Raw genomic sequence first — 122,267 nt, forward strand, 5'->3', positions numbered from 1 at the left:
TTCTTTTCATAGACCTTTATGATTCATACACAAGGAAAACACCTAGAAAGTCTTATCCTGTTTTGGAACTGTCATAAGATTTGTAAAATGAGAGGAAACATAAAGGGAGCATAATAGTCCTAGCTGGTTTGGTTCAGTGGATAGAGCATCGGTCTGCGGACTTAAGGGTCCCAGGTTATACTGCAGTCATTGTGATAGCCTGGGTTAGACATGTGCGGTATCTTCAAGGAGTGGCTAGAACTCAGATACACCAACCTCTGCTTTTCTCTCAGCTCCAAATGTATTTTTACTTAGCTGAAGGGCACAGTTCAGGAGCACTGTGGAATCAAAATTAGGAATCAAAAGAGCTGAATAACCCTAGCCAGTTTGGCTCAGTGGATAGAGTGTTGGCCTGCCGACCAAAGGCTCCCAGGTTTGATTCTGGCCAAGGGCATACTCTTTCCTGGCCGGGACCCTGGTCAGGGCACGTGTAGGAGGCAATGAATTTTGATGTTTCGCTCTGTTTTCCCCTCTCTCTTCCACTCTCAAAATCAATGGGAAAATTTTCTTAGGTGAGGATTAAATAGTACTGGTTTCAGTCTACCTAACAATATATAATTGTGTGAAAGCCCTGTGAGACCATTCGTGGAACAGCTTTGAAGTGTGTAGATTTAGAACCTGTGGAAATGTAAGTTATCATTTTGGTTTTTTCCATTTTGCTTCTCAAACATAAGAACAAGGATACCAGAAGTTGTCTCCTATCTGCAAATTTTGAAGTTTTGAGGGCTTTTTAAGTTTCTTGACAGTAGGGTAGTACTATCAGGCATTGTCTACCAAATCACCCAGAGAAAACAAGCTAAATAAACAGTGTCCTTTTAATACCATATCCCTTTTAGGTAACTCTGGCCGCCCCTTTGCAGCCAAATCACTATAAATTAACTATAAACAGCTATAGAAACATTTACTAGTTCTGCTTAAGATTCAGAACAGAGAAGACTGTACATGACATTGCTTCAGAATGCTGGAGAAATGGTTGCAAAAGAAACTGTGATTCTTTGCTCTGTAATGATTTACTTTATACTTTTTCCTCCTTCTCTGCAGGAGTCTACTTTGACTGCTGTGTCAGACAGATAAAATTTGTGGACTTCTGTGGGAAGTACCGCCTCCCCCTGATGCACTACTTGTGTTCACCAGAATGCTCTTCGCCTTGCAGTTCTACATCCCAGAGCGAATCTGACTCGGAGGACGAAGCTAGTGTTGCCGCACACAGAATGCAGAAAGTTCTTCTTGGCTGAAGAGTGCAGAGGGGAGTGAAACACTAAAAGACTGAGGAAAGGTTGTTAGAAAAGAAAGTAGACTTTGAGGTTCACTAGGAACATTATCTTCATCTTGAATGTCCTGTATCATCTACCCATTTAGCAGGAATGAGTCCATTTCCATGTTTGGATTTTTTAAATGTAATTCACTCTGAATGACCATTTTATATTTGGCTAATGGTTTGCAATCTTCACTCAAGTTTTGCATAACTCCCACAGCAGACTAGAACATTCTGGAGAGCAGTGCTGTATTAAACCATCAGTGGTAACAATTGAGATGAAGAAAGAAATGATCAAAGCTGTAATTATTACCAGAGTTGTTCTTGGGTTTAGGTTGAACACTATATAATAATAAAATTACCCCTCTTTCCATATATTGCCCATATGTCTAAATTACAGAGCTATTCAGATAAGCTCACAGATGGTTACATAGGCCCTAAACCTTCCTGACCCACTATCTGGTAAAGTAAGGAATATAACCTTATGTGGGATTTTAAAGCTCTTCCATTCTGCTCCTTTATTTTATATGATTATTACCCTTAGGTAATCCAGCAATGACTGTTCCAGTGCCTTAAATCCTAGCTAGGATTTGGAAGTTTATGCAAGTGATGATGCCGGAGTGGCCTATAACCTGTCATACTATGCAGAATGCTGAAATATGCTTTAGCAGAACTAGGTAAACAATTATATATCTGACACCTGAGCTCATGACCGCTTTACCTTCATTTTTTGCTTAAACATGAAGTAAACCCACTTTTACACTTAATGGGAGGCCACACTCTTGATCATTCAGTTTTTGATTGAAAAAGATCTGTTAGATTTCTTTGGACAGAATAGAGATTTATGTAAGCTTCTTTATATCTTGCATAAAGGAGTGGGAAAATGACTTTAAAATTTTAACAGTCAGTTATGACTTTATTGCCTATGTGTACTGAACTATAACTTTCTCTAGATTTTAAAAAGGCACTAGAAAAACATCACAACAAACCAAAGAAAATTTGGGCAGCAGTCATGTTTGTACACAACAGAACAATTTTCAAAACCAGTTTAACCATGGAATATTTTAAAAATATTTTTTATATTGATAACAAAATAAGTATTAGATAATCCTTAAAGTATAGAAGAAAAATGCTTTTACAGATTACTTGCTATTAGAAATTACCAAATTTTTATTAATCAGCTTAATATGCAATAAAAATTGAGTAACAGTTCAGTAACAAGTTGGTATTATAAAATAAGATACACTACACATACTAGCAATCTTAGGTCATTAATCTAACATAGCATGATGTTTGGAAATGTTACCTATACAGTAATATGCAGATCAGAAATGCATTGCAAACAGGAGGTGGCCTCCCTCCATGAATGGGCACATCATTTCTTAAAGTAGATTTTTTACAGTAATGATATGTATATGTATTAGTTTTTTGTCATATGTAGTATTTTTTTACTTTAGAAGAAAATATACTTAGGATCGTTTAGGGTTTGTCTATTATATGTTAATTCATGAAACAACATGAAAGTTTCATGACTGCAGTAGTGAAACGCTGCTATAAAGAAAATCCCTTCCCCTTGTTATAAGATAGTAAGATTCTTTTTGTCCTTTCGATTCAGTAACTTTCTATGTCTATGGATGTGATCTAGTATATTTCTACTGCCTAGCAAAGTATACATGGCTGATTACATCTCACTGTGGAAGTAATGACAAGTCTTGTTTGCTCCTCCACTTGAACCACAGCAAGTTATATACTATAAACCTAAGAATAGTGAAGATGACTTAGGTAGTACCTAAGTGGCAAGCTCAAAATGTTTTGTAAGTGACTTAGTTTAGATATATAAAATATTTTCATAGAAAAGGAAGAATGTATTCATAGTAACATACTCAAATAAATAGGACCAAATTTTTCTGGCTTAAATGCCTCACTTTACTTTCAGATTCATTACCAGCTTCACCTAAATAACAGCTTGAGTAATCTTCTAAGAGTTAATCTTTGTTAAAAAAAAAAAAAAAAAAAGGATAGGTATGTAAATATGGTGTTCAACCTTACATATCTCTTCCCAGCTTCCCAGAAAGAAGATGCACTGATTGAGCTTTTACACATGCATAAATAGGTCTAACCAGAAACAGCTTCTAGCTTTATCTATATAATGTAGATATATACAGCAAACTATCAAGAAAATGTTTGCTATGGCTCTCTATATGTGCATTTGAAAACCTAAGATCAGTGTCCAGCTGTCTTTGGTGACTTTTACTGAAATCTACATTATAGCTGTTCTATCTTTTTAAAACATCTTTTATAAGAGCTTTTTTACCTTTTAACTTTTTATAAGAGCTGCTAATAATTCCCAAGGTTTCCCCCTATTTTTCCCCCCTACCTTTCCTTTCTTGGTGGCTAGAAATTAAACCAGAAGGTGAGATATAAGGAACTTGATATTCTAGAAACCAGATAATCAGCTCCCAAATCATATAGCTCACTCTGTATTTAAAATGATAGTCTATATCTCTTTAATTAAGTCACATATTTGTGTTTATAGTTAATAAACTTAAACTATCTTTTGAGATGTATAGAATATGCACTGATTTTCATAATGAAATAAGAATGCTTGTTTCTACTTGGACAATTTTAGTGACCAAATTTTAGGTGGATAAAACTATTTAGCCAAAGCATTTAAGTGTTTGGAATGAAATTCTTCAGTGCTAATATTTAAAATTGAGATGGATACATTGAACATTCTTAGTAATCTCTATCCTTAGAATCAATCCAGTTCTCAGTGTCATGAAACTGAGAGGTGAAATAGTCTTAGGATTTTAGGAACTAGGAAAATGAGCTAATACTATATTTTGCTTTTATGGTGCCAGAGAATGGCTGACCTAAGGACAAGCTAGTCAGGGTTGTCATTATTCCCTATATTTGAGTAGGGTAAATAGGTCTGAGGGTTTCCGTTCATATTTTACTTATAAATGTGTGTCAGAGGAGTCTCTCAATCTATAATTCTTTTTTTTTAAATATATTTTATTGATTTTCTTACAGAGAGGAAGGGAGAGAGATAGAGAGCTAGAAACATCGATGAGAGAGAAACATCGACCAGCTGCCTCTTGCACACCCCTTACTGGGGATGTGCCTGCAACCAAGGTACATGCCCTTGACCGGAATCGAACCTGGGACCTTTCAGTCCACAGGCTGCAGGCTGACGCTCTATCCACTGAGCCAAACCGGTTTCAGCTTAATCTATAATTCTTGATACCTATAACTTTAGTCTATGAAATTTGAAAAAAAAAAAAAAGATTTGCATTGTAAATTGTAACTCAAATTTGAAAAATTTTGGTATTGATGTAAATAAAAGTTAAAGACGGTTCACACTAGTGCAGTATAACACTGCAGACCAGTTCCACACGAACATTGTGAATATCGCGATGTTTTAAAAAAGAAAGGGGGGGGGGGAGGAAAGGCCCATTGCTGGAGTGTGAAATGAAAGAAATCTTTTAAAGCAGCAAAGGGCAGAGACATAGCAGTTACCAGGGATATCTCTGAGCAAAGAAAGTTCTTTAATAGTGAATTGTTTTAAAATTAAGTTGCCAGGCTGCCATCTGAAAGCCTTTCTCATTGATTTCTTTAGTTTCTGCTGTTGGGATATTGCCCACATCCCTCCATATTGAAGGGCCAGTAAGTAATAAGATTTTCCTGTAGCCAACCTTGCTCTTTCCAGAGGGAGTAATACCTCATTAACCTGTAATTTGTGGTACTTGGTTAATGTTTACCTTTGCACTATGGAAAAAACACCCACAAAACAGATAATTTCTGCAAATCAAGTTTGATCTTTTAAAGCATTTTATATAAAAAGTTACTTTAAATAAGACGTTTTGTAGGCTAACGTATATCAGTTGTAGTATGAGTATATAAAATTAAGCTGCATTTAGAAATACCTAATTTTTAATGGCCCCCTTCTTATCCAAAACAGATTTAATTGTATATGTAGTAATTAAACTATTATACCCATTTAGTTCAAAATGGTGAGCTTTTAAGAGTGAGCTGAGTGTTCAACAATAGTAAAAGCTACTGTATAGGTTTTTATGCAGCATGATCTGCAATATATAGCTCTGATTTCCTCTGTAGTAAAGAAGCACTTGACCTTCACTGTCTGTATTAAACACTATAACATTAATGTGATGAATTTAATAGCATCCAATGTTGCATTTTCATTAGTCTTGATCTTTTTAAAGGTAGCAGTGTCTTCAGCTCAGAAAAGTATGTGCCTTACATCCTCCAGTCTACATCCTAATTTTGGGGGGAACTATGTCATTTAACAAGTTGTTTATGATAGTCTGGTCACCCTGCACTTGACTTGAGAAAAACTGTGATCCTGAGGGATTCCTTTTGCTAACCAGGGCCTAATGTTTATGAGTCTAGGGCTTCTGGAGAGGTAATCCCAGGCATGCATCCTCTCAGGAGGTCAAAGCCATAAATAAAACCAGTGCAAAGGTATGTTCTCTTTTATATTATTTTGTAAAGAAAATTTATCTGCTACCCCTAAGGAGTGATAGCAGTTCCTAAACAACTTCATATTAATAATATGTGAAGATACTATTGCCGTGAGGCCTACTATATTTTGTGAGTGGCTTACCTATAATACTAGGTTGAAGGTGAGGAATATATGTTTTAATATTTTTGCATGTATATGTCTTCTTTCTTTTTCCTCTATCCATTTGCCAAGAATGATGTAGAAAATAACAGTTCACTAATAACACATGTTACATGTTATTGAGCACTTCCAGGGTAATACTGATTTGGGTGCTACTAGACTTACCTAGTATTGCTCTGTCTCACTTTATCACAAGAGATAGTATTCAATTCTGTAAATATTAAAATGCATTTAGTTTAACGAAATTTTTTTATATACTGTCATACCAGAAAATGGTTCCTAGAGAAATTGCATTCAACAGAACTTATTTCTTCCTTTGGTTGAGAATAAATTGGATAAAATTGTTTTAATCCAAATCTCCAGAGAAGAAAATAGGATAATATTGACATCTCTATTGCTGGTACTGTAAAAACTTACTAAATTGGTTAGTATTTCTGTCTGTAACTGATGTTTTAAGAGAATCTTTTCACTAACTTAAATGGTTGACATTGATGTGTTATTGGAAAGGAATATTAAACTCAGCAATCAGTTTACAGCAATCATGGAGATACCTGTGTGCCTACAATTGGTGTATTTCTAAGCCCACTTTGCATTTGTGAGAAACAAAACATAGTGGGAGAAATATTTCAAATAATCAGTATTTTAACTTTTTATAAAGTTTGGGACTTTAAAGTATAAACAAAGAATGTTGAAAATTCATGTACTTTTAGTCAAATTACTTTTTATCTGACTTAAATTTTCTGTATTTGAAATCTTGTGAATTAGGAATATCTATATAAGTATATATAGATATTTAAAATTGAATGGTAATAAATGTAATTTAGCAACATGATTCAATAATTACAATTTATTTTCAGAACAAGATACAGTTTATTGCTTCAAATTTCTATATTGCCTCGTAATGGTAAATGCTCTAAAAAGAATATTTTAAGCTACTTAAATTCTTTACCTCCTTTATTCCCCTAGGACACACAAAAGAATGTGATCTTACATTAATCCTCTGTGAATTTTGCCATATCAAACATTTTGCTGTATTGTATTAAAAGTGTGTTGTTGGAATTTGACTATACTTTGGGAAAGTAATTGTATTTTAGTTTTAATTGACAAGCATTTATTTAAAAAACAAAACAAAACTAAAATCCTTATAATGTTGGTATTTGCCTGGATTCCTTGCTATATCATTGGTCATCTGTTTATTGAATTGTCTCAGAACATGAATACATTCATTAAGTGTATAGTAACATTCACTCTCTTTGCTGGATGCAAGGGATAAAAGATGAATTATACCAGATCTCTTTCTACTCAAGTTCCTTCTGCTTCCACAGTTTTAACAGATTTACGGACACATACTCTAAGTAGAAATGAGGTCATTTTGCTAACTAAGGTCAGTTCTTTCTTGCATTTAGTCCAGGATCCAAAATTTTAATACTTTAGTAGCATAGTACTAACTGAACAGTGTTAATATTATAGTATTTAGTATTGTTCTTAAGTGCCATTAATTTAGTGACTATGGAAATTTTTCTAGATTACAAAATTTGAAAGACTTGTGGTTTGTTATGAGTTGAGGTAAAATAGAGTGGGTAGGAAAGACAGACATACTCTTTGCAAAAAAACAGCTAAGGTTTTAAATTTGCTGAAGTGGAAAAAGCTCAACACTTCCCTGGTTAATGTATAGGAAGGCTTCTTGGTGAAGAAAGGCTCAGAAGTTTGAGAGCACAAGAGAGAAAAACATTGGGTGTAACTGATCTCCTTGCTTTCTTGAGGATAAAACTGCTCTAATCTGTCCATTTGGGGATGTTCTCTTTAGAACAAGTGTCAGAACATTTTTTTTCTTTAATGCCTTGTCTAATTCTGTAGGAAGCCACACTTCCCAGGGGATATGTGAGACGGGTGTGTTCCGTCACATCAGTCCCTGCCAGCATTCCCTATAACTTTAGAGCTGAAAGAAACTTTAAAGGTCTGAAATTGAGTCTTTGTGAGATGAAGTTTAAGCCCAGGGAGACTTGTCCAAGACTTCACATAGCTGAATCTTCAATCCAAGCCTCTGGATTCCTACTTCAATGCTGTTTGCATGATAGTATGCCTCTTTCTTTACTCTTCTGTTCTGTTACAGGAAATCAGGAACAGTATTGGTACTGCAATGTAACAGGTCAACTGGCATCAAAGTGATGCTGTCTGCATACATCTCAGTGTATTAAAAATTTTAGAAGTTGGGAAACCTTAGCTAAGAGTAAACATCTTGGGGGCTTAATACTGTTGCAAAGCACATTCAAAAACCTACCTTATTTATCCTCATGACACAGGCAGGACTAGATTTGGTAGTTTGTTGGTGTGGTTTATCATACTCTTTTTCCTCCTCTGAATTTGAAATCTATTAAGAAATTGACAGATTAGAGAAAGGAATCTAAATACCAGCTTTCTCATATCAGTATTGAGCTGCTTATCTACTTAAATTGAATGTAACCAACCAAGTCACAGACTCTCCTACAGAGGCTGTGTATCCTTAACTAAGCATTCCGCAAGGCTGACCAGAATGCACTACAGATCCAGTGGAAGTCAGGTCAAATCTTAAACCCTGGAGCATTTCCCAATAGAGAAACCTGCAACAATGATCAGATTTTGGCCATGTAAGCAGATGGATTAGTCTTTCACAGGGAGGAAAAAGAGATTAGAAAGGTTACTGCTGGCAGCTGTTCTCAATCCTCGTGCAATAGAATCACCATGGGAACTCTGAAAATATTCAACTGCCTGGGCCCCATCCCCAAACCAGTTGAAACCTGATCTCTAGAAGTGGAGTGAGCATCAGTAGTTGCAGAAGCTCCCCCCTACAGTTGCTCAACAAGGGTGATAATCCTTTAAGGAAGGTCTCAGTAACTTGAAGTCAGTGGATTAAGGTTTTGACAGATACGGAAATGGGCCCAAAGTGATGGATGGAACGACTTGCCCAAGTTCCCTGAGATACTTAGTGACAGAGCTAGGGTTAGAATCCATTCACCTATTTAAAAAATGTTTTATTTGAATGCCTACCGTAGACCAGGCACTGATTGCTAATTCAATGTGCTTTGTCACTTTTGTTCTGAACTGAAAGTGTTTTGAGGATGTAAGATGATATATTCAAGCTGATTGTCCGTATTGAAGCCAATTGTAACTAAGTGTGTATCTGCTGAATCACGGAACACAAAAGCAGCAAACAGACCAATTTGACCAGAAATAGTCATGAAAGGATTGCTCTGTCAAATGTTTTCAAAGCTAAACTAAAGATATGTGAAATAAGTTTAACTTTTTGGAAAGTAAACTTATGTGACAGCTAGAAAGTTTCTACAGTTTAAAAATTTTATCCTTATTGTTGATTTTAAGCTTTGTAACCTTGACAATGACTTCCAAAGCTCTTCCTCACGTTAAGAGTCTACAATTATCTGTAGTTAAAACTCCTTTCTATTTTTGTAGCTCTAAAATATTTCTCAGTTCTTGCATCACTCACCACACCCTTTTTAGTCAACTCTTGTGGATGACCCACATCCCACGTGGTTCAGGGTTTGGGATCTGGAGAAGGGGCCACACGCAAATGAAAGAGACGAGACAAGAAATAATAATTTGGAAATACTGGGGGCCAGGCGGGCAAGCCCAACTCAAGGGGAAGGACTTGCCCTGGTGTCCAGGCCTTGCCAACCTTTTATTCAATTTTGGATATACATCTAGCTCTTAGGCAGGTAATTGTGGTAACAGACACACTGTCTTAAAGGTCAGTAAATACTGGAAAGATTTGCTCTGAGACTATTTGGTCAGGAAATAGCTTGACCCCCCATTGTCTGAACTAAGCCATCGGTGCATAGCTCTGGCTCTTGCCCGGGGTTCAAGGGTCACCAGCATTCAGGGATCCCTGTTTACACTTTTCTGATCGTGAAGACAATGCGTGGCTTCCTGCAAACTCTGTTTAGGTGTTTTAATCTTTCCTCCAAAGCTAAAGCACGTGCAGCCAGGGGCAGAGTTGGTGGAGTAGTGAGAACTTTGCCCTTGAATCTGCAATTAAAATTCTGCCCTTTATATCCTTCCCAGGGTTTGCTAGAGTGGATGATGCGTCAATGGTTGCTTTGAAACAATCTGCTTTTTATTTCTGCTGAGGACAGCATCTCATAAAAGAAAGGCATGTGTGTAATTGACCAATGAATAAGAATGACTCAGATGATTACTAGATGCCTGTGACTTTTGCTGTGGTGTAACTATAATTACATTTTCACCCTGGCCTGCTCTTGGGATTTTTTTCTGGTTCTAAGTGATCTCAGAATCAAATATTTAGCAGCAAGAGTTTGAGAAGTCATTATCACACCACTTTATGTAATAGGACAACTCAACCATTGGTGAGACCTATCTTCAAATACTTCAAAGAAGATTTTTTACTTCTTTAGCAATTCTGAAATTTAACAACTGCCACTAGAGAGAATAGTTCTTGTGATTTTGCTGAACAGATTGGATATGGAGGCAACTTTTAGATTATTGATGTCAGCAAATAGGCACAACGACACACACACACACACACACACACACACACACACACACACACGTGCACGTATGCACTACCCATTATATGGTTTTTGTGCCTTTGGCTTCAAAGTGTTACTGCTCCCTTCCTCTCGGTACTTTGTCCTTTCTCCCAACCCCAAACTTCTGCCACTATAAAAGTCAATACACATGGGAGTCACAGTTTCTACCTCGTGTTTGTACCACACCTATGAGGAAGAGAAAAACGAGAGAACAATAGGATCACAGCTCTATACAGTTGAGACATAAATCAAATAATATAAGAAGTGGATATCAAGATGTGATAAGCTGAGAAAAGAGAATTATTGACAGTGAAGCTTTCAAACTTATCACGAATAAGCAGACAGATGGGTATAGATACAGGAGTTGATGTGTCCACAAGGAGGAAAGGAGAACAAGATGCTTCCACAGCCACTCTTGGCTGAGTGTTTCATGGATGCCTCAATGAGGAGATTGGCAATTGATACCTGAACCACCGTGCAGTTGTATATGCACGTTATTTGTACATTTCCACATACATGTATGTACAATACATGTTAATTTCTCCCAAAGGGAAGATTCTCTCTTTTATTTATATTTGGTTATCCTTATGAACTCTCAGGCGACATAATCTCTTCAGGGTACTATTAAGGAAAGGAACTTGAAATGGGTCAAATATTTACATTCACACAAGCCCAAATCATTATGCAATCCCACATACATGTATACAAACAGATACCCCATGCAAGTATACACATATGCACACCCAAAGGTTAAATCTGATCATTGAGTACAGAGAGCAGACTGTGCCTGTCACTCTCACCTGAGCATGTGTCCCAGAGAGGAATAAATGAGCTGCTAGGTGACACTGCAGGCAGAGCTAGGCTCTGTTATTGGATGGATTTTTTTTTCTCCTTTGAGAAATATAGTGCCAAAGCCATCTTAGAGCAAAGGTCAAGTAGTTGATCTGACATAAAGCAGGTATCTCATTTCTCAAATCAATATTTGGAAGGATTTGTCCAACCGGTATGGTTCAGTGGTTGAGTGTCAACCTATGAACCAGGAGGTCATGGTTCGATTCCCAATCAGAGCACATGCCCAGATTGCTGACTCAATCCTCAGTGTGGGGCATGTAGGAAGCAGCCGACCAATGATTCTCTCTCATCACTGGTGTTTCAATCTCTTTCTTTCTCTCTCTTCATCTCTGAAATCAATAAAAAATATATTTTAAAACAAGATTTAGAAGTATCTGCTTATCATTGATGAGCCTATTGCCCTAATGAGGGTGATTTTTCTTTTTTCTTTTTTAATATATTTTTATTGATTTCAGAAAGGAAGGGAGAGGGAGAGATAGAAACATCAATGATGAGAGAGAATCATTGGTTGGCTGCTTCCTGTGTGCCCCAAACTGGGGATTGAGTCCACAACCATGGCATGCATCCTTGACCAGAATCAAACCTGGGACCCTTCAGTCTGCAGGCTGGCGCTCTATCTACTGAGCAAAACGGGCTAGGGCTGGTTTTTCTATATATGTCCTTCAGCCCCAGGTAGCTAGCATCTAATCTCTTTGTGAAATAGTAAGCACTAAAACAAAATAGGCAACCATTTTTATACTAACAGATCCAGAAATACAGGCCCCATGGGTGCACACCCTTGTAAAAGTAGGCAGTTGGGAAAGTGAGAAGGCCATGTTAGATGCAGATGCTACTTTAAGGAAATTCCTTGTTACAAAGAACTAATCTTCGAAGGACAGCTGTTTCACTGAAGATTGTTGGCACCAGTGTCCTGCTTTCCTTCCTTTTCTTCCTAATTCTCTTACTCTCCTCACTCCTTTCTCTTTTTCTTTCCCTTCCTTCTGTTTCTTTCCCCCCCCTCCCCCTTTTTAACATATTTTTATTGATTTCAGAGAGGAAGGGAGAGGAAGAGAGAGATAGAAACATCAATGATGAGCGAGAATCATTTATAGGCTTCCTCTTGCATACCCCCACACTGGAGCCTGCAACCTGGGCATATGCCCTTGACCAGAATCGAACCTGGGATCCTTCAGTCTGGGGGCTGATGCTCTATCCACTGAGCCAAACCAGTTAGGGCCCTTCCTTCTTTTTCTTAGTCTTCACTCTGATAATGATGTGTAGGTCACAGGATTAGATATGGAGGACAAAAAGGTAGTCAGTCATACCTCCCAAGGGCTTAGTAAGATAGTTGAGAACTAAAACACTGAAGATGACAATTTGAATTCAGTTGCCTCCTCTCCAACTAACAACTCCAAGCTTTTGTCAAATGGTAGCTAAAGCCTATGGGTATATGAATGAAAGTGAGACTATGGCCCTAACGGGTTTGGCTCAGTGGATAGGGCTTCTTCCTGCAAACTGAAAGGTCCCAGGTTCCATCCCGGTCAAGGGCATGTACCTTGGTTGCAGGCACATTCCCAGGAGAGGGTGTGCAGGAGGCAGCTGATCGATGTTTCTCATCAATGTTTCTAACTCCCTCTCCCTTCCTCTCTATTAAAAATCAATATATATATATATATATATATATATATATATATATATATATATATATATATTTTTTTTTTTTTTTTTTTTTAAGTGAGACTGTGGTCTCTATACATGACCTAGAGAGAAGAAAGATTGCCAAGATCCCCCTATCAAAGACTATAAGAGAAAGCATTATTGGAAATTCTCTGGGCAAGAACAAACCAAAAAACTCAGGGAAAACTTGGTTTTCAGGGGACTTGTGGGAGCTAAGAATAAAGGCTGATTTCAGCCCTACATGAATGTGGCGTTTTTCTGGTCCCAAGAAGACAGAAAGGAACTGAATGGTGGGTTGTGTTGTCCCTGCCTCTGAGGCTGAGAGAATCTACAAAAACTGGGGAGCAGGGTATCTTCCTCCCTGCTTCAAAAGAAGTCTTGTGGACAACTTATCTTCATACAATGAGCCCAAAAAAGAGATCATTTTGCCTTCCACCGTGTCTATGACTACTGCCTCTAGGATACGCCATAAGCCCCGCTGAGTCAACAAAGGAAGTCACATAGCCAAACGGGCTCAGAAGCAAAAAGGAAGAAGAATCAGAATAGATAAAACATATGCCAAGAATAGATAAAAGTTCAAGGAAAACAGATCTCTGGAGCTAAGAAAAAAAAAATGGAAGAAAGGGAGCAAGGGAAGGAAAAGAAGGGGGAAAAAAGATTTTCCAATTTAATTTCTGTGCATGAATAAAAAGAGAGAATGATCATGGTTGAAACCTGAATTAGTAGGCTAGAAGATCAAATAGAGAAAATATTTCAAAGCACACAGCCAAGATACAAAGCTATTGAAATCATGAAAATTAAAAAAATAAATAAATAAAAGGACAAGATACTTAAAGATAGATTCAAGAGGCTTACATACCATATTAAGAGTCCTGAACTCTAAGGAAAAATAAATTTTATAGGCTTCCATAGGGAAAGAATAATTGCATTAAAAAAATGTACTCCCATTGATTTCAGAGAGGAAGGGTGAGGGAGAGATAGATAAACATCAGTGATGAGAAAGAATCATTGATCAGTTGCCTCCTTCATGCCCCACACTGGCGACCAAGCCCACAACCCATGCATGTGCCCTGACTCGGAATCAAACTGTGACCTCCTGGTTCATATTAATAGGTCGATACTCAACCACTGAGCCATGCCGGCCAGGCAAATAGTTGCATTTTAAAAAATATTTTTATTTCTCTCTTTTATATATATATAATATATATAAATCTTTATTGTTTAGATTATTAGATTATTACAACTGTTCCTCTTTTTTCCCCCCATAGTGCCCTTCTACCTGGTTCCAGTTTCCACCCCACCCTCTGCCCTTACCCTCCCCCACTGTCTTCATCCATAGGTGAACAATTTTTGTCCAGTCTCTTTCTGAAGCCCCCACTCTCCTTTCTCCCCTGAGGATTGTCAGTCCACTCCCTTTGTATGCACCTGATCCTATTATATTCACAGTTTATTCTGTTCATCAGACTTTTTATTCACTTGATTTTTAGGTTCACTTGATATGTATTTGTTCTTCATAATTTTTATCTTTACTTTTTTCTTCTTCTTCCTCTTCTTAAAGAATACCTTTCAGCATTTCATATAAAACTGGTTTGGTGGTGATGAACTCCTTTAGCTTTTTTCTTATCTGTGAAGCTCTTTATCTGACCTTTAATTCTGAATGATAGCTTTTCAGGTAGAGTAATCTTGGTTGTAGGTTCTTGCTATTCATCACTTTGAATATTTCTTGCCACTTCCATCTGGCCTGCATAGTTTCTGTTGAGAAATCAGCTGACAATCATATGGGTGCTCCCTTGTAGGTAACTAACTGTTTTTCTCTAGCTGCTTTTAATATTCTCTCTTTGACTTTTGTTCTTGGCATTTTAATTATGATGTGTCTTGATGTGGTCCTCTTTGAGTTCCTTTTCTTTGGGGTTCTCTGTGCTTCCTGGACTTGTGAGTCTATTTCTTTCACCAGGTGGGGGAAGTTTTCTGTCATTATTTCTTCAAATAGGTTTTCAGTATCTTGCTCTCTCTCTTCTTCTGGCATCCCTCATAATTCTGATGTTGGTACACTTGAAGTTGTCCCAGAGGCTCTTTACACTATCTTCATATTTTTGGTTGTTTTTCTTTTTCTTTTCTTTTTGCTTTTCTGGTTGGGTGTTTTTTGCTTCTTTGTATTTCAAATCTTTGACTTGATTCTTGCGATCCTCTAGTCTGGTCTTGGATCTCTGTATAATATATTTTATTTTAGTCAGTGCATACTTAATTTCTAGTTAGTTCTTTTTCATATCCTTAAGGGTCTCACTAAATTTAGTAGCCTTTTCTAGAAAATTCTTGAAAAACCTTATAACTGTGATTTTGAACTCTATATCCTGTAGTTTGCTTTCCTCCATTTATTTCATTTGAGACCTGTTTCTTTTTTTTTTCTTCCTTTTTTTTTTTAAATAAATCTTTATTGTTCATATTATTACAAATGTTCCTCCTGTGACCTGTTTCTTTATCTCTGCATTTTGGCTGCTTCCCTGAGTTGATTGCACGGCTTTGTGTGCTAAGTGTCCTACAGGGCCCAGTGGCTCAGCCTCCCCAGTTACCTGAGGTGGACACTCGGTGCACCCCTTTGTGGGCTATGTGCACAGTCTTTTTGTAATTAAGCCTTGAGTGTTGTTGGTATCACTGGGAGGAATTGACCTCCAGGCCAATTGGCTATGAGGATCAGCTGTGTCTACACTGAGAGAACTTCTGTGCTGGAGACACCCTTATGAGATAAGATTTGCTTCAGTGGGGCTTTGGTGCCCCCTGAGTCTGCCCCCTGAGTGTGTCCCTTATGGATCTGAGGAGTTGTAATCTGGATGGTCCCACTCTGACCCTGGGTACACTGGCTCTTGGATCTCCAAGGAGGTGCTAATTTAGCCTCTGCTTGAGGCCACCCAACAGGAGCTACGGAGAGATCTGCAGATTTCTCTTCTTTGTTTGGGTTTTGGAAGTGCCCAGATGAGGCCCAGCTGTGAAGCAATGCAGGCTGCTGTGGGGCTTTGGGGCCTTCTTTTGGATGTTCTGGATCTCACTGACTCAGCTGCAGTTTATTAGGTAAGTTTAGAATTCAAAGGACCAGGCCATTCATATGCAAAAGCCTCTGTGCTCAGCTTGGATGGGGTGGAGTCTCAGGGCAGAGCAAATGGCAATGGCTTCATGGAGTAGGATCTCAGGACGGAGCAAACAGCAATGGCTTCCCATCATTCCTGCCCTAAGAGGCTCCTGGGTCTCAGTGTCCTGCCGTAAGGACAGCTGCAAGCGCCTCTGAGAGAAAGCTGCCCTTGAGTTTCTCCCTCTGCCAGACAATCCAGTATAAGTCTGGGTCCCCAGAGTCTCACCCAGAACTGGAGTTCAGAGCAGTTGGGAGCTTTGGTCTCCCTCTTGATTGAGAAAGCCAGCCATGTACTCAGTTGCCAGCTCTCTCCGTGTGTGCACCTCTGTACCTCTGTCTTCTGTAACTCCTGTGAGTCTCAGTGTGCTTTTCTCTTTCCTTCTAGTTTAAGGTGACCAAACATTCTGCTTTTGATGGAACAGTCCTGATTTTTAACAATTTGTCCCCCATCCCGCGGCATTTTAAAAAAGTCCAAAAGGTTTAAAAGATTCTGTCCAAAAATCGTGACTTTTTAAAAATGTCGCAGGATGCGGGACAAATTGTTAAAAATCGGGACTATCCCTCCAAAAGCGGGACATCTGGTCACCTTATTCTAATTGTAGAATTTCCACTCAGCCAGCCTTCCTGTGGTTCTAGATTAGGGGTGTCGAACTCAATCAGAGAAGGGGCCAAAATCTAAAATCCAGCCTAAATCGAGGGCCGAATGGTTTACTGAACAGTCATAAACTGTCATTGTGATGGAAACGCAGCAGAGTGCAGTGATGACAGCACGGTGCGGGCCACATTGCAAGGCCTGGTGGGACGGATTTGGCCCGCGGGCCTTGTGTTTGACACATGTGTTCTAGATGATGTCCATTTTGTCTTTTAGTTGTAATTTTGAAATTGTTGTGCAAGGCATCAGTTTAGGTGTTTACCTATGCAGTCGTCTTGGTTTCTCCTCAAATAGTTGCATTTTTATTAAAACAAACAAACAAACAAACAAACAAACAAACAGACTTAGACCTCTTATCTGCATCACCAACAGCTAGAAGTTAGTAGAATAACAACTGCAGACTCTCTGTTTTTTAATTACAGTTGATATACAATATTACATTCATTTCAGGTGTATGCCAGAAGCCAGTTCCAGCATGTCAAAATTGCAAGAGTTTCATCAAAAGATTGATGAAACTTGGGGATTCAACAAAAGCTGAGTCACATGTGTTATCATCTGCTGGAATGGTTAAAGGCATTTCCCCAAACCTGAAAAGGATGTATTAAATTGATTGTTTGCTTCAAGACAGCTCAGTGCATCTTAATCTACGTGTTATTGCCTCCAAGGAAGTGCTAATTTAGCCTCTGCCTCAGGCCACCCAGCAAGAATGTAGAGATTTGCAGATTCCTTTTCTTTGTTTGGCCAAACACATGAACAGCCACAGGCAATTCCCCAATCTGACAATGCTTCTGAATGAAGCCCTATCCTTTGAAGTGTATGTCTCCACCTTGCCTTAGGACAATTTGTGTTAATAAAAAGCAAGAGGTCCTGAGACAAGGAGAACTTGGTTTCTTCAGCCAAGCTCCTCTGCCCCCATATACCTTTCAAAACTATGTTTCATCTTGGACTCTTATTTAATCTATGCACAGCCCTTTCTCCAGATTCCTGAACCTTTCTAGATGCCAGATCAAGACCACTGGCGTTAAATCATGCCCAATATCCAGGGTGTACTACATATTGATTAGACATTTATACAACTTATGGAGTGATCACCCTGATAAGCCTAGTATTCATCTGATACCATGCATAATCATAACAATATTGACTATATTCCCTATGTTGTACTTTACATCACCGTGATTGTTTTTATAACTGGCAATCTGTACTTCTTAACCCAGCCCTCCAACCCCCCTCCCATCTGGCAACCATCAGTTTGTTCTCTGAATCTACAAGTTTGTTTCAATTTTGCTTGTTCATTATATTCCACATATAAGTGAAAGCATATGGTATTTTCAGACTCTGATAGAAAAAGACTGCCACACAAGAATTCTGAGACATCATTCAGTTGTTATGAGAAAAGAAAGACACTTGCAGATTTGAAGAAGTCAGACACTAACACCTTTGTTTTTCTATTAAAGAAAATACTTCCGCCGAGACCAGTTTGGCTCAGTGGATAGAGCATCCGCTTGGGGACTGAAGGGTCCCGGGTTTGATTCGGGTCAAGGGCATATACCTTGGTTGCGGGCATATCCCCAGTAGGGGGTGTGCAAGAGGCAGCTGATCGATGACTCTCTCTCATCGATGTTTCTAACTCTATATCTCTCTCCCTTCCTCTCTGTACAAAATCAATAAAATATATTTTAATAAAAAAAAAATACTTCAGAAGTAGCTCTAGCCCAGTGGTCGGCAAACTCAGTCAACAGAGCCAAATATCAACAGTACAACGATTAAAATTTCTTTTGACAGCCAAATTTTTTAACACCACTTCTTCAAAATAGACTTGCCCAGGTTGTGGTATTTTGTGGAAGAGCCACACTCAAGGGGCCAAAGAGCCACATGTGGCTCATGAGCTGCAGTTTGCCGACCAAGGTTCTTGCCCAACAACAGCTTAACTATATTAGAGAGTGTGATATGATAAAGAAGGAAGGAATTTGTAGTGAGCAATAAAACTTAGAGTAAATAGATCAATATAAGGACAAAGATCTACAGATAAAATATACAAAGATAGATAATATACACTGAGAATGTGTAAGTGTATATTCCAAAACAATGTAATAGTTAAAAATTCAGGCAAAGATTATAAGTATAAAAATAATTTGATAAAATGTAATTATAGTGGAAGACTAATGTTTTATTTCAGAATTGGACAAAACTGGTATATAATAAATATGGGATGACATAGAAATTAAATGATACAATAAATAAACTGATGTAATAGCTAATATCTCTCAAACAAATAATAATAAAAGTACATTTTTTCGTATCCATAGAATATTTACAAAAATCAGTCATATTTGACCACTAAGAATAAACCTTAACAGATTGTAAAAGTCACATTCTTCTATCTTAATCCAATAAAGTTAAAAATAGTGTAAAGAAGACCATAAACCATACACAGAAGGAAACCAAAACAAAATTATAACATATCTATAAAGCAATGGGAAAAAAAACACACACTTTTTACCAAAACCCAAATTTCACAGAGGAAACTATACTCAGAAAAAAGTAAATGTTTTCATTACTAAAGAAGATAATGTCAAAGATAAAGTTAGTTTTTAACCTTGAGAAGTTAGAAAAAAGTAACAAACGGAAAGAATTAGGAAGAGGAGATTAAGATGAAAGCTAAAATGAATATAATAGAAAAGCAGAAAGTACAAATAAATATATGCCCTCCTTTTAAAAAATTAATAAAACCTGGCCTGATTAAGAAAAAAATGATCAAAAGTGAAAATAATTATGGATTCTGTAGGAACCTACAAGTAGAAATTAAAAGGATAGAGGAATCTGTGGCAAGAAATTAGAATTCTAAAGAAAATGGTTGATTTTCTAGAAAAATACAATTTTCAAAAATGGGAAGGATAGAGGAATCTGTGGCAAGAAATTAGAATTCTAAAGAAAATGGGTGATTTTTCTAGAAAAATACAATTTTCAAAAAATGGATCCTGAAATAAGAAAAATAGGAATAGACCAATGTATAAGAAAAACTTAAAAACCTTGCATGGGAAAAGATCTCAGGATGACTTGGATTCACAGCTAGTGTTAGTTGATCTTTAGTTAATTCTGATGTTACTTTATTTTTATTTTATTTTTTAATCCTTACCGAAGGATATTTTTCCCCATTGATTTTATTTTTATTACCCTCCTATTTAATTTATTTCAATGTTCTGCTCACTGGGTCCTCAAACAATGCCAGGTAATAGATACTTTTTCATGCATAAGTATATATGAAGATAATCATTAGATAATGAGAAAAGTAAATAGCATCATCAAAACTAAGATGCAAAAAGACATATAGAGTAAGTTTTTGGAAAATAAGTGATGGTGGAGTTTTAAAAATATTTTCTTAAGAGCTACAAAATAAATGCTATTTCCTTCCATTGTTGGCAGTAACTCAGAAATTAGCTTGAAATTTATCATATTGTAGGTACTTTTTAATAATAAGAAAAAAACAAACAAACAATTACCCTAACTGGGTTGGCTCAGTGAATAGAGCTCAGTGAAGGGTTCCAGGTTTGATTCCCATCAAGGACATGTGCCTTGGTTGCGGCCACATCCCCAGTAGAGGGTGTGCAGGAGGCAGCTGATCGATGTTTCTCTCTCATTGATGTTTCTAACTCTCTATCCCTCTCTCTCTCTCTCTCTCTCTCTCTCTCTCTCTCTCTGTAAAAATAAATAAAATATTTTTAAAAGAAAATAAAAATTTAAATATATTTTATTCATTTTTACAGAGAGAGAGAGGGAGAGGGATAGAGAGCTAGAAACATCGATGAGAGAGAAACATCAACCAGCTGCCTTCTGCACACTCCCTACTGGGGATGTGCCCCCAACCAATGTATAGGTCTTGACTGGAATTGAACCTGGAACCCTTCAGTCGCAGACCAATGCTCTATCCACTGAGCCAAACCAATAAAATAATAATTGTATTAGTTTGTGTAGTGACATTAAATGAAATTGTCATGTAAAATACCTGCACAAGTAGATCCAATTCCTGTGGTGAGCACAGATCTCGGTGTAATCTGCTGCATATTTGGGGAATTGAGATTTCCCTGTGCCAGAATCCTCAACCAATAAAAGATGAGATTCACCTCTGACTCCTGTTCCTGTAGCATCAGTCCTTTGAATCCCACCAGCCAGTACATGGCCACAACAAGCTCTACTGGATAGATCCCAAAAACGTGAGGGCATAAACTGGCCAATATTTCATTCTTTCCTGCAAAGTTTTATTTTAAAAGATTATCTTCTGTTACTCTTGTGCATTCATATGCCACAAAAGCATTAGGAATACTGCTTCTCCTGAAAGCAGGGTCTATTATTGTCTGTAGAGGTGTTGTTTTTTTACCCAAACCGCTGACGTTCACACAGTAAATTTTGATGCCATAGCTTCCTTGCTCTTCTGCAGGTGTCAGTGGAAGGTTTCAGACAAGTTTAACAGGCACAGGCTATGACAGCTACAGTGCTACTCAGGCCTGGCTGGCACCAATTGTCAGTTGCATCAGGATTGCAAAGATACTGAAACATGAAAAAATAGGTATCACCGAATTAGTGAAAAATAGTAGTACAAAAACAGAACACTATAGCCTAATTTCATATAAGAAATACTAGAGGCCTGGTGCACAACATTCATGCACTGTATGTGGGGAGGGTGTCCCTCAGCCCGGCCTGTGTCTGCTTACAGTCCGGGACCCTTTGGGCAGACATCCACCCAACGGGTCTTAGTGCTGCCACGAAGGCGGGAGAGGCTCCCGGCACTGCCACTGTGCTTGCCAGCCATGAGCTCGGCTTCTGGCTGAGTGGTGCTCCCCTGTGGGAGCGCACTGACCACCAGGGGCAGCTCCTACATTGAGCATCTGCCCCCTGGTGGTCAATTTACATCATAGCAACTGGTTGTTCCACTGTTCGGTCGATTCACATGTTAATCTTATTATGTAGACTCTAGTGTGTTAGCAAACATTCTAGGTAGTGTGTTGGCAACCACAATCTGGCAATGTATCAGGAAAAAATTATGACCAAACACCAGACCTTCAATTCTGAGGCTCAGTTGGGCAAATTAGGAAGAAAAATTGAATGAAGATAGTTAAGCCATTACTAAAATAATCTGGTGTCACCTTTTTAGAAAAACAGTACTTGATCCGGGTGTCCATAGACCAGAATTACACTTCTAATCCAGCCCCTTAACATCTGTCACTCCTGCGACTCAATGTCCTCAAGTAAAAGGAGTGCATCCTCAGTGTCCTTTTCTGCTCTGATAGAATGGGATCCATGAGTCATCCACTAAGAATCCAGCCCGGGTTTTGTATAGGATTTTGTGCAAGTCAAACCCTGGGTTACTCAGGTAGAAAACTGGTCACACTACCCAATAAATCTGACTGCGCTTTAATTTCACACAATAGTGCAGAGTCTAATCACAATTCGAATGGAAATAAAAAATTACCAGGTTCCCCTCCCCAACTTATACGCATGTCCTGGGTCCTTTCTAACTCCCATAACAGCCCCTGTAGGTTTCCTATGCGACAGCCTTCAGAGAGGGTCACAAGACAAAGTTTTAAACTTGTTTTTACTGCCACCTTGGAGCATCCTCACACACACATTCACTCTGCATTCTTCTCTTGAGCTTCTTTTACTTAAAATTAATCTATATATATTTATTTAATGTTTTATTATGGAAAAATATGCATAACATGAAACTTGCCCTTTTAGCCACTTTAAGTGTACAGGCAAGGAGCATTAAGTATATTCATGTTGTTGTACAACATACTTTACTTTTAACATTAAAAAAAAATAACCACATGCCCTAAGTAACAAATTCAAATAGCACCTAAATGTATCAAATGAAAATATTCTGTCATTCATGTCAAAGGAAATGACTCTTAAATTTCTTGTAAACTCTTCCATAAACATTTTAAATTTGTATATTGGTATACACAGTAAATACTCAAAAATACTTATACAAGCAGGTTTTTTATTTTTATTTTTTATTTTTAAAGAATTATGCACATTGTGCTGCCCCTTGCTTTTTTCATATAACAAAACATCATGGAGCTATCTCTAAGTCAACGCATACATCTCTCCCTCCATCTTTCTGTTGTGTGATTCTGAGGTAATTATGTAATTAGCCAGTAGCCTATTAATAGCATCATGTTGTTTCCAGTTTTTCATTCCTATTATTTTGTTGTTACTGTTGTTTTGCTAATACAGATGGTATTACAATGACTAGCTTTGAATATATAACTTGCTGTTCTTTAGCTACTACATTTGAAGTGTCAGTTCCTCATTGGGGAATTGTAGGATAAAAGAGGATGTGCATGAAACTGGTTTATTTTTAAAGATTCTCTTGGTAAAGAATAAGCAATGTGAAGTGGTACTGTTTTTCTGGTCATCGCTTTCAACTATATGATGCTAAATACCCTTTGGGCTCTTAAGCATGTCTTGAGCAAATTCCATAAGTTGCCAGTCCATTTAAAATGTCAAAGCTGCCAAAACCGGTATGACTCAGTGGATAGAGCATCGGCCTGCGGACTGAAAGGTCTCAGGTTCAATTCCGGTCAGGGGCATGTACCTTGGTTGCGGGCACATCCCCAGTAGAAGGTGTGCAAGAGGCAGCTGGTCAATGATTCTCTCTCATCGATGTTTCTAACTCTCTATCCCTCTGTCTTCCTCTCTGTAAAAAAGTCAATAAAATATATATTATAAAAAATAAAAATAAAACGTCAAATCTGATTCAAAGCTTCCCCCTTCTCTGGAGAGACTTGGATGGGCTCTTTCAATGACAGAAACGGAGGAGGAATGGAGGTGACAGGAAAGCCAAACATCATCTTGACCTAAAACACCTCTGTGGGCCACGTTGCTTCTCTGGCTAATTCGGGCAGATGGCTGATGTTATTTGCTGGCAGGCATCACAATTTTGAATTCTTTGTGAGGCCTCCCTCTCCACTGCAGTTCCCACACGTGGATGGTGCAGTTCTGACTCAGCCTCTTCCACTCTGCACCTTAGTTCCCACCATTGGAGAGCTGGGCCCTTCACTTCACAGTCGTTGCTCCTTGAATGGGTAGCTTCTTGGACCGAATACTTCAAGGTCATTCAGGCCCAGACACCTTCCGTAGGGTCCTCTCAATCCATAGGACAGCCAAGTGTCCTTGCCCACAAGGTCATGGAAAGCTGGCCACTGTGTACTTTATTCAACACTTTCCCTCACGTCAGGAAGGCAGAGGGGAAGGTAAACCTGTCCGTGCCTGAGCAGACCTCTCTTAGGAAAGGAAATGTCTATCTCCCTTTCTTACTGGCATTGATTCTCTTGGCACCTTGTTCACTTGGATTCAAGGACAGGAAAGCATCCCTCATTCTCTCCCTCGAAGGAGAAGAGAAAAGCCTCTCAAAGTGACCACTGTTGTCTTTCCTCACTGGACCACCGCTGAGCATTCCTCCTGTTCCTCCCCGTCTTCTTAAATTAACTCGGCATTTTGATTGGGTGGTCTTGCTAGTAGCAGTGCCAGTTTTGTTTCCTTCAAGGTAACCATTTGATGGCTCTCCGGAAATGTATACATATCTACATATATACATATCTAGTTTGTTTTGTTTAAATATATTTTACTGATTTTTTACAGAGAGGGAGAGAGAGTTAGAAACATCGATGAGAGATACACATTGATCAGGTGCTTCCTGTACACTTCCTACTGGAGATGTGCCCGAAACCAAGGTACAAGCCCTAGACCAGAATCAAACCTGAGACCTTTCAGTCAGAAGGCCGACGCTCTATCCACTGAACCAAACTGGATAGGGCAAGTTTTTATTTTTATTTTTTTTACCTAGTGTCTTGTGGATCACCTTTGGGTTTAAATGCAATTTAGAAACAGAAAATGTCCCTCTCAATTTCTTGTTATATGCATTGAGCTACTTACAAATTACACCCCGAAAAGTAATACCACATACAACGATATGGAGATTCCTGGTTTGCCTAATTCCTTCATAACATTCCTTGCAATAGTTCTGAAAGGAGACATGATAAAAGTTTATGAAATAATGAGAAGTGTGGATGAGGTAACCAGAGAGTGCCGACTCTCCATTAAATTGCAAATATGTAAATTGTGAAGCAGGAAAATTTAATAAGCAAGCAGTATACACAGTAGGTAAGGGACTGAGAGAATCCATTCCTCAATGAAACAGTGCAAGTTGAAAAAGGATTTAGAGGAAATCAAAGAGGGATGAACCAAAATAGATTATTTCTTAGAGAAAAATAAAAATTCAGAGGATTTATCATATCTCTCTGAGGTCATGGAGTACAGCTAAACATTCACACAACATGTGCTTAGGTTTCACTCCAATAGTAGAGCCCTCAGCCGAGTGGATAATGGAGATGATGCAGTCTCATCGCACAAAAGTGGGGGGCCCAGTACATCAGATCCTGTTTAGGGTTCTCTGGGGCTCATTCAGTTGCCCAGCCACGCTGGGACTTCTTGTCCTGAACTCAGATGTCAGTCTACACACCTCAAAGGAAATCATTTCAGTCCTCTCTACTGGGTCACGGACTAACTTCCATTTCTACTGGCACTCTCACATACTTGGGTGGGAAGGGGCACTGTACACATTTAGGAAGTTTGTCATTATTTATTGAAGAGTCCAGCTCCAGACCAATATCCTATTTGTAATATTTCAGACTCGCTCATGAGAAATTACCAGGCTTTGCCTGGCAGGCCTCATGGGGAGAAGCACTCCTTCCCACAACAGACCTGCCCTGCTGATGCATTACAATTTCCTGGAGGCAGTCGCAGTCAAAGACTCAGCCCTCCTTCTCCACACACCAACCTGCCCAGCTCATACACATTCCTACATTCCTAACCTAGATGCCTCCACTCAGATCCCAACTTATTGGGGGCCTTGGCGAAGGCCCTTCTCTGCTTTCACTCAGTACTTTTCTACTACTCCCCTTCCGCCTCTTCTCCCTCCCTCTGGCCCACGGGTCCACAAAGAGGCAGGCACCTTTTGTTCAAGGCTCTTTGATAGTTGATTTCCTCTATATGTATAATACTACATCCACCTGTAAAATTTTCAAAATATGTACATTAACAACCTAAATGCCCACCAATGAGGATTGTATCACTAAAATTTGCATCTATAAGATATAATAATTTTAGATATTAAAATTTACAGTGAAGCCTTAGCTGGTTTGGCTCAATGGATAGAGCGTGGGCTTGCAGACTGAAGGGTTCAATTCCGGTTAAGGGAATGTGCCTTGGTTGCGGGCACATCCCCAGTAGGGGGTGTGCAGGAGGCAGCTGATGGATGTCTCTCATTGATGCTTCTAACTCTCTATCCCTCTCCCTCTCCCTTCCTCTCTGTAAAAAATAAAATAAAATAAAATATTAAAAATCAATAAAAAAAGGCAGTGGAGATAAATGAATATATGCCCATTATATTATAGATAGTTCAAAGCAGAATATTCTCTATATTTGCATTTATCTAAAAATAAGTATGCAAACAAAATAGTTACCAGCTATTAACAACATCTGGGTGATGAGGTTATGTATTAATTTTCATGCCTATCTGTATTTTCTAATCTAGGATGAACAGGTATTATTTCTGTACTAAGGAAAAAAACATGAAAGTTATTTTTAATGTGTGTGAACACATTGAATGAGCAATTTTATATCTTGACATTTTAAGCATGCATGCAATGATTTAGCTAAAGTAATGTTTATCAAAAAGTATTTTATGATAGAGAAAAATGTAGAAATAATTCAATTTCTAATGATAAGACATTGGGAAAACAAATTTTAATACATTAATACCATGTTTCCCCGAAAATAAGACATCCTCCGAAAATAAGACCTACTTACAGGTTTCCTTCTGAGTGAAATATAAAGCATCCCCCAGAAAATAAGCCTCCCCCCCCCCCAGGATAAACATGAGAGATTTGGTCCACTGATTCTGAAAGAAATGGAGTCACAAGAAATTCACCAGGAAATTCAGGAATTGGATTGTTATGATGATGTTCCAGAAGATGATGACATGATTGTCATTGAATAAATGAGTAAATTCTTGATACTGTAGGATTTACAGTTTGTCTGGTTTGTGTTGACAACTACCGTACTACTGTACCATATACAGGTAATAAATTTCCTTTATTTTCATTTAACAATAAATGTGTACTGTATTCTTCTTCATGGAAAAATAAGACATCCCCTGAAAATAAGACCTAGCACATCTTTGGGAGCAAAAATTAATATAAGACACTGTCTTATTTTCAGGGAAACAGGGTAGATTATAATATTAGGCAACTAAATGTTTAATGACTTGAAAAGAAGTTCATAATATGTTAATAGGCTATTGTTTTTTAAAGACAGGTTACACAATAGTGTATTTCCATACCCTTTGGCCCCAAAACTCAACTTTTAGGAAATACTGGCCCAAAGAAACAAGTATAAATATCTTGATTGTATCATTTCAGTGAAATTTTAAAAGTTACACTAAATTTATCAATGGAGAATGCCAAAAAAAAAAAAAAAATAAATGGCACAATCAAATAGGCTACTAAGCAACTTTTTAAAAAAATGTAATAAACTTCTATGTACTAACATGAAAAATGTCATGATCTATTCTTAAATACAAATATACACATATGAAGGGCTTATAAAATACATTCTAAAGTATATATTTCTATGCTGGTTTGATAGCTATATGAAAGCATCTATATCTTTTATAAACAGAAAAAAGATTTAAAAGCACATTTAATATATATGTATTATATATTAAATATAATATGAATAGCAAAAAGTGTGAAAGACTGTTTCTCAAAATGTTGACAGTCGTTATTTCTGGGTGGTGAGATTAGAGATGTATTTTATTTTGTTATTTTTGCTATTCAATATTCTTTGAGATTTTAAAAATAAAATATTACTTCATAATAAGAAAAATTAAAATTGCTTTACATTTCAGGACTTCCATTTAGTTTTCGTACCTAATAATCCCATTTGCTCTGCCCAGTGTGGCCTGCAGCCCCTGTGTTCCCACTGTGGAAATGCAGCTTCTCACAGGCAGAGGCAGCTTAGTTCAAAGCAAAAAAGACAAAGAAGTCCATTCACAAAAGATCACAGATTATATGATTGTATTTATATGAAAGCCCAGAATAGGGTAATTTACATGTAGAGAAAGTAGATTAGTGATTGCTTAGGGTGGTAGTAGGAAGGGGGAATGAGTGCTGGGGGGAGGGGTGATAGCTAAAGAATATGAAGCTTCCTTTTTATTTTATATATATATATATATATATATATATATATATATATATATATATATATAAAATAAAATGCTATTTTATGTTGGAGAATATACTCTACAGTGGTCTAACAGAATGTTAGATTTCAAGAAAGCTCCACAATATTTGAGCCATGCTGCTTTATTATTTCCATTTTCCAAATGAGGAAACAGAGAACAAGTAGAGTGTGTTGATACATGGCTTGCAAGTGGAAGCAAGAAGCCCGTCTGCCTCCGCAGATCACACGCTCTCTGCACTGTGACCTTCAGTTGTGCTGGAGATAGGCAAGAAAGGATCTTTCCTCCCAAGGGCCTAAAAATGATAACCCCTCTTTCAAGAAAAGTATGGTGCCCTAACTGGTTTGGTTCAGTGGATAGAGCATCAGCCTGTGGACTGAAGAGTCCCGGGTTTGATTCCAGTCAATAAAAATATATATTTTTTAAATATATGGAACAGAATTTACTAATTGAAGCATTATTAGTATATTCTTCTGTATATTCTGTTAAGCACATTCAAAATTTTAAAAAATACATTATTTTTTATTTCAGAGAGGAAGGAAGAAAGAAAAAGAGATAGAAACATCAATGATGAGAAAGAATCATTGATCAGCTACCTCCTGCACATCCCACACTGAGGATGGAGCCCAACTTAGGCCTGTGTCCTGACTGGGAATTGAACCGTGACCTTCTCGTTCACAGGTCAACACTCAACAACTAACACATGCCAGCGAGGCCCTTTCACGTTTCTTGTGCAACCTTCATCACTATCCCTCTCCAGAACTTTTTCATCTTCCCCACTGAAACTCTGCACTCATTTAAAAATAACTCCCATTTTTCCCACCCCTCCCTCCAACCCAGGCAACCACCATCCTACTTTTCTCAGTATGAATTTGACTACCCTAGGTCACTCATATAAATGGAATTATACAATATTTGTCTTTGATAACTAGCTTATTTCACTTAGCCTAGTGTTTTCAAGGTTCATCCATGAGTTAGACTTTCATTCCTTTTTAAGACTGGATAATTAATATTCCATTATATGTATTTACCATATTTTGTTTTTCCATTCATCCAGTGATAGACATTTTGATTGCTTCCACCTTTCTGTTTGTTTTTTGGTTTTGTTTTGTTTTGTTTTGTTTTGTTTTTTTGCCTGCTGCAGATAATGCTATTATAGCCACAGGGTATACAAATATGTTTGAGTCCCTGCTTTCAATTTGTTATGGTATATACACAAGATTGGAATTGCTGGATCATATGTAATTCCACATTTCATTCTCACCAGCTGAGGTTTCTTGAGGAAATAAAAATTACCTTAAAATTGACTGTGGTGATGGTTGCATATATCTGTGAAAGAACTGAAAACTGCTGAGTTTAAATGGGTGAATTGTATATGAGCAGTTTCTTGAATAAATAAACCTGGTTGTTGTTGTGTGTGTTCTTAAAAGCAAAAAAGACATTTGCTTAAGAACACTATAGGCTGAGCCCATCTCAACTTTCACAGTAAGAAGGTCTAGACAACCAGCAAGCTTCCCAACCTGAAAGGACTGGCAATTTGCATCAACTGCGTTGGATCCTGGACACCTAGTTTCGGGGTGTCTGGTGCTCATTAAAACTCTCCCTCTGGCCACATTGCATTACCTATTCAGTGATGAAGTGGGTTGGAGAAGGTCCATTTTATTAATTTAATTATTCTTAATATAATGTTTACTTCTGTTTCCCACAGGTGTTCCCCTCTGTGTCTTGTTCCTGCCTGTCCTGGGGAACTCACTGTCTGACAAGGGAGGCCTAGGAGGCAGGCTCCCTACTAAGACTCATAATGGTAACCCTTTCCAATGGCCTCCCGTCACCTTAGCAGGCACCAACAAAAGACGTCTCTTACCTTTTAAAGGCTTGCGGAAGGTTGAAAGGTAACCTTTGAGTCATTTTGGTGCATGACTGTAACATGAAAAGAATATATAACCTAACAATAATCCACTAATTACTGTGACTCAGTCCCTCTGGTTCACAAAGACCAGTGTCCACACATGTAAGGGCTAGGAATCTTCCCACTCACTTTGTAAGATATTGTTCAGTTTGTGTTTCTGAAACAGTTCATTACCTCTTGTGTTATTGAAATTCTGGAGTACATCTGCCCTTCTCAAAGATGATGCTATTTCTACTTTTATTTCTTGGAATGAATTTTCCGCATTAACATTATTTTTGTTGTTTGTTAATCCTCACCTGAGGGTATATTTCCATTGATTTTAGATAGAGTAGAAAGGAAGGAGAGAGGGAGGAAGGAATGGAGGGAGGGAGGGAGGGAAAGAGAAAGAGAGAGAGAAAGACTTGGATGTGAGAGAGATACATTGATTGGTTGCCTCCTGCAGACACTCTATGCAGGATCAAATCTGCAACCCAATTATGTACCCTTGACCAGGAATCAAACCCGTGACCCTACAGGTATGTGGGCCAATGCTCTAACCACTGAGACACTGCCCAGGACATATTGACATCATTTTTAAGTTTTTCAGATATGCTCCTAGTGTTCATATGAATATTCACTTCATCTCTATGAGCTTCTTTCTTCATTTTTAAAATGAAAGGTTAAAATTGAATATCTCTAAGGTCTTTGTCAGTCAGTAATTGAGTAAGTTTATAGAGGAAAGTATATATTTTGGGAATATTTTCCTTCACTTAAGGAGTTTAGCCTCTATTGAAAACCCTCCCTCCCCCAGTGTCACTGACTCTTAACTATCAGGCACTGCTGCCTCTGATTAGGCCAGCAACGAAGAAAACACAACCTAGCTCCAATATACTTGTCTAGTTGTTTCCCATTGCTCTCCTGACAGATCCATCCAGCCCTATCAATATGGGCTGCTTGCTTTGATTCCTGCCTCCAAGCTTATGCTCATGCTATTTCATGTACCTGGAATATCTTCCTATCTCTGCCCTTTGAGATGCTACCCTTTAAAGTCTGAGTCAAGTTCTCTTTTCTTTGTGAAGATTTTACTGTTTAGTTCATAACAACAGAAACCACAACATATTTCTGTATCCTCAAAGTCTATCATAAAACCTTAAGTCAAGTCCCATCAGTAGATGAGTGGATTAAAAAACTGTGGCACATCTACACAATGGAATACTATGCTATTGTAAAAAGGAAGGAACTCCTACCATTTGCAACAGAATGGATGGAGCTAGAGAGTATTATGCTAAAAAAAAAAAAAAAAAAAAGTCAGAGAAAGATAAATATCACACAATCTAACTCATTTGTGAATTATAATGAACAACATAAACTGATGAACCAAAACAGATCCAAAGACAGAAGCATCGATCAGATGCTCAAACCTCAGAGGAAAAGTAGGGTAGGGTGTGGGGGAAGGGGAGAGATCAACCAAAGGACTTGTATGCATGCATATAAGCATAACCAATGGACACAGACACCAGGGGGGTAAAGGCATGAACATGAATGGGGTTGGGGGGCAATAGGGGATAAGGACACATATATAATACCTTAATCAAGAAAGAAAGAAAGGAAGAAAGAAAGAAAGAAAGAAAGAAAGAAAGAAAGAAAGAAAGAAAGAAAGAAAGAAGGCCTTAAGCCAAAAATGATTTCAAAATATTTGTGGTAATATCCTCATTTGATTTGTCATCTATGTAAATGTATTACTTCCACTACAAAGCTACAGATTTCTTTTTTAAAAATATATTTTACTCATTTTTTACAGAGAGAACGGAGAGAGATAGCCAGAAACATCGATGAGAGAGAGACACATCTATCAGCTGCCTCCTGCACACTCCCTACTGGGGATGTGCCCACAACCAAGGTACATGCCCTTGACCAGAATCGAACCTGGAACTCTTGAGTCCACAGGCTGATGCTCTATCCATTGAGCCAAACTAGTTAGGGCAAGCTACAAATTTCTTGAAGTCAGTGACTATGTGTATAATTCTTTAACTTTCTAACAATTAAGAACACCAAAAATTGAAGTTTGAAAATGAGAATCACATCCCTATTGCCTCTGAGTTTCGGACAGTAGAAAAATCAACCCAGGAATCAGATAATAATACCAATATCAGCTTTTTATGGTAACACTAGATTGGAGAATATAGCCTGTATTAGAGGTCACTTTCACACTCCCTCTTCCCAAATAGAAGTTAATTTCAGCCAGAACTTGTACAACCACAAAGCAGGGTTTGCTCCAGCTAATCTACAGTTCAAAGAAGAAAAGAATACACAACTCCTGCGGGCAATATCATTCCAAAAGAAAGTCAACGAGGAACTGGGCTAAATGAATACAATAACTCTTTTTCTAAAATAGCAATCATAAACCATTCTACCTCCCATAAGAAACAACAAGTGGGAGGTGAAAGTACAATAAAAAGGATTGCAGCTTTCCCCCTAACACTTTTGAGAAAGCAGAAAAAAACTGAATTTTGGAGCGTGGTAAGAGAATAGAGAGCAAGAGGTTAGTATCTCCTATACTTGATACATTTTTGTGAAAATATAACAATGAAAGAATGAATGCCATCTGACAGCAGTCCATTTTTTAAATGTACCATTCATAAACTACCTGCAGCCTTCTAGATACCAGTAGAAGTTGGAGCCAACCTTTGGAGGTCATTTTTAGACCAGGCAGGAGAGCATCTCAGGATTCTGATGTGGTGCTGAGTCTCAATGCCTGATGCCACTAGTTGGTGAGTGAGTGGGAGGCCTGGGGATTCTAGTGGCTTTTAGGTCAATTTCAAGGCAAACATTCTGGAATTTTACTTTAAACTCCAAATGTAACAAAATGAAAGGGAATCAAGATGAGGAGCCAACAGGGTAAAGAACAGAGGTTACCTTTTTCATGAGAAGGTTTAGCATGGGTTACAGGAAGGGGGCACCTTTAGGAGTTAAGAGTTCCAGTGTGAACGCCATTCCATTAATTGAGTGTCCTGGGTTTCAGATAATATATGAGCGACTCTACAGCAAGAATAATAGCTCTCCCTATCCCAGTCTGACACAGGGATCCCTTCCTTGCTGTTAAAATCAGTCATAAAACAGGACATTTTCCGCATCATTGTTGTTGACCATTGTTTTGTAGATCCTGGAAAATGCAATAAAATGAGAAAAATGTAATTGTTATAAATACTGGAAAATTATTTATTTTTAATAATATGATTATTTATCTAGAATTAAAAAATAACAAAAACATAATGAAAGTAAATTGGATAAGGTGGCTCTGTATAAGAGTTTTTCTATATAATCCAACTCTATATGTGGAAAATATTCCCCTCAAAATAGTGACAAAACAATAAAAATACTTAGTTAACTAGAAAGGAAATAGCAGAGTAAGGACCTTCCAGAATAGCAGAGCAAGTATCTCCAAAATCCACATCTCTATAAAAGCAACAAGAACACCAGAAGGAAAAAATCAAAATCAATTTTTTCAGAAATGTGGAAATTGGTCAAAAGCCTGTAGCAATTTGAGGAGCATTTACTCAAATTAAGTGTCTGAATCTCAATAAAAACAGCAAGCTTTGTGGCATTTTAACATGCTCTGTTTATATCTGCTTTACCCCAGTTTGCAGTAGTCTAAAAAACCAACAGCTTGATAACTATGATAGCTGTGGAAAACAGTAACCTAGCAGCTACTGGAGGGAGCATAATGGATTTGGAGCCTCCAAAAAAGTCTCAAGAGAATTTTCACTATTTGATTATCTGGCAACTTCCTAGAAAAGTCATATTCAAGAGGTTTATCTTTATTTGACCTCAGAACTTGGTCACGGAGAAAACCTCTATCCCCAGGGTGTTTGTCAAAACCAATCAGCAACAATTTAAATATATATATATATATATATATATATATATATATATATATATATATATATTTGATTTTTTATAGAAAGGAAGGGAGAGGGATAGTTAGAAACATTGATGAGAGAGAGACATCGACCAGCTGCCTCCTGCATACCTCCTACTGGGGATGTGCCCGCAACCAAGGTACATGCCCTTGACCGGAATCGAACCTGGGACCCTTGAGTCCGCAGGCCAACGCTCTATCCACTGAGCCAAACCGGGCTTTGGCCAGTGACAATTTTTTAGCATCACAGCTGCTTGAGGCAGCAATACCAGTTGGGGCAAACAAGAGGCTTTCAAACACACACACACGCACGCACGCACACACACACACACACACACACACACACACACACACACTCAACTTAAATGAAAGCTCCAAAATGTTCCTAGAGATATAGAAAGCAAGGGGCACATGCAGTGCTTTATTCATACCCACAAATCTCTCACCTCTCACTGATCTGGAGGCTTTGAAAAGCAGGATGTGAAGTCTGAAGTATTGCCCCTTCCTCCTCCCCACACACACCTCCTTGGCAAAGGATGAGAAACCTATTGGTTCAAGGCAGTTAAGGAAATCTCTGTTCAATGATTAGCTGATTACTAAGCAAACTTAGCAGACACTTCAGTGCTACATAGAACAAAGAACACAGACTTCACAAAATAATTCCAGGAAAGTCACTAAACAAACAATAGCAGCAGATACAACAACAAAAATAACAAAAAGAAACAGCAAATCTTGAGGTTGGTGGGGAAATCTTACTTAGGGAGTTGTTACTCTGTAAATAATTTAAAGTGCCTGTTTTTCAACAAAAATCTATGAGATATACATAAAGAAATAGGAAAGAATGGCCGCTACATAGGGATAAACAAAAGTAGTCAATAGAAATTGTCTCTGAGGAAACCTAGATTTTTGGACTTGCTAGATGAAATTTCAAGTCAGGAAATATAAATATCTTCAAATAATTAAGGGAAATTATATCTAAAGAACTAAAAAAAAATGAGAAGAATGTCTCACAAAATACAGAATATCAATAAAGGGACAGAAGTTATAAAAATGAACCAAATATAAATTCTGGAGTTGAAAATTATAATGACTGAAATGACAAATTTACTAGAGGAGCTTTAACATGTGGAAAAAAGAACCGGCAAACTTCAAGATAGGTTAATTAAGACAATCTGGTCTAAAAAACAGAAAGAAGAAAAAATAAAATGAACAAAACTTCAACAATTTGTATTACAACATCTAGTGTACCAACATAAATACAATGTGAGTCTCAGAAGGAGACAACAGAGAGAAAAGAGTAAAAATAATATTTGAAGTAATAATGGCTAACAATGTCCCAAATTTGATGAAAAGCATTTACTTAAGAACTTCCAAACATTTTAAATACAATAAGCACTGAGATCCATACCTGAACAAATCATAGTCAAACTATAAAAATCCAAAGACAGAGCCTTTAGTTAGAAAGAGAAAAATGGCTCTTCACATACAAGGAATCCTCAATAAGATCTATGGTTGACTTTACATCAGAAACTATGGAGTTCAAAAGTCAGTGGGATGACATATTCAAAGTGCTGAAAGGAAAAAAAAACCACACTATCAACCAAGAATTCTATATCTTTAAACTGTCCTTCAAAAATGGAAAAATTCAGTTATTACAAGAAAACAGAAAAGAGAGAGTATGTAACTAGCAGACATGGTAAAGGGAGTCCTTCAGGCTGAAATAAAAGGATGCTAGACAGTAGCTGGAATCCACATAAAGAAACATAACTACATAGGTAAATATATGACAGTAAAAATGTATCTTCCATTTGTAACTCTTCTATCTGATTTCAAAGACATCTAAATTAAAAAGTAATCAATTATAAAACTGCTGATGGGCTTATAATGTATAAAATAATGCAAGTAATATATATTTATATATATTACTTGCATTATTACTAGTATATGTGAAAATAATAGTACAAAAGACAGAGGATGGAATGGAGCTATTTTGAAGCAAAAATTTCATATGCTATACAAATTAAGTTGATATTACTTTAAGTTATATTATTTTAAGTTCAGATGTTCATTAGATAACACCCAGAGCAATCACTTAAAAAAAAAAGTGTGAAAATATGTAAAAGAAACAGGGTAGGTCTTAAGGATTTTAGGGGCTGGCATTCAGGATAATTATTTAAGACACTGCTAATCTAAAATTCAAGGTTTAAGTTCCTGGGACAGAAATTTGTCCTAGTATGGGTCATGCCCACTATTGTGGTCAGAGGAGTGGGGTTTCATGACTGGAAGAACTCTAGAATTGCATGAGAAAGACAACAGTAGGCATTTTCCCAAGGTAACCAGAATTTTTATTCAAAAAGAAAAATTAACTACATATCCTAATGGGCAATTTGTAGAACAGATATGTCAAAAGAGAAAGAGAGAAAACATGAGCAGCTTCACTAGTAGTAAGTGAAATACAAATTAAAGGAACAACAAACTACCACTATTTACTTATAAGAATGGCTAAAATTATGCAGAGCAAATTGTTACAGCCTTCTAGAAGGCAATCTATTAATGTTGTAAATAGATCAATTTCATTTCTAGGAATTATTCCCTCAGAAATTAAAGTACCAGGGCATTTGGATACACATATAAGAATGTTTACTTAAATATTAATGGCAGTGGCAATTAAAAACAATAATCTGAATGTCATAAATAGGAAACTCTAGATACATCCAAAACATTATACAGCCTCTAAAATAAAAGAATGAATTAGAGCAACACCAGTTAGTTTGAAAGTATTTTTATGACTTATTATTAAATGAGAAAAGCAAGAAGTAAACAAGTGTATATACTAACCTAATAAATCATATCTTACCTAATAAAGAGGGAATTTGCTAACTGACCCTCATGCTGTCGTAAAGATGGAGACACCCACAGCCAACAAGGAAGGAATATGCTAATTGACTGCCACACCCTCAAAGATAATGGCACCCACAGCCACAAGATGGTAGCACCTAGTCCCCTCAGCCCTGCTGGGGTGCCTGCCTCCACAGTCCCCCAGCCCTCTCAGCCCCCCAGCCTCCCAGGGCCACCCAAGGCTCAGGTAACCAGGGCTGGCTGAGGTTTGCACTGCCAGCAGTGGCAGCAGCAGAGGTGTGATGGGGGCATCGCCTTCCCTGATCACTGGGTCACCTCCTGCTCCTGTGGGTTCTCAGACCACGAGAGGGGGAAGGCCAGGTTGAGGAACCCCCCCACTCCAGTACATGAATTTTCGTGCACCAGGCCTCTTGTATACATCCTATATAATAAAGAGATAATATGCAAATTCACTTTCACATCCTTGCACAAGATGGCTGACCCAATGTCGTCAAAGATGGCCACTAATGATGGCCGGCAGGGGAGTGTAGTTGTGGGCCATCAAGCTAGCAGGGGAGGGCAGTTGGGGGGGGGGGGTCAAGCCTGCAGGGGAGGGTAGTTGGGGGGAACTGGGCCTGCAGGGGAGGACAGTTGGGGGCAATCAGGCCAGCAAGGGAGCAGTAAGGCACCAATCAGGCTGGCAGGGGAGTGGTTAAGGGTTGATCTGGCTGGCAGGCAGGCAAGCAGTTGGGAGCCAGCATCTTGGATTGTGAGAAGGATGTCCAACTGCCAGTTCAGGCCCGATCTGTGGGTCCAAGATTGAAGAGTGCAGGCTGGGCTGAGGGACACTCTCCCTCCAGTGGACAAATTTTGTGCATCAGGCCTCTAGTGTGTGCGCACATACATGCACATACATGTGCGCTCACACACACATGTATATACATGCTTAACTTTTTAAATAGGAAGAGGAAGAATAGTAAGGGTAAAATGAGGTAAGAAAAGTCAAGACTAGAAAAGAGGGTTCCAAAAGAAAACAGCATGCGTGAGTGCATGTGTGTATATATGGATGGGCATGTGCATAAAGAGATGTGAGAAAATATAATTACTAAAACAATTACAGTGGCTATTTCAGGTGTGGGGATTTACTTTCTTCCTTATGCTTTGCCCAGTGGGGATGAAGATCAGTCAGAAACACACCTCGCTTCGCAGGCTCTCACAGTTAACGGGAGACAAGAGGACACAGCCAGCTGTACCATACACCCAAATGTAGTGAAGTATAGTAACAGAAACACAGAATGCTGGGAAAGAGGTATTAATTGATCTCACAGATCTGATTCAGAAGATCTGGAAGAATTTCACTAAAGAAAACATTTGAGTTGTCTTGCAGGCTTGGGAGCAATTCAACAGGTAAAGTTTGGGGTAAAGAGAAATCCAGGATAAAGAAACAGGGTGAGCAAAATAAACGAGGGCATTAGAAAGTCTAGGTGTATTCGAAGAACAGCAATTGGCCTGTCTCAGTATAACTGGAACACAGGTGTTGAACAGACAGAAGGAAGGTTGGACAGGTAAGCTGTTTCCTAGCTGTGAAAGTAGACTATTCTAATTGCCGAGGGGAGCTCCACAGATTTATGTGCAGGGGCTAGAGGAAATGTTTTGTTGGTTTTGTCAGGGGAGTGACATTCGTAAGTCTGTGTTGGGGGTGGGGAGAGACAAGAAAACCAGTTAGGAAACTATTGAAATGGTTCTGCCGAGGGTAATCCAAGTCTAACAAGAGCAGCAATGCGGGAATGCAGAGGGGAAAGATTCCAGAAACACTTCTAAGGTAAATAGGGCATGCCTTGGCGGAAGATGGGAAACTTTCGGTGCCTGGCAACTGAAGTTGGGGGCACTCCAATCTGAGAAAGAGAACACTGGGGTGGGAGGTGAGAACCACACTCAATGAAAGGTTCCACTATCTCGCAGGACATAGAGGGAATGGTGTGAATAATGGGCTAAGAATCCGCAGAGAAATTCTGAGGGATCAGGAGATCGCAGATATCAAAAGGACAAACCCTAAATCCAGAACCACAGAACTGAAGATCTGAAGTCAGACTCTTGGCTTGAGTTTCTCTGTAGTATGGAGTTCGGTTTTTAACATTTCAGGTCTCTGGTCAGCTGTCGTAAGGGATAGGTGAACCCACAAGCCTTCTGAAGGAGAACAATCCTACGGAGGAGGATTACGACCCCCTCGGCTTTCCAAAAGAAAGGGTTTGCCTACATAGAAGGAGAGCTCTGCGAAGAGTTGTAGACATCATTCTTGCTCTTGGAAAAGCTAGCTTTTTGTTCACTGCTTTGGAGGTCCTTTCTTCCTCTTATTTTCCCCTCAGTTGAACCTGTGGGAAGAATTCTTTTGGGTAACATTCTGCCTAAAACATCTACTATTACTACTATCCTGTTGGACTGTAAGTGGCCACACCTGGCTTCCCTCCCTTACCCCCTCAGAGGCCAAGAGCTTCCTCCAGACCACTTGTGTCAAACACAAGGCCCGAGGGCCAAATCCGTCCCGCCAGGCCTGGCAATGTGGCACGCACCGCGCTGTCATCACTGCACTCCGCTGCGTTTCCATCACAATGACAGTTTATGACTGTTCAGTAAACCATTCGGCCCGCGATTTAGGCTGGATTTTAGATTTTGGCCCCTTCTCTGATTGAGTTCGACACCCCTACTCCAGACAGTAGTAAAACGTGGGATTTCCCAACCAGCGTAAAAATAAGTGAAAACACACAAGTCTAACTAGGTTCCCAAGACCCTGACCAGACCTCTCACCCTATATAGCTTCTTCAGGGTGCCTTAACCAAAGGTTCAGGCATCCTTTGAATGGGTGGACATCTGTTGGTGGCTGCCTGTTAGCATTCCTGGGGAAAGCAATGTGCTTGTCTTTCTGATTATAAAAGCACAAACTCAAGGTAAAGAATTTGGAAAACCCAGCCCTAACCAGTTTGGCTCAGTGGATAGAGCGTCCGCCTGCAGATTCAAGGGTCCCAGGTTCCATTCCGGTCAAGGGCATGTACCTTGGTTGCAGGCACATCCCCAGTGGGGGGAGTGCAGGAGGCAGCTGATTGATAATTCTTTCTCATCGATGTTTTTAACTCTCTATCCTTCTTCTTCCTCTCTGTAAAAAAAAGAAAAGAAAAGAAGAAAAAAGAATTTGGAAAACCCAAACAGTATAAAAATAAAAACGCTCATTGGTTACCCTGAAATTAAAAAAAATGAGTATTGGCATGGAATCCTTCCAGTGTTGTTACTGGCCTGGTGTTGTTACTGGCCTGTGGTGTTGGGGAGCCGAACCTGAGGCTCCGGGGCCGCAGGGCCAGCCCCAGAGGCAGCCGCTGGCGGGAGGCCCGGGAAGGGACGCCGCCGCCGGGAGGGAGGCGCGGGCCGGGCTAGGCTGAGCGGGGCGCCCGGAGGCGGGGCTGCCCCCGGGGACCCGGCTGGCGGCGGAGCGCGCGGTTGGATGCGAGCCCGGGGCGCGCAGTCCCCAGGAGCCGGGCAGGTGGTGCCAGCTTCCCCGCCGGCCGAGCGCCGGGTCCGGACGCTCCGAGCGGAGAGGAGCCAGGGAAGAGGCGGGAGGCGCGGCCGCTAGGGACCGGCCAGGGGCTTCCCCGCGGGCCCCGCACGCTCCGCGGTCTCTCCGCCTCCACACCCTGCTGCCCGGCGCGGCGATGGGCACGGCTCCCGCCCCTGGCCCTGTCCACGCCCTGGCCGGTCCCTTCCAGCCCCACGAGCCCATGAGCGACCCGGGCAATGAGAGTTTGACGCTTCTCGGCGGCCGGGGACCTGGCGAGGTGAGCAGCGCGCCCTTGAACTTGTCCCCAGTCTGCCTCGCAGGGGCGCGTGAACCCCAAGGTGCAGGGGGCAGATAGGAGGGGCTCCCTCTCCTCCGGGGCTGTGAAGTCCTAACTGCAGAAAGTTTTATTGCTTAGTGGCCTGTGGGACTGCGTTGTTCTGAGAATCGCCCGGGAGCTGCTGCATCCTTATTGCACCAGTTGCCAGCTTAGCTCTCTCAGCAGCTAGGGGCCACCTGTGAGAGCTCGCTGTTGGAATGGTGCATACCTAGGTACGCATGCACTCCCGAGGAACACGACCTTGAGGTTTCTCTGTAGTACTGAGTTCTGATGTTCACATTTCAGAATTGAAATCTGCGGTGAGTGAAGTCATGGCATGATGCTCTTACTCTTCCCTTTGTTGGTTTTGTAGCTAAGTGTGCGCATGGATAATAGGTAAATTATGCCCTACCCTATAATGAAACGCCTTTTCTGATGGAGTCCTTTGAACCAGGATACGGAGGATAACACTACATGATCGCAGCCCTCCATAAAAGGGAAAGATGTTCAGGATTAAAAGATGGAAAGAATGGTTGAGACAGATGTATTAGGCAGCAAGGCCTGCAGAGGAAAGTGAAGTTTTCTGAACCACTGGCGAAATGCAGCCCAGAAGGCTTCCCTGAGGCTGGGCAGGAGCCGGGCTTGCAAAACAGTAGCTTCTTCCTTTGCTGCCGCTGGAGCAGCCGGTGTGTGCAGCTAAGTGGCAGTGGAAGTGATTGTATGAAGTGTGAGGCAGTTTGCATCTGGAGAATAAAATGCCTTGGCAGGTTTTGCTTGAGTTAGGGATCTCTTGGGGGTGGCAGTGGCTCTCTGGTCCCCATTTTGCCAGCCTTATTCCACTTCAGGGCCACCACTGTCTCTGAAGTGCTGCCTGTATTACCCCCTTCTCTTCTACCACCAGCTTTTAGCTTCCCCCCTGTTCTGTTCTGTTCCTCAGTCAAGTCTAGAGTCGAGCCTGGAGTTACGGTAGCTTGGGGATAGAGAAATTGTGAGAGCAGAATTGTGGTCTAGGAGAGACCCAGAGGTGCAGTGGGATGAACCACTGACTTCCAGCCTAGAAAGCTCCCTGAAGAGTGGGAGAATAATGACAGAGGGACAGACATTCTCTGGGAAGGACAATAGGTGGTGCTTAGCAGTTTGTTTCTTGCTGAGGGTTTTAAGATTTTGTTGCTGTTGTTTGACCATAAGGGCATTTCCAGATGGGGTGAAGGGAGGATGGGGAGTTCTCTGGAAAGTGCCCTCCCATTCCCATTTTATTCCACTCCCTTCCAGGTTTTCAAAAAGTGACTGGGGGCAAAGGGGAAGATGAAGGAATCACTGAGGCTCGGGCCATGCCACAGAGACACGGGACGTGGACAGTCTTGGGCAGAGAAGTTGGACATGAAAGCTGAAAGGAATGCCCTTCCTTTAGTTACAAATCCCAGCCTCTATTTTGCACAAAGGTGTCGAGAACCACAGCATTCATATTTAGTCGCCCTACCTCTTTTCATCTACATTTTATTATGAAAAATTGTAGGCATTCAGGAAAGTAACCTACTTCTCTTTTTATAAACTACGAACTCTCTCAAGAAATGACCTTGTGAATTAAAATCAGAGTTTGGAATCCAGACATACGTGATCTGCCCTGATAGAGCTTGTGTCCAAAGATGGCTAAGGAATAAACGTGTGAAGAATACTAAGACAGTGAGGGGGGAATAGGGACCTATTCTTCTGACTCTTTCCTACGAATCTTAGAGGAATCTCTTAACTGCCTTCTTGTTCTCATTCTTAAATCGTCAGTTGGATTGTATCACTCCCCTACTTAACACTTCCCAGGAGCTTCGCTTCACACTTTGAATGAAGTCCAGGGCTTATCAAAGCCCTATATGATCTGGCCTTTTTGACCTCATATGCTATCGCTCTCCATTCCCTACTCTCCTTTCTGCCTGAACACTGATCCCTTAGTTACTTGCTTTTTCCCTCAATTTATTCATGTCTCTTCTCAAATATGACCTCTTCGATCAGGCCTCTCCGATCACCTGATCCAGAACAGCCCTTTGTCACTCCCTGTTCTCTGACCTGCTTCATTGCACTTATTACTTGGCATTATATAGTATATATGTGTGTTGTTGTTGTTGTTGTTGTTTTTTAATTGTCTATATATCCTCCACTTGAATATAAGCTCTGTAATGACAAGAAATTTTGTTGTATTCATGGCTATGCTCCTGTTTGGCATATTGTAAGCAATTAATAAATAATTGTTGAATTAATTAGATAAATGGCACAAATAAGGCAATGACTCCCATAAGGGTTGCAGAACTCTTAGCAAAATGCTAGAAGTCCTTTTAGGTAATTCAAGTCAATCAATATTTTATAGGTAAATGATGATCCTGGAGATCAGTGGCCTCTTTTATCTTCACAGCACTTCTAAGCTGAATCCTTTGCTAGAAGCTGGGCTAGTTTTGACAAATTCACATCCCAAACAAGATAATAAAAATTTCAATCTCATAAATTTCCCCATGCCCCTTCCTAGTCACTCCCATCATCCAGAAGCAACTTTTGTTATGATTCCTGTTATCGTAGATTAGTTTTACATTCCTGAACATCATAGAAATGAATTTACACATGGTCCGTACTTTTATGTCTGGCTTCTTTTTGCACAAGATAATGTCTGTGATATTCAGTTGTTGTTTTTTAGTATATCAGTTCTTTTTTTTTTTTCATTCCAAGATGAATATCCACATGTGTTTATTCATTTCCTTATCGATGGAAACTTGTGTTGTTTCCATTTGGGGCCTATTTTAAATAAAGCTGCCCTGAGGATTCTTCCGGGATCTGCCTCATGTTGAGTCCTGTGTGCTTTATTTGAAAAGCTGCTATGTGCCCCCATGCTGAGAGAAGTACAGCAAAGTTATGGGGCTGTGACTGGTGTGGCCGCCTGCCTGAATCCCAGCGAGTGCCTTTCCCAGACAGCTCTGTGGTGCTACCTGCCTCCCACTCTAGAAAACGAGTGTCCCTGCAAATTGGAGAGCCCTCGGGTGCACTTTCAGTGTTTTTAGATCCATAAAGAGACTGTAGAATGCCTGCTGCCGTGGCTGCTGTATTCCCCTCCTCTTTTCAGCTCTCCCCGCCCCCCCACCCCCATCCCCTATACAAGTTGACTCTTATCAGCTACTGAGCATTATGCTATTGAGTTTAAATATTTATGAGTAAGAGTCTTGTTCAGAGACTGATAAAATATTTATGTGTTTCCATGGGCCACTGGTTTCCAGCGAGACTTCTCAAGGTGTTTTCTGAGATACTTGTCATAATGATGAGGTACCCAGACAGAGGGAGATGATGTGGCCTAAGAACCCCACCTTGCAGAGCACCTTGCTTTCTAGGAATGGGGAATAGTGAGCACACAGAAGAATGTGCATTCATAGTGTCTGGATCAAGAGAAAGACTGCATATGCTGTTGGAAATGAATTGGGAAAAAAAAAGGGGGGGGGGTGTTTACAAGTATATTGTGTTCCTGAAGGTATGAATCCAGAGGGGACCATGGGGAAGAGCTTGTTAGAGGGAGGAGAGACTAATTAAGCGGGATGCATTAATCCCAAATAGAAGAATGACGGAATCAGTCTTGTAAAAGACACCGTTTTTTGTTTTTTTTAAAAAAATATTTTATTGATTTTTCACAGAGAGGAAGGGAGAGAGATAGAGAGCTAGAAACGTCAATGAGAGAGAAACATCGACCAGCTGCCTCTTGCACACCCTCTACAGGGGATGTACCCGCAACCAATGTACATGCCCTTGACCGGAATCGAACCTGGAACCTTTCAGTCCGCAGACCGACGCTCTACCACTGAGCCAAACTGGTTTCGGCAACACCGTTTTTTTTTTTACATTGATATAGACAACATCTATATAAGACACTATGTTGAGTGCTATGATCAAGTGATCACACCTGCTATGAAAATATGGGGAAGGGATTGGAGGCTAGCCAGGGTTTCTAGGTGGGGGGTAGAGAGCAAACTATTTCAAGAGGAATTGTTATTTTCCTCAAAGGTAGAGGTTCCTTTGAGTCAAGTTCTGAAGGAGGTGTGGCTCTTTGGCAGCAGTAGTGTGGAAGGGCATTTATTGAAAGACAGAATACCTTGAGCAGGTATTTGAGTCATAGTCAAAGTGCTGGTGTGGTCTGAATAAGGTGAAGAGATGAGGAGGGCCAGGGGAGGACAGGTTTGCAATATGAGATAAAGGCCAGCTTGTCAAGGACACTACAGTGTGAACGAACTTTAGTCTGTTTGTTGTAGGGAATCACGTAACTTTTGACCAGAATTGGGTCAGATTTTGAGCAATTCTTGGGAGTTGCAGCCAGCTCAGGCAAGGCCTTGAAGTCTGCTTATATCCAAGGCGCTTTCAGAATATTCTCCTGTGTCCAGTGTAGTCTAGAAACATTGTACAGTCTACTTTAAAGGAGGTAATCAAGAGGGGGGTCAGACTCATTCATTGTATTCCTGGAATTGGCCAGAAACAGATCTTACCAGCCACCTTCTTGCCCCCCATAACGATGTATGTCACTCAGAATGTTCCAAGTCACACTGAATTCATAGGCAGTATGCTCCATCCTCCCTCCAGTCTCTGTCATGGCCATTTTGCCTCGGTGGAGGGAGTTAGGAGAGTCTAAATACTTCTCTAAAACCTGAACCCAAACTGGGTCAGTAGACTTTAGATGTGGGTTGGTAAACAGAGGACTAAGAGCTAAGGCTGGCAGACTATCCCCGTAGGACTCAGACCCTCTTTGACTAAGCTACTGGTTAAAGAGGGTTAAGGCCCGCAGACTGATAACATAGATAGGACCCCCCAGCTACCTTTCCACATGTTCTCTTTTCAGACTGTAGGTTCCTATTCAAGAGTGCCCTCCCCCCCCCCACCCCCATCACTCCAGGATGTTTACTTTTTAACTCCTAATGAAAACAGGGAGGCAGTGGAGAGGGGTGTTAAGCCTGTCAGTCTTCTATACTTCATGATGTTTGCAATACAGAAGAGATCATTGTGGGAGCGATGGCTCTGGGAAGTCAGTCTTCAGTGCTGCTGTGAGGAGCTGTGCATGTGTATAGATCAGCCAGAAAGCCCTGGAATTCTGATGGGAAGAAGTGGATTTCTTGCTGTAAGGACAGGACCTCCCATTGCCATCTGTCTAGGATGGAAAGTCAGCCTGGCAGCTCTCCATTCTGATTTTCTAAGGGTAGCTGCGGAGACCTGGAAGTGATTGCCCGAACTAGGGAAATAGTCAGGGCCTGAAGGGGTGGTCTGGAAGGAAGGTGTGGTGAAGGCCTACAGTGCCGGTCTGACAAGACTCCAGGCCACCATGGTCCTTCTTGGTTCTAATTAAGATATTCCTAGTTTTCTGTGTGAAGTGGAATCTCCCAGGGACTGTAATATTTCCTCTGAACAGGTGAACAGAATGCATGATTAATTGAGCATCTTTTCCAAATGGACACTTCGATGGTTCTGGTGATGGCTGCCTGCTTTTGGATATTATAAGTATAAATCCAGAAAATCAAGTAAAGTTGAAGCAGCATAAGACAGCAAAGGATAGAGTTTTGACCTACTGGGATCCTAGTTACCCAATTATCAGCAAGTGAAAAACTGGATGAAAGAAGATCAAATAACTACCCACGGGAATCTTTACCTGCAAATATCGCTGCCTTTCAAGGCAGCTGGAGGAGAAAAGAAGGGTGGAGACATAAAGGCTGCTGTCACTGTCAGTCTGAGGAATGCTAATACAGGCCTGACACACCAGAACACGTAGTCACATTAGAGCCATACAGATGATGGCAGTAAGATGGTGTACAAACCCTGTTCACTTCCATACACTTTCTCATATTCATTTATAATATTAAGTATATATCTGAGATATTCATCTAGCTACACAAATACAGACCTACTTAAAAAGGTCAGTATATGTCCTGGCCAGGTAACTTAGTTGGTTGGAGTGTTGTCCCATACACCAAAATGTTGCAGGTTTGATTCCCTGGTCAAGGCATATACCCAGGTTGTGATTCGATCCCTGTACATCTGGGAGGCAACCAATCTCTCTCTCTTTCTCAAATCAGTAAGAAAAAAAAAAAAAAAAAAAGGTAAATGTAAAGACAAGAAGAAGCTATTTTAAAACATTACTAGCAGTGGGGTTAGATTACAAATCACTACTTTCCTTTATTAAACTTATCTATATCTTCCATGATTGCTATAGCAAGTGTTTCTGTGATAATCAAGAAAACATTAAGTAAAACATCTAATAAAGAGGTTAATTAGGGATAGAGAAGAGGAATGGGTCAAGGAGAGTAGGATTATACAGGAAGAAAAATATATTGGAAGATAAATTAACGATAAAAAATGTAAATTCTTCACAAAGTGCTAGTTTTTGCATTTTATTTTTAGACTAGAGGCCTAGTGCACAAAATTCATGCACTTGTGGGGGGCCTCAGCCTGGCCTGCTCCCTCTCACAGTCGGGCACCCTTGGGGAATGTCTGACTGATGGCTTATGTCCACTCCCCGCCACCACCACTGTGCTCACCAGCCACGAGCCCAGCTTCTGGCTGAGCGATGCTCCCTGTGGGAGTACACTGACCACCAGGGGGCAGCTCCTGCATTGAGTGTCTGCCCCTTGGTGGTCAGTGCATGTCATAGCCACCAGTCATTTCGCCGTTTGGTCGATTTACATATTAGCCTTTTATTACATAGGATATCAAAACCTACTTAAAAAAAATATTTTATTGATTTTTTTACAGAGAGGAAGGGAGAGAGATAGAGAGCTAGAAACGTTGATGAGAGAGAAACATCGACCAGCTGCCTCTCGCACACCCCCTACCAGGGATGTGCCCGCAACCAAGGTACATACCCTTGACCGGAATCAAACCCGGGACCTTTCAGTCCGCAGACTGACGCTCTACCACTGAGCCAAACCGGCTTTGGCGAGTTTATTCTTATGTATAGTTCCATGTAGATCAATGGAACAGAAGGTAGAGCCCAGAAATAAATCCATGCCCTTATGGTCAATTAATATTTGACAAAGGAGGCAAGAACATACAATGAGGTAAGAATAGTCTATTGAATAAATGGTATTGGGAAAATTGGACAGATAGTTTATGCATATGATTTTTATTATTATTGAATATCTTTTGCCCTCCAGAAGATTTGGAAACTTTTATTAGCATGAAACAAATTTGAAATACTGAGCCAAGTGTCACACCTCCACGGTCTAAATGCCATCCATGGACAACTGAAGTGCCCACAGCTAGTTTCCAGTGGCCCTCCTTGCATCTCCCACCAAAATATTAACACAGAGCATGTCAAACCTACACAACAGCATCTTTTCTTCAGTGTTTGATGTTTACTCCTGCAAAAGCTGGGCCAGCCTTGTGCATCTTATCTCTGAAGCATGGAACAGGAGCCAACAAAGGCTGTCAGTAGTTGGAGTAATGGGGTTTTCTCAGACAAAAACCTGTTCTAGTTTTATCCATGCCTCTGCTGGCTGCTCACTGGCATAGGAGGCCCCTTGGGAAGCTCTGTGGCTGAGGCTGTGGAGAGGCAAGTGTGGTTTTCATTTCACAGCCACCAGCCTTCTCCAGAGGTGCTGTCAAGTCTGTGCTTTCATTGGCTTCTGTTGAGGGACCCCAGGTAGGCCCTCTCTTCCAGAGCAGAAGTTGCTATTTACCTTTACCCACCAGGATCAGTTTAAACAAATGCCAGAGAACTGCGCACCCACTGAGTTCTGGGGCCTGGCATTACTTATAATGTTAGTTGTAATTATTAAAGTTTCAAATCCTTTTTACATCTTAAATTTATGACATTTTAATTTTTTAAAATATATTTTATTGCCGAAACCGGTTTGGCTCAGTGGTAGAGCGTCGGTCTGCGGACTGAAAAGTCCCAGGTTCGATTCCGGTCAAGGGCATGTACATTGGTTGCGGGCGCATCCCCAATAGGGGGTGTGCAAGAGGCAGCTGGTCAATGTTTTTCTCTCATCAACGTTTCTAGCTCTCTATCCCTCTCTCCTCCTCTCTGTAAAAAATCAATAAAATATATTAAAATATATATATATATTGCTTTTTTACAGAGAGGAAGAGAGAGGGATAGAGAGTTAGAAACGTCGATGAGAGAGAGACTTTGATCAGCTGCCTCTTGCACACGCCCCACCGGGGATGTGCCTGCAACCAAAGTATATGCCCTTGACTGGAATCGAACCCAGGACCTTTCAGTCTGCAGGCTGATGCTCTGTCTACTGAGCCAAACCAGTTTCGGCTAAATTTATGACATTTTTAAATTATGGAAATAACACACACTCATTGTAGCAAGTCTAAAGAAAAACGTTATTAATCTCCACCTTCTGTTCCTTCCATCTTCCTGACAAGATCACTATCAAATTTCAGTGTGAATTCCTTCACTCCTTTTCTGTGTTGAAACAAACATATGTAGGTATTTTTAAAAATATATTTTTATTGATTTCAGAGAGGAAGGGAGAGGGAGAGAGAGATAGAAACATCAATGATATTGAGAACCATTGATCATCTGCCTCCTGTATGCCCCCTACTGGAGATCAAACCCGCAACCTGGGCATGTGCCCTTGATGGGAATTGAACCTGGGACCCTTCAGTCTGCAGGCCAGAGCTCTATCACTGAGCAAAACCGGCTGGGGCCGTGGTAGGCAAACTGCGCTCGTGAGCCACATATGGCTCTTTGGACCCTTGAATGTGGCTTTTCCACAAAATACCACGGCCTGGGAGAGTCTATTTTGAAGAAGTGGCATTAGAAGAAGTTTAAGTTTAAAAAATTTGGCTCTCAAAAGAAATTCCAATTGTTGTACTGTTGATATTTGGCTCCGTTGACTAATGAGTTTGCCGACCACTGGGCTAGGGCAATAGGTAGTTATTCTTTATTTCATATGTAGATGGGGGTCATAAAATACCAGTTACTCTATTATTTGTTTTATTTTATTTGTTTACTAGAGGCCTGGTGCATGAAATTTGTGCACTTGGGTGAGGGGGTCCCTCAGCCTGGCCTGCGCCCTCTTGCAGTCTGGGAGCCCTCAGGGGATGTCTGACTGATGGCTTAAGCCCACTCCCCGTGGGGGCCATCAGTCAGACTTCCTTAGTGTTGCTGTGGAGGTGGGAAAGAGTCCAACCACCACTGCTGTGCTTGCCAGTTGTGAGCCTGACTTCTGGTTGAGCGGCACTTCCCCTGAGGGAGCCACTGACCATCAGGAGGCAGCTCCTGCATTGAGCATGTGACCCCTGGTGGTCAGTGTGTGTCATAGTGACCTGTCGTTCCATCATTCAATTGATTTGCATATTGGCCTTTTATTATATAGGATTTTTTATTTATTGGGGTGACATTGGTTAACATGAACATATAGGTCAGATGTGGGTTTGTTTAGCTTGATTTATTATATATATATATATATATATATATATATATATATACCTATAATTGTTCAATTTATTATTTTTAGTAGTTACCTTATATTCCTTTGTAAGATGTTTCTTAATTTTCCACATTATTTCTGTATTTATAGATATTTCAGGTTTTCTTCCAGGTTTCTTAGAAATACAAATAATGCCACAATAAACATTCTACATTTACCTGTACACTTTGGTTTTTACTTTCATAAGAAGATTCCCAAAACTGGCATTTCTGGGTCAAAGGGAATACTTACAATTTTAATTCTCACCGTGGGTCTCCCCTACAGCAATTGTTTCCCTCTCTTTTTTTGTCCTTCTCTCCCCTCTCCCACTGCCTTTCTCCAGGGGAGCCTGCGTATTTAGGCAGCAGAGCCCTGCAGTGAGAACTCATCCTTGCCAAGTGTGGATTATATCAGCGCAGTGGGGAGCAGGGCCTGCATATCTTGGTAGCATTGTGTCTTTATTGCTTCTGGTTGGCCAGACTGTTTACAATTCCCCTTGCTCATTTATTCCATGCTGTGGAATTATACATGGTCTTCATCTGTAGCACGAGCAGTGTGATCATGGCGGGGGCTGGGCGAGGGGCGGGGGTCGAGGACAACAGGCTGGCTGTTGCAATGCTTTCTCACCAAGCCATATCTGCTATGTTTTTCCATTATGCCCTTTCTTTAATAGTTGGATTGAGAAAACGTTCTTCAATTCCATCTCAGTGTTCTGCTTGTGTTTTGAGGGCTTGGGGGTTTGGGGACTTTTATGAGTATATACTCAATCAACTCCAACGGATTACTTGACATGAGGATAATTAGTTAAGAAGGTAGGGGTCTTGGAGCTTAAGGATCAGTGCCAAGCAACAGATGCGAACATCTTTGAACAAATGGTTTTAACAAACCCGGTATTAGTGAGCTTCCCAGTATGGCTTGGCTTTCATGTTCAGCTTTGCTCTTGTTTGCATGTAAAACTTCCGTCTAGTCCACCAGACTAGAGGGGTGGGCCTCGCCAGCACTCTGGGGCTGAGACACCTTAAGGGAAGCTGGTGAGTACAAGCAAGTGAAATAGAAACAGCGACCTGACAAAATAGCAAGAAGTAGATGAAATGTTAAAACCCTCGGCTGAAGGCTGCTGTGTGACCAGTGGGCCTGTGAGCTCGTGCACATTTCATGGAAACCTGTGATCTCCAAGCCACTCTAGAAGCGCCATGGCAAGTCTGTGTTCAGAACACAAACACTGGCTAAACAGAGGAAAAGAAACGATGACATCCTGCTATTGTCTTCTATAATACGGGCTACAGCTTTCACTCAGTAGCTTTGAAGTGGATTTCATGTCCTAGATTGAAAACCAAAGGAAGAAAAGAAAACCAGAATAGAAGTTATTGCAATTAGTTTCTAAGGAGAAACTTTATAGTTTGAGCATGTATAAACTTGCAGAATAAGCAATTAGCCTTTGTGTTGATGCAGACGTTTACATGAGCTTTTAATTTTCAAATATGCACTGACCAGTAATAATAATAGTAACCGGTCCTTATAATAGGTTTCTCTTTTATAATTTAGCGATTCTATAATGTATCTTAATTGGTGTCATAAGTTAATAGTAAGGATAGTTATATCTCATACTGTTTGCACTGCCATTTGTGTCTATAAACTAAAGATTATCTTTAAAGAGCTTGACTTGTCAGGTAAAATATTTCAAGGTTAAAATATATCATAAGACATTAAGCATATGCTTCTATTTATAATAGACTACCCAATAGTAGACCATTGCTCCCTTAGGGGACATCTAGAAAAGCTATATTAAAAAAATCTATTGAGAGGCATAAAAGACTTACTAAGACAGCTAGGACTTAGAGCTAAGACCTTAGAAAGAACAGGACATCAAGTGTCCCACATTCTGTTACTTTTCCCCTTGAGACTGTTAATTACTGTCTTTTAAGTAGCACCTGAGGAGAATCTAAAATCCCCCCCAAGTGAAGAGTAGCTGCTAAGAGTCTGAAAAACTGAGCAGAACATTCTGATAGGGCTGGGAATGGGAAGAGGGACTCAAGGATACTAAATGGGCCAGGACATGAGGGGCCATGAACAAGGAAAGAAAGAGGCACATAGAAATCAGCCCAATAATCTCAGCAATTTTTCTTCCAAGTCATTCACTAATTTATAAGTAGCGCAGATCGAGAGGTAAAAGAGCCAAACAGAAAACAAGTGCTAAGTAGCCAAGAAGCTAATCAGAGCCACTTACAGTCTTATTGTGATGGAGAGAGAGAAATTGGAGTATAGAGTCCACCAAGGTGAAAAGGGCTGAAAAACACTGTGATGGTTAACTTTATGTGTTGAGTGTGCCATACCAGATCGTCCTGCTTTTGGGGGGACAGTCCTGATTTTTAACAAATTTTCTCGTGTCCCGTGGTGTTTTAAAAAAGTCCCGATTTTTGAAAAGAATCTTTCCAATTTTTCCAATATTTCCAAAAATTGGGACTTTTTTTAAAACACCGGGGGACTTGGGGAAAAATTGTTAAAAATCAGGACTGTCCCTCCAAAAGCGGGACAATCTGGTCACCTTAGTAGGTATCCAGACATCTGGTTAAACATTATTTGAGGGTGTATCTGTGAGGCTGCTCCTGGAAGAGATTTGAATTGCTGAGCCGAGTAAAGCAGTTGGCCCTTCCCAATGTGGGTGCGCATGATCCAATCTGTTGAGGGCCTGAACAGAACAAAGAGGCAGTGGGAGGTAGAAATTCTCTCTGCCTGAGTGCTGAGCTGGGGCTTGACTTTCTCCTGTCCTTGGCGTTCTTGGTTCTCAGGCCTTCAGACTCAGCCTGGCTTCTACTCCATCACCTGTCTGATTGTTGGGCCTCTGAACTACACCCTCATTTTCTTGAGTCTGTAGTTTGGGATTTCTCAGCCTCCATAATTACATGAGCCAAAACCTTATAATAAATCTCTTTATATGAAAAATCAGTGTTGTTTCTCTGGAGGACCCAGACTAATACAAATATTCTAAGCTTTCATCTGGGACTCTGAAAGGACTATAGCTGAGGAGTTAGTGCAGAAATAGACCTCGTCTTATAAAATATTGAAATCTACCCCCTAATCAAATGAGTCACTGATTGAATTAAGTTGCTTGTTTTTATCCTAACATCTTAGCAGAAGCTAAAGAAGATATTCACTGGAGAAAATAAAATGATCCAGAGCCTTTATATTTTTAATCCATGGTTTCAGATATTCAATGAAACAAAAGAAAAGCAGGTATACCAGGGTACAATTTTCAGAAAGTGGTGCAAAAAGAAAGAATTCAAACTCCCTGAATTAAGAAGACAGTTTCAAGTCTGGGAGGCCAAGGCAGGTGGAGTTTGTAGGACAGAGTATTAAAGAGAGCTGCGTCAGACATGGCAACTACATGAGGAAATATGTAAGATTTTTCTTACTATTTAAGCCTCTTTTAAATATAATTGACGATTTAAAGAAAAATGAAAACATGTATTGTGGGATTTATAACATAGGTAAAGTAAATGAATAATGATAACAACACGAAAGGTGGGAGTGGAGATATAAAAGTACATTCTTATAAGGTTCTTATATTACATGTGAAGTGATATGATATCACTTGGGAGTAGACTGTGATAAGTTAAAGATGTATCTATAAACATAAAAATAGCACAATTAAGGATAGCCAATAAGCCAACAAAGAGATAAAATGAAATAATAGAAATACCTAATTCACCTAAGAGAAGGGAGAAAAGAAGGAAAAAAAATAAGAGATGAGATCAATTACAAATCTATCTATATACACTGAGTGGCCAGATTATTATGATTTCTGAACGCATAATAATCTGGCCACTCAGTGTATATCCTATATAATATATAAAAGGCTAATATGCAAATTGTCCCCTTGACCAGGAGTTTGACCAGCAGGCAGGCCAGCCAACTGCCCATGTCCCCTCACCCTAGTCAGGCTGGTTGGACCCCACCCATGCACTAATTCATTCACTAGCCCTCTAACACACACACACACACACACACACACACACACACACACACAGAGTGGCCAGATTATTATGCATTCAGTAATCATAATAATCTGGCCACTCAGTGTATATAAAAGGCTAAGTGACTGACCATACAACCATCTGACCATCTGACTGGCTGGCACTGGCAATTTAAATATATTTTATTGTTTTTATACAGAGAGGATGGGAGAGAGATAGAGAGTTAGAAACATCGATGAGAGAGAGTCATTGATCAGCTGCCTCTTGCACACCCCCTACTGGGGATATGCCCGCAACCAAGGTACATGCCCTTGACCGGAATCGAACCCGGGACCCTTCAGTCCCCAAGCGGACGCTCTATCCATTGAGCCAAACTGGTCCCGGTGGCACTGGCAATTTAAAAGTAAATGTTGACTCACACATTCATGATATATATAAAGCTTTCACTGGCACCAATCGCACACGTGTTTTAATTTTATCTATAACAATAAAAGCACAATATGCTAATTAGAGCTGATGTTCTTCTGGATGAAGCAGGGCTGCTAGGGAAGCCCAGGTCCAGCTGCCAGAGGGAATCCGGTGCCAGCAGCTGGGGGAAGGAAGGCCTCTAGTAATACTATCTATATATATAAAAGGCTAATATGCTAAGTGTCCAACTGTTTGACCATTTGACTGATAGCTATGATGCACACTGACCACCAGGGGCAGACACTCAATGCACAGGCATGGAAACATGGAACAGACTGGTGAATCTCAGAAGGAAGAGCAGGAAGAGATTAGCCAAAAATTTTATATGTATACTAGAGGCCTGGTGCATGGATTCATGTACTGACGGGGTTCCTCGGCCTGGTCTGTGCCCTCTCACAATCCGGTCCTCTCAGGGAATGTAAGACTGCCAGTTTTGGCCCAATCCCCATAGCCCAGGTTGAGGGACTCGACCAGCGCACAAATCTGTGCACTTGGGCCTCTAGTATTGCATATACTATTTGACATGTAATTTTTTACTGCATGAATCTTTCTTCTAATTACTTTCCTTTCAATGTGCATGAATCCATGCACTGGGCCACTAGTAGAAGTATAATATGCTTAAAACTAAATATACCAATAACTATTTTAGATGTAAATGATCTCAATACTTCAGCTAAAAGGCAGGAGTTGCCAAATAGGAGAAAAAAGCAAAACCAACTACATACTATGTAAAAGAAGCACACTTTACATATTAAGATTTAAACATATATATACACATAACATACAAACGCATATGTATATACATATACATATACATATACATATACATATACATATACATATACATAATCCAGCCGGGTGGCTCAGTTGGTTAGACATTGTCCCATACACCAAAAAGGCTGCAGGTTCAATTTCCAGTCAGGTCACATAACTGGGTTTTGGGTTCAATCCCCGATCAGGGTGCATATGAGAGGCAACTGATAGATGTTTCTCTCTCATCAATAAATATATCCTTGGGTGGGGGGTTTTAAAAAGGTATAAATAGATTAAAAGAAAAGGATGGAAAAGATTTATCATGCTAACACTTATAATCAAAATATAGCTAAATAGCAATATTAGATAAGGAAGATTGCAGAGCAAAGAATATTCCCATGGATAAAGAAGATAATAATGATAAAATAGTTAATTTATCAGAAAGACATAACAATATTAAACATATTTGCACCTAATAACAAAAGTTCAAAATGCATACAGTAGAAATGACATAACTTCAGGGAGAAATAGACAAATCCATAATTGTAGACCACAATTTTATTAGATTTTTCTCAGTAATAGATATAATAACACAGAAAATAATTAAGGATATAGAAGAAGAAGAAACCAACACAATCAATTAGCTTGACCCCATTGATCTTTTTAGAGCACCAAACCCAACAGCAACAAAATATGCATTTCTTTTTATTGCACATGAAACAGTTATCAAGGTAGACCATTTTTTGAACCATAAAACAATTCTTAATACATTTAAAAAGAATTAGAGTCATACAAAAAATGTTATTGACCACAAAGGAATCAATGAAGGAATCAATAACAGAAATATTTAAATATTTGGAAACTAAACACTGTACTCCACAGTAGCTCATGAGTTGAAGTGGAAATAAAAAGGGAAATGAGAAATTATTTTGGACCGAATGAAAATAAAAAATTATGTATTAAAAGCAGTACTTAGGTGGAAATTTATAGTCTTAAGGGCTTAGAAGAAAAAAAGCCTCAAATCAATATCCTGAACCTCCATCCTAAGAAACTAGGGGGCGAGGGGGGGGGGGGAGGGAGGAGGAGAGAAGGAACAAATGAGACCCAAAGCAAGCAGAAGACAGGAATACCAAATATCAGACAGAGGTCTGAGCTGTAGCAGCATAGAACTTGAGCTGTCCAAACCAGCCTCTCAAACCTTCAAATGATCATTCTCTCTGGTCCTTCTGGTGCCTGGATCTTGATTTGTCGTGACACCTTATTGTTTCACTGAATAACAGCATGGAGTTCTTCACAGCAGTTCTCATCAAAGAAGGGCAGTCAAGTGGAATTCATTTTTGGCTCTTAATAGTTCTCAAATTAGAATTTTATTGCATATTAATGAGCATTAATTGACATTTGGGACTGGTTTTTATGGAAATCAATTTGAATAACACTACCTAAGTGCTTTTAGGTAACCAATGCAACTCTGGGAAGTTGGTAAGGGTTTTGGTATGTTTCTGATTTGTTTTGTTTTTAAATTCCCAACTCCAGTCCCTAGCAACAGTGCAGAATACTAACAGGTCTCTAGGATCCATCTATAAGAAAGTAGACAGCCCAGTTTGAGTGGTTGTTTGAACTTATATCTGAGAGTTAGCAAAACACATCAGGGTAGGGCTCAGAAAGCAGAAGATGCTCTCGGTGTATCAGAGGAAGATGGTCCAGTTCTACTTCATGGATCAAATCTCCAGTTTCTCTTGAGTGATAAGAGTATCTAGACAGTCTTGAGGATCATTCCTAGGAGTCTAGGACTCCTATTCTATATGTCTTCTAAATGACTCTGAGTCACTTCAACAAATAGGTATGGATCACCTACTTTGTGCCAGGCATTGTGCTAGGTACTAGGCAATGCCATGCTGACTTGTTCCCTGCTGCATCCTAGCTCTTAGCATAGTTATTGGCACATAATAGTTCATCAATCAATATTTATTGAATTAATGAACATGGTCTCTACCATTGGGGATCTATAATTCATAGATCCTTACAAAATCTGATTCTAAATATAGTATAGAGAACATTGTTCTTCATGTTAAAAGATATATTAATGACTCAGAACTTGAGATTCTGTTAGGGAATTTAGGGAAACAAGATGGATAATTTCAGTTATGTGCCCCAAGTCGCCTGTACAGATGACCTTTCTATGGCACAGAAAAGAAAGAAGCTGATACTTAATTGATGATCTAGTATGTATAGATTACATTTGCATACATCCTATACAAACTATGACTTAATCACCAACAAAATCTATGAGATGTGGGAAGTATTATCTTGACTTCATTGAGAAGACACCTAAGAAATGGAGAAGTTATGTAACTAACCAAAGCCACAGAAAATGAAGTCTCTGAGATTTATATTCAGCCGCAGCTTTGTCCCTTTCAATGCCAATCATCACACCCGATGGTTCGATGGTATGAATAGGGATGGAGGGCTGAATTAGCCCTGTATTCAGGATGGGCTCTGCATTCAGTTGACTAATGTTTATGGTTAAACTTATTATTTACACTGTTTCTCAGATTCCATGGGGGGACCCAATCCAATGGCCAGTCTGATTCAGTAAAATTCTACCAAGCAACCAGAAAAGTTAAACACTGTATAGTAACGGGAGAAGTCAGGGTTAGGTAGAAGAAAAGTTACAATATGAAGCTAAGAGGTTGTGTGCAGCCTTGTAAAATGTTGAGTAAAATGTTCCCCAGGTTGTGGGAAGGTCACTAATAGTGTGCTGGAAAGCATAGGAGGAGAGAGGCTTTGGAACATGGGGATTAGGAAAGAATGGTGGTATAGTCCAAGAATTCCTACAAAACCCAACGATCTCAAAGCCTAAGGGAGTGCACGAAGTCTCTTCTCCTTCCCTCCACCCCTCCAACCTCCCACCCCTGCCACGGGAGAACAATGGACTCCATTCTGCTTCTAAAGTTCCCACAGGATGTGCCTGGAACAGCTACCTTTCCTCCCCTGCTCTTCCCTTCCGTGGATCCCTGGTGGGAAGGGATCAAGAATCCCTGGTGGGAAGGGGGCCCTGCTTCAGGGTCCTCGGGATGGTTATTCAGAAACCTTGAAAGTGTGCAGAGATCTCAACTGGAGGCACTTCAAAGGTTTTAAAAGAAAACTTTTATCATCTCCCCATCTTTTATAAGGCAAATCTGAAATTCTGAGAAATAGATAAATTCATTCTACTTTACATTGTTATGGAGAAAATGTATAAGTTCCAAAGCTTAAACTCTCCCAAGAGAATATTCTTCCCCCTTCCACTGTGTTTCTTGTCTCCCTGAAACCTCCTCCACAGACTACTAACCAAGCTCTAAGCTGTTACCCTTTTGACTCTCCCTGCTTTCCCAAGCCCAGGCCTCTGCCCTACCTGTCCCAATTGCGTGAAAGACCAACCATAACTTCCCTTAAAGGTCTTTTAAAGTATTATAGAAAGAGCACTGAGCTTGGGAGACCCAGATTATGTTCCTACACTCACTGTGTGATCCTGAGCCTCTCCACCTCTGTGGGAGTATTTTCTGATCCATAAAATGAAGAGATTGGACTTTATAATATCTGAGGTTTCTTCCAACACTGCCATATCTGTAATGTCACCTTCTTTGCCTGACTGAACTAGCTCTTCCTAGATTTGCAATATTTTCCCACCCTACTCTCACGCCCATGCTCTCTTAGAAAGTATTTACTACCATGGGCCATCTTCTGGACTGAGGATCTTTGAGGCAGATGGTCTTAGGGAGACTGAATCCCCTTTGCCCTGCTTGTACCTGCTTGCTGTCCCCATGAAAAGCAGTGTATGCACAGAGAATAGAAGTGAATTTACTATTAGTAAAAGTGACCCATGTTCAGGATGTTTATAAATCTGCTACCAGAACATAACACAATGCATTCAAAGGTAATTAAAAATGCATTTCAGATTCCCTGCTGTTTATAATTATCCATGTATCTGCTGCCTACATTAGTATAGTTAGCAGAGAACTATTACCTCAGACAACATTGGTGCCAGAAGGAACCTTAGTGAATATCTAGTATGATGCTGTTGTTGGTGGTGGTTTGAATAGATACATTTTTTTATGCATTTGCCTGTGGCTCTGTCTTATCTTTCTTACTGGGTAACCTGAGGTTGTGGGACTTCAAATAATATATCTGTTTGCTCACATTGAGTGGAAACATCCCTATTATTCCAACTGTACTTCTTCCTTCTGCTTTTTTTTTTAAAAAATATATATATATATGTATATATTTTATTGATTTTGTACAGAGAGGAAGGGAGAGAGATAGAGAGCTAGAAACGTCAATGAGAGAGAAACATTGACCAGTTGCCTCTTGCACACCCCCTACCGGGGATGTGCCCGCAACCAATGTACATGCCCTTGACCGGAATCGAACCTGGGACCTTTCAGTCCACAGACCAACGCTCTACCACTGAGCCAAACCGGTTTCTGCTTCCTTCTGCTTTTAATATAAAATATATAGTGGGAAGAAAAAGACATAAGATCTTCCCAACAAGCAAAAAGAGAGAGAGAGAGAGAGAGAGAGAGAGAGAGAGAGAGAGAGAGAGAGAGAGAAACATAGTATGCATGAGATAAAAATGTTCCAGAAAAAGCTAACTTTTCCTGATATTTGAGAGGAAGAGAAATTATATTATGTGTCCTCCTGGAGGAGCCACTAAGTCAGTGTTGTAGATCACATTCTCAATAATAGCCTATTAATAACTACAATGCTAAATTCACTTGTTCATTCAATAAGCATTTATTGAGTACCAACTATGTGCCATGTATGTTCCAGTGTACTACAGTAATTATTACTTTTGATACTGAAATTATCCTGTCATTGGCTCATGAGAGGCAGTTAACACCTATGTCATTTTGACATAATTCTGCTCTGATACTCTTTTATTTTCTCACTAGAGGCCCGGTGCATGAAATTCATGCATGGGGTGGGGGTGTCCTTCAGCCCAGCCCTCACCCTCTCTAATCTGGGACCCCTCAGGAGATGTCCAGCAGTAGGACATCCCTCTCACTATCCAGGACTGCTAGCTCCCAACCACTCACCTGCCTACCTGCTTTGATCGCCCCTACCTGCTTCTGCCTGCCAGCCTGATCACTCCTAACCACTCCTCTGCCAGCCTGATTGATGCCTAACTGTTTCCCAGCCAGCTGATTGCCCACCACAACCCTCCCCTGCTGGCCATCTTATGGTGGCCATCTTGTGATGACATGGGGTGCTCATCTTGTGATGACATGGGGCGGCCATTTGTGTGTGAGGGTATGATGGTTAAATTGCATTTTACCTTTTTATTACCGTATTTTTCGGACCATAAGACGCTCCGGACCATAAGACACACCAGTTTTTAGAGAAGGGAAATGAAGAAAAAAATATTCTGAAACAAATAGTGTCCTAAAATATTTTATGTGCATTAAAACCCAACATCACAGTCATAAACACATGTAATCAACCCTGTAAAGTAAACAGCAGCAGTTAGAACCATTTTAGAGCCGGGCAAGCACACAGAGACCACACAGAGCCGGGCAAGTAAAAACACTTTTTTAAAAAAAGTATATGTGTAGGCTATATTTGGACCATAAGACGCAGGGACTTTTTCCCCCCACTTCTGGGGGGAAAAAAGTGCGTCTTATGGTCCGAAAAATACGGTATATAAGATATGATAAGATGTCCCAGGTTCATGTTATTTATTTTCAGCTCCATAAATTGTCCATTTTGCTAAAAAAGCAGATTTATTTTAGTGAAAGTGACTTTAAAGACCATGATCTGAACATCTTTATTGTTACTGGGTTATAATTATTTCCAAGCCTCAGCTAACAGACTGGGAAATATGAACTTAAAAAAAAAAAAATTCTGAGTTCATAATGCTATTCCCTACTGATATTAAAGGTTGAGCTTTTTTTTTTTTTTTAAACTTGTTTTATTTTATGTGTGTATCTCTTTTTTCTGACTTTGAAAATCTTAGTTCCCAATGACATAAATATAATTACTTATTTGATTTGTCTAATAGATACTTATATGTGTGTATTCATATATATAAACTAGGAACAGTACCCACTTAATGCAGTTTAAGATTTCTTTATGGGTATTTTTTGTCCTTAGGATATAAAATCAAATTATTTTTACTTAAAATAATTCTTCTCTATGTCATTATACCATAAACTTGATATAGTTTGGTTCATTTATTTCAATTTATTTTTAATTCCTAAAGATTGATTTTCTTTTTCTTTTTTTCTTTTTTTCTTTTTTGAATCATCTAACTCTCTCTTCTCAATATTGAGCCATTCTCTGTTTCACCAGCTCCTCATGTGTGAATCTGTGAATGTGTGCTAACACTGGAGCTTATTGCCTATCCATGAGCTCAGGATCATGATACGTAAGGTCTCTACCCTGGATATCCATGGACTGGAGGAGAACCTGGCATGCAAAGTCCCATGCCAATGAGTTCAGTCTATCCAAGGGGGCCTTTGCAATGTACTCAGAAACTTATCCCCTAAGGAATTTATGTCTAGACTAGAGGCCCGATGCACAAAATTTGTGCACAAGGGGAGAGGTGTCCCTCAGCCCAGCCTGCACCCTCTCCAATTTGGAACTCCTCAGGAGATGTCCGACTGCCCATTAGGCCCTGATTGATGCCTAACTGCTCCTCTGGCCAGCGTCTTTGCCCCTAATTACCCTCCCCATGCAGGCCTGGTCACCCCCAACTTCTCTCCTCTGCTGGCCTGGTCACCCCTAACTGCCCTTCCCTGCAGGCTTGATCACTCCCAACAGCCCTCCCTTGCAGGCCTAGTCCCTTGCAACAGCCTTCCCCTGCTGGCCTGATCGCCCACAACTGCCCTCCCTTGCAGACCTGGTCTCTCCCAACTGCCCTCCCCTGCTAGCCATCTTGTGGCAACCATCTTGTGTCCACAAGGAGGCAGTCATCTTTGACCACATGGGGGTAGCCATCTTGTGTGTTGGAGTGATGGTCAATTTGCATATTATTCTTTTATTAGATAGGATAGAGGCCTGGTGCATGGGTGGGGGCCAGCTGGTTTGCCCTGAAGAGTGTCCTAGATCAGGGTGTGGGTTCTCTTGGGGCATGGGATGGCCTGGGCTAGCGACCTATGGTGGTTTGCAGGCCGGCCACGCCCCCCAGTGATCCAAGCTGAGGCCCTGGTATCTGGGTTTTACTTATCTTCTATAATTGAAACTTTGTAGCCATAAGCAGAGGCCAAGACAGGCCAGGGCTGCGGAAACTTGGCTTCCTCCATCACCGGGGGCAATTCAAGCCTCCTGTTCTCTCCAGCTCCATGGCTGCTGCCATTTTTGATGGGATTTATTTATCATCTATAATTGAAACTTTGTAGCCTTGAATGGAGGCCAAGGCAGGCCAGGGCAGGCAGAAAGCTTGGTTTCCTTTTTGTCTGGGAAACCCCACGCCTCCTATTCTCTCTGTGGTTGCAGCCATCTTGTTTGGGTTAACTTGCATACTCGCTCCTGATTGGCTGGTGGGTATGGCTTATGGGTGTAGCAGAGGTATGATCAATTTGCATATTACTCTTTTATTATATAGGATGGACAACCCCATCGTTTTTTATAGAATCTCCCAAAGATGATTTAGGCTTAAAATTGTCAGCTCTCTAGGATCCAGTGTTGATCAGGGTTTCTCAACCTTAGAATTATTGACATTCGGGGCCTGAGAATTCTTTGTTCTTTGGACCATCCTTTTAATAGAAGGGTGTTCAGCAGTATCCCTGGCCTCTACCTACTAGATGTCAATTTGTGTTTTGTTTTTTTTGTTTTGTTAATCCTCACCTGAGCATATTTTTTCCAATGATTTATTTATTATTATTATTATTATTATTATTATTATTATTATTACTTGTTTTTTTCAGAGAAAAAGAAAGGCAAGGGGCAGGAGAGAGAAACGTCGATATGAGAGAAACACAGATTGGTTGCCTCCCTCCACACCCTGACATAGGCCAGGGAATGACCTTGCAACATAGGGATGTGCCCTTGATGGGAAATCAAACCTCAGACCCTTCAGTGCACAGGCCAACACTCTAACCACTTAACACAATGGCCAAGACTCATCTCAGTTTTGACAACCACAATATCTCCAGACATTGCCAGATGTTCTCTGGGGATAAAAAATCACTCCAGTTGAGAAATACTAGTTTAGATAGACTATTGTGTGCCAGACTGCAGGGAACCCATAGTTGTGAATCAAACAGGAAAACACCCACCAGACCATTTGATGTCTTCTCAGGAGAAGTCAGTCCAGAGTGTCTGCCCACTAAAGGGTGTGTGCCAGGAGGACACTGGTTTTGCTTTGTAAATTCCTGGATTCAAGCCCAGCCTTTACAGATTTGGGGCAAGTTTCCTCACTTCTCTGCTCTTAAGTTTCTTTATTTAAAAACAAGGGATTGATGTTGTTTACCTGACATGACACTGTTGCAGTGAGGACAAAATGAAGTTCTACACACACACACACACACACACAATCTAATTTAAGGATACATAAACCTGGACTTGATAATGGTTCAAATATAAGTGTATTTATTTGCCAGTGTGATTAAAAGGTAAGTCCAGCCAGTGCTGCTCAGTGGTTGAGCGTCGACCCATGAACCAGGAGGTCATGATTTGATTCCTGGTCAGGGCACACACCCGGGTTGAAGGCTCAATGCCCAATAGGGGGCATGCAGGAGGCAGCCAATCAATGATTCTTTTTTTTAAATTGCTGTTTCTATCTCTCTTTCCCCGCCCTTCCTCTCTCTGAAATCAATAAAAAATAAAAAAATAAAAACATTTTAAAAATTTAAAAAAGGAAATATAGGGAAAATATACCTTCAAATCCATCATGATGCATATAGTACATCAAGTAATAAAGCTTACAATATTACTCTTATACTATAAGGCACAATAGGAGATGTCTAACTTTAAATAGAAGAAAAAGAACAAAAGGTCTTTTCAACAATACCAATTACATTAGGATGCAAATAGTAATTTTTTATATAATTACTTATTAATTTTGCATTCAGTAATCTGACTAGACTGCACAAGAATTTAAATGTCTTGACAGGAGATAGTGGCTGTTAGTTCTCTTGGGATTTCATTATAATGAAACTGGTAAATAATTCAGGGCCATAGGAGAGGCCAATGAGTAGGCAGCACCTGGTGCTATATTGTTCATGCTTAAGCACGCAGAATCCAAAGACGGCATTCTACACCTGTCACTATTGTTCAGGCTTAAACAAAAATTCTATGTTCTGTGGCAAGTGAAATAATAATTGATATTTTTCATCTTCCAATTTTTCTACACAATAAAAGAAAGTTGTGCTAAGCTGTTTTAAAAACAGAAGTGATATCCTCTTATAAATTTCCCCAGACTGGTAAAATTTCAAATCTGTTTTCTCTATTATGTGATAGATTGCTTTAAAGGGACCTACCTACCTTTTCTGCTGGGGCTAAACTGAGTCTTTCTGTATTTCTGCTTTTATTCTGCAAGGTGGAGCTTCTCTTTATCACAGTATTCACATTGTGAGCATCTTCTTAGGGAAGTAACACCATCCTTTGTCCAGTTGCTCACTCTGAGGACATTCCTAACATCCTCAGTTTCTCCCCCTATTATCTAAGTAGCCTATCGCACTTCTTCTAGTAGTCTAACAGTTTAAAAACAAGCAGAAAACTATTGGCAAAGGGCTCATCTATCCTCCTGCCCCCAGCTGAGTAGACATAGAAAGTCCCTCCATTTCCCCAGAGAACAGTAGCCTGAGTGACAGGCAGACATTGCATGCAGACAGCGGGGGGCACCAGAGCCTCCCATCCCCCAGGATCAGACAGAACTTAAGCCATGAGTTGCGTGGAAAGATCTTGGAAGGGCAGAGGATTTCTCAGTAGGGAAAAAAGGAAGATGTGCTTCACATCTTTGAACTAAAGATTTACAGTGTTGGGCCATAAAAAGCATCTGAAGAAAGACTGTAGGGTTTTATATCTCTAAAGCTTTATATCTAATTGTCAGATGTGCTTTGTCTTTGTTTTTAAATGATTGCTTATTAAAGAGGCTTACAATATTTTATTTAAGTATATTATTTTAAACCTTTGTTATATATAATAAAGTATATAACTCTGTTTAATAAAAATATAACTATCTAGTTAAAATACATAAAACATTTTAAACCTCTAATAGACCATTTACATATACATAAATGTGTAATTTATTTGTTAACAGGTTTGATTGCTTCCCGTCGGGACCTGTGTGAGAGTACTTGGAGCAGTGACTGCCATCTGGTGGCAAGCCAGAATCATCACTTTGTGGTTACTAAGATGCCCACTCCTGACTCACACTGGCAACAGGGCACCCAGAGAGCCTGGAGGGTGGCTGAGCAAGGAGCTTAGTGGAATAGCCCTTCGCTTCCACCTGAATGAGTTGTCCATCCCAGATTGTGAGCCAGGAGCCAGCCCCAAAATGGCACCTCTGAATACAACATTTGAGATGCTCTTACGTTTTAGACAAAGATCTGCTGGTACCCTACCAGCAGGTAATCAAGACTGAATACACACACACCAAGAGGGGCATGTGATGACATGGAGCCTGAAATAAACTGCTCTGACTTGTGTGACAGTTTGCCTGGCCAGGAGCTGGATCAGAGACCTATTCATGATCTCTGCAAGACAACAATTGTAAGTAAGCAGCCTTAAGGTGTCAGGGCTGCTCAGAAATACATGTGTTACGGGGAGGGGGTGGAGGATGAGGGGGAAATGTTAATGAAGGACCTGTATTTCCAGGCATTAGTTTATGGGGTAGTTCACGTTTGATCTACAGGAGAGCCTCGTTCCTGACAGCTTCTCTTTATTCTGTTCTCAGACCTCTTCCCCACACAGTAAGACCATTTCTTCATTGTCTCCTGCCCTCGTGGGTATTGTTTGGACTTTTCTCAGCTGTGGACTTCTTCTGATAGTGTTCTTTCTTGGCTTCACAATTCGTTGCAGAAAGAACAGGTAAGCAGCCCATGCCTAGTTTCTCATCCACTGCCTGGATCATGAAACCCAGAATGTTAGTATCTTTGTGGTACTATAAACTGCCAGCTGGTATCAGTAGATCTTGTCTCCTTCTGTGGCATTAAGCTATGTAAGAACTTCCCCCGCCCCAATGGTCTTGGCCTTGTGGTAGAATTCCATCTGGAGGAGAAAAATTTAGCCCAGTATTGTGCTATCTACTCAAAGAACATGGAGATTCTCTCCTCATAAAGAAGGTTGCAACTCTTCTAAGAAGATGAGTGTTTATATTAAAAATGGAGAGCACGTAGAGAAATCTTCTGAAGCAATACTAAGTTTATGGCAGCATAATTGGAGCTAAAGGGAAGGTAACCAGGAAGAAAGGAAAGCAGTTCTGATCTTGTTGGCTATGGGAAAGTTTGTAATCATATTGTGCCATACAAAGATATATGGGATCTTCTATATAATTTTTTTGTTTGATGTTTATTGCTGATTGCCTGTGACAAATTCATATATCTCCTACTGGTTCCATTTCTGTGATTGAATCCTGACTAACACAGTAGGGAAAAAATATGCAGTATCTATACATAGAAAATCATAAAACATTTTTGAGAGAGATTAAATAAGTTCTAAACAAATCAATGATATATTTATACATTAGAAGACTCAATATTTTAAAGATATAATTTCTCTCCAGATTGATGTATGGATTCAATATAATTGCAGTAAAAGTGGTGGGATGCTTTGGTCTGGCCTGCACCCTCTCACAATCCGGAACCAATCAGCCAATGTTGGAGAGCCAGTTTCTGCCCAATTTCCGCAGGCCAGGCCGACCTCTCCAGGGACCTCTTCAGGGCAAGACAGACTGGCAGCCATTGCTGTTTATTCTGCCCTGGTGATTTACTGAGACCCCACCCCACCCAATTTACAACCCCACCCAAGCTTTGCACAGCAGATTTTGCATATGAATGTCCTTTCCTTCTTGCAACCTAAAACATAACATACTGCAGCTGGGTCAAAGGGCTGCAAAATGTCCAAAAGAAAGCCTAAAGCCCTGAAGTGGCAGCCTGCATTGCTTCACAGCTGGGCCTCATCTGGGCCCTTCCAAACCCCAAACATGAAGGAGAAATCTGCAGATATCTCTGTAGCGCCTGTTGAGTGACATCAGGCAGTGGCTGACTTTGCACCTCCTTGGAGATCCAAGAGTAAGTGTATCCATTGATCAATGTGAGACCATACCAGATTACAACTCTTCACATCCATAAGCGACTCACTTAAAGGACAGACTCAGTGAGCACCAAAATCCCACTGAAGCAAGTCCTGTCCCATAAGGGTGTCTTCAGCACAGAAGTTCTCCTATTGTAGATACAGCTAGTCCTCACAGCCAGTTGGCCTGGAGGTCAATTCCTCCCAGTGATAACATCAGCAATCAAGACTTAACTACAACAAGACTGTTCACACAGCACACAAAGGGGTGCACCAAGAGTGTCCACCTCAGGTAACTGGGAAGGCTGAGCCACTGGGCCCTATCGGACACCTAGCACACAAGGCCATTTTATTAACACAGGGAAGCAGCCAAAATGTGGAGACAAAGAAACAGATCACATTTTAAAGATATGGAGGAAAGCAAACTACTGGATATAGAGTTCAAAACCACAGTTATAAGGTTACTCAAGAATCTTCTAGAAACATTTGAGGAACTTAGTGAGAACCTCAAAGATATGAAAAAGGACCAATCATAAATTAAGCATACACTGACTGAAATAAAGAATAATATACAGAGATCAAACAGCAGGCTAGAGGATCCCAAGAATCAAGTCAAAGATTTGAAATACGAAGAAGCAAAAAATACTCAATCCAGAAAAGAAAAAAGAAAAAAGAATTAAAAAATATGCAGATAGTGTAAGGAACTTCTGGGACAAATTCAAGCATACCAACATCTGAGTTATGGGGGTGCCAGAAGAAGAGAGAAAGCAAGATACTGAAAACCTATTTGAAGAAATAATGACAGAAAACTTTCCCTATCTTTGAAAGACTTACAAGTCCAGGAAGCACACAAAACCCCAAACAAAAGGAATCCAAAGAGGACCACACCAAGATACATCATAATTAAAATACCAAGAGCAAAAGACAAAGAGAGAATGTTAAAAGCAGCAAGAGAAATACAGTTAGTTACCTACAAGGAAGTACCCATATGATTGTCAGTTGATTTCTCAACAGAAACTATGCAGGCCAGATGGGAGTGGCAAGAAATATTCAAAGTGATGAATAGCAAGAACCTACCACCAAGATTACTCTACCCAGCAAACCTATAATTTAGAATTGAAGGTCAGATAAAGAGCTTCACAGATAAGAAAAAGCTAAAGGAGTTCATCACCATCAAACCAGTATTATATAAAATGCTGAAGGATATTCTTTAAGAAGAGGAAGAAGAAAAAGGTAAAGATAAAAATTATGAACAACAAAGTGACAACAAATACATATCTATCAACAAGTGAATCTAAAAATCAAGTGAATAAAAATCTGATGAATAGAATAAACTGGTGCATAAAATAGAATCAGGGGCATAGAAAGGGAGTGGACTGACAATTCTTGGGGGGAAGGGATTTATTGGACAAAAATCTTACACCTATGGACGAGGACAGTGCAGATGCGGGGACGGGGTAAGGATATGGGGTGGGATGGGAACTGGGTGGAAAGGAGCTATGGGGGAGGGAAAGAGGAACAACAGTAATAAAACGAACAATAAATATTTATTAAATTTTTTTTAAAAGAAAGTTAAAATAATCTAGAGAATGGGAGAAAATATTTTCAAATCATGTATCTCATAAGGGACTTGAATATTCATAGCAGCATTATTTATAATAGTCCCAAAGCAGAAACAACCTAAATATTCAAATGAAACAAGTCAGTCACAAAAGACCATATGTTGTATGATTCCATTTATATGAAATGTCCAGACTAGACAAAGCTATGGAGATAGAAAGTAGATGAGCAGTTGTCTATGGATGGGAAAAGCAAATTAAAGCTATAAGATGTTAAACAAAAACCTTCAAGGCTAAAAGCTATCCTAAAGAAAGAGTTTGTTGATCCATGTGCTAGTCAGAAAACAAAACAAAACAAAACAAAAAACAACAACAATACACACACACACACACACACACACACACACACACACACAAAAATGTCCTGGGCATGCAGACTAAACCACTAGCAGCAGAGCTAGATGGAAAAGATAAACATGCCCCCCACCCTGGGGTTATTTGGCTCTTTTATCAATGTTTGAAGAAGAAAAATGTAAATTGTTTTGAAAGAATTAATATAACTATAGATAAGGGGGCATGGAGAAGGTTAAGAGGCAGTAGTTCTGGAATGAGTGAATAGTCCATAAGAAAGAATTACTTGATGCTTCTGGATTGGTTGTGGGCAACATTTGGGAAAGTTCATACATAAGGAGTATATAGTAGTGTCTGGTGGTCTTCTATTCTTTCTAGATAATCACTGAGATAGCCTCCTGGAAGTTGATTCAAAGTTTCAACTTGGCTCTAACAGATTTGGCTCAGTGGATACAGCATTGGCCTGGGAACTGGAGGGTCCGGGTTTTGATTCGGTCAAGGGCACATGCCTGGGTTGCAGGGTTGGTCCCCAGTAGGAGGCATGCAGGAGGCAGCCGATCACTAATTCTCTCTAATCATTGATGTTTCTATCTCTCCCTTTCCCTTCCTCTCTGAAATCAATAAAAATATATATTTTTTTATAAAACCCACAAAGTTTCAACATACATTCAGAAATATTAACAGTCTTTTCTTGGTTTCAGGCCTATTAACTGATTAACCCTAACCCTAACCCTAACCCTGTTAACTGATTAACCTCTCTGTCTCTTCCTCTCAGCCTCAGGCCTGCTATAATTTAATTGGGGGCATCTCAGAATTTTTCTCTTGTGAGAAATATAACACCAAATGGCTTAAATTTTTAAATATAATAGTAAAATAAAGATGTTAAAGCAATTTAACTCATCTACTCACAGTGAGAGTGCACACTGGTACAACCACTTTGAAAAATAATTTGACATATCTTCTAAAATAACACATATACCTTGTGAGCCAACAAATCCACTTCTAAGGTATCAGGTATACTCAGGAAAGTGTGTTCACATTTCCACCAAGAGTTGTATAAAGATTATTCACTCTAATCCACAGACAGCAAAATCTCAGACATATGCCGAAAGAATTTCTTCACTGAAGTTCTTGGGCAATGTAAGCTAAAGAGAAAATAAACAAGTGGGACTACATCAAAATTAATAGTTTTTTTACAGCAAAAGAAACCATCAACAAAACAACAAGAAAGCCCACTGCATGGGAGAACATATTTGCAAATGTTATCACTGATAAAGCTTTAATCTCCAACATCCACAGGCAACTTATACAACTTAATAAAAGGAAGATAAGTGATCCAATAAAAAAATGGGCAATGGACCTAAATAGAATCTTTTTGAAAGAAGACAGAAGGAAGGCCAAGAGACAAATGAAAACATGCTCAAAGTCACTAATTATCCAAGAGATGAAAATCAAAACAACAATGCGGTATCATCTCACACCTTTCAAAATGGCTATCATCAACAAATGACAAGTGTTGGCTAGGATGCAGAGAATAGGGAACACTGGATCACAGCTGGAGGGAATGAAGACTGGTGCACCACTTTGGAGAACAGTATGGAGTTTCCTCAAAAAACTGAAAATGGAACTCCCATATGACCCAGTAATCACACACCTAGGAATATATCCTAAGAAACTAGTAACACCAATCAGAAAGGATATATGCTCCCCTATGTCCATAGCAGCACAATTGATGATAATAGCTAAGATTTGGAAACAGCCTAGGTGCCCATCAGCAGATGACTGGATCAGAAAACTATGGTACATCTACACAATGGAATACTATGCTGCCATAAAAAGAAAGAATTTTTTTAAAATATATTTTTATTGATTTTTTACAGAGAGGAAGGGAGAGAGATAGAGAGTTAGAAACATCGATGAGAGAGAGTCATTAATCAGCTGCCTCTTGCACACCCCCTTCTGGGGATGTACCCACAACCAGGGCATATGCCCTTGACCGGAATCGAACCCGGGACCCTTGAGTCCGCAGGCCGACGCTCTATCCACTGAGCCAAACTGGTTTCGGCTTACCATTTGTAGCAACCTGGGTGGAATTGGAGAACATTATGCTAAGTGAAATAAGCCAGTGAATGAGAGAAAAATACCACATTATTATGGATAATAAAGAACATTATAAACTAATGAACAAAAAGATAGATACAGAAACAGTAAAGCATCAAACAGATTGTCAAATTATAGTGGGAAGGTTAGGAAGAGGTGGGGGAGATAAGAGATCAACTGAAGGACTTGTATGCATGCATATAAGCATAACCAGTGGACACAAAACACTGGGGGATGAGGGCATGTATGGGAGTGGGACTGGGGGGCAATGGTAAGATATGTACACATATAATACTATAATTAAAAAATGGGAAAAAAATAAAAATAAGAACCTATTTTTTTAAAAAAGAACATTCATTCTAGCATTATATAGAGTGAATATATATATATGGCTAATATGCTAAGTATCTGGTCGACCAATTGTTATGACATGTAAAGACCACCATGGGGCAGATGTGCACTGGCCATTTATAGAGAAACAGCACTGTGGACCTGGTGTCTACAAAGCAGCACTGGGCTTCCCCCACATGGGACACAGGCCCCACCACCATCCTGGAGTGACACCCCATTAAATTGTAGCCAATGCTGCTGAGACCTCATGGTGCAAAATGGTGCCCACAGCCCAGCCCAGCCTGAAAATGGTGGCTGTGGGCACTGGGTAATGACATCACATAGCAACGCTCAGCTTCCTCTCCCTAGCAACTAGCATCCTTGGAGTTTCTTCAGCCCAGGAGCATGACTTGCTTTATAGCCAGGTGCAAACATTTTACACTTTAACCAAATGTCTGTGAAGCGTTTTCCCATGCTTTATCTTATTTGATCCTCACAGAAGTCCTGGAAAGGTAGATAGGAGACTCAGTGGAATTCTATTTTCTTTTCATTAGCCAGAAAATGGAGATTTATAAAACTTAGAAACTTGACCTGACTGAAAAGAAGTAAGAAATGGTGGACCTTGAAAATGACTGCAGGTTTTTTTCATTTCGCACATGTAGAAGGCCAAATGGGAAGACACCTGGACATTCTTTAGATTGTTGCTGACTGGGCCCGGGATATTGGCAGAATCATGTCAGTTGCACACCCACCCTGGGAGTGCTGAGATGTTCTTAGTTCCTGGCTTATGTTTGTTCAGGAGGAAGGAGTGGGTGGAACCTGGGTTCTCCCAGGCTCCTTGTTTTCCTGTGAAACCCCTTCTTGGATTGGAGTATAAATAGATGTGCTGTGTGGCTTAGGAGGTCGTCAGTCTACAACCCAGGCATATGCCCTGACTGGGAATCAAACCGTGATCTCCTGGTTTATAGATCAATGCTCTACCACTGACCCACACTGGCTGGGCCAAGAATCTTTCTTTTTTAAGATCAACTTGTCAAAGATCTACAGTTATAGGAGTCAGGAAAAGGAAGTGGCAATGTCTTCAGGTGATTGTTGAACACGAGGACAGCATCAACTTCCAAATACCTTCTTTACATAACATCAAATGTCCACATGTATTCAATTGTTTTACCCTAATAAGCTTTCTTACTTTGATCAAATTACTGCATCAAGATTTATTCTTAAATTTCCCATTCCCTTGGCTTTCATTAATGTAGCTGAGCATCAGAATTTTACTTAATTTGGATGCTAACAAGATTAGACAGGAATCTGACATTAACCTTTTTTTTTTTTTATCCTATTCTATGCCTTATTTCATCTCCCTTCCACTAAAGAGCTTGGAGGGAGGGAGGTGTCAGATAGTAAACATTTTTAAGCATTTTTGAATTTTGCTGTTATCAATAGTGAAATATACTATTCTCAGTGTGATTGTATGTGGTGTGTGTGTGTGTGTGTGTGTGTGTGTGTGTGTGTTGGGAAGAGGCGGTGATCAGGATGTTAATCTATGCACAGTGACCTTTGTTTCTATCTGACCGAGCAGATGTAGGAATTAATCATTGTCACTCCTGGATGCTGCGGCTGCAGCTGCCTCCCACTGCCTTTCTGCCCCTGATGGATTTATTCGAGCATTTTGTTTGCTGGAAAACATGCCTCAGCACAGAAAAACTGGCAAATTAGAGAAGCTTATCTGTGAATATAATTATCTAGAAACTATTTTTTTCTGCATATCTGTACCTATATATCATTAACTCTTTAAAAGAAGAAGACAAAGGAAAGGAAAAGCAAGCTGGAAACATTGCTTATATAACACCTGAATCATTATTTCCTGTCCTGAGAAATTTCTCATTGGACCAGTGTCCTGGTCTGCAAAGAGCTGACTGTCTTCTAACCTCTATACCTTCTTATTTTTGTAACTGTCCCCAGCCCACCCCTGCCTCCCAGTTATCCATTTAGTCCCAGTCCCAGAATCTGAGCATACTTTGATTCCAGGCACAAGAAAATAAGTGTTCTAAACTAGAAATAAATTCATTTTAGGGCAGACCCCCACCGCAGCCTTCAGACCATAACTCACTTTCTGAACCCCAACCATCCCCATTACATAGATATCCCTGCAGCCTCACCAAATCAAAACCCTGCTGACATTGATACCAGAATGGAGATCAAAGCCACACCCTTTGGGATATTGGGAGTCAGCTCCAAGATTACCCAGTATAAGTGTCCTGGGCCTGGTTTATCCATGCTCATTTTCCTCCTTCTCTTTATCAGGTCAGCATACCCTGAGGCAGAGGCTAAAGAGGAGCAGCCAGTGCCTATTCAGAGTCTGTTCCTTCCTTTCCATTAGCCCACTCCCGCCAGAATCCTAGACCTTTGCTGTAGCTGTCTATGCTAGCCCGGGCCTTTCTGATACCACCCCTCACTCACTGAAACCTCTGCTCATTTTCTGCACTCCCTGACCCTGCTTGATTCTCACTCACAGTTTACTCCTTTGTTGACTCTTTCTGCATTTCTCTTCCTCAGAATGGTCTGGTTTTAAACACCCTTGCAGATTGGTGTCTAAAACCATTGCTTGTTCTTACTTTCCTGCTCTTGTTTATGTGTCTTAATCTTATGAGTCTGCCTAGACTCCTGAATTCAAACTATTTTGGTCTAAGCTCTTCACCTACCATTTGAGCCCCAACTCTGACAGCCTTCCTGTTTCTGATAGTTTTACCAAGCACCTTATTAGGAAAAGACAGGTTAATCTCCTGGTGTCACCCTTAGTGATTGGGCCCATCTCTCAGAAAGAGAAGCAAGCAAACCAAGTGTCCATTTGACAGATGAGTGGATAAATAAAGTGTATTATATATTCAATGGAATATAATCTGAATGAAAGAAAATTCTGTTGCATTCTATAGCATGGATGAACCTTGAGGGCATTGTGCTAAGTTTAATAAGCCAGCCACCAAAACATAAATACTGTGTGAATCTATTTATATGAATTATCTCTCATATGAATTATCTATCATAGAAACTAGAATGGTGGTTGGCAGGGGCTGGGAGAGGCAGAAATGGAAAATTGTTGTTTAATGGGTACAGAATTTCTGTTAAGGTTTATTTAATTGTTGTTTAATGGGTGTAGGGTTTCAGTTTTGCAAGATGAAAAAGCTCTGGAGACTGGTTGAACAACAATACTACCTAATAAGAGAGTGATATGCAAATTAACCACCACTCCCATATACTAACAAGCCACGCCCACCAGCCATGCCCACCAGCCAATCAGAGCGAGTATGCAAATAAACCCAACCAAGATGGCTATGGCCACAGAGAGCAGGAGGGAGGCCTGGGTTTCCCAGGCAACGGGACCATCCTCTGGACCTAGGCTGCTCCTAGCCTGTATGCCCATAGGCCCTGAGTGGCAGGGGTTCCAGAATGACCCCTGGGCACTCAGAACCTATAAGTGCAGGTGGGGTGGGAATGTCCCTGCATCACCTTGCCTGCAGCCATTTGGAAATGCTCCAGCACCAAGTGGCAGTTTGGGTCCATGCCCCCAGCCTGGGGTCTCAGGACGGCAGTGGTGCCTGCACCCATGCAGAGATCCCCTCCTGGCCCAGCCTGGGTTCTCAGCCACTGAGTCACACCAGCCAGGCAGATATGGAGGAATTTTAAATGTTTCTTTACATATATATATATATATATATATATATATATATATATATAATTATTGTGTTTTACAGAGAGGAAAGGAAAGGGACAGAGAGCTAGAAACATCAACAAGAGAAATATCGATCAGCTGCCTTCTGCATAGTCCCCACTGAGTATGTGCCCCCAACCAAGGTACATGGCCTTGACTGGAATCAAACCTGGGATCCTTGAGTCTGCAGGCCATTGCTCCATCCATTGATCCAAACCAGTTAGGGCTGTCCAATATGTTAAAGAAAACACCCATCTAATAAAGAGGAAATATTCAGGGGAGGGCAGTTGGGGATAATCAGGCCAGCAGGAGAGCAATTAGGCATTGATCAGGCTGGCAGGGGAGTGGTTAGGGGGTGATCAGGCTGGCAGGCAGAAGCGGTTAGGGGAAATCAGGAAGGCAGGCAGGCAAGCAGTTGGGAGCCAGCAGTCCAGGATTGTGAGAGGGATGTCCGACTGCCTGTTTAGGCCCAGTAGTTGAACATCCCCCAAGGGATCCCAGATTGGAGAAGGTGCAGGTTGGGCTGAGGGACACACACCCCCATGCACAAATTTCCGTGCTGGGCCCTCTAGTCCTATATAATAAAAGACGAATATTCAAATTTTCCCCTCAACTGGGAGTTTGACCAGTCATTATGATGTGTGCTAACCATCAGGGGACAGCACGGAACATGGCAGGTGTTGGTGATGCAGTGTTGGCAGCAGGCGGCAGTGGAGGCACTGCCAGCCCTGATGGGCCCCAACAAGAGCAGGACCGCAGTGGGATGGTGGAGCAGGTGAGCAGGTGGCACCAGAGCAAGGCAGGTGCAAGTGGGGGCCCGATCACCCTACTAATGGCCCTGTAAACAGCGACCAGCGGTGGCAGCAGGAGCAGGGGGAGGGGCCACCACCCCGCTCCCAGGCACTGAGGGAGCCAGGTGGGGGGCCAGGCCCTGATCGATCACCCCACAGGCAGGAGCAGGTGAGGAGGTGGCACCAAATCACCCCTCAGGCCACCCTGAGGAGCCCCACCTATGCACAAATTTGTGCATCGGGCCTCTATTGAAAATATAATTAATATGACTGAACTATACACTTAAAAATGGTTAAAATGGAAATGTTTATGTTATTTTATTGTATCTTACCACAATTTAAAACTTTTTAAATGTTTTAAAGATAAAGTAACAAAAACTGTTATTGGTAAGTAACTCCTTTTGGTCAAACAATCTATTATTGGCCATTTTCTTAAAACTATATTTCAGCGATTATCTACCTGTGTGCCACAAGAATTTTTAAAACATGCAATACCTGACTAATCAGGGGCACTGACCTCTTTTTCCTTAGATTGTCAACAATAAAAGAATGACTACAGTCAATACAACAATAGCTATCTGGTGTGAATGAATAAAAAAAATACCTATTTTTTTTTGTCAGATTGGCAAAAAATTTATTTTTTGGTATACCTGTAGAATTTTTGTAATTGGTTTACGTGTGCCATGAAATAAAAAAGCTGAAAATCACTGTTATATTTTATTACCTACCCAATTTCTTAGGAGATAATGATCATCCTCAAATCAGTCCCTGTTTTGTGAAGTTGTTACTTTGTTTTTCTTTTTTTATTGCATTTATCTGAGTGACATTAGTTAATAAAATTATATAGGTTTCAGGTGTACAATTCCATAATATATCACCTGTATATTGTTTGGTGTCTTCACTACCCCAAGTCAAGTCTCCTGTCACCATTTATCTCCCCTTTACTCTTTAGTACCTCCTCTCACTCCCCTTTCTCTCTGGTAATCACCATAATATTGTGTCCATGAGAGGTTATTTGGTTGTTTATTTGTTTTTTCTTAATCCCTTGATACTTTATTTTTTATATCCTAAATTTCCATATCTAAAGTGGTATCCTCTCTTTCAGCTATTCCAGAATTTCATTCTACCATTCTCAAGACCTCTTAGTGATTTAATAGGTTTCTATCACATCCCCTTTGACCTTCCTCTTTCAAGGCTGCATAATAGTCTGTCTTCATTTAATAGAGATCCTGACATGCTAGTTTTCCTTCTCTGAAATTCATTTTCCTTTATAACCAAAGCCAGATGTTTCATTCTAGCACACTGTGAGACTTTGCTTTGGATTTTAAAGACTCAGAAAAAGAGGGAGGAGAGAGCCTTGGTTTACGTGAAACGTACAACAAGCAACAGTAAAATAGAAATGTTATTGGCAAAGGGAGTCTTTCTCATCTCCATTGGTAAACAATTTTCATACACATAACAATAGGAATATACTTATTCTTTTTTCTTTTGAGTTATAATCCACATACAATGAAATTTACCTTTGTAAAGTGTACAGTTCAGTAGTTTTTAGTATACTTACAAAGTTGGGCAATCATCAGCACTGTCTGATTCCAGAACATTTTTATTACCCAAAAAGAAACATACTCATTTGCAGTCTCCTTCTATTCCTCCTTCCATTCAGCTGCTGGCAACTACTAGTCTATTTACTTTTTTTCCCCCTCCTACTAGTCTATTTTCTGTTCCTATAGATTTGCCTAATCTGATCCATGCACATAAGTCTTATACAATAAAAGCCTAATATACAAATTTTCCCCTCCACTGGGAATTTAACCTAGAGTTCAACCAGGAGTTTGACCAGGAAAGGGAGGCCCAGCCAGCAGCTGGCAATCACTAGGGACCCTACTGTGCATGATTTCATGCACTAGGCTTCTAGCGGAATCATAAAAGCATGTGGCCCATTGTGTCTGGCTTCTTTCACTTAGCAGAATGTTTCTTTCTTCCTTTCTTTCTTTCTCCCTTTCTTTCTTTCTCCCTTTCTCCCTTTCTTTCTTTCTTTCTTTTTCTTTTTTTTTTTTGATGAATAATGTTCTGTTTTATGCATATTCCACATTTTGTTTTTCCATTCATCACTTGGTAAGTATTTGTTTCCATTTTTTAGCTATTAAAAATAATATGATGCTCTGACCATTCATGTGCAAGTTTTTGTTTAGTTGTGTAATTTTGTTTAGCTTGGGTATATACTAGTACCTAAAAATGGAATTGCTAGGTCATATGGTAGCTCTGTATTTACATGCAAATCTGTTTTCTAAAGTGACTGTACCTTTTTACAGACTCATCTGGAAGGTATGGGGTGAAGGGTGGTGGTTTCCATTTCTCCACATCATTATCAACACTTGCTGTCATCTGTCTTTTTTATTTTAGCCAACAAAGTGGTTTTGTGATTTTTATTCTATTCAAATCATTGTGATTTTGATTTGCACCTCCCTGATGGCTAATAACATTGACCATCTTTTTGGCCATTTATATACGTTCTTTGGAGAAATTTCTATTCAAATTCTTTGACAATTTTTAAAGTAGATTGTTTATCTTTTAATATATTTAAACCAGTGATTTCTCAAATTTGGTTCATGTTAAAATCTTCTAGGGAGCTTTTTAAAAATCTTGATACCCAGGCTTCATGGTAAACCAATTAAATTAGAGTATCTGGGAGTAGTCCTCTAGCAGCATTTAAAAAACAAAATTTACAGGCAATTCCAATGTTTGAGAACAAGTGCTCTAGACTAGATGACCAAGCTGATGATATCAATATAGAAACATTAAAGATTTAGGAACTTAGAAATCATAACAGGTATTAAAAATAATTAAACTAAATGTGAATTATAAAAAGCCTAAACGTTCAAGAGGTAGAGATGAACTTTTAAAAGATAATTTTTAATAGGATGACTTCTCCATAACAGGGAGTTTCAAACCAATTACAATGAGAGAAAATGTCTTGGCTGTGGTTTTTGCCTAATGACTAAAGGTTCGTGTTAGGAGGCAACTGTGAGTGAGCCAATAAATGTGAGCAATCATGATACAGTTGAATCCCAAAAAATTTAGCTCAATAATTCAGTGTTCAAAAAGAAACTAACAAAATGCGACTGTTGGCCAGGAGAAAACTGAAAGGTGGAGTCATAGGAAGAAACACAGTGTAGGGAAAACGACATCTCTTTAGGAATATAGCTGAAACCGGTTTGGCTCAGTGGATAGAGCATCGGCCTACAGACTGAAAGGTCCCAGGTTTGATTCCAGTCAAGGGCATGTACAGTACCTTGGTTGCGGGCACATCCCCAGTAGGGGATGTGCAAAAAGCAGCTGATCGATGATTCTCTCTCATCGATGTTTCTAATTCTCTATCCCTCTCTCTTACTCTCTGTGAAAAATCAATAAAATATATATATTTTTAAAAAAGAATGTAAAAAACTTCCTAGAGAGCATAGAACCCACGGTTTGTCAGGTTAGATGCAAAATAGGAACAAGGACTTTGAGAAGCACCTTTGAAGAGAGTTCAAAACACATAAAGGGATTATTTAAATGTATTAAAAGGAAAAAGCTCGAACAACAGTGGGATCTTTTGATGGTAATAACGGGCACAAGAAGTGCTCAGAAGCCAAAAGACAATAAGACTAAACTACTTATGTGCCTCTAAATTTATTGAATGATTACCATACACAAATATCCCCCTATGGATGGATGGATCAGTAGTTGTTGATCAAATAGCTTTTTTGTGTTTTGCATATTTTGAGTCAGGTAGATAAATAAACACTGATTAATCACTAGAACCCATTGGCATTCCTCTTGAGACATTTGAAGGCTTCTGGAAGAAATGTGTCTCTTGGTTATAACTCTCCCTGAAGCTACTGCCCCAGCCCTCTGGCTTCCTAGTAACACCAAGCGACATAAAAGGGCGATTTCACTAGCCACATCCACTTCCTCGTTTCCAACTCATTCTTCAAGCCATGCCCTAATTCCACTAACAGGTCCCTTGCCAAGTTATTAAATCAATACATCTATTAGACTCCACCCTGTTTAGCCTCAAGCCATATAATACTGAACCATTTTCTCTGTTCCTCCTTTCTAAAACCTCTTTTCTCGACCTTACCATATACAAATGCCCTAGTTTTACCTCTCTGTTTCTTACCAGCTACTTTCACTGGCTCCTGAACTCTATCTACCCATGTAACATTGACATTACCCTGGGTTCCAGTCTTGCTTCACTTCTTACACTGTATGCCTCACCTGGCCTTGATCTCCAAGCCCTGACTTTTTCAAATCCCATTTCCTAACTTCCTAGTTGATATTGTCAGATGGATGTTCCTCAGTCAATTCAAAAAACCAAATTCACAGCATGTACCTTAATCTTTCTCTACGTCTGTGTCTTCCCTATCTGTTAATAGCATTATTTGCTATCTATTCCTCATGTCTAATTCCTCTATTACACATCCAGTTATTCACCAAATCGCAAATATCAAACCTCTGAAACATCTCCCAAATCTGTCTCCTGTTGTTCATGTCCATTGCCCAAATGGAGCCCTGACCTACTTTTCATCTGAGCAATTGCAATAGCTCCCTAACTGGTCTTTTCAATTTCCAATTTAGCTACTATCCTGTGGCCAGTATTTTTTTTTTTTTTCCCAAAAACAGACCTGTTTTTTCAACATAGACTTTTACTGCCTACATAGCTCCTTAGGTGAGCATTGAAGATCTTTTATAATCTGGTCTTCATCTTCAATTTTTGCTTATTCTCTTTAAATTAATTGTGCTTTCCTCATACAAGGTAATGGCCATTCCTCAAGGATGCCATGCACTTACATCACCAAACCTTTGTTCACACTTTTTCTTGTTTCTTGACTCTCCTCACTTTTCACCTGAAAAACATTCATTCTGTAAAACAAACTCATGTCCATTAAAATGTGGTCCCTGGACCAATAGCATCAGTATCATCTTGGAACTTGTGAGAAATACAAATTCGTGGATCCTTACCCTAGACCCTACTGAATCTGAAACTTGGGGATGATGAGCAGATCTGTATTTTAACAAGCTTTTTAGGTGATTTGTATCAATTCTGAAATTTAAGAGCTACTATCTTAAGGCACAGTTCCTTTATCAATGCCCATAGCACTTGCCATGTACCTATATTACTTACCACATATTTATCTATTTAGTCTTTTGTAATCATATTTAGCTAGTCATTTATTATTCTCCTCTGCTACATATTGAGTCCTCAACATCAAATACAATATTTTTGTGTGTTTCCTGGCATCTGCCACCATGTCTGACACATAGGAGGTGCTTGGTTAGAATTCAGAGCCTGAAACATACTTCACATCTCTCAAGGATCCAGTCTAGAAGAGTGCATAGAAACACACAGGGCTGATAATGATGTCCAAGGTTTTTACTCTTAAAGACTGACGTGTGCCACACAAGCCAAAAGCACACATCCTGACAATACCAAGTGTCAGCAAGAATACAGAGAAATTGGATCTCTCCTACATTACTGGCAGGTATGTGAAATGTTACTGCTGTTGTGGAAAACAGTTTGGCAGATTGATACAAAAATGAAAAATACACTCATTGGGTAATTCAGCAATGGGTATTTGCCCTAGAGAAATGAAAACTATGTTTACACAAAAACCTGAACACAAACACAGAAACTTTCTTTGTAATAATCAAAAACTAGAACCAACCTAAACCTCCTTCAACAGGTGAATGGGTACCAAACTATGGAATGTCCATATACTGCCCAACAATAAAAAGGAGTAATCAATTCGTGCATGGGTGGGGTCCCTTGGCCTGGCCAGTGATCCAGGCCTATCAGGGGGGCTGGCCAGCCAGGGAGAGGGACTGCAGGAGGTTGGCTGGCCAACCCCCCAATTAGGGCCTTTGGGGGGGTGGGCAGCCAGGGGGAGGAGCTGTGGGGGCTGACCAGGGGGCAGGGTTGGGGGAGGTTGGCTGGCTAGGGGGAGGGGCCATGGGAAGTTGGCTATGGCAGTGCAAGACCACCAGGGAGCAGCTCCTGCGCTGAGCATCTGCCCCCTGGTGGTCAGTGCGCATCATAGCGACTGGTCAACAGGTGGCTCCAGTTATTCTGGTCATTCGGTTGCAATGGTCGCTTAGGCTTTTATATATATAGATAAGGGGGTAGTTTGAGGGATGTCTTGTTTTCTTTGCATGCTGGAACAGTTCAGTTTACTCATTGTGGTGGTAGTTATGTTAATCCATACATGTGATAAATTTCATAGCACTCCACACATGTGCACACACACACATGCACACACACAGAGCACATGTAAAAAAAATGTGAAATAGCCCTAACCGATTTGGCTCAGTGGATAGAGCATCGGCCTGAGGACTCAAGGTCAAGGGCATGTACCTTGGTTGGGCACATCCCCAGGAGGGAGGCATGCAGGAGGCAGCTGATTGATGTTTCTCTCTCATCAATGTTTCTGACTCTATCCCTCTCCCTTCTTCTCTGTAAAAAAATCCAATAAAACATATATTTTTTTAAAAATGTGAAATGTAAATCGGATGTAGAGTTAATAGTATTGTGCCCATGTCAGTTTCCTGGGTTGCTAGTGTGCTCTTCTTATGTAAGATGTTATCTTTGGAAAAAGCTGGGTGAAAGTCTCTTTTCTGTTTTGCAATTTCTTGTGAGCTTTAAATAATTTCAAAACAAAAAGTTTTCTGAGAAAAAGAAAGCACAGGGATTTCTGGTAAAAACTGGATTAGGAAGCATTTCTTGACATAAAGCTGAAATGGGGTCCGGGGAGTGGAGGTGCGCTCCCTGCCCGGCAGAGGTGGGAAAGGAGGAAAGAGGAGAGTCCTGCTTTGGAGACCAATTGTTAGAACTTGGCCCAGACTCACTAGCCTCCCTCCAGTCCCAGCTCACGCCTTCTGGGTTGGGGTGAAGGGAGAAATGAAAGCCTTTCCTCAATAGGTCCAACTGGGAAAACGGAGAGGGGGATTGGGTTCATTCTTAACAATGTTCACAAAGGGTTAAGTGTGTGGTGAGCGAAAGATTACTCTTAAACTGCCTCAGCACTCAGGCCCTGGAATCAAACTCCACCTCAAATCCCAGCTCCGCCATTTACCAGTCGTGCGACTTGATCTCTGTATTGAACTTTGCTGAAACCTCATTTCCCTACTGCAAAATAGGAACATGACACTGCTTATCTCAGAATGCTGTGAAGACTGTGTTAGATTGGACAGGTAAAACAACTGCCCAGCACATAGTAAATACGTAATCATTCTTGGCTACTCTTTTTTTTTTAAATCCTCACTGAGAATATTTTTCCATTGATTTTTGGGGAGAGTGGATGAGAGGGAAAGACAGAGTGAAACATTGATGTGAGAGAAACACATTGATTGGTTGCCTCCTGCAGAGCCCTGACCAGGGCCTTGGACAGGAAGGAGCCTGCAACTGAAATACGTACCCTACACCAGAAATGAACCTGGGACCCTTCAGCCACAGGCCAATGCTCTAGCCACTGAGCCAAATCAGCTAGAGCTGGGCTACTCTTTTTAACATTATTAATATCATTACCAATATTCTAAGAGATAGAAAAAGCATGTAGTCAGATTCATCTGTAATATATTTTAGATGAGTCAAAAATACTTAGAAAACTCAACTCCCCTCACAGCCCAGTGCAGGCACTTCTAGGCCGTTGCTGGGCCAAAACTTGGGGTCACTAGACAATAATGGAAATCGAGAGCCCAGAGCCGATGGTAGCAAGAATTCAGCCTGGGGTTCCAGCCAGTAGGTAAAGCCAGGAGTCAGAAAGGGAACCTGGCCAAGGTCTGGGGTCCATGCCAGCAATCAGAATCGGAAGGCACTCCAGGGCTCTCAGGACTTCCCCTGTGTCTCCTCTTGGTAAATGCCAGCTAAATGGGGCCTTTGAGGAGGCTCAGTTGAGGGGCAGGTGAAAACCCTCGGCCTACCAGCACTGCTGCTGGACGTTAGAAACTGGGGTAGGACAGGTCCCTCACAGAAATTCATTGGCCAGGGGCATGGACACTGGACCAGGCGGCTGGGGTAAACTAAGGGGGAAGTGAGAAAATACTGGAGGGAACCAGGAGTCAAGACATCTGGATTACAATGTGATCCCTAGATGGCTGTAAAACTGTACGCAGGTCCCTTCATCTTAAAATGAGGGCATCAGGTCAGATCAGTGGTTAAAACTCAAATGCTATCCTAGGCAACTTAACAGGGGCAGAGTAGTGGGAGCAAGCAGGTCCTTTTGGGCTGTCTCTCTTTTATCTCTTCTAAGTATTGAACCTCGAAGAGCCCTTCTAAATCTCACAAGTTACCCAGGGTAGCAAACATTTAACAAGTTCCCACAGGTTCCAGGCCCTGTGGAAGGTGCTGATGGGGACACAGCTACATAACACCCAGTCCCGCATCAGCAACTCCCAGATTCTAGCCCAGCGAGGAATGATTCCAGCAGCTGTAGCTGTTCAGGATTCCTCTCAAGCTCACCAAGGCCCAAAGTTCTGCTGCTGCAAACCCGAGGAAGAGGAAGGATGGAAGAGGGAAAGGAAACCTCCCCAGTCTGGCCGCCGAATCCTTGGTGCCTCAAAGAGATGAATTTACAGAAGGATAATGTCTGCTTCCCAGCAGACTCCCTGTGAGTGAGTGTTCTGCGTGGCCGATTGTGCTGATGCTCCGTGCTCCACTGGAAATCAGGGCATCTGCTCTGCCCTCTGGAAAGTACGAGAAGTCTCCTGCCGGGAATTGCCCAAGGCCCTCTCCCACAGCTCAGGGAGCCGGGAAGTTGAAACCGCTGCTTCTGCTTCGTAAATGACAGCACTGCTGACACTCTAGGGTTTGAGTTTACAAGAGAAGAGGACTTTTTTTTGTTTCTAGTGTTTTTCCTCCCTGGCATTTAAAAACAATTTAAAATAGATTACCATTGCATGAGACATAACAAAAATGCATTTGGAAGCTAATTTTTTAAATAAAATTGATGTGGAGTGTGGCCATAAAACTCCCAATTAAAGCCACACAGGCTCCTTTCTACTAAGGGTACGCTTTGGGGCTTTTTCTCCTCTCATTCTCCAGCTTATCTCGAATCTGTCAGTATGTTTTTCACCACTGCCCTAGGCTTGAGCTGGTATAATGAAGAAATGGCATTTGGCATTATATCAAAATCCCCACATTTCAGCTTTACAAATATTTGAAGGATGCATTTTTAAATTTGGTCTGTAGGTCTGTTCACAGTCAAGGAGGGTTATGTATTCTGAAATGTTACACTGGAAGTTCATATGCATATTCACATATAAGCATCTATAATAAACATACCTTCATATGCATAGGTTTTGTTACACAGCCCAATGAATACCGAGGAAACAACTGCTTACATTATCTTAAAACGTTGTTTTATTTTGAAAGATGAAAAGACAGAATAAGAGAATTTTCTTTGCCATGAAAAGGTTAGAAACCAGGGAGGTGGTGCCCTCATGAGCTGAGGACAGAAATTATTCTATTTGCCTTCCAGCCTCCAGTTCTTCTTAGCCTGCCACGCAGGGACTTAGGAGTTGTTTAATTAATGTTTGCCACAAGAAGATCATTAAAACATGGAGATATTGAGGTCATCTGCTAAATGAGAATTTGAGGTCAGGATATTTAGCATGTTTTCTTTTGCACTTAAAAGCTAAATATTTTGCTTGATTGATTGGGAAATAACCCTAATGCATGTCTGGTAACCAGGTCAGTCAGTTGTTCCTGCTTAATGTAGAAAAGCAGAAATGGAAATAAGCCAGGGACAGAGGGAAAAAAAATTTGCCTCTGGAATAAGTTAAGGGAAGAGCTGGAAGGGACCTAGAATTTCATCAGGTCCAACCACTGCTAAGCACTTAGCCACTGTGCAGGCAGCACGTCTTTGTTCTTTCAGTTCCTTTCCAGCTTCAGCAACTGTGGGCCTGAACTGACAGCAGAGTAGATAAGGAGCTCGCTCTCCTCACGAGTACTTATGACTATGGGAAAGCAGGTGGATTTTAGAGACCCCGGGCCCAGTCGGGACAAGAAGCAGAGCTGAATGGGTAAGCTCTTGAAAAAAAGATAATTTACTGGCTGCAAGGATGCAAGCAGCAAATCAGTCCGAGATCAGCAGATTTTCTGAAGGCACGGGATGGGATGCAGTTGTTAACCTCTGAGCAGAAGTAAGCTGAGAGTCTAATCTGTGTGGTCATGAAGATGAGGTCTCATCCATCAATTGCTGGACGAGGGCTGTCCTCCTATCACTGGGCCTGCATGGCTCTGGACACATGATGTAAGAGACATGCTGGACAAAAGCATTGCCTGGGGGAATTCTCCTGGAAGAACTCGGCCAATAGAAAGGAATCTTTCAAGTGGCCTGATCTCACTGGAGACAAGTAAATACATATGTGGGTGTGTACCTGTGAATGCACCCCTCACCCCCGCCCCCACAAAGATGCTGCATTTTTCTAGAAACAAAGAAAATGGGAGAGCAGAAGCTCCACGAGCACAGTGGTCCTTTCTCTCGTTTATTTTTAGACCTGTCAGCATCATGCTGATGGGGATTCTAAGGAGGGGTTCACCCAGACGAGGTTCTCAGCATTTGGAGTAGGGGGATTTGCCAAGTAGTTAAAATCCAATGTCTGTGGAAGACCACCGAACTCCGAGCCCCCAAAATATATCTGGCCCTTTTGTGTCCAGTGGGAGTTCTCAGCTTTTCCAGGAGGGACAAAGGGATCCCCCTGAAACTCCTACCAGTACCCCTCTTGTCTTAACACGGAGGCATTGAACCAGCTCTTCGATTTCCCTCTGACTATCAGGGATCTCTGCTGCTTTACAGCCATTCGGCATCCATCAGAGACCATTGCCAAGGAAAAATGAGATCAGGAAAGAGGATAAACAAAGGAAGAAAAGATCGGCCTTCCATAGCATTAATAAATTCACTTACTCACTAGCTCATGGTTATGGAATGCTTGCCACTTTCCAAAGACTGTGCTGAAGCCTGAGATACAGAAGGATAAGAAACAGCCTGGATTTTGAGGAATAGAAACTGTTTAGTGGGACAAACATGAAAAGCTGGGGATATAACATGACAATTGTATTGATGTTCATATGCCCTGGGGTGTTATTAGGAGACAGAGAAGGGCACCAAACCGAGACTTGGGCATCAACCAGACAGATACATGCTCTTATTTCTTTGACTCCAATGACATGAGTCACTTACAAAGAAAATGTTAAGAAATGCCCCATAGAAAAAATAAAAATATTGACTGGTAGCACAATGAACTTGGTTGATTGATGTTGGAGGCCATTAATTTTGGTGACAGCAATCTGCAAGGTTATATAATTTTACCCCCCAGCTGCCTGGAGGTAAAAGCAGACAATGGATTTTCATTTTGATGAGAGTTTTGTGGGACAGATGCAGCAAAAGGGCTTGTATGCAGTAGGAACTGGGTGTTGTTGAGAGAACATTTCAGATGACCAACCAGAGGTTAGAAATTGGGAAGAGAAAGAAAAAGAGGCTTATAGACTGTGAAAAAGCAAAAGAACCAAGAAACTGAAAGTCTACAGGCTGTCAGTGAGATAAGACTGGGAGATGGGAGATTCATTCATTCATTCATTCATTAATTCAAGTATTTATGAGTTCCTTTGATATTTGAGGTAGAGTTCTAGTGCCAGGAGTATATCATGATAAATTCTAATTGGGAGAAGCAATAAACAACAACAATAATAAATGTGTAAATTGTGTAATAAATTAGAAATTAATAAGTACCAAGATGGGATGGGGATGGAGAGAACAGAGCAGGATCAGAATGATTTGGAATTCTGGGCAAAGGGTATGACTTTATATGGGTTGTCATCGTAGCTTTAGTTGAAATGGTAATATTTGAACAGACATAAAGGGAGAGAGGGACTAAACTATACAGATGTGTGAATTAAAGAGTCCAGGCATGGGGAATAGTCACTTCAAAGCCTTGAAGTATATGAGTGCCTGGTATTTCCAGGAACAATAAGGAAACCTATGTCGAGTGGAGTGGGAAGGGCACAAAGTAGGAAATGAGGTAAAGAGCTAATGGGGACCAAATGTGTGAGCCTGTAGACGGGTTTTTCCTTGGAGTGAGATGTAGTGCCATTGCAGGGTTCTGAGCAAAGTAGTAACATGATCTGATTCACTGCTGTGGCTGCTGTGTTGAAAACAGACATAGGGAGGGTTCAGTATAGAAGCAGTGAGCCAAGTTAGGAGGCAAGTTGCAATAATCCAAATGAGAAATGCAAAGTAAGACTCATCAGGTAGCAGCAGAGGTGGTGAGAAGTAGTTGGATTTTGGATGTATTTCGGGGATGGAACTAATAGGATTTAATGACAGTTTGTATATGATGGTGAGCAAGAGTCAAGGATGACTTCAGGATTTTTGGTCCAAGCAAATAGAAAAAAGGAGTTGCCATTATCTAAACTGGTGAAGAATTTGAGAGGAACAGGTTATGGAGTGGGGGGGACTCAGAGTTAAAATTCAACAAGATATATGCACACCTATGTTTATTGCAGCATTATTTATAATATCCAAGATGGAAGCACCCAATGCCATCAGTAGCCAAGTGGATAAAAAAAAAAGTATGTACATATACACAATGAAATATTACTTGGTCATAAAAATGAATGAAATCTTATCTTTTGCAAAAAACATGAATGGAGCTAGAGGGTGTTATGCTAAGTGAAATAAGTCAGAGAAATACAAATATCATATGATTTCACTTATATGTGGAAACTAAAGGACAAAATAAATGAACAAACAAAACAGAAGCAGACTCATAGATGCAGAGATCAGGCTAATGGTTGTCAGAAGGTGAGGGAAGGAGGAGGAGATTAAAAAAGGTGAAGGAATTAAGTACAGATTGGTAGAAACAACATAGTCACAGGGACATACAGTAAAATATAGCATAAGAAACAAGTCAATAATATTATAATAACTAAGTATGGTGCCAGGTGGGTACTTGAATTATCAGAGGATCACTTTGTAAATTGTGATAATTGTCTAACCACTATGCTGCATACCTGAAACTAATATAAAATAATATTGAATGTCAACTGTAATTGAAAAATATTTTTTTTAAAGAGTAGGAGTTAAGTTTTGGGTGGATTGTGATCTGAGAGTAGGATATTGATGTTAAAATTTTTGAAGTGGTACCATTCTAAATAATCATAAGACCCAGAGTATGACCTGGGTCTGGGTGTCTGAAAGTGGGATAAGGTGAAGTCATTATGATTAAAGAATTTAGAACTTTGGAGGTTTAAAGGTTAATGAAGTCTCCTAAGATGGCAGTCCAGGCAGGAGAGGAAGGAGCAGAGCCAGGTGATAGTTACCCTTATGATACAAAGTTTTCATACAAATGGCTAGAGGTTACAGAAATTAGTTTGATGTGTACAAAATTTGAATTGGGTTCAGATTTAGAATCTAATAGATTAGAAATAAGCAAGAGAGAAAAATGATTCACATTTGCTGAAATGTACCAGACAACATTATGATAAAGCTGTTTAGAACATATCCAGATGAGATATATTTATAATCTCATTGTGGCACAGAAAATAGTGTATTGAAAAAGAAATTCAATAAATCTCCACCACTTATTCTTCTTTGTTTTATTATAATGCATTTTGAAAAGACATTCATATTTAGTTATAGATATGTTTAAAACTCAATGATACCATCTCATGTAGCATTTTAGAAAGCATGGTCCCGTGACATCTTAGAAAAGTCTTCTAACAGTCACAGTAAGGCAAGAAGTAATCTTCACCCCATTTTAAGGCCCAGTTTCCAAACTCAGTGCTTACCCATCATTAAAAAGAAACAGTAGCATGGCCAATCAGTCCTCCATGATTCTAAAGATAATAAACCTCCAAGTTCAGAAACCAATATTTGATAAATATTTTCAAGTCATCATACCTATAAGCTGATGGATGTCACTTATGCACCTGAATTCATTATAAACTATTGAGATGATAATCCAGGTTCATACAAATTCTGCAGATGCAGATGAATATTTTTCTCTTATGTATTCAATATTAAAAACTTACTTGAGGTTAAAAAAGTCAAGAAAGTTCTTGCCTCATATTGCCAATCAATAAATGAAGGAAAATTAATGAGATCACTATGTAATCCTTTAAAAAAGAAAACCCACCTTGTTTTTTGCTGTCACTAGCCCAGTCTGGGCTTTATTCTCTTTGTAAACTCAGCACAAGTAAACTAGATGTGACTGGCTCTTTATAATTAAGAATATAATATTTCAATCTTCTTGCTTTGTGGAAATTATGGGTTTGTGGTTGATTAAACTATTCAGCAAATGTAGTTTTATCTTTTGGTTTAAGAGAAAAACATAAATGGCATTGCTGATTGAATTCCCATCAGAGTAGCAAAGACATTCCCCAGACATACATTGTTCACCTGCTGAATCGGAGATGATTCACTTTTCAGTGTCTTCACAGGTGTTAGCTTGGCCAAACAAAACAGGTAAATCACTTTCCATTCATTTTTTTTTCTGAGGCAAGTTTCCAATAAAATTGTTTTTATTATGAAATATACATATATAAGTCCATGTCATGCCTGTTTGAAAAATGAATTTGCATCAACTTATGATATGTGAAGACTATGCCATTTATATTTTGTCTAAAGAGACAAAATTGGTTCCTCCTAACTAAATCAGGAGGTGGGGAGTTCTAAATGAGGATTTCATGCAGAACTGAACTACACGAAAGGAGATCTGATTGTACCGCAGGGTTCACATAAAAGGGGTCCAGGAAAGAATTCGGAAAGAAACCTACCTACCGTGATCTAGACAACACAGATGTGTGGCTGTGAAACCCAGAATGTTGCTGATGAGGAGGTCATCGGATGCTTATTGCTCATGCCCAGGAGCTTGTGGGTGGCTACGGGAAAGAATGGCCTTCGTTGCTGGTCTTGTAGGAGCCCACCCAGTGGTAGTGTCACTGCCCAAGCTTCTGACTGCACTGAGTGGCCAGTCCCAGGTCAGCGGTGCTCTCTTCTCTGACTCAGTGTCAGCACTGGCCTCTCAGATGTATGATTCTTCTTAACAAATGCTTCATGGAGCTGCTGGTTAGCATTGTTCTCATTTTGCTAATCAATATTCACCACATATTCCCCCTTCTTGTGGGAACAGATAAAGAAACTAGGTAAGATTATACTCTGCGATCCCAGGATTTGAAGATGTGGTGACTGAGGATGTTAGGGCGAGATCTTAAATTTTTATATAGGAGACATTAGGCAAACAATAGGAAAATGTTCTTTATACACGTAATGCTCTTGTTAAATGATGAATGTGGTATTTAAAAAAATATAAGTTTGAAAGTAATGTACAGGAGGTATTAGGATGGGAAAACCGGTGTTACAGAGAGCTAAAGATTACACTAAAAATCTAAAAATAAATATTTTTGCATCACCTTAGAGTTTTCAAAGAGTTTTGCACACGCAAAAATTTGATCTTTGCATCACTTGGAGGGTGGATCTGAAAGATGATATTATCTTCATTTCAGTCATGAGGAAACAGGAACCTAGGAGTAGTTGAATGACTTGCCAGAGTCACACAAAGCCAGGATTTCCATTTGTCACACCTGCCTCCGGTTGATCCTAACATGATTGTATCTTAGATAAATGTGGTAGCAGGAATGGAGAGGGAGGGACAATTTGGAGAGATTTTGAAATAACAAGTGAAAAAATTGGCCATTAACAGTGTATCTATCTATAAAAATCTGTCTATATAAAAGACTAATATGCTAAGTGTCTGACCATCCAGGTACTGACATCAAGTAGCAACACCTGGCTTCCTCTCCCTAGCAAGGACTAGCCTCACGTGGAAACACTTTACACTGTAACCAAATGTCTATGAAGCGTTTTCCCGTGCCTCATCTCATTTGATCCTCACAGAAGTCCTGGAGTAAGTAGATAGGAGATTCAGTGGAATCCTATTTTATTTTCATTAGCCAGAAAAATGGAGATTTAGAAAGCTTAGAAACTTGACTGGACTGAAAAGAAGAAATGGTGGACCTTGAAAATGACTTTAGGTTTTCTCACTGTGCAGAATACAGTCAAACATCGCTGCAGTTGAATATTTTACCCTTTGTTCTCCCTGCATGATCTACAATAATAATCTGCTTCTGTGTTGATATTTACTGCTGTGTTGCTGAAAATTACCTTAAAGAGAAATTGCGATGTTTCACTGGGCTGGAAAAAGTTTAGCTACATCAGCAAGCAGGTCTAATTAAGCAAATTTGTTCTATATCTATAAAAGGCTAAGGTTACTCGCACATGCGCGATACATATAAAGCTCTCACTGGCATGAATCAAATGTGTGTATTTCGATCTGTCATTGTCGATCGTGAATTTGGTTGTTTTTGTTGATATTCTGAAGCTGAAAGAAGGCAGTGGTACAGGGAAGTACCAATGGTGATTAAATATGTTCATAATAGTGATCTGGGTGGATATAATTTTCCCCATATAACCAAAGTTGCCATCATATTCAGAAACAAAGATAGAGAACCTTCTTTTAAAGGGACTTTTGCTCATGTATTGTAAACAAGATCCCAACAATCCAAATGCCAATAAAATGAAACAAAACAGTATCCTGTTTCCTACATTACACTCACTGACGTATCATATTCTTTTCCCACATGGTGAAAAAGGCTGGGAAAAGGATATAGCATTAAGACTTAGAGTTGACAGTGTAATCGACAATAATACTAGAGTCAATGGATGATGCCAAAAAGGAAAATTTTCCCATCGAATTTCTTAAAAGTATTACTCCTTCTGGAATGATGTGTCATAAATTAGAATTGAAAGTAGGTGCAATCATCATGCTATTGAGAAATCTTAATAGTAAATGAAGTCTTTGTAATGGCACTAGATTTTTATCAAAAGATTGTGACCTGACATAATTGAAGTGGAAGTATTAATAGGATCTGCAGAGGAGAGATTGTTCTGATTCCAAGAATTGATTTGTCCCTGTCTGACATTGGCCTCAGTGTTAGAATAAGTTTAATCATTTTGTCAGTCATTGTTTCTATATCATGTTTTTGTTGTTTTTATATCATATCTTTGTTGTTATATCATGTTGTTATTGTTTATTGATTAATCAATTATTATATTATTTTCAAATACATTTTACTAATTTTCTTTCATTTCTGACACTTCTATTATAGAGAAAGGGCGAATAGCAATATTAAAACATTTCTTCTAATTAATTTCCTTTCAATGTGCACGAATCCATGCACCAGGCCACTAGTAGATGGTAAACAAACAGGAGAAGGAGATGTAATTCTGAGGTTCCTGAAGCCTGGAAGGTGTTGAGATTAATAATATCGCCAGCTAATGTTGGCAGCATGCTTACTACGAGCCAGGTCCTATGCCACACGTTTGGCTATATTGCCTCATTGTCTCCTCACAGCTCTGAGGGGAAGGGGTATTATTATCCCTGTTTCATAAGGGGAATACATGAAAGTTGTTTTTGTTTTCAAAAGGTGGTGGTGGGGGGTAGGGGGAATCAAGGGTTTTATTCCAAGACAAGGGAAAGTTCAACTGGACTCTGGCTTATGGTGACCATACTTGGAGCCTGCGTCCTGGGGCAGTGCTTTGGTGTTCCTACATGTGTGAACGTAATCATGTTACCAACCACAAAGTAATGGAACTGAGCCACAGGTGGTTATAATGTTTGCAAATCCAGCACTAGCAAACTGTCTGTTTAATGCACATGTGTCAAACACAAGGCCCGCGGGCCAAATCCGTCCCGCCAGGCCTTGCAATGTGGCCCGCACCGCGCTGTCATCACTGCACTCCGCTGCGTTTCCATCACAATGACAGTTTATGACTGTTCAGTAAACCATTCGGCCCGCGATTTAGGCTGGATTTTAGATTTTGGCCCCTTCTCTGATTGAGTTCGACACCCCTAGTTTAATGCCTTCTCTATATTTTTGCTGCCGTTAAAATAGGCTGCACTAAACAGAGAGCTCTGCCTTGGCTTTGGACTTTAGGGTTGTCAACCAGGTAATACAGGCATATAGACAGTAATGCTTTCCTCCTCAAATATTATCAAAAATAAAAAGTATAACTAAGTATAATTATCATATGATTCAATATAAATATTGCATTTAAGTAAAATACACTACTTACATTAAAAATCTTAAATACAACTATACATTCCTCCTAAATTGTTACTAGTTACTTTCACTTCTTGTTATCGATAACAAAAACAAACAAACAAAAACAGCTTTAAGCCTGGTTTTTTCCTTAAGCTTAACCAAGTCACACATTTCTACGTTGTCCTGAGCCTCTATTGACTCTGGGGTTTGTCTGAAACCGCCCTCTTATCTTTGAATTGCTCTGTGACCGTACTTAAAACCCCTCAAGAAAAGACCCCTGCCATATTCCCTGCTTTCAATTCCTGCTTCCTCGTTTCCTCTTGGTCAGGTAGAGACAGGGAAACAGTTTATTTATCAAATAAAGTAATAGCGTATGGAAAAAAAAATCCCAAGTCTTTTTTCCAAATAGCAGTTTATAGCTCATTTCTTTTCTTTAAAAAAAAATATATATATATATTATTGATTTTTTACAGAGAGGAAGGGAGAGGGACAGAGAGCTAGAAACATCAATGAGAGAGAATCATCGACCAGCTGCCTCCTGAACACCCCCCACTGGGGATGTGCCCTCAACCAAGGTACATGCCCTTGATCAGAATCAAACCTGGGATCTTTTAGTCTGCAGACCAACGCTAAAGGTTTTCTACTGTATCTCTTTAGGTATCTACCTGCTAGATTATTCACTAGGCTGCCTGCAGCAGTCTCTTAGTAACCATAAACTTCATGGAAAATGCCTAACTCTTTTAGAATTTGGCCTTCTCTTGAAAGACTTGGAGTTACACTTAAGTGTCAGAATTTAGATCTCTTTTATTTTATTTTACTTTTTAAAATATTTTATTGATTTTTTACAGAGAGGAAGAGAGAGGGATAGAGAGAAACATCAATGAGAAGGAATCATCGATCAGCTGCCTCTTGCACACCCTCTACTGGGGATGTGCCCGCAACCAAGGTACATGCCCTGGACCAGAATCAAACCCGGGACCTTTCAGTTCACAGGCCAGTGCTCTATCCACTGAGCCAAACCGGTTTCGGCTAGATCTCTTTTAAAATAAATAAATTATAGCGATATTTTAGAGGGCTACCAAGTGGTTTCTTGCCATTTTTCCCTTCCCTCTGAGGCTGCACAGGAGATGATGCTGGTGAGGAAGCTGTGTCTTCTCCCAGCGAAGGGGTCATGACTGTGGGTGTCTTTTATCCTGACTCCCTCCAGGATTGTGAAGATGTCCAGTCCGAATCTGAACATTGTGACCTTACTGGGCAGTTGTCTGACTTACAGCAGCGCTTACCTCTTCGGGCTGCAAGGTCGAGATGCTTCCGTGGGAAGCTCAATGGAAACTCTCATTCAGGTAGGTGAAGCCTTAGTTTTTGTTTTAAATATAATGCCAAAGTTTTCATAGGTTTTAATCAGCTTATTCCTGTTGGTGATAGTTATTTGTGCCTTTGATGTGGGCACTGTCGGAGGCAATCCCTGGAATGCTGAGTCAGTGAGGTCCACTTTCTGTCCCATGCCCTCTGTGGACTGAGGCTTTGCCAACCAGAATGTGTGGAGAATGACAGTGGTTTCTCTCATGCCTCTTGTCCCCATCCCTTTCCACCTATAGGTAAGACTGTCCATGCTGTGCATTGGGACCTCCCTTGTGTTTGGACCCATTCTGGGGAAGAGCTGGCGACTCTACAAGGTTTTTACCCAGAGGGTTCCGGACAAGAGAGTGGTGAGTAGCAACAAGCACACGGTGCTTGACTGCAGATGACAGCTTCTCTGTGGATTGAAAGCTAGAGAAACTTTGCCAGATTACAGGCCTGGCCCTTTTACAATAGTCTGAAGTTCCCACCCTCACTCCAAACCTTGGAGTCGTGTGGCCTCCTAAGTCTGTGTGTTACTGCTATTGGAGAGACAGGTCTTCGAACATGGGTTCTGCTTCATATGCACACAAGGCCCTGGTACTGTTCTGGGATGTGAGCTGGCCAAGGTGAGGCACCAGCGTGAGGTGACCAGAGAGAGCATTGCTTGGCACAGGTGTGAGCTGGAAGTGGAGGGAGGGAGAATGAGTACAGAAAAGCTCTAGCTGAGTGTAAGCATTCATGTCCCTCAGTGGGGGGAGCCCAGTTCTTTTCCATGTAGGAGGCCACTCTCTGCACTAAGAAGGATGGAGCTAGAACAGAGAGCAAAGGAGGAGACACGCATGCAGCAGATAGAAGCTATGTGGCAGCAGATCACCTGCATGTCTCTGTTATCTGATGTCATCCAGCCACATCCCCCATTTTATCAGGTTCCCTGATAAAGCTGCCAAAATCCTCAAAGCCTGATCATCAAACTCTTTGTCTATAGGCTATGCTTAGTCCCAATATATCTCTCAGTGTGAGTTTACTTTTCTGGAATGATGTTTTGATTTTGATTTTTAAATTATTGAATAATGGTGGATATTTATCAGCAGCTTAGCTGTGAGTACCCATACATATAAGAAACATTGCCTAAACATGGACAAGAAATATATCCATCCCTCTTGATTTAAAAAAAAAAAGCTTTATTGAGGCATAGTTGACATGCACATATGATTTCCTAAGTTTTGGCATGTGTATATTCATTAAACATTGGGTATAAGCCACAAAAACTTTCTCATACACCTTTATCTCCCTTTCATGTCCAATCCTTATATCCCCTGTCCCTGTCCCTAAGCAACTATTGATCTGCTTCCTGTCATTATAGATGACTTTGCATGTCCCAGAATTTTACATAAATGGAATCATACAGTATGTACTTTTTTTCTGTCTTCTTTCACTTGGCATAATTATTTTGAAATTCATCCATGCTGTGGTGTGCTTCAGTGGTTCTTTCCTTGTTATTGTTGAGTAGTATTCCAATGTGTAGACACATTTCTGTTTGTTTCCCCATTCACTGATTGAAAGCTAGAGAAGCTTTGCCAGATTACAGGCCTGGCCCTTTGACAATAGTCTGAAGTTCCTACCCTCACGCCAAACCTTGGAGTCCTGTGGCCTCCTAAGTCCCCAAGCCTGGAGCTTTGAGTCTCCTTGTAGGGGTATTCTTTTGATATTGTTTTCCTTTTTTCTGAAGGATCTTTAACATTCTGATGCAAGTGCACTAGTGCTGAATTTTTTCAGCTTTTGTTTATCTGAAAAGGTTTTTATTCCATCTTTGTTTTGGAAAGATATTTTTTGTTGGATGTAGAATTCTAGTTCGAGGTTTTACTTTTTACTCTTAGTTTTTTCTCCTGTGTCTTCTCACTTGCCTTCTACCTGATGAGATATCTGGTCTTCCTTATCTTTGTTTCTCTATATATAATGTATCTTCATTCACTGGTTGCTTTAAAGATTTACTCTGTATCATTGGTTTTGAGCAGCTTGATTCAGCAACCCACTGCTTTTATCTTACAAACACCGGGAATCATGTGACTGGGTGTGCTTTCTTCTTTCCTTAGGTTGACAAAAACTCAGCCCCACATTTCTGCCCCAATTCATGAATGTTATGTACACTACTCACCTGAGTTTTTATCATAATTCTTTCTCATTTTCTCTTTTTTTAATGTGTTTCAATTTGTTTATCCTGCTGCAAGATATATATTTTCTTAATTTTATTTTTGTAGTCACAAAAGTAAGACGTTTTTGTGTATGAAGTCAAGTGATTCCTATAAGTATAAAGAAAGTGTTAGCAGCCCCTCAGCTCTCAATCCCATCCACCAGGTTAATGGTTTTAATAGTTTTATGTGAAAACTCCCACATCTCTCTATCTGCTCATATACACATATCTAGAAATAATGGAGTATTTACTTTATAGAACCCTTGAATCTTTTGTGGGAAAAGCCAGGATCTGGGGGAAATACAAACAAATGGAAAAGTTTAATGGTGATGATGATACAGATACAGAAATCATTGTAAATATTTAATATCTGTTCCACCTTTGATGGCTGGATTTGAAGCTTTTTGGGAGAACTAACCCTGGAGTCTATAGCTCAGAGCATGTAGGACACTCTAGCCCCTGTGTAGCCAGTGAGCTAAGGAAAATTATGAACTTGACTCTTTTTTCAGATCATCAAAGACCTGCAGCTCCTGGGGCTGGTGGCAGCCCTGGTGATCGCTGATGTGATCCTGCTCTTGACGTGGGTTTTGACTGATCCCATCCAATGCCTCCAGATTCTCGGTGTCAGTATGACGGTGAGGGGCCCAATTCTCGGAGAACTCACTTCCTGAACTGGGGGGACTGGCTTCTGTGGGCACATAGGGGTCCTTCTCTGTGTGGGCATCCTCCCAACAAGAAGATAAGCAACACAAAGAGGAGGGAGAGTGAGGAGCTGTGGCTGCTGTGAATGTTTTGCCCCTTGTCTGCAAGGTGTGCTCCCACTCCCACCACTCCTCCTGACCCAGGCGTCCTCCACCTGCATCCACTAAGATGTCAACACACTGGAATCTGCCTGCGGTTATCTCTGCTTCCACATTATCAATAACGAGCACTCTGAGCAACAGGAAGTTGCCTTCCCCTAATGATTGGGAAGTAAAAGTCGGAATTTGAGATTGTCTTTGTAGCCAGTCAACCCTGGTTCAAATCTTAGCTCTACTACTTTCTAGCCAGGTGGCCTTGGGAAAGTCATTTAACATCTCTGAGTCTCTATTCCCCCAAAGTAAAATGGAAATAATAATGCTTCCTGTTTCTTAGGGCCTTTGGTGATACGTAAGTAAAGGAGTGCAGGTAAAGGACTCGATTGTGCCTGGTACATAGTATTCAATTAATAGGAAATCCTATGGTCCCAGCCTCACAGGAGCTGAGGAATACAGTGGAATCTTGACATTGCAGATTTAATAGTTAAGGTTCCAGCTGTTAACAAATGGTAGGAATTTATAATCCTGTTGGCACACTGATGTGAATCATTATGGTAGCAAAGCACACAACAGAGGGTAAGCCCTGCTGCCACCGAACATCCAACTTTATCGTCTGTTCCTCCAATTAATAGTCACTCTCGTTTATCTAATGGAGTCAACTAAATCGTATAGCTTTTACACATTCTGGGGGGAAATAGATGCTGTACAGGAGTTCACACTCCAGACCTTCCCGGGGATCTGCTGTGTGTTCCCGGGCATCGTGGGTGCCCTCCGTACTGACTGTGGCCCTCCTAGGTGACAGGGAGAGAAGTGGCCTGCTCGCTGACCAGCACACACTTCTGCGCTTCCCGCTACTCTGATGTCTGGATTGTTCTTGTTTTGGGATGCAAGGTTGGTATCCACATCTTCTTGGGGCACAGTCTGTCTGTCACCAACAAAACGGACATACATGAAGAAGGGATTGATGAGGTGATTCCTGCAAAGAATCTTGAAATCGGGAAGACCTCTGCGGATACATAACTCTCAAAGCCATGACCCTTATTATTTCTTTGCATTTGGGAGGGGGCGGTGTCACTTTTCCCTTATTTTGTTCTCCGCACATCATGTGGAATTCACCTACTGTTTCTCCCATTTCTTGGCTTGGTTTTAATTTTATTTGTAAATATCAGTTTTCTTCCCAAATCCCTGCAAGGAAGACTGTGCCCAGGTATCCTGCTGCCATTCACCCACCTCACTCTGTCACTCTGGCTGGAAGCCGAGCTGGCTCTCAGACAGATGACAATGTCCTGAGTGTCCTTTGAGTGATTCCAGCTGCCTCAAGTGTCTCCATCCCTGAGGGAGGTCCCTAGAATCAACTGTCCTGTTATCTGGGTTTCAGCTTGTAGGGACAGAGAATCTGGCTGTGGGGGGGATAGGCAGGCCTGTTTTAACGAGCAGGGTGAACCCTGTGTGGCAGGACCCTGTCTGTCAGATTATCAGGGCAAAAAGGCCTGGTTGACTGATTCCTGGCAGAATAGGAGTTTTTCTTCAAAGGTAAACTTTCACATGGGTGCTTCAGAGAAATAGCCCTGGGGATGGGCAGGAATAGGACAGGGAAATGTTGCTTTTTAATTATGTGCATATATTACTACTCTGATTAAAATATTTTCAGAAGAAAATACTAGGAAGTGAACAGCTTGCTCTTTTCTGGTTTCTTGCTAATGGTTAAGAAAATGAACTTCAGAACATGACAGAGCAGGGTTTGAATTCTGACTCAGCCCCTTCCTAGCTGACCCTGCACCTCATTGAACCGCTCTGAACCTTAGTTCCCTTACACCGGATGGGGGTGATGATAACATCCACTCAGAACTGTTGTGAGTTTCAAAGGAGTTAATGCAAGGCAAGAGTTTTCAACCACTCCTGCCCCATAGTAAGAGCTCAGTAGATTTTAGTTATTATTATTAACCTTCTACTGCTCCCCTAGACAGTTCTGAAAATCACAGCATCACTGTTCTCCACCCCGCCCCCTAACCCCCACCCCGCACCTTCCTGAAGCCCTGGAGAAGAGCATGTCCTCCCGGCAGCAACTCAGCACGGCCCCCACAGCAACTCACTTTGCGACTCAACTTGATTTATTTTCTCCATTGCCTTGTACACAAATCCCATTTCTATTTCATTTCGCTGTAATATCTTTCTGAAGGACAAAGAACGAAAAGGGGGGAAAGAGTGCTGAGCATCAGGAAACTGACTGGGCCAGATGCCCATGGGCTCCCTGGTCCATGAGCAGTCCCTGGGGAAGACCCAAATCTCTGCATAAAGTTCCAGGAGCCCCCACCCTCACCTGTCTACTGCCCACTGCCCCACACTTCTCAGCAGTGAAGGCAACTGACCTACAAGTATATGTGATTCATTTAAGCACGAGTCATGGATGTAGACTGTATTAATACCTAGTTCCCAGTGCAAGGATTGTAATGCAATCGAATTTTGTTGTTGTTAATCCTCACCTGAGGATATTCTTTCCATTTAGAAAGAGTGGGAGAGAGGGGGGGTAGGGAGGGGGAGAAAGACACAGAGAGAGAGAAATATGGATGTGAGAGAAACACATTGATTGGTTGTCTCCTACATGACTCCTGCATGATTCCTGACCAGGGCTGGGTATCAAACAGCAACCCAGGTATGTGCCCTTGACCAAGAATCAAACACCACCCCCGCCACCTAAACCCCCTCTATGTGCACAGGGCCCACGCTCTAACCACTGATCACATCAGCCATGGCTGAAATTTTTAAATAGAATCAGATTTCAACATTTTAAAAACAAAGAGTTACTTTTATTTGCCTTCGATTAAATTACTCATAATCCAACTCTGACAAATGTCACCTGATGGCATCAGTTACCCAAAAGTCAGGCCCCTCTGGCCTCCTGACTAGTGTACCTTCTAACCATTGAAGGTCTCAGGGTGGCACACTGGACATGGGGGCACCCAGAAGGCATCTCTGCCATGCTGATCCTTTACTCTAGGCCAGTGGTCGGCAAACTGCGGCTTGCGAGCCACATGCGGCTCTTTGGCCCCTTGAGTGTGGCTCTTCCACAAAATACCACGTGCGAGCGCGCACTTACCGTGCGATTGAAACTTCGTGGCCCATGCACATAAGTCAGTTTTCGACCTGGGCGAGTCTATTTTGAAGAAGTGGCGTTAGAACACTCAAGGGGCCAAAGAGCCGCATGTGGCTCGCGAGCCTCGGTTTGCTGACCACTGCTCTAGGCTGTCAGGCCTCCCCAAAATCATCACCAGGGCTGTACCTGCAGGTGGAGCTAGTGAGGTGCGGGCATTTTGAGTCACTGGCAGGTGCCCTGCTGATGCCTGACCTTATATTCATTGTTAGTTCTTCCTCTGAGTCTCCTAGTTCCCACCTCACCTCATCCCTCTGGCATCGTCAGGTTCGGTTATAAAACACAGACATTTGTGTCTTGCCTTCAATCTCCCTAGCAGTTCAAGCTCCTTGAAAGGACCATGGCTTAGTCCTCTCTTTGTAGCTCTGGTTTCAGCCCTACACCTAGCATGACATTTCATACACAGGTGAACTTATGTTGCATCTATATGTTATGTATTGTTGATTAAAGTTTTGATTTCTGTTTGAATGCAGCTCCTTCCAAGAGAGACAGCACTTTAAGGTGCTGTGAGTAGTTTTCTTCTCAGCACAAATGAGAACTTCGAGAGCAGGTTTATATTCAGGGAAAGAGGGAAGAACAGGGCCCTGGGTTCCTGGCAGTGGGGGCCGGGAATGTCACAAAGGGGTGAAGGGTATAGACGGAGCCTTTGCTGCCTGTGCCCGCCCCACAGGCTCGGCGAGGTCCCAGCCTGCCTTTGTCCTCCTGTTCCCACTCTTCATCCCCCACAAACACCCCCTGGCACAGAGCCTCTGCCAGCCTGGAGAGGTCTTTTGTGCAAATTAGAAAGGGCTTCCTTCCAGGCAGATGCAATCCTGCAGGTGCAGGGCTTGGCAAGCAGATGGTGCCCGTGGGGAAATTAGAAAAAAGAAAAAGAAAAAAAAAGAGCCCCTTCCTCAGGGCATTGCTCCTGCTGCTGCACATGGCTGGGCAGACAGGCACTGGGTATTTCAGCTTCCCTGTGCCCTCAGCTCCACGCAGTGCAAAACCACAAAGTGTATGTGGCAGCCTTCACCACCAGCAGCACGATGCGTCTGCTGCCCTTTCTGCAGGGCTCCTGCCCGCCTATGCCATCCGGTCCTGTGCCCCTGTCCCAGCAGAGTCCCGCCTTGATGACCTCTGACAAACCAATTCTCAGGGCAGGAGAGGAAAATAATATTGATTAAGCACCTACTAGGTGCCAGAGGCACCCTAAAGGTCCTCTCGTGTCGGAAGTAAACCCTCGTAGCAATCCTTTCAGGTGGGTATTATTAGCCTTATTTTGTTTTTTATTATTTTTTAATATATATTTTATTGATTTTTTACAGAGAGGAAGAGAGAGGGATAGAGAGTTAGAAACATCAATGAGAGAGAATCATCAATCAGCTGCCTCTTGCACACTCCCCACTTGGGGATATGCCCGCAACCAAGGTACATGCCCTTGACCAGAATCGAACCTGGGACCCTTCAGTCCACAGGCCGACACTCTATCCATTTAGCCAAACCGGTTTCAGCATTATTAGCCTTATTTTAAATGGTCCCAGCCCTCCTGCTCTTTAACCCCGGGCCTCCGGTTCTCCCTCCGCATCCAGGGGCTGCTGCTGCTGTACGGAGCCTACCTGGCTGGCCTGACCGACCACGTCAGCTCTCCTCCTGTGAATCAGTCTTTAACCATCATGGTTGGGGTCAACCTTGTGGTGCTGGCTGCTGGGCTCCTTCTCGTGGTCACCAGATACCTGCACTCCTGGCCCAACCTGGTCTTTGGCCTCACATCCGGGGGAATCTTCGTTTGCACAACCACGGTCAACTGCTTCATCTTCATTCCCCAGGTATGTTCCAAGGAGAAGCTGGCAGGGCCGGTCCTCCAGAGCACTGGCTGGGTATGGTTACCTGCTCACTGTGTTTTCTCTCCAGGCTTCTGGGTAACATTTATTGGACAGTCAGAAGGAAGGGGGTTCCTGGTGAGCTGGCTCCTTCTGTTCTTCCCTCCTCACTCTCTCGAAGGAAGACAGTTAGGCTCCCCGTCAGCAAAGAGGGCAGCCCAGCGTGGCTGGGTGCAGCTGTCCCACATTTCCACCCCTGGCACTGACTCGCAGACCTGCTTTGCCACCCATCCTCCAGTCTGTTTCACTCCTCCTCAGTCCCTTCCTCATCTTGATAATGTCATTTTCTCCCTAGCCTGGGAGTCAGGAGCCTTTATTTTCCATTTAGGTTGCAGATTCACAGGGAAAACTCATTTGGAACTCTATGCAATTTTAAATGCTTTTCGTTTCTTTTCATTAGAGGAAACTATAAAGCATTTTTCTTCTTTTTACAATAAGGAGAAATAAAAACTCAATAAGCATGTGTTTCATATTATAGGAATTTTAAAAAAAATCAAACAAAGGAGGAAGATAGCAGCAGAAATGTTCAGACAGCAAAGGGGGAAAAAGAGGACCTGGAGGGAAAGGGAAAGGAATCATAGTCTCTGGAAGGAAGAGATATGAAATTATTCAGATTGGCCCCAAGGCTATCCCTGAGCCACACACATCTGAGTTAGTGAACTTGACATTAGGCATTTTTCCTGTTTCCCTTCTGGTTCTCTTTTTGTTCCCCCAATGCCTCCCTCATCCCACTACTCCCTCAGCACCCCTTCTGGTTCTGAATGCAGCTTCCAGTTGACTATGAATGACTTTACCATGGGACACTAACCGATAAGATCACGGATGGAGGGTCACAGGGTATTTATAAAAGGGAAGTGTAGACTTCAGGGCATGAAGGTTTGACATAGGCATTACTCATCTGCCTTTTCACAAGTTCTCATAGAAATACTCAAAAGAATAAACAAATATGGAAGTATCTGTATCAGTGGCACTAAAAATCAAGGATGAGTATTGCCTCTATGCCAGAAACTAGAGGAATTTTTGCTGAATCTTAATGTTATAAGACCTGGATTAATGGAAGCCATTGAGAGTTGTGTGTGATTGGTCTGGAATGTAGCAGAAGAGGGCTTTGGGGAAGCCCACCTTTTAGCCCTGTAGCCAGCATTGTTGATTGGTAACCCATCCACCTGTTGCCAAGCCCTTCCTTCCTTGCTCACCTCTACTATATAGTCTGAAAGAGCTAAACACTTGCTTTTTTAGCTTCTTTTATAGCTTGGGCTGCCCATGTGACACAGTTGTTGTTTTTTAATTTTTTTTTTTTTATTTCAGAGAAAGGAAGGGAGAGGGAGGAAGAAAGAGAGAGAGAGAGAGAGAGAGAGAGAGAGAGAAACATCAATGATGAGAGAAAATCAATTGCTTGCCTCCTGCACACCCTCTATTGGGGATTGAGCCTGCAACCTGGGCAATATGCCCTGACCAAGAATCAAACCATGACCTCTTGGTTTATGGGTTGATGGTCAACTACTGAGCTACATCAGCCACGCTATGTGACACAGTTTTGAAAGCTAAAAGTTTTCTGAGAGGCTTCTGAGAAAGTTTTTGCTTTGCTAAAAATGCTAGGGGTGTGGCTGGCTTTATCTCCTCTACCCTCTTTCTGTCTTGAATGTTTGTTGTGCCTGGAGCTATGGCAGGCATCTTGTGACAATGAAGGAAAGGCCAAGGAATGCATTTAATATACCAAGAAACTATAGTTCTTCCCATGTAAAACTAAATTCAGAGGGAAAGGACCTATGAAGAGATTCTGCAGTTCATAAGAAGAGATGCACACATTTGGACAAGCTATCTTCCTTTGAAGGAAAATAGAAGTTTTTAAAAGACAGCAAATTTGTTTTGTCAATAGGATTTAAAGGATATTGCCTGTCTTCAACCAAAGCAAATAATCATGAGAAGAACATAATCTTAGATCATGAAATATTAAATAAGGATGAAAAACGTTGTTAAATTCAAAACCCCAGTAGAAACACTGAATAGGCAATTGGACGTAGCGAAATACTGAATTAATGAACTATTTAATTTAAAGCCACAGAACACAAGGAGACAGTTAAAAAATGAGAGACTAGGGCCTGGCGGGTGTGGCTCAGTGGTTGAGCATCGATCTATGAACCAGGAGGTCATGGTTTGATTCTAAGTCAGGGCACATGCTCGGGTTGCAAGCTCAATCCCCAGTGGGGATGCTGTAAGGCAGCCAGTCAATGATTCTCCCTCATCATTGATGTTTCTATTTATTTATTTCTATCCCTTCCTCTCTGAAATAAATTTTAAAAATATATTTTTAAATGAGAGACTAAATCAAATATGGAGACCAAGGATACAATTTAGAGCTAATAGGAATCTCTGAAAGATAAAAAATAATTTGGGGCAGAAGTAATCACCAAGGAACTATTAGAGGAAGCCTTCCTGACCTAAATAAAACAAGACCTCTATCTGAAAATTGAGTGAATCAGCAACCTCCATGATGTGGCTCCACTTATCCCTCCTCTCTGAGTACTCGCATCTGTCCCTTGGGCATCCCAGCTCTCAGACATGAGACTTCCACCTCAGCACCTAGGACAGTAGTGATATCTAGGTACACTCCCATCTACACACATAGACATAAAAATGCAGAATGAAGTTAACCTTGAAATCTGGCTTCCAGGTTTGAATAACTACAAGCATTAGATTTGTAAAGTGAGAGTGGCAATGGAATTATTATGGGATACAGGAACAGGATGGATGGACAGTGTTGGCCTTTCTCTTGCCTTCTCTCTGTTTCCCATTTTTTCCACCTAGCTGTTTTAAAAATCATTTTCTCTTATTTTACCTTTCGTTTTCTATTTTCTCTCTCATGCCTTTCTCCTCTTGAACTGACCATGATCCAAAACTTAAATACACACACACACACACCGACACACATACTAGAAGCCTGGTGCACAAATTCCTGCACTGATGGGGCCCAGATAGCCCACCCCAATGAAGGCCGATTGGGGGCAGGCCAGCTGGTGGGAGGGGCCATACCAGTCCAGTCGTTCTGCTGTTTGGTTGATTTGCATTTTTAAAAAAATCTTTAATGTTCAAATTATTATAGTTGTCCTCTTTTTTTCACCCCATATCTCCCCTCCATCTGGTTCCTACCACACCCCACCCTATGCCCTTACCGCCCCCCCCCCACTGTCCTCATCCATAGGTATATGATTTTTGTCCAGTCTCTTCCTCCACCCCCCTTACCCCTTTTCCCCCCAAGGATTGTCAGTCCACTCCCTTTCTATACCCCTGATTCTATTAAATTCACCAGATTATTCTGTTCATCAGATTTTTTATTCACTTGATTTTTAGATTCACTTGTTGATAGATATATATTTGTTGTTCATAATTTTTATCTTTACCTTTTCTTCTTCTTCCTCTAATTAAAGAATATCTTTCAGCATTTCATATAATACTGGTTTGGCAGTGATGAACTCCTTTAGCTTTTTCTTATCTGTGAAGCTCTTTATCTTCTCCTTCAATTCTGAATGATAGCTTTGCTGGGTAGCATAATCTTGCTTGTAGGTTCTTGCTATTCATCATTTTGAATATTTCTTGCCACTTCCTTCTGGCCTGCATAGTTTCTGTTGAGAAATCAACTGACAGTCATGTGGGTGCTCCTTTGTAGGTAATTAACTGTTTTTCTCTTGCTGTTTTTAAGATTCTCTCTTTGTCTTTTGCTCTTGTCATTTTAATGATGATGTGTCTTGATGTGGTCCTCTTTGGATTCCTTTTGTTTGGGGTTCTATGTGCTTCCTGGACTTGTAAGTCTATTTCTTTCACCAGGTGGCAGAAGTTTTCTGTCATTATTTCTTCAAATAGGTTTTCAGTATCTTGCTTGTTCTCTCTCTCTTCTTCTGGCACACTCATAATTCAAATGTTGATACGCTTGAAGTTGTCCCAGAGGTTCTTTACACTATCTTCATATTTTTGGATTCTTTTTTATTTATGCTTTTACAGTTGGGTGTTTTTTGCTTCTTTGTATTTCAGATCTTTGGCTTGAATCTTGGGATCCTCTAGTCTGCTGTTGGATCTCTGTATATTATTCTTTATTTCAGTCAGTGTATGTTTAATTTCTAGTTAGTCCTTTTTCATATCCTCAAGGGTCTCACTAAATTTATGGGCCTTTTCTAGAAAATTCTTGAAAAACCTTATAACCGTGGTTTTGGACTCTATAGCCAATTGTTTGTTTTCTTCTCTTTCTTTTGTTTTTGACCTGTTTCTTTGTCTCTACATTTTGACTGCTTCCCTGAGTTTCTAGAGTGGCTTTGTGTGCTAGATGTCCTATAAGGCCCAGTGGCTCACCTCCCCAGTTAACTGAGGTGGACATTCTTGGTGCACCCCTTTGTGGGCTGTGTTTTTCAGTCTTTTTGTATCAATAGTTAAGTCTTTTTTAAAAAATATATATTTTGTTGATTTTTCACAGAGAGGAAGGGAAAGGGATAGATAGCCAGAAACACTGATGAGAGAGAATCATCGACCAGTTGCCTCTTGCGCACCCCCCACCAGGGATGTGCCCGAAACCAATGTACATGCCCTTGACAGGAATGGAACCTGGGACCTTTCAATCTGTAGACTGATGCTCTATCCACTGAGCCAAACTGGTTTCAGCTATAGTTAAGTCTTGATTGTTGTTGGTATCACTGGGAGGAATTGACCTCCAGGCCAATTGGCTGTGAGGATCAGCTGTGTCTATGATGGGGAAACTTCTGTGCTGGAGACACCCTTATGAGGCAAGACTTGCTTCAGTGGGGTATGGGTCTGCCCCTTGAGTGTGTTGCTTATAGATGTGAAGAGTTGTAATCTAGTATGGTCTCACACTGATCACTAGGTACACTGGCTCTTGGATCTCCAAGGAGATGATAATTTAGCCTCTGCCTGAAGCCACCCAGCAGGAACTACGGAGAGATCTGTAGATTTCTCTTCCTTGTTTGGGTTTTGGAAGTGCCCAGATGAGGCCCAGCTGTGCAGCAATGCAGTCTGCTGTGGGGCTTTGGGCCCTCTTTTGGATGTTCTGAGTCTCTCTGACTCAGCTGCAGTTTGATAGGTAAGTTTAGATTTCAAAGGACCAGCCTATTCATAGGCAAAAGCCTCTATGCACAGCTTAGATGAGGCGGAATCTCAGGGCGGAGTAAACAGCAATGGCTTCCCGTCAGCCCTACCTGAAGAGGCCTTCAGGTCTCAGTGTCCCTTGGTAATCGCTGCAAGCACCTCTGAGAGAAAGCAGCCCTTAAGTCCTACTCCCTGTCAGACAGTCCAGTTTCTGCCCATATGAGTCTGGGTCCCCAGAGTCTCACCCTGAACTGGAATTCAGAGCAGTCAGGAGCTTGTGTCTCCCTCCGGTTTGAAAAAGCCAACCACACATGTACTCAGTTGCCAGTCTTCTCCATGCACATGCATGTGCGTGTGCCTTCCACAGCTCCTGTGAGTATCAGTATGTGTTTCTTTTTCCTTCTAGTTGTAGAATTTCAACTCAGCCAGTCTTTCTGTGGTTCTGGATGATGTCTGTTTGTCTTTTTGTTTTGTTTTGTCTTTTAGTTGTGGTTTTGAAGTTGTTGTACAAGGCAGCAAGTTCATGTGTTTACCTATGTTGCCATCTTGGTTTCTCTGGTTGATTTGCATATTACCCTTTTATTATATAGGAGATATAGATATAAGATATAGATATAGATATAGATAGTCCATTATATTTTAGGTTTAAGAAGTAAATTCTTTTTTTTTTTTTTTTTTTATCTAAAAGTAACTAGAAAGTTTGTCTGTTTTTTTGTGCACCCTTTAATTGACTTTGCCCTCTGGCTCAGTGGCCTTTGGTAGAAGAAAGTCTCTCTGTGAGAGCCGCACTGTGCATTCCCAGGAGAGAAAAACAGCTGAACAAAGTTGGAAAAGTATCTGAGGAGAGCTACATGGGGAAAGAAGAGAGCAAGAAGAGGGCACTTCCTCCTGCCACTGAGCCTTCAGATTGGACAGCGTGGGAGGGGTTTATGAAAATAAAGGCACAGATACCTCAAGGGCAGTTAGGTGGCTCCAGAGAGCTGAGTGAAATGGCACAAGTGGACCAAGTAGCATTCTACACAGGTCCTTAGGAAATGCCTGAGTGTTTTTGCCAGACACTGAGGTCATCACCAGCCAGGAACAAGCCTCTGCTTTTATTGATGGTATCCTGCATGTGAGCCATATCTACACACATCTTCTCCTTCCCTTCCTCTACCTTTGAGAGAAAGATAGGTCCTGAGATAGGACATTGGTTTCTCCTCCAATCCCCCAAAGTGTTTCATCTGCTCCTCCATGTAAGTACTTAGTACTTCCTACTCTGCCTTAGAGTTATCTGCGTATGTCTCAGTGCCCCTACTAGATAGGTGAGGGTTTTTTGTTTTTGTTTTTTAAAAGGAAAACTACTTGTTCATTTATTCATCCATACATTTATTAACTGCTGGGAACATGCAGTTCCACACATGCCCCCATCTCTGAGTGTAGCTGGGAGTAGACATGAAAGGAATTATAATGCATGTTTTAAGTGTGTGGGGAAGGCAAGTTACAGGAGGCTGAGGAAGGGGTGCCCCAGCCTGTCTAGGAACTCCATAACACCTTCTCAGAAAATGGGCCCGGTCTTGAAGGATAAGCAAGATTGGGGAAGGGAAGTGGGTAGCATTCAGATGGGGAAATAGCATGACAAGAAGTAGAGAGGTAGGGGAGAGAACAGGCTATGTTTGGAGCACCACAAGTCTGCACTTTTTGAAGCACACATCAAAGGAAAGGGAGAGGAAGAGGGGCAGAAGGTTAAGAGGTGAAGTCCTCCAGGTCCTCATGTATCCTGTTAAAGACTGGAGATTGAAGCTCACTGTATTAGTTTCCTGTGGCTGCCGTAACAAATTAACACAGATTGAGTGACTTAATTCCGATGTATTGTCTTATAGTTCTGGCAGTCATAAATCTGAAATGGGTCTTATTTACTTGGCTACAATCAAGATGTCAGTAGGTCTGCATCCCTTCTGGAGGCTCCTGAGGAGAATCTGCTCCCATGCTTTTTCAGCTGCTAGAGGCCACCTGCATTCTGTGACTCCTGCCTCTTCCTCCATCTTTAGAGCCAGCAGTGTGACATTTTCAAATCTCTCTCTTTCTGACCTCCATTTCCATGGTCACTTCTCTTTTTCTGACTCTGACCTTCCTGCCTCCCTTTCATAAGGATTTGTGATTACATTGGGCCCATTATACAATCCAGAATAATCTCCCCATCTCACATACTTAACTTGAGCACATTTACAGAATCCTTTTTGCCACATAAGACAACTTATTCACAAGTTCCAGGGCTTGGGGGCTGGGTGGGGGGCAGGTGGGGAGGAGGAACGCCTATGGGGGTGGGGGACATTGTTTATCCTACCACACCCACATAGCTCAGAGGCTGAAAAAAAAACAGGAAATGCCTGTCCTTCTGGAAGAAGGATCCCAGAGAAGTCCTGAAATTGTGCCCTGAGGTCATTTATTGCCATATTTCGGAAATTCCAACTGGTCAAATCTAAAGGATCGGGATCCTCACAGACACGGACCTAAGGCAGCAGAAGCTTTCATCGGGTGGCACCCGTGCTCCACCTGATCAGGTTGGGGTGAAACAGACCCAAAGCCCTGGATGTGCCCTTACACCAATACTGAGCAGTTCCTCCAGAGAGGGCTGGGCTGGGTGCTGGGGCGAGAGAGGAGAAGCTCTACTGCTGAGGAACTGAGGAGCCCAAAAGGGAGCCCAGATACTGCAACACTGCTAGGTCAGTACTAGGAGAACAACACTGGTGTCTGCTCCATCCACTCAGGACCAAATAGTGACCCTATGGGGCCAGGCTCCAGTAACTCCCGAGTAGGGCGGGGAGCTGATCGCACCCGAGGCCTTTGAGAAGGACATCGACGGGAAGGTTCCTGGCCTGACCCCGTACAGATCACACAGACTTTTGATAGCATGAGGAACATGCATTTCAACACAGGCTGAGTACACACAGGATGTGGTATTGAAATAGATGGAAAGATTTAGGATCTGAGCTTTACCAAATTGAGGTTAGGACAAAGAAGTCCCAGGATTCCTGTAAAGCTCCCACAGCCACCAGCATCGTTTATAAGGTGCCACAGTGCCCAGGGTACAGCACTAGGACTCTCAGTGCTGGGATTTCCTACAGGAAAAATAGACGCTTCCGTCTCTGTGGCCTCCCCTGGCATGTGCCAGGCAGAGACAGTGTCCCAAAGGCTCAGGAGAATGGCCCCCACCCGTTGGTGAATGTTCTGTATTCAGCCCCACCCCTTTTAAGGTAAACTAGCCCATGCTCCCACAGATTATTTCTGAGAAACAATTTCTCCAAAAAAACTTTCCTTAGGACCCCACAGTTAACAGTCTCTGTCTTCTCGGCTGTGTTGAGGTCATGTGGGGTGGCACAGTGACTCTGTTATAGCTCTGGCTCAACTGCTAACCCCCTACAAGGGCCTAGAGCAGTCATACTCCTTCTGAGTCTCCCCTCATTTGTCTAGGAAGAAAAGATGGTCAGGTCTCAGACCTAATGTTCTGTCTTTTTTTTATTGCTATTTAATGCCATTTGTGGTTTCCTATCTGAGCTTTGATTATTGACTTGGGTTAGGAGTACTCCAGCAAGGAACTGGGTTTGCAGTCGCTGTGCGCACACCATTACCCAACAAATGAGGATAATTAAGAACAGCTACATATAACTGGAAACAGGTTCCCTTGAAACATACAGAGTTTATATTGCTTAACCCTGTGATAGCTCATAAACTCTGGCTTTAGAATACGGCCCTGGGAGTATACTTCAATCTGTTTTCTTTGAGCAGTTCAGCAATGGTTGGGTCAAGCTAAGATGGTTCTATCTCATCTATCTATCATCTTCCTTTGGCATTTTGAAAACTATGTTGCCTTACCATTCTCTGTGCCTTCTGTCATTTCCGTCCATTAGCTCTCCAGAGCACACTACATTCTGAGGAGAGAATAGTTTGTGCATTAGTGTGTCCCCGTCATTCCTTGGTGTTTTGGAGAACTTGTGAGAGAATGTGTTCCTGGGTGTGTAATTAAATAAATAGCATATGCTCTGTTATTTAACAGCTGAAGCAATGGAAGGCATTTGAAGAGGAAAACCAAACAATCAGATGCATGGCCAAATATTTCAGCACTCCCAGCAAAAGCTGCCATGCCCAGTATGGTGAGGAACAGAATTGCCATGCCAGAGGAGAGAAAACCTCCATGGAAAGACTCCTCACAGAAGTAAGCGAGACCCGCGCCTGGTAGAGTCTCTATAAAGAACTCCAGTCACACACCGGTGGGCCCCTGATGTCCTATTGCTAATGTTCTCTCTTCTCCTCCCATTCCCCCACTTCCGTGGGCAGTGGGCAAAACCTTGACATTTCCCCAGTGACTCTCCCACTGCTGATCTTCACCCACTTATTTATTCATTGCACAGTTGTGTGCTGGGCATCGTGGTAAGTGCTGATGAATGAAACAAATATAGTCCCTACTCTCAGGGAGCTCACAGTCTAATGGAGGAAATAGATATTGATCAAGAGAATAATGAAGGGACAAATCAGGGTGGTAAGGCAGAATTATGGATGGTCAGGGCTAGGGAACCTAATTTAGAGCTGTCAGACAAGACTCTGTGAGCCGACAGATGAAGTTTTAATACAAACTGGCCAGAAAAGATTATGGGGAAAAGCATTCCAAGCAGGGGAACAGCATTGGAAAGGCCCTGAGGTGTAGTGGATGCTAGCTTCTTCTGTATGATACATTCTTTCCTTTCATAGAGCAGTGCCCTCATTTATAAATCTTATAGGGCCCCTTACTGTATTTCCAGGTTCTAACTAGAGATCTCAATCATCTCACTACCCCAGAGAGGCAACCTATACTAATAAAATGGTAATATACAAATTGATCAGAATGCCCTCACAGTAACAACCGAATAGCAGGCTGTAAGGGGCGACCAGGCTGGCAGGGAGGGCAGTTTGCAGCAACCAGGCCAGCAGCGAGGAGACAATGAGGGGCAACCAGGCCGGCAGAGGGGGGCAGTGAGGGGCAACCAGGCAGGCAGGCAGGTGAGCAGTTAGGAGCCAGTGGTCTTGAGTTGTGAGAGGGATCCCAGATTGGAAAGGATGTAGGCTGGGCTAAGGGGAACCCCCCTCCCCATGCATGAATTTCATGCACCAGGCCTCTAGTAAGTACAATAAGGGTCTAAACATGGGGAGGAGGGCTAAATAGGGCCTCTGAATACCATAGTAGCACCACTCCTACTTCTGTACTTGAGCCAGAGTTGGCACCTCTCCCAGAACTGGGCACTGGGGTGTGGGCTTGCAGAAAGCACATGGAGAAGCAGGAGGCTGCACTGCCTCAGAAAGAAGGCACGGGGCTCAGACGAATTAGCCAATATTTTCACACTAACTACATTAGATTCCATGTTTTCTTCAGTACAGAACAGACCAAAGTAGGTGTTATTTGGGAAACTATGTTTTTCTGTAATTGGACTGACATGTGGTTATCAGGTGGATCTTCAGCTCTGGGAAGGGTCTCCCTGCTGGCTTCCTGGCCTCACGGAGTTAGGAGGAAGCCACCAACTGCTGACAACTAAGAGGACGGTGAGGTGGGAACCTAAGAAAAACAGGCCCGTGAGGGGGTGAACCTTCCCTGCACCCCCTGTCGGTGCCCCTCTGATCTCCCACACCATACCCTCAGTCTGGACCTTTTTTAAAAAAAATCAGAATAATACTCCTCTATTTCTGTACTATTTATAAAGCATTCAGGACTCATTTCCAAGGCAGATTTCTTCCCACCTGGCAAGGGAGTAACATTGCCTTTGATACTCTGTGAAGTCTTCAAAGAATTTTTTTTTTTTTTTTTTTTTAGCTCAACAGAAGGCCAGAAACTTGGTGAGAACAGTCAGGATGGTTTTCATTCACAATCAGCTAATGTTGGAACAGCCAAGTGGCCTGACTCTTTAGCCTTATGGTAATTTATGGCGTGCTGTTTGTACTTCTGCCACACTGACTATGCTGTTTCCCACGCAGTGACTGTATCTGCTCTCTCCAAAAAAGATGCCTCGGGTCTGCAGAGGAAGGGCCCTAATGGGGAGCAGATGCACAGGCATAAAAAGCTGGCCTCTCCACAACACCCCACACCTGGTGCATCTCTCCCAGAAAGGGCCTGGGAACCAGCCGCTGCCCCCCTGGCGCCGGAGCAGCCTAGAGAGGTCCCCAGCACCCAAACCCCGGCTCGGGCATTGCCTGGTGGGCAAACACGGCATCTTTCCTGCCTCGTCTTGTGCACAAACCCTGACTCCAGCTTCCCTCCAAAGCAGTCCCTCTGCCACCCTTACTTTGTCCTCCTCTTACTTTCCCACGGCCTGGGAAGTCCACCTTCTCATTCTTGCCCCCCTTGCCGCTATGGTCAAGTGCCCCAGGGCCTGTCTTCCTGGGCTGTGTGGAAGCCAGCAGGGAGACCCTTCCCAGAGCTGAAGATCACCCTTCCACACTCGGCAGCAGAGGAAACCCAACTATTGTTTTTCTTCCCCGAGCCATAACAAGCAGAGGGTGATCCCATTTCTCCTTATAGCCTGTACCTTGTAAAACACACCTGTGGGTGTTTTGCTTCCCCAGATGTGCCCAAAGTAATCATCAATAAGCTCATTTAAATGCAGCTGCCTTTAAATGTAGGTCAGATTTTGGTCTCACACTGGCAGTGACTCACACCCCACCTCTAATTAGTATGCAGCCATGGCGAAAACAGAGTTCCACTTTTTTTTTTTTTTTTCTCTGAAAGGAGAGAAATTTACTGTTCACCCTGACATTTCTCTAACCATCCCCGGCCAATGTCAGATGTTTGGTCTGCAGGGAGAAGAGTATTCTTCCCAACTCGGCATTTATCCCTATTTTTCTACACTCAAAGAAACTTGTGGCTCAGGCACAAAAGGACAGCGTTCAGAGTGTACTTGCCGGGTTAGTTGTCAGCATTTGGTGGCTTCCTCCTAACTCCATGAGGCCGTCCAGGCCCCCTGAAGCCAGCCTGAACCCTCCTTCATGAGGAGGGGCTGCTGAGGAGGAAGAGGGGAGGGGTCCCTCCTGGGCAACCAGCACAGTGACCACTGTGAGATGCTCCAGAGCTATCTGGCACCACCCAGGGATCGTGAAGAACCTGAATGACTGTCTTCCGGTTACTCATTCACTCTGCTCCCAGTGAGTCCCGCGTCATCCGCACCTCCCCCGCAACGCCCCTACCTCACCACTCTGGGGCGTGAAAGGGGAGAAGAGGCAGGCAGGTGCTCAGCTGCCAGTCCCTTCTGCTTATTCAGCGGTTACTCACTGGTCTGGGACTCTCCTGGTGATAAAAGAAGTAGACTAAACCAGGATGTAACTGGGGATCCCGGAATCAGAGAAATCACCTTCTTGCCTATAAATAGGGAGCAGTGATCTGCCTTGGAGTTGCTGCCAGAGACTATTGCTAGACTAGTTTACTGCTTTCTGAAAGGGTCATTTCTTGGCAAGTCTCCCATCTCAACGTGAGAAGGCACCACAGGTTTGGTCCATGGGTGACTTGTGGCAGGTATCCTAAAGAAGGGAAACGACGTTTTATTTTGAGGGCATAGTCAGTGTATGTCCAAATGCTCATCCTCAGCTTTTTGAAGGTGATGGCAACAGAGAAGCAGCATTGGGGTATTCAGACAGATAGTTCCTAAAACACAATGCTTGTGTTATTACCTTCCCCATACACTTGACCTGGGTTGTCTGCCCCAAGACCATCAGTTTCCCAGGATGATCTCCTCTCACCTCCACTGCCTTTGATCCTTAGAAATTTCAGGAGGGCATAAGGTGTGAGTTAGAGAGGCAGCTGCTATTTATCACTAGAGGATGCTCAGGGCACACCCACCATCAGTATTCTTCCTCCTACGTCATGACCACGATCCCAGTCAGTACGGACACATCTCTGCAGCTTGCACGTGCCAAGCCTCCCTGGGCACTGCCTGTTTACCAGCTAAAAGCTATGCAGCAGGTAGGCAGTTCAACAGCAGAACTTCCCCGGCCTCATTCATCTTCTGGGCTCCATTCTAGATCTACTGAATCAAGTGTCAGAGACTTAGGCCTACCAATCCTACTAAAAAAAATAATAAAAAATAAAATAAAAATAGCAAAGCTTCTCCAATGATTCTGATGCCTGCACTACCTTAAGAGCTACCAGTAACTGGCTGTGCCACCTGGAAGCTTTCACCAGCCACTCCGAGGTCCAGCCAATCTGAGATTCTCACTGGCCCCTCCTGGCTCCAGTCTTATCTCTTTGGCCCAGACATCTCCACCCTTCTTCTGGTTTTCCGTTTTCTAGTCTGTTTGGCAAGAGCCAAAATACTTGTGTCCCCTTTCAGTCATCCTTTTGGGATGTGCCTCAAATTCGCCTGCATTTTGCAAAGGTGTCATAAACCCAGAGCTGGGCCATTATTCAGACTTGTGCCCTGCAGAGCGGCCTGACCCTCTCCGTTCTGAGGAGGGTGTGCACCACCAGCACGCAGCAAGCTGTGTCTCCTCCAACCTCCCCTCTCACAGGCAATGCCACTGAGCGGGGACGTTAGGGGAGATTAAGATCCTACACAATAAATCGTGGTTAACCTTTATTGAGCACCGGGTGTCAGCTATGGTACCCAGCACTGTGTGTGGGTCACATTTTTTTTTTTCATTTTGTGGAGGTGCCTTCCCTGAGCCTGAGATCACCAGCTAATACCCAGAGGACCTGGGATTTAAACCAATGTGTTCTGGTGCTGCACTTCCTCTGCCCTGGGAGACAGCCTGGAAACCCTCATCGGCATCTTTTGTTGATGGTTTTGCTTTTGCCTTTCAGAAAAATGCTGTGATTGAAAGCCTGCAGGAACAAGTAAACAACGCCAAAGAGAAGCTGGTGAGGCTGATGTCTGCGGAGTGTACTTATGACCCACCGGAGTGTGCTGTCCTCCCTACCTTTTCCCATAGCAAGGAGGGTCTGGCTGCAGCCCCTGCTCACGGCCTGGCCACTCAGCGGCATCCGGAATGCCTCTCTGACTCTCCGGATGCTACCAGTGCGGCGGCCCAGGACTCGCAGAGCACCTCAGTGCCCTCCTCCAGTGCACAGAGCCTCGAGGGGCCTGGGAAGGATGCTGGCTCCTCCCCGGGGCGGAAGGAGAGGCCTGACTTGAGAGACTTTTCTGATCATTTAAATTTGGGCTGCAGCCAGAAGCAGCAGGCTGAGCCAATCCAGGGTGCAGAACAGAGAGACCAGGGACCTACAGTCCCCCGTGGGGGTCTCATACCAGGTGAAGAAGACTCTGTTCCCGAGAGACAGGGGCAGCGGGAGACCTCAGGGGAGCCCCAGAAGCAGTCAAGGGTCAATTCCGTAATCAGGGAGAAGCTTCAGGAAGTCCTCCAGGATCTGGGCCTGGGCTCTGAGGCTCCCGTCCCCGCTTCCCAGTCTTGTCCCCAGCAGCCCCGGAAGAGCAGCGCTGCCCGCGGCCCCCAGAAGATGCCCCTCTCCGGGGAGCTGGGCTTCAGCCCGCACATGGTGAGGAGAAGGCGGGCAGCCCAGCGGGCTCGCTCACACCTTCTGCGCTCTGTGCCCTCCCATGCGGGGCATCGGGCAAACAGGATGGTATCTGGCACAAAAAGTGGGTTAAATGTGCGGAACCGAGACAGCCTCTGCTTGGACCCTCAAACTGCTGATTCCAGGGTACCCTCTTCCAAGAAGCTTTCAACATTCTCAGATCCTCAAGGCCAGCCAGGCATCTCGGAGGACAGCAAACAGTGCCCGGCAGAGCCCCAAGGAGCTGGGAACAGCTGCGCAGTCCTTCCTCACCGGCCTTCTGGTCCTGGCCGGGCGCAGTGCCCCGCCAGCCCACGCCTGTCACCACACCTGCCCGAGCAGCGCCCGCTGCATTCCCTGCGGTCCGCGGGCTGTCTCTCCCTCTCTTCTCCACGCAGCTACCTTGACACCGAGTCCAGCAGCTCGGACGAGTTCTTCTGCCACTGCCACCGGCCCTACTGTGAAATCTGCTTCCAGAGTTCCTCTGATTCCAGTGACAGTGGCTCTTCAGACTCTGACCCTGAGCACGCTGCGGGGCTGGCTTCCTGGGAAAAGCTGTGGGCCCGCTCAAAGCCTATCGTGAACTTCAAAGATGACTTGAAACCCACACTGGTGTGAAACGCAGCACAGCAGCCTGGATAGAGCAGTCAGTCCAGGACAAGCTGTTCCAAGGCCTACAGGGGGAAGGCTGGTTCTGGCTCCGGGGAACACACCAGAACCCTACATTTGACCAGCCCTTACCATGCTTCAGCTATGCTCACTTGAGTCCTGTCACCTTGAGCACCTCTTGGGTTTTGCCTGTCTTGTTACTACCTCACAGCATTCCTGTAAAAGACTTCTGTTGAGTGACCACAAGAGATACTCTTTGGAAAAAGGTGCTAAATGAGCACAGAAGCTTGCCTGTCCCGGTCAGCCTGTATCGACAAAACTCTTCATATATACCCCATGGCTGGCTAGGGGACAGACAGATGGAGAGATGGAGGAACTGTTCTGCAGAACCAGAGTGGTGGACTATGACCCATCAAACTGGCCTTAAGATGAGTTTCCTACATCCTCGGGTGTCCCGTTCTTGGCAGGGGGTGCGACTTTGTTTCCGCTGAAGGTTATGAGCAGCACCACCCCTGGGTTCCAGCTTCTGGTCAGATTCATCTCTCAGCCACCTCTACAGCACTGTTTGTTCATGATTTCCCACCATTATGGCACCTCAGCATCATCCCTGAGATAGTCAGGTCTCCATGTGGCCGCAGGCTACCCAGGTCTCTCTCCTGGGCTTGGATGGCACCTGATGCCCAGACTGTCCACTGGTCCTGTGGGCCATCCCTTCGACACTGCCCCTGGCGCCATTTTGGACTGAGGGGAAGCACACAATCTCTATTGGTCAAGGGGTGCGCTTGGTGCCAGTGGGGTTACATGGCCACCAATGGATACATGAACCTAGAAATAAAAAACATGGAAGTAGAAAGGAAGAAATGGGGGAGAAGAGGTAGGAAAGAGAACATGTTTTAAAATTTTACCTTGAGTCTGGCACAGAACATGGCAGCATCATAGTTCAGTAATTCCTTACGATAACCCTGGGAAGTAGACACTCTCATTCCCATTTTTACAGATGTGGCGTGTGAGGCTCCGGGAACTGAGGTGACTTTTACAACTTCACGCTGCAGGAGAGTGGTTCACGTAGGACTTGCCCCCAGCCCAGGGGACGCCAAGTGGGTAGATTCTCCTGGGGGCACATCTCTTGACTCATTCTTCTGGGAATGGCAAGCAAGCCAGACAATAAAGCAAGGGGGCTGTAGGAAAGTGAGATGTGCTCACCCTGGAGTCCAGGACACCAGCCCCAAGATAACAAACTTAGGGAAGCAGCCCTCACTGCCTCAGGGGCCCACTGCACCTCCCAAGGGAGCCAGGAAGTTGGTGAAAGATGAGTGCCAGGAACTCATCTGCTGCCAGACCCAGGGGGAGAGCACAGATGGGTCCACTTTGCTTGTTGCTAATCTGGGTGTGGTTTAGAGGCCGCCCTCTGCCCCCATCTGTGTGTGCGCACATGTTCCTGTGCAGGAGTCTGAGCCTCATTAGATATGCCTGGGGGGAGTTGGGCTCTGAATGTCTCACAGAACTTTTACCATGGACTCACAGGGGCTGCCAATGCTCACGAATCTCCAGACACTGGATTGGAAGGCCCTCCTCATAACACAGCTTCTTCTGTTGTCTACTTTTGCATACAAATCTCATAATTTATTCTGTGTGTGGGTTTGTAGTGTCTTTTTGTGCAATCCAAGTGATACCTTAATAAAAGAGAAGCAACTCCCAAGGCAAGTCTCTTCAGAAATTGTGGTTTCGGGCTGAGGAGTAGAAGCACAGAGAGTGGACACACTACCACCAGAGTTACGTTGGGTTGCCCTGGGTTCCAGGGGCATCTTTAGCCAAATCTCATTTGTAATCGAAACAACTGCCCTGGTGAATAGGGGAAACTGTGGAGACACTGGACTCTTCCCACCCACAGGGGTCCTGTGGTTGGCCTTCACCTCCCTCAGCTCCTCCCCTCCCAGCATGTCACCACTAGCAGTCCGCTGTTCATGACTGTGGAATATGCAGGCCCTATACCTGGCCATCCTTCTACCCATCTCATTCTCTCTGCTCTATATTCTCAGGACCACTACTCCAGTCCTTCTTCATCTCCATTCCTCTTCTATCTAGAAATTCTTTTTGCACACATTGTGAATTACTCATCCTTCAAGGCTCAGGTACAGCATGTGTTCTCTCTTGAGCCTTTCCTGACCACCCCAAAATAAAATTAACTGACCCCATAGTTAAATGATAATAATAATTTTAAAAAATATGTTTGGGGACCTGTGTTTCAAACTCAGTTATATAGAGGCTTCTATTATCCATTTTGCCTGGGATGACTTTGTAACCCTGGCTAGACTTGGTTAGAAAGATGGAGAATATAGCCCCAATTTTTCCTATCATTTGGTTCAAAAACTATGTGCCAAACACCACAATTGCCTGACCAGTCCATTATACTGTTTCCAGTCCATTATTTACTTTTGCACCACCCTCCCCCCAACTCCTCTTTCCCTAGATTTAGCTCTTTCCCTAAATTTTTTTACCCAAGAACAGCTAATCCAGTGATGAAATTTTCTAAGGGAGGAGTATGCAGTGGCTTTTGGCAAGCTCTTGATTGTTATGCTCTTGAGGAAAGGGCTGTAACTTGTACAAAGGAACCATGGGGAAGTAAACATTGCCTTTGCTACTGTCATCTGTGTTGTACATGTCTCCGCTGGCCCTAAGGTCTTGCATGGAGCCAGTCATGATTGTGACCCAAGCATATATTGCCCTGCTGATTGAAATCTTTGGGTTGGAGGTATCCAGCCTGAATCCAAAGTGGGTCCCAGCTCCTGGCCTTGAAGGATAAACTTGGCCTTCCTGGAGCTCATAGAAGAAGGAAGGGAAAGTGTCAGATATAGAAGGCATGCTTTTAAAGAACCATATTCTAAAATGGCAAAAAGAAGAGTCAGTTCAAGTTCTACAAAGTCTTTTCTATGTCTTTATTTATTTTGTTATATTTAAATGTGTCGTCACAGATTTCAAATTTCTGAAAGCATAGAGTATGTCTTCTGCATTTTTGTGTACACTAGAGTAGACATCAGGAAACTTTGCACAAAGGATAAGCCTAATAAGTGTTTGATGGATGGATTTCTGAGCAGATAAATGGATGAAACAAAGGCAGACAAAGAACCTGTTCTGGGGCTAACAAAGCAGCCGAAAGAGAGCCAGAATCATCCAGTTTCACTGCTTGCCAATGAGTTAAGAGCAAGAAACAATATTACCCAGAAGTAACTGAATTCTGAAAATGACAGTGCTTTAAATATCATAGGGAGAAGCAGGTTAGAGTGGAGTAAATGGAAGAGAAGCAAGAAAGTTATTGTGGTAAAGATTTTCTCTTAAA

The 122,267-nt window shown here is 41.6% G+C and overlaps 2 protein-coding genes across 3 annotated transcripts in view; both read left to right on the forward strand.

The window, feature by feature from the left end:
* Positions 1-3,290, forward strand: part of LRRC58 (leucine rich repeat containing 58) — a 14,256-nt gene extending 10,966 nt beyond the window's left edge. For both annotated transcript variants that reach the window (XM_036448311.2, XM_036448310.2), the window contains one exon: positions 1,081-3,290. In XM_036448311.2, coding sequence (XP_036304204.1) covers positions 1,081-1,274 — 194 coding nt within the window. In that variant the 3' untranslated portion in view covers positions 1,275-3,290. The remainder of the gene's footprint in view (positions 1-1,080) is intronic.
* Positions 3,291-40,193: 36,903 nt separating this feature from the next.
* On the forward strand, positions 40,194-121,696 carry GPR156 (G protein-coupled receptor 156). The gene is made up of 10 exons (XM_036448300.2): positions 40,194-40,532; positions 65,432-65,883; positions 66,068-66,201; positions 95,591-95,726; positions 95,982-96,092; positions 98,425-98,550; positions 99,508-99,603; positions 103,432-103,668; positions 112,850-113,008; positions 117,611-121,696. The coding sequence occupies exons 2-10, from the start codon at positions 65,788-65,790 to the stop codon at positions 118,937-118,939; spliced, it is 2,424 nt and encodes an 807-aa protein (XP_036304193.1). The 5' UTR covers positions 40,194-40,532; positions 65,432-65,787; the 3' UTR covers positions 118,940-121,696.
* The last annotated feature ends 571 nt before the right edge of the window (positions 121,697-122,267 follow it).

This window comes from Pipistrellus kuhlii, unplaced genomic scaffold, assembly GCF_014108245.1.
Source record: "Pipistrellus kuhlii isolate mPipKuh1 unplaced genomic scaffold, mPipKuh1.p scaffold_m20_p_2, whole genome shotgun sequence".
Lineage (NCBI taxonomy): Eukaryota > Metazoa > Chordata > Mammalia > Chiroptera > Vespertilionidae > Pipistrellus > Pipistrellus kuhlii.

Coding starts and splice junctions, on each gene's coding strand:
- GPR156 (XM_036448300.2), top strand. CDS start 65,788: ATGGAGCCTGAAATAAACTGCTCTGACTTGTGTGACAGTTTGCCTGGC. Junction 66,202..95,590: donor ATTCGTTGCAGAAAGAACAG/GTAAGCAGCCCA, acceptor GACTCCCTCCAG/GATTGTGAAGATGTCCAGTC. Junction 99,604..103,431: donor TTCTTGTTTTGGGATGCAAG/GTTGGTATCCAC, acceptor CTCCGCATCCAG/GGGCTGCTGCTGCTGTACGG.